This window comes from Desmodus rotundus, chromosome 10 (genome assembly GCF_022682495.2).
Source record: "Desmodus rotundus isolate HL8 chromosome 10, HLdesRot8A.1, whole genome shotgun sequence".
NCBI lineage: Eukaryota > Metazoa > Chordata > Mammalia > Chiroptera > Phyllostomidae > Desmodus > Desmodus rotundus.
The window spans coordinates 56,238,746-56,382,924 of NC_071396.1; the positions used below are offsets into that span (position 1 = coordinate 56,238,746).

The following is a 144,179-nucleotide window of genomic DNA, read 5'->3' on the forward strand; positions in this document are numbered from 1 at the left end:
CTTCTTCTCCTTCTGGTATTCCTATTATACGGATATTGTTACGTTTCATGTTGTCCTGCATTTCCCTTATTGCCTCTTCATTCTTTCTGAGCCTCTTTTCCTTTTCTTGCTCTTTCTGGGTGTTCTTTTCTACTTTGTCCTCCAGCTCGCTGATCCGATCCTCTGCTTCATCAAGTCTGCTTTTCATTCCTTCTACTGTGTTCTTCAATTCAGAAATTGTATTCTTCCTTTCCTCTTGGCCCTTGTTGATAGTTTCTATTTCATTTTTCATGTTGATATAGTTTGCAGTGAGTTCATTGTAGTTTCCCTGTAGTTTCTGGTAGTTCTCTGTGAGCTCAGTGAGCTCAGTGAGCTTCCTGATAACCACTGCTTTGAACTCAGTATCTGATAGTTGACTTGCCTCTTTTTCAGTTAGCATTGTTTCTGAGGCTTCCTCCTTTCCTTTCATTTGGGGATTGTTTCTTTGTCTTCCCATTGTTTGTGAGACTCTTCTTGTTAGCCTCTGCTTCTTAAATTGATCTGTTCTGACTCCCTGGGTTTATGGTATGAACTTCTATGGTAGAATGCCAATGGGATTCAGTGGTGCTGTCTCCTTAATCTCCTGTGCTCACTGGTCTTGAGCTGACGTTTATGGGTGTAACACGGTCTAACTCCGGCCTTTTCAGCACTCCGGGTTTTATTGTCTCACCTGTGGGAAAAAGAGAAAAGGTGGGGGGGGGGGGAGAGAAGAAAAAAAAAAGAAGGGAAGGAGGGAAAAGGGGAATAGAAAAGGAAAGGAAGGAAGGAAGAAGGAATAAAGAAAGATCGGAGGCAAGATAAGAAGGAATTTTAACAAAAATTAAAACAAAAGAATAAATAAAAGAAGGCAGGAAGAAGGAATAGGAAAGGTAAAGGATGGAATGAAGAAGGAATAAAAAAAGAAAGAAGGATAGGAAGGAAGAAGGAATTCAGGGGGAAAGGAGGAAAGAAAAAGAAAAAAGTCTTCTGCTGGCTTTAAACTGGTCAGTTTAGTTCTGCTGGTCTTCCTGTCTGTGGAACTGGGAGGGGGTGGTTGGAAGGGTTGGTTTCACTTTTCTCCCTTCCTGAGCCACACTCTTCGCTGTTGTTCAGCCTCTAGTCCAGTTCCTCAGGGTCCTTCTGCTCACCCCTAGGCCTTTAGTTCACCAGTTGTGCTGTCCTTGAGTTGCACCCGTTAGGGGCAACTCACACTCCCCCTTCTTGCTCTTTGCTGTCTTAGATGCTAGGGACTGTCAGTGCTGTTATGGGGTAGTTCAGCCCCCTACTGGGTGGAGTCTTTCCAGGGAATGCAGTCTCCCCTAACCCTGCAGCTCCCCTCTGGTGGGTGTTCTGCCTTAGTCCTAGAGAGTCAGCAGGCCCTGCAGGGCTCTGTGCGCAGGGGCTAGGTAGGAGTTGTTCAGAACCGGTGCTTTTAGGTGTGGTGGCTCGCAGGCAGCCAGGCCATTGATCAGCCGATCTGCTGCTTTGGGCCTGGGTGGAGCTCGGCCCGGGTGGTCCGCCCCTCTGGGCCTGAGTGGTTCGGCGTGGGTGGGTCCGCCGCTTTGGGCCTTAGTCATGCTGCTGGTAGGTCTGATGCCTTGGGCCTGTGTGTGGGGCAGCTAGCCTCTGCTCCCAGTGCGCACCCACCCGAGGTTTCAGGTGTGGGCGGCCAGCTGGGGTTTCAGGTGTGGGCCCCCAGTCCGCTAATCTGGGTGCGCACAACCGGGCTTCAGGAGAGCGCAGGGGCTGCTTATCCCATGTTCACAGTCCAGGGGCTGAGGGGGGGAGGGGCGCCAGAGGCCGAGGCTGCTGCGGAGAGTTCTCTAACTAGCCGCTGAGTGCCTCTATTTTCTTTTTCTTTTTGAGAAATTCTTCCTATTCAAGCCCCCCTGGTCCAAACAAGCACCTGGCTGCTCACACAGCCCAGCCTGGCTCTCTCCCAAGAATCCTGCAGCAGACGCTCGGCCCGGGCCGGGCTTCAGCCATCCTGGTCCCCGCGCTGGTCCCAGGGACCTTATTGTCCTTAAGCACTCTTCTTACCGTCAGAGCTTTCAATGTCCTCTATCTTTGGTCTCCGATCTTCATATATGCTGGAATACCGTTGGCTGTTCGCTCTGCTCCTCAGATCAGCTAGATGTTTCACTGGTGTTGAGGGGAAGTGGACTCCACTCCCACCTATCTCGCCACCATCTTCTCGACCAGCCAGATAGTGTTTTTAATTTCATATAGGAGAAGGAGTAACACAAAGTATTCAGTGTTTAAAGCCTGTGAAGATCTTCATTTGACCCAACATGAAATAGATACAATTATAAAAGTGATTATGAATAGCCTGAACCTTGCTTATTTACTTATTCTCATTCTGTAGTTCAGGTGGACTAAAAATACTGGAGAAAAATGGGGTCTCTTGATTTCTGTGTAGATGCCTGGTTTTATCAGAAATAGCTGAGGTCTAGAAATATAATGAGTTAATTCAACAAGTATTTGTGATGTTATTACTTTGTAACAGGCCCAGCAGAGAACTCAGGACTCAGTGCCTGCCCACATGGAGCTCACACTCAAACTGAGCCCACACTAGTAACATCTCATTCCGGGGACTCAGGACCGATTTGTTTGTTAGGTACTGACAGTTAACTTGACCTTGACCTTCTGTAGTGTTTGGGAACTAGTCCCAACTTTTATGAATAGTTCTGTTGGCATACTATATAACCTGTGAATACTATTCTTTTCCTCCCCCTTTCCTCTTCAGAGAGAAAAGTCATGGAAGCTGAAAAGAAGAGATAAACAATAACCTCTGAAGCCCTGTGACTTATTTTTTACTTTATTTTATTTTTAAAGATTTTATTTACTTTTAGAGAGAGGGGAAGGGAGGGAGAAAGAGAAGGAAAGAAACATCAGTCAGGGACCCAACCTGCAACTCAGGTATGTGCCCTGACTGGGAATTGAACTGGCAACCTTTTGCTTTGCAGTATGATGCTCCAACCAACGGAGCTATACCACTCAGAGCAAAGCCCTGTGATTTAGCTTAACATTGGTTGGCACCAAGTGATGGAACTTGACTATGATTTTTTTTTAATGACAGGAGGAGGTAACAGTCAACTGGAGAGGAAAATGTGTGTCCCTGGCAACCATACTAGATCACGACACTGATGGAATTACTCTCTCTGTCTCCCTGTTGGTCACCATCGCATGGATCCAGCTTGCATGTGGCCCTTCTCTCTGTACATGACCTGATGAGATGGACAAATCTTCTCCAGCACAAACCTACTGATGGCCTGTATGTAGCTGGACTCTTCAGAGTTTAAACGCAGTTTAAATGGTTTCATAGGATGGGGGAGGGGAGTATAAGAAGACCTGCTTCTTCCTGAAGGATAAGAGGTTGGATGCCACCAAGGGAGAGCAGGTTGCATTCTAGGACCAAGAAGGATGGGTAATTAGGAAGTAGGCTATGCTTCTGTTTTTCCCAAGAATCAGAGCAGGATTTCTCTTCTTTTTAATTTATTTTTAAAACCAAAGTTATGTGTGTGCATAGGTTAAAGGTTCAAATAGTTTAGCGAATCTTGGTATGATAGAGAGCTACCGTCCAGTCCCTCTCTCCTCATACCCTGCTTCCCCAGGGCAGGCACTTGCAGCCCTTTTAGTGGATCCTTTGGCTGTTGCCCTCCCTCTCTCTACATACCATGTTTATGTTGCTGCCTCCTGACCAGTCAGTTGTGGGCATTATCTATTCCCTTCCCTGCGATGAGGTAAGAATGTAGCCCGCACTCATTCCCAACGTCAATTTTAATCTCCTTATACATTCTGATATAGTTACATCTTAATTTTGGTCAGGTCGATATTTAGTGTTCATATATTTTACTCTCAAACAACATTTATTGTCTAACCATGTAAAAAGTACCGTTACTTTTCCTTTATGCATCATTAATAATTACTGCTTTTTCTCCTTTGTTTCATTTACTCTGTTTTTTTTAATTAATAAGCCCCAAATTCTCCCCATTTATGTAGATCTTATCCTCTCCCAACTTCCAAACACACAGTGTGTTCTATAAGTTTAGTCTTCTTCAAGAAATCTCTGCAGGAGCCTTTTGACCTGCTTCAGGCTGAACTAGTTGTTTGACATTCTATGTTTGTTTATATGAATTAGACAAAACAGCTGTCTCTCCCAATGTTGGAGCAGTGGCCTCAGGTAGAAGCGGCCTCTGTACAGACTGTGCGTGCCCAGTGGTTTGGGCGGGCCAGTAGGAGCCCGCTGGGTGTCTAAGGTTTCCGGGCACTGGCCCACAGAGCCCGGAGCCACTCCAGGTGGGGAGGCCAGGTGCCTGTAATAATACTCTGTTGATCCTGCTTGCTCCTTTTGTTTGGGGCCAAAATGGGCTCAGGAGATACATCTGGGAACAAGTTGCAGTGACCTTGCAGGTAGGCCAGAGTACCTGGATATAGCCCCAACCCACCTGTAGGGGTGGAGGGGACATAAAAAATGGTGCTCACCTTCAACTTCCAGCCCAGATGATTCCGCAGTCCCCGCAGAGCTCCTGTAGCTCCCCAGGCTTCTCTATAAAGTCTCTGTTTGCTGTAGAGAAAGTGGATCAGTGTGGTTGTGCAGGCTTTCTGTGCCTGGTAGTTTTGGGAAGGCACTTGGAGCTGGGCAGGTGCTCTGGGACCTTGAGGCACTGGCCTGCTGGGCCAGACCACTCCCAGAGGGAGGCCAGGTCGTTGTGATGACAACCTGTGGTTCCCACTTGCTCTCTGTGTTCAGGAAGCAAAAGGCTCCAGGCAGTGTAGCTGGAACAAGCTGCTGTGGTCTTGCAGGTAGGCCAGAGCCTCAGTATAGGATTTCCTCTGCCCTAGGAAGTGGAGGGGGATGCAATGGCACTCACTGGCTCCGCAGGCCCAGCAGACGCCCCAAGCTCCCATGGTTCCTCACCCTTCTCTCTTGGGTATCTTTCTCTTTGTTGTCAGAAGCTCTTCATTCAGCCCTCAGTTGTCTTGCAGGAGTAACTGCTCCATTTGCACATGGGATATTCATATCTGAGTTACTCATGGGAGGCATGAACCTCCCTAAACCATGGCCGTCTTCCTAAATTTTGTATTTCAACCCTTCTATTGAGTTTTTTTATCGCTCCTATCACAAAACAATTCTAAAAATCTTTTTGTTCTTTTTGTCTATTGGATGCTATTTGTTAGTTATATCTCTGAGTTATATCCCTAATATTAGTAATAATATTTATACTTCTTATTTCTCAGAGTTTGCTCCCCCCAAAGTGCTTTTGTTTTCAATATGACTGTTTTGGTCTCTGTGCCTTGTATTGTATTCTGGTGAGTTAATTGGGTAAAAGGTTTAGTGAGAACTAGGTGCATAAGAGTTGGCCTTGTTTACCTTGGTTTTCTATAATGAGAGTGACCCGGCTGGGCTGTATCCTTGGAGCTCCCTAATAATAGTTTTTGTTTTGTTTGTTTGTTTGTTTTTTGTTTTTTTTCTGGGTATGTTTCCAGAGAAGAATGTCTCAATTTCCTGGTTGGATGATGTATGTATGGCTGCCCAGTTTCAAGGTGCCAAGGGACAGGGGGAAGGAAGGGGCTTTAACATTTAGAATGTAAAATCTTATTTAGTTTCTCTGTGGCTGGTGTCCCAAACACAATGACTTACATTTATTTGCTCAGTGAGTAAATTACCAGTATTCTGCTAGGTTTGGGAGAAGCAGTTGCCTACCTGTGCCAAGTGGGTGAGAATCTAATTGCTTCTTTTATAGATATTTACAATTTAATATTTAACTACAGTTGACATGCCATATTATATCAGTTTCAGGTGTACAGCATAGTGGCTAGATATTTATATAACATATGAAGTGATCTCCCCAATACATCTAGTACCTTCATCTGACACAGTATGTAGTTATTACATTACTAACTGCTTCCTCAACAAACTCCCAACCATTTGCACCCTTATCTTAAGTCCCCCTTCCAGAGATGTGTGGTGCTATCACTTCTCAAGTTTTTAGTGAATCTGCTATGCATTTCTGGTTGCTTATCAGCTTTTTCCACTGCTGGCTAAGGACTCAGCTTTCTTGAATTCTATTAAATGAATTACCTCTATCTGTTTGCTTTCCAGGGTCCAAAAAACATTTTTTTTTCAATTGTCTCCTTTCTCATGCTCTTTGTCCCTGTAGGGTCATGCTTTCAATATCCTTTAATGGTCATTTTAAGGTTGATTTTGGGAGAGAATGGAGCTGATGCATGGGCCCGTTCTCCTGCTTTGACTGGAAATCTCCAGATCTTGGGTTCTACACCAAGGTCTGAGGATTCCTGGGAGAGCCAGGGATGTGCTTTAGTGGAGGGAGACTTTGTACCCTCCTGAAACTATATGCAAAGTAATGTCTCTTTATTTGTATATTCCCAACCTTACTAAGTCCACAGCTTTTATAAAACTCTCAAAATGATCTGTGACCTCCTCAAAATCTAATTACTATATCTCTAAAGACCAAGTATGTTTTATCTTGGCAATAAGATGTCATAGGCTTGAAGATTCTAGATTTAGGAAAATATTAGACCAGCCCCAAACTCTTCAACTTTGTCAATAGATGGAGTTTCCAATCACAGGGACTGAACAGTCTTTGAAAACCAATTCATTCCTATTCATGACTCCACATGGTACCTACTTACCTCCTCAGTCCCAAGAACCACCACACTATCCCTGAGGAGAGCCACTCACTTATTTAAAGTCATAGATAGAAAGTAACTGATAGCACTTCTGAGATTATCCAATTCAGAATAACAGACTCAAGTGCTACAAGGCCATGTAAATGAAACAATGAGCCACACACAGGGCTGCAGAATGGTGCCCACTGTGGTGAATTAGAGGGTCCACACCTGGCCTACAAGGGGCAGAAGTTATTCATTATCAGCCAGTCACTGCCAGGTGGGCTATGAGCCCAGGGGAGCAAATCTTCTGAATTTTTTTCAAGAGAAGCTGGAAATCTAAAATGTGATATCTTTTTGTCTCTTTCCTTCAAAGAAAAGTTTCAAAATAAATCAGATAGGCCAAACTAAACACCCGTGTAAGCCAGACTGACCTCACAGACCACCAATTTGTAACAGCTCATCAAATTCAATCTTCTTTTGCATTTTGGAAGCCTGTGGCCCAGAATGAGAAAACTCCCAAATCAGTGTTGCCCAGGAAACTTCTAGACTGGTCCTTGGATCCAGGAGGGCAGCCCTGGATCCTTCTGTATAGACAAAGAGGTGCAAACTGTTGGCAGTGGAGTGTGTGTGTGTGTGTGTGTGTCTGAGAGAGAGAGAGAGAGAGAGAGAGAGAGAGGTGGGGGGAGGAGTAGACTAGTGAGGAGATAAGGTAAAGAGAGAGTGTTGGCTTTGACCCCAATAGCTATACTCAGAGTTTGCTGGGAGAGTTATACAACATTGGGTAGGGGTGGGGATGGTGACTGAGGTAACAATGCTGAGTAGTTTTAAAAGATTCTAGAAAGGTCTAGTGCTGTCCACTCAAACTTTCTGCGGTTATGGAAAGGTTGCATATCTGCACTGTCCAGTATGATAGCCACTAGCTCCATGTGGCTATTGAGACTTGCAATGTGGTTAATGTGACTAAAAAACTGAAAATTTTATTTAATTTAAGTTCATTTGAATTTAGAAGTCACCTATGGCTAGTGGCTACAAAAGTAGGCAGTGTAGATTTGATAATGTGATGTAATAAGAAATATATATTTGATTTTCATCCTGTTTCTGGCACAGAGTTCCTAAAACCCTTGGAATTTCCTAAGTGATGAAGACATAAAGATGTATTTTGCTATGTGAATGAGGTGACTTTTGGACTGAGCCTTAAGGATGGGGACTGGTTGCCAGAAGAACCAACTATGTGACTAGAGGGTTGCCACTTTCATTTGCAGCCCCCGCCTACCACATTCCTGACATCCTGGAAGTGGAGAGGGACTGGAGGTTGAATCAGTTGTGAATGACCAGTGATATAATCAATCACTCCTGTGTAATGAAGCCTCTATAAAAACTCAACAAAAGAGATGGTTCAGAGAGATTCCAGTTTGGTGAACACATGGAGACCTGGTGAGAGGGGTTCACTTGGCAAGGACACAGAAACCCCATACCCTTTCCCCATACCTTGCACTATGCATCTCTTCCATCTGACTGTTCTTGAGTTCTAGCCTTTTATATTAACCAGTAATCTAGTCAGTAAATGTTTCTCTGAGATCTGTGCGTTGCACTAGCACATGAATTGAACCCAAGGAGGGGGTTGTGAGAACTCCTGATCTATAGTTGGTCAGAAACACAGGTGACAACTGGACTTTTGACTGGCGACTGAAGTGGGGTGGAGCACTCTTGAAGGACTGAGCCCTTTAACCTGTGGGATCTGATGCTATTTCCAGGTAGTGTCAGAATCGAGTTGATTTGTACGACACCCAGCTGTTATCAAAGCATTGCTTGGTGGGAGGAGACCTGCCCCCTCATTGGAATTGGGTACTGGGGTCATTTTAGCAGGATAAACCAATATAACCCAAAGTGTTTCTCTCCATTGGTGACATATGAATAATTAAGTGGGTACACAGGAAAACATCTATTTTTTAAAAAAGATTTTATTTATTTATATTTAGAGGAGGGAGAAAGAGAGGGAGAAGAATATCAATGTGTGGTTGCCTCTCTCACATCCCATACTGGGGACCTGGCCTGCAACCCAGGCATGTGCCCTGACCAGGAATAGAACTGGTGACCCTTTGGTTCGCAGGCTGGTGCTCAATCCACTGAGCCATACCAGCCAGGGCAAAATATGTCTATTTTTATAGCTATACCCCTTCCACACACACTCACACAGACACACACAGGCGCATAAAGCCCATGATTTCATGGATATTGTTGCCCAGTTGAGACCCAGTTTAAAAAGAGATTAAATTAAAGCCCTGGCCAGGTAGCTCAGTTGATCAGAACATCGTCCTGATTCACCAAGGTCGTGGGTTCAGTCCCCAGTTCAGGCACATATAGGAATCAACCAATGAATGCATAAATAAGTGGAACAACAAATTGATATCTGTCTGTCTCTCTCTCAAATTAATAAATAAAAAAGAAATAAAAAAGAGATTATATCATATATATTTTAAAGATTTTATTTATTTATTTTAGAGGGGAAGGGAGGGAGAGAGGGAGAGAAACATCAATGTGTGATTGCCTCTTGCCTGTCCCCTACTGGGAACCTGACCTGGCCTGCAACCCAGGCATGTGCCCTGACTGTGAATTGAACTGGTGACCCTTTGGTTCACAGGCTGGTGCTCAATCCACTGAGCTACACCAGCTAAGGCTATATTTATTTTTTGGTAATTACATTTAATAAGTAGTATAAGGGTAGTATATACATATGGCAAATATAAAGATCATACAAATGACTGAAATGGGAAGCAATGAGCTACATAGATATTTATCATTTTGAACCACACACTACTGGTAACCCACAAAATATTGGTTTCATCAAAAAAAAGTACCTCATTGACAAGTAAAATAATTTTTGGAAATTTTCAAAGAGGTTTTATTGTTGTTGCTGCTGTTTGTTTTAACTGCAGAACTCTTCGAAGTCATAAGTTAAAATAAATTGTGTATTTCCAGGAGCGAAATCTAGAATGAAGCATTTCTCAAACATATTTGACCAAGGAATGACCCCTGTCCTATTTTTTTTTTTCTTGTTGCCTCCATCGTCTTAAGGCACAGGTGACAAACACAAGGCCTGTGGTCCATTTCTGGCCTGGCACCTTGTTTCTACCTGGCAGCAGTGCCGAGCTCTTGCTTAACTGTTAAGGAGTAGTTACTTTTATACAGTCCTAAAATTACATTCAGCCCTTTGAAGGCAACCATGAGGCTGATGTGGCTGCTGGTGAAAATGAGTTTGACACCTCTGTCTTAAGGGGTCCTACTGTTCCTTAGAACCAAGTTTGAAAACAATGTGGCATATTTTTTCTGTGGGGCAGATGATCAATATTTTAGGCTTTGGTGAACTACTTAACTCTGCCACCATAGTGCAGAGGCAGCCATAGATAATGCATAAACAAACGGGCATGGCTGTGTTCCTGTAACACTCTGTACAGATGGGCAGTGGGCTGGGTTTGGTCTGTAGGCCATCGTTTCCCAACCCTTGGTTTGGGATGTCTTCCAGGGTCTCCTGGATCTTTTCTAGGTCTTTCCTGTCCCAGATATTTCCCAATCTTAGGCAGTTCTTAGACCTTCTAGAGGCTTCTAAAGGACTTCTGAATGCTTTGTCTGTTCTTTGAATCATATACCTCCTTGGGTGATCTTTGGGTGATACCTCAGTCCTAGAAAATGCTGAGGTAGAAACTTGTGGATTTTTACTTGTAAGAAACTCTGTGGCCCACAGAAACTCCCCCCAGCAAACCCTGCGCCTTCTGGTTTTAGAAATCCCCTTCAAACAGAGAACAACTCATTCTCATTCAAGAGACATAAGACAGAATCTTATTAGACAAGACTTTGGGTGAATGAGAAATACTGTGTGGCCCAGGCAACCTGTTGTTTGGAGAATGGTAAAACCATGACAAGTTTTACCAAAAAAGCCATTTGAGATGCAGCCTGGAACAGAGTAGCTGGAATTTCTGTGCCACCTCATCCTGTGCAGAGATAGCTGTCCCTTCAACAACATTGTACCCTATAGAAACCTGTCCTGTACCCAGTGCGGAGTGCGGGTCGGCTGGCCCTGGAGCAACTTCAAGGCCCTAGAACATGGAGAATGACCTATCTTTGAGGACTGATTCCTAATCAGAAGCACCTGCTAAGAAAGGTAGCCCCAGTCCTGGCCACCACCAACTGTAAAAGCAGGTAGAAAAGTGAAGAAGATGCAGCAGAGGGAGCAGCTCCCCAGGAGACACCTTGCCAGTGTCTAGCTTAGTCAACCACTAACCTGAATTTGACCTCATGGCAACTTGAAAGTAGGAGAGCAGAAAGAGGATGGGTTTGGAGTCGGAAAGACTTGGATGTGAATGCCCTCTGTGCCACTCACTGGTTCTGTGATCTTGGGCAGGTCCCATTTCTGCCCCTACTTGGAAAATGAGCCCTGGCAGGTGTGGCTCAGTTGCTTGGGCATCGTCTTGTAAAATGAAAGGTTGCAAGTTCGATTCCCAGTCAGGACATATGCCTGGGTTTCAGGTTGAGTCCTTGTCAGGGGTGCATGCAAGAAGCAACCAATTGATGTTTCTCTCTTGCATCAATATTTGTCTTCTTCTCTTTCTCTGTCCCTTCCCCCCTCTCTAAAATCAATAAGCATGTCTTCAGGTGAGGATAAATAAATAAATAAATAATGCCATATAACTTTAAAAAGAAAACAAGAACTTGAGAATGATGATCATAGTGACTGACACCTGTTGAGCACTCTGTGCCATGTAAGTGCTTCGAACAAAGACACTCAAGATGCCTACTCTTGTGGAACTTCTGTTTTAACTGGGGCAAGGGGAGCAACAGGCCTAGCACAGTAATTTAGAGAGAGGCAAATTGTGACATACCCATGAGGGACAGTAACTGCCAGGGCTGGGAGTACCCACTTCAGCTGGGGATAAAAGGGATGGGCTGTCTGTATAAGTGACATTTAAGGTGAGGACCCTTTTATTTCCTGAGTTCTTACCATGAGCCAGTCTCCTAGCCTTAAATGCAGGACCTTATTTAAGGTAAGCGCTAATATTATCCCCATTTTATATGAGAGAAAACTGTGGCACAGAGAATGTAAAACCTTACCCAAGGACACACAGCTAGCAAGGGACCAAGTAGGGATGTTAACTAGGACTTTCTGACACCAAATCCCTCAGTCCTTCCTTTATACCCTTCCTACCTCACCAGCTGTGCTGAAGCTCAAATAAGAATATATCTGGCCTGGCTGGGTTACATAGTTGGAGCATTGTCCCATACACAAAAATCTGTGGGTTCCATTCCTGGTCAAGGCACATACCGAAAGTCCTGGTCAAAGTGCCTATGGGAGACAACTGATGAATGTTTGTCTCTCATATTGATGTTTCTTTCTCTCAAATTAATAAAAACATATCCTCGAATGAGGATTAAAAAAAAGAATGTTTGTTAAGTGCTTAGCCTGACATATATTGGGTTGGCCAAAAAATTTGTTTTTTTCTGTAAGATGGCTCTAGTAGCACTTAGTTGTCCTTAACTTCATTTGAAACAATTTTGTTAGATTGTATTGTGACAGCTGTTATATCAGCATGCATTTAAAAAAACATCAAAATTGGTGAATTCTTGTGCAGCCATTTTAATATTGAAGATAGGAGAAAATAAACATTTTCGGCATATTATGCTTTATTGTTTCAAGAAAGGTAAAAATGCAACTGAAACACACACAAAAAGATTTTTGCAGTGTATGGAGAAGGTGCTGTGACTGATGGAACATGTCAAAAGTGGTTTGGGAAGTTTTGTGCTGGAGATTTCTCCAGAAGTTTTGTACTGGACAATGCCCCACGGTTGGGTAGACCAGTTAAAGTGGATAGAGATCAAATTGCAACATTAATTGAGAACAATCAATGTTATGTCACATGGGAGATAGCTAACATACTAAAAATATACAAATCAATAAAGTTATTGGTGAAAATGAAACATGTCTTTTATTTTATGGAAAAAACCATAGGGACTTTTTGGCCAACCCAATGTAATGGCAGGCAATTATGAGATGTCAGCCCTGTCCTTAAGCACACTCTTTCACTCTAATCCTTCAGGGTGACTTCCTTGGGATCTTCAGGTGAAGCCCCTAGAGAGCAGGTCCCCAAGCCTTGATCCTGGAGAGTCCTGTGGATTTCTACATTGAAATAAATCTGTATGAACCGTTATCCATTCTGCAGCCCAGCATATGAGCAAGGGAAGCCGAGGTCAGATCAGGACAGGAAGACATTAATCCCTACCTAGACTCCCAGGTGAGCTCAACATGACTGTTCCAGGGACCCAAAGAGATGGAAAGGCAGGTTTTTGTACCCTGCATCATCTCTCACCTCCCTTTCCCATTCTGGTGTGCTCCCTGATATCCTGCTCTGCTTCTCAGGAGAACTGGGGCTTCAGAGATGAAAGCCAAGAAAATGCAACAAGCCATCGGCGGTGCTCACTCAATTGATTTTTACACAAAATTTGCCTTCATGCACAAAGGCTGGAAAATGATCCCATAAATAATGGATAACAAAAACAAATGCAGGAGGAAATCAATAGTCACACACTTGGTACCGCAGGGAGATGGGAAAGGAAGATATGGAGCCCGGTGTAGCTAAGCAGCACCCAGGGGAACCCCTTTCTAGCACTTGATGCTGGGGAGGGAGAGCATATCTCACCCTAGCAGGCCCCCAGGAACCAGTGAGCTGAACCCCTGGGATGGGATGGGGGTGGTGTGTCTTATGGAGCCTCTGGCTTCAGTGGATCTTAGGCCTGGACTTAAGAGTCATGCACCTGACATTGTTTCAGAGTCACTTTCAGGACATTGGAACCATCTGCCCCTCAAGGATCACCCTGGTTTCCAGCACAGATCAGCGTACATGAGCCATTCATGGCCTCAGGAGCTCAAGGTCTTAAAGAGATGCTGGAAGTCTTCCATGCTGTCTCTGAGGTTCCTTCTTTTTTCTATTCACAGCAAGTTGCTCCCAGAGCTGGTCACTTGCTCTGATGTTACAAAAGCCCCCAGAGTGGTACAGGGGCAGGGCTTTGAATCCTGGTTCTACCATTTACTCAACCTGTGTGACTCTTGATAAGCCACTTAACCTCTCTAAGCTTTGTTTCCTCATCTGTAAAGTGGGGCAAATAAAATCTCTGATGCTGGTAGGGGGGATTAAATGACTTGATGTGTATAGAGTGCCTGGCACATAGTAAATGCTCAGAATAAGGTACTGGTAACCTCACTCCCAAATGACACCTGAAATCTGTGCCCTTTCTCCATGCTCACTTTGCCGAATTTGGGGCTTCACTGCCTCATGGTTGGACGGTGCAGTAGCCCCCTCCTCCTGCCTCTGATCTCTTTCCTCTTGCTCCACACAGTCCCTCCACACAGTCGTCACCTTCCAAAAAAACCTGTTGATTATGTTGTACCTCTTTTTTGAAAGTTTTAATTGTGTTAAGTTTATTTGACCAGATGGTACATTCGCATGGTTGAAAATGGAAGAGGTGAAATGGTACAGAGTGAAAAGTCCCCCTTCTACTTCTCTTCTCAGCCACCGAGCACTATTGTCAATTTCTTGTGTTTCTTTCCAGAGGTGCCTCATTAATTATAAGCATGTATTTACTTGTGTATATCTGTAAGTGCATATAAATATGTATTTTTTTTCATTAAGTGAGATTTTATTGGTTGTTCTAAAGTACACAGACATTTCAATTTGTACACAATTCTTAACATATGTACCAAAAATATAAAGTGATGTAGTTATGATTCTTTTCTGAAGTTATTCCAGTGACTTTCCAGCTTAAAATTTGGGGACTAATTTCCTTAATAGAGTACCAAGTACCAATATCTACAAATGTTGATGCACCGTTACATCAAAGCCCAACTAATTCACAATTTAATATATATACTACATAATCGAATTTCCAATCTTTCACAGCACATTAACAAGGTTACTAGGAAACTGGACTATCACAACAAAGATGTTACAGAGTGCACAGAATTCTGACAGGGAGAGCCAAGATCAAGGAGTGGTTTTCTTTAGGAAACACTTCTACCAAAAATATGAGAAGCAATTTAAAATGTTCGAGACATAGTAAATGCACAACTGACTCCAAATTGCCATTTAGTATGCTTTGTATTATAGGATATAAAAGCTGCCCCCATCTATGGAATGTTTAGCCGGCACCCAAGACAATCAAAGCCTCCCATATTCAGTATCCCATTATTTTCTGGTTGTACAAAAAAATAAACAACCAGCAAATGATTTCACCTCTTAAAAAAAATCATTTACACTTAAAAAACTGGGATGAGGTGGAATTCCCTCGTTCTTAAAAAAGTTTCTAGAGCTACTAAAAAACTTGCATTTACAAAATAGTTGATAAAAATATTCCTCTGGATTGTACAAGAAGGGAGACAGGGACCACTGATAAGACATGATATATGATATTAATCAGACTTGGCTTCTTTTTCTCCTGCTTCATCCGAGGCTGGACTCTCCTCGTTTTTAGTTTCTCCGTTTTCTGCAGGTAGATCTTCCTTAGGTTCCTGGTTAGCCACTTCGGCCTGCTTTCCCTTTGCTCCCCTTTTCCCTTTCGTTTGCACTTTTTTGTCTGCAGGTTTATCCTTTCCTGCCACCTTTTTTGGCTTGGTTTCCACTTTTGCAGGAGCAGGTTTAGCTGACAACCTCGCCGATCTCCTCTTGGGCTCCTCCTTTGCTGCCCCCTCAGCGGAGCTGACCTTCCTCTTGGGCATCGTGGCAGCGGGAAGGGGCGCGTGCCGGGTGCCTGAGGGCCGCGGCGCGCAAGGAACCTTCGCAAACCTGGACTGCCTGTCCGATACAGCTGCTCCCACTGCCCAAACTGCCTAAATATGTATTTATGTATATGTATTTTCATGTGTTCTTTTTTTGTCAAGATGGTAACAAACTGCATACTGTACTGTTTTACACTTAAAAAAAATTACACTTAATATATCTTGGAGCTTATTCCCTGTCAGTACATGTGTGTGCTTTTTATTATTTTTATTTTTTTACAGCTGCCCATTGTGTTCTGTTCTAGAGAGGCACCATAGTCCTTGTCGATGGAATTAAGATTTTTTTCCCCCAGTCTTTTGCTTTTGTGAGCGGTGCTGTAATGAGTGACCTCATGCACACGAAATTTTACAGTACCAGTGAGATAAATTGCTACATGTTATCATTGGGTCCAGAGGATGTGCATTTTCCTTTTGATGGATAGTGCTGTGTTGCTGTCCATAAAGACGATACCTTGAATGCACCCAACAGCCATGTGAGAGAGAGAGTGCCTCTTTTCCCCCACTCTGGCCACCATGCCCAGGATGTCTTCCACCTGCCACACAAGTCCCTCTACCTATCTTCTGAGCCTCTACCCCATGCACTCAGACTCTGCATGAATTCTCTGCTCCAAACATTCAGTGGTGTTATGTTTCCTCATCCTGCCCAACTCTTTGCTGCTGCCATGACTTCCACATGCTGCTCCCTCTGCCTGGCCAAATCCCATTCATCCTGCCCTGACTGGTGTGGCTCAGTGGGTTGGGCATCATCCCACAGACCAAAAGGTCAGTGGTTTGATTCCCGGTCAGGGCACATGCCTGGGTTGTGGGCCAGGTCCCCAGTAGGGAGCACGCAAGAGGCAACCACACATCAATGTTTTTCTCCCTCTCTTTCTCCCTCCCTTCCCCTCTTTCTAAAAATAAATAAATAAAATCTTTTTAAAAATTCTACTCATCCTTCAAGCCCTTACTCAGTTGCCACTTCTGCTGTGAGGCTTCCCCGTCTTCCCCAGGCTGAGCCAGTCAGTAGCTCCTACCTTCGAGCTCCCCCAGCACTGAGTCCATGCCATTTTTATAGCACTTATCACACATGTCACATGTGTTTATGTACCGACACTCCAGGTCTTACTCACCAGCACATCCTCAGTGAGACCTTTAAGTGCTGAGTTAATATTTACTGGATGGATGTAAACGGTTCTGTACTGAACTCTATTGGGGAAACAATAAGGAAAAAGGCAGGACCTCTGCTCTTGAGGAAGTTGCAGAGCTTATTAGAAATTTCTGGTCCTGGGTAAGCAGATATCTGTTCATCTTCATAATTTCCATAGCTGTCACTGAATTCACATGGACCTGGCAATGAACTGTACAGAAAGGTGAGGGAATGTATGTGCACTCTGGAGAAAAGAGAATACACACACAGACCCATGGCCGTCTTAAATAAGTACTTTCCCTCCCTCCCTCCCTTCCTCCCTCCCTCCCTCCCTCTCTTCCTTCCTTTCTTCCTCTCTCCTTTTTTCTTTCCCTCTCCCTCCCTCTCCCTCTCTCCCCTTTCTGTCTCTCTTTCTTCCCCCACTCCCTCCCTTCCTTCTAAAACAGGCAAGAAAAAAGTGACTTTGCCAAAGTAAATAGGAAACTTCAAAATGTCAGGTGCATGACAAAAACACAGTGTCCTGCTTTCTGTCTCCAAGAGGACCTATTATTTCACTGTAAGACTGAATCAGATAGACATCAAGAGGTGATAGAAAAATAGAGTTCACAGTTCAAGAAACCATAATACAGTAAAGGAAGAGTTATAGGCAGAAGAAAAGAGTATCATGAGAAAGAAGCAAATACAAAAAAGTTAAGCCTGACTGTGCCTGGAGCCATCACTTTACTAGAAGAGAATTCTTCTGAACTAGAAGAGAATTTTGAGCTGCTTATTCTCTGACTACCCGATTTGAAACCTCAAACCTATCAGAGGAGCTTGAACCTTAATGTGGATTATTATTTTATAAATTATTAAGAAAAGCAATATCTCTCCATTTACTGAATGTCATAACAGAAGAGATAGGAGGGAAACTAAGACATTGTCTACCCAAAGAGCCCAGCATTTGGACAGTGTAAAGTCACTAAATAATTCAGCAGCTATTTGAAAGTATAGTGTTTTGTAATTTCGACAGAATCATCTTAGTCTGGCTCTCTGTAGCACAGAATTTTAAAAAGATGTTCACCTCCATGAAGGTCTATTTCTAGGAGGAGTGGGAATTGGTAGAAGCACTGGGTAGGAGAAAGAGGGCTGTCTAATTAGAGAGCCTGGTGTTTACTCTGATGTTAAGCTTTCATGAGACTGCTGAGGGTGAGGTCTAACCATTTTCTAGTAATATCTTTGATTTCCTTCTCTGCACCTGAGGATTTGTGCTCCAACTACACGTATCTGTGCCCTGTGTGCCCCTGGGAAGGGAAGCCATTGTACGTGGGGTGATTGTAACACGTTGACAGAAGAGATTGCAGCAAACAAATGGAGTCCCATGAACTGCCGTAGTGGGGGGATCACGTCCTGGCCTGGCTTGTTTGGAGCAGTCAGAAACATCATCTCAACAAGGCCTGGGGGAGGCTGCATCCTGAGATGAGGCAAGGCTCAGTAGGGCTGACCCTAAAGGAAGCCATCATTCATAATTTGTTGTTGGTTTGTTTATATCTGAACTCACTAAGGGGAGTATTTCATGTAGTTTACCATGGTACATAAAGTTAAAACAAAGCATTCTGGGTATGAGTGGGATGCAGAATAGCATTATAATGAGAGAGCACTTGGGTGGGTAACTAGACTCTACTACTTCCTGACTGTATGACCAACTTGGGCAAGTGACTTCATCTCTATGTGCCTCTGTGGCCTGTAAAATATGTGGATAATAATTGTACTTACCTCTTAGGGTTGTTGTGAGTATTACACCAGAAAATAATGTCAAGTCGCAGAGCAGTGCCTGGCACATGGGAAGTGCTCAGATTGTGTCAGCTCCTATTATTCCCTTGCCCTTACTTCCTCTGATCCCCAAGAATTAGGGGAGGTGAGTAGCTAGTCGTAGAGAACAGAGCCCTGGTATTTAGTGTGGCTATTGAGTGAGGGCCTCTGCAAGTGCTTACTGGCAAGACAGACTCCTGTGGATGAGTTATGTAAGTGGCCTCCCAGAGGTCCCGGCATGGATGCAAACCAATTAAGTTAAGCACTTACTGCAATCAGAAGTGTCACTCATATGTTTAAAAGTGGGAAGAGAGTGTATATGAAGTTGGCTTTGTAGAACTTTGCTTTGTCAAATCTATTAGAAATATAGCTTGTGAATTCTTCATTCTTGTTCTTCTAAACTCTGGAGCACTTTTTGTCTAATGAAGTATAGAATTCTGGATCTATTTTTTTCTAGCTGTACAACCTTGGACATTTATTTATATGCTCTGAGCCTCAATTTCTTTATCTGTAAAAAATAAGCAAAGGTTCAGTGTAAAGGTTCAGTGTAGGAAACAGAAATCACCCTAGGAGTTTTGAAGCACAGAGGGATTTAATACTGGGAATTAAAAACATAAAAACATGTTGGAAGGGCTGAAGACATGGGCTGTATGTTAGGCATGTAGGAATGACTTCTAGAATATTATGAGTGCTTTGACTTCTGTCACTATTGAGTAATCAGCAGCTCACCACTGGAACAACAGAGATTCAGAACATACCATCTTGGCTGCTATCCAGAAATCAGGAAAATATCATTTGCCAGTGCAATTATCTGGACACTGGACCACTGAAACCAGCTGCCACCACCACCACAGCTGCTTCTGGAAGGTGGAGATGAGACAGTGTCTCCATATTTTTCTTGCCAGGTGAAAACAGCAAACATAGCAGGAAATCGCCATTCAGTTAATTTCTGTCATCTAAATCTGAGTGCATCTGCTTCATGAATTTTATCTTACATCTAGACTCCTAGCTGCAAAGGAGTCTGGAAATGAGTTCATAGCTTTCTAGCCCCTCGAAAACAGGAAGGTATACTTAAAAGAGGATGAAAATGATGTTGAGTACCAACTGACCATATCCACTTAGAAAATGGTAGTAACTATGTTACAGAGTTATTATGGGGATTAAATAAGATACATACTTTGAACAGTATCTAGTAAAAAGTAGGCAACAAAATCAATTATTTTTAACACTACTACTATAGTGGAATTCAATGCTTCATTTTCCAAAAGTGAACAGAGGGAATCATTCTTTCTTCAGATGCCAGGCTAATTTTCTTGTGAGGATGGGAGATGTTTCTATCTGACTTAGTGTCCTCACTGGCCTCAGTGGTTCCCTACCTGAGGTCATAGCACAGGTGTCTATAAAAGCCTTCCTTGTCAAAGTGCCAGTACTTTATAGACCTTTCTATGCCATTCTTTCTTCTTGCATTCAAAACCCATTAGCTCTAATCTGGACTCCACAGTTCCCATCCTGTTGTTTCCGGCAAAATTTCTGATTCTCTGCTTGCCCTTGCCATGGTGAGACCTATGCAGAATGAATTGCTTGGCTTGATCTCAGTTTCATTTTTGGCCAGTACTGTTCCTATATCATACCCAGCCAGACCTTGGAACCCTGTACTAAGCATGGAGCCTAAGACCCCACTTGCCATCACCAAAAAAATATAAATAATTAGTTAGAAGATGGAAGAAAGCACTGAGAATTCCAGTATAAAATTCTAATAAAACAGGCTGGTCTAAGGCAAACACATAGAGAAAATTTATCTTCAGGGTCTTCCTAATTACATATTGAACTTGGGAGTTGACTTTTTACTTGGATCAGAATCAACATTCTCAAAAATCCTTACTTGTTCCACATCTCATTTTTTCTCAGTCTTATCAAGTGGCTCAGGGATTCTCAAGCCTTCCTGGGCCTCAGCACTACACAATTGAGTCAGCATCTCAGAGGGGATGGGTGAGGTGTGGGCAATAGTATTTTTTTTAAAGTTCCCCAGAAATAATATTTATAATGTGCAGCCAGAGTTGAGAACCACAAAGTTATCTAATCTGACAATCTAACTTAAGTTGATAAGTCAAAGTGTACAAATGTCTTGACGTGCAGCCCCAACCAGGGTGATTTTATTTCTCTTTCATGAGGGCTGTTTGCAGGCAGGCAAGCCATGACTCAGAAGAAGGTAAGTTCATGATGGCATCTCCAGGCTCTATGACAGGATTAAGTAATAGATAAATTTCTGGGGTCAGGACAATATTGTCCCTTGATCATGCATGACTTTTCCACCTATGCATAGAACCAGTACTGCCAGTTAATATTTAACTTTTGGCAAAAAATAATTTTATTCTATAAAATGAAACAAATTTTACTCTATATTTCTTCTGTGTAATCCCAGGCAAGATGCTTAACCTCTCTGAGTCTACATTTCTACATTTGTTCCAGAGGGATAGTAGTAAGAGCTACCTCAGAGAGTTGTACAATTACATGTGATTGATGACATCCATAAAGCCTCTGGCACCTTAGAGGTGAGAAGGACGTCTGATCTATTATTACCATCATTGAATTATCATCTACTCACTGGCATAGTGTTTAGAAGCCATTTGAAAACTGGGCGCCATCAGCAGGTGAGTGTCTATCTTGGAGTGCTCAGGTCTGGGAGCAGTGGAAGGAATGAAAATGTGCCCTCTCCAGGAACCCCAGGGAGTAGTACTTAGCATGGAATAACTTTAGTGGAAATTTCCAATAAGTGTGGCAAGTTTAGGGTTACCTGCCTGGTTAGTTTATCCAAGTTGAAGTTCTCCTGCTGGTAAGCTACAGAGCCCATGGAATAAGGTGGCTTGTTCTGGGTTGTTTGCTCTACCACTTTTCACATGGACTAGGTCACCAAAGTTTGTTCTGACTTATACCAACATAGATGCAGGGAGGGAAGGAGTGATGGAAGCTCTGAGAGGTTCTCCATGCCTTATGTTCACAGCAGCATGAATGATGATCTTGAAAATTTGGAAACAATTCGCATGGAGCCACACAAAAATGCCAAAGTAAACTATGGTGTATTCACCCATCAGTGCAATGAGCCTTAATGAACACTTAATGAACCTGTGCTAGACTCTGAGCTAGAGCTCTGAAGAAGATGATAAATGAGACCTAGGCCCAGCGCTCAAGACATCAGGACCACTGGGGAGGCTGACAAATAAAGAGTTAATCATTAAACAGTTATTGAAAGGAACAGTTTTAGGACTATTTGATAACATCAAAAGAAAGAAGAGGAGACATTAAGTTAAAAATATAAGATTTAAACTGGCATGTAGAGTGTCATTCTCTTCATATTAAAATAGGCCTAAAAAGACTAAAAGGAAATATAACATATAAAAATGGTGGCTAATCACTTTATTAAGGTGGTGGTATTATGGCTGGATTTCCTTCAGTTCTCTAGTTGCCAAATTTTCTCTTATTTTCTTCGTGAAAAGTTTAAATATAAAATGTTTTTAAAAGATGTCCTGAAATCAAACAGGAGTGATCCAACTCCTATCTCATTGCTACCTCCAGCTTCATATCTCTGTTTCCTGAGAGCAAAAACAGACTCTGGTGCAGGCACTTTCTCTGGTAGGTGACCCAGGAAGGCTAACTGAAGGAAGGATGAGAGTGAGACATGACGGAGGAAAGCTAATACAAAAGGCTGCATTTGTGCACTGCTTACCACTGGACAGTTGGAGCTCAGCCTCCCTGGGGACCCCCTTAGGAACCCTGAAATCTGTGCCTAAGCTGAACCTTTCCTCTGTAAGATGGGGAGCCAGGTATTTCTCCATTGACTCCTATGCCCCATTGATGGAGGATGGCTCTTGGAAGCTTTAAGGCTCCCCAACTTCCAGGATGTACAGTGCCTCAGCCTTGGAGAAAGGCTGGAGGCAGAATAGCAGAGAGACACCACAGCAGGCACCAGGTTCTGACTGTGGGCGTCCAGCTGTCTACCACTGCACTGAAGTCAGGAGAATGGAAGGCATGGGCAGGACGCACAAAATCCTGCAACAGCCAAACACGTCTTACTTCAGGGCTCTCCCCTCACTTCCATTTAATATTTGCCAACAACTCTGAAGCCTGCAAGGCAGGATTATCCCATTTGGGAACAGCACAGAGCTGGGAGTTGAGAACACATTCTATGAGTACCAAATTCTGAAAGGTCTTAAGAGGTTGGAATGAAGGAGCAGATTTAAAGAAGGGATTTAAATAGTGAAGAATGCAAATTAAAATGTATATCTAGTTCCAAATGTAATTGCAAAGGCAAAGGATTGGAAAACATGGCTTAACAAAAGAGAAGATCATGCAACAAAATACACGTGGATTTGAGTTAAGCCTAAACAAAATGTGAATCAACAGAAACTTCATTCCATCTCACTGAGTGGGGGGACAAGAGGCCCATGGTACTCTGAACCGGACAGTAGTAGGAATTCTGGGTGGGGTCATGGGCACCCCTTGAAGTGGGGCCTAAAGCAAATGGCATGTGGGTACAGGAGAATCACCAGTGTTGGGCCCTAGAGATGGGGAGGCAGATATCGTGTAATTTGGGGCTGGAGGGGCTGAGGATGTTTAGCCTAGAAAGAAATCCTCATGGAGGCTGGAGGGGAGGGTAAACATGAGGGCTTCCTTCCAGTATCTCAAGGGCTCTTGAGGGAAAGCAGTGGGAATCTGTGGGGCAGTATAGTAGAAAGCATGGGCTATTGAGTCAGACATACCTGGGTGTGTTGGACTTCCCATTCTGGTGTTTCCTCAAAGTATAGCCGTGGTCAGGTTATTTGTAAACTGCGGACATAAATGATACCTCCACCACGTGGTCATGTGTGGATTAAATGAGAAGTATATATAAATTTCTTAGCATTAGTACCTACCTACATATAAGTGCTCAAATAAGGAGAATAGCTAGAAACTTACATAATGGACTTGGTCTCTAGGGCCACAGTTTGTTGAACCAAGACCACTAGAAGCTAGTGATTTAATCTTAATCTATAGGAAGCCTCTGGCACCATCATAATCATCCAAAAATGGGATAGGCAGCTTTCAGAATAGTGAGGTCCCTGACGCCAGATGTATGTAGTCAGCCAGGTGGTCTCTGACTATGCCCTTGGAGAAGATTCAAGAGTTTGGGGGGGGGTTAAAAGATTTTTTTGAGTAATATATATATATATATTTTTAATTTTTATTTACTTTTTAGAGAGAGGGGAAGGGAGGGAGGAAGAGAGGGAGAGAAACATTGATGTGAGAGAGAAACATTTATCGGTTGCGTCTTGCATTCCCCCAATTGGGCACCTGGCCCACAACCCAAACATGTGCCCTGATTGGGAATCAAACCTTTCAGTTCGCAGACCAGTGCTCAATCCACCAAGCCACACCAGCCAGGGCTCAAGAGGTTTTTAAGTCTTCTGCACCTGGGGTCTTCACGGGCCTTGGCTGCCCCCTGTGCCGGGTCTGGAGTCACCAGTGATGAGGGTTTCCATGGAAACTATGAAGGGCTCAGAATTCTGTCTGAACACTGCATCCCAGAGGAGAGACAAGCACTGAAGCAGTCTCTCTGGCAATAGTAGGCATTAAAAAAACCCCAAAACCTGTCTAATTAAATATTAACCCCAGAGATGAAGCATTAACAGGTCTCTTATGTAAACTTTGTGCATCTCATAGCCATCTGGGGAAGAGGCTTAGGTGGAACACTTCGAGCAAATTAAATCTATATACCCATCTCCTCCCTCCATGCCATCACTGACAAATGGCACAGAGGGCTGCCCTGGGTTCACCGCCCTCTCTATCTCCTTTATTGACCAGAGCAGCCCTTCCACTAGTTCTTGGGGGAGGGTGGGGTGGGAGTGTCAGGAGGCAGGGCCCAGGGCCAAATCTGACATTGTTTTTGATCTTTCACTGCCTTTTCTTCTCACCTTCCACTTTTCCTTCCGACTCTGGAATCCCAAGTCCTGGACTCTTGGGAGGGAATACATGAAAGAGGCAGAAGTTGTGGGGTGGTTAAAGAGACAGAGGTGGGCAGGGGAGACAGGAACATTTAGTGGGGTAGCTGGGAATCAGGAGACATGGCTTTTTGCCTTAGGTTTGTGATCTTGAATGAATCCATTGATCTCTCAGGGACCCTCTGAGGGGAAAAAATGAGGATTTCAACTACAGTTCATTGATTTCTTGAGCAGACTTTTTTGAGTATCTCCTGTGTGCCTGGGATACAGGGAGGAAAATGGTCCAGGTCCAGTCTTTGAGGAGCTCATGGTATAACTCAGTCTCAATCGGTGGTTGGTATATCCCTTAGAGGTCAAGGAATGGCCTTCAGGGCACCCACAAAATCCTTGCATTTGTACCCTAAATTTGTGAGTATGTATATTTTCTGAGGGAAGGGGTAGATTGTCTGCTTTGATCACGTTCTTATAGGGATCCATGAGCCTCAAACAATTAAGAATCCCTGGCCCTCTTGCAATTCTTCCAAACCTCTATCATCTGTGTGCCCTTTACCAACTTCGCTGTGTCTGCATGACCCTGTGCATAATTTAGTTTTTCTCTAAAATGAAATAGCGTGCAAGAGTATATCTGCCTTAACATTATTCATAAAATTGTGAGTGTGAGTTTGATGAGCCAGATTATATATTGATATCTATATCCATATCTATCAACTTTAAAATAAACACTAATCCATTAAAATAAAAAAGTGCTCCTTAATACACCACCCCAAATGCTCTCTATCACCCCCCCAACTTCACTTCTCACCAGCAGCATTCTTGGGGAAACACCAGTGTGGTGCTTCCCCCCAAACCCATCCAGCTCTAGGCTCCTGAGGAGTTTTCCAGTACCTTCCCTTTAACCCCTCCTCGGTATCCAGTCAAGGGGCAGGTGTTAATGTCCCTACTTTCCACATGGTCTGTGTTTGTGACCAGACATTGTCTGAGGCTGCTGCCAAGCCCCAGAGTTGTTCCCAGACCCCAGCTGGCAGCAGGGCACTCCGAGTTTCCACCTTGGGCATCCCCTCTCAGCTGCCAGGGCTCACCGCACTGGCCTTGCGGCCGCCTGGCCGACTTCCGCATGAGTGACAGGGGCTGGCAGAGGGCTGGCAGTGAGTGGAAGCAGACTTGACACCCGAGCTGTGTGCAGCGAGTTAATTGCACTGATGTGGGGCCTGGGCCGCGAGGTCCGTAGCTCAGAGGAAGGATGCAATGCAGGCCGGGGGAGCGCGCGGCACTACAGAGGAAACGTGGGCGCGAGGGGGGGTGGGTAGCGGCAGCACCTAGGCGCATCCATAATTTATAAAATGCCAGCAGCAACAAAGGCAAAGAGGGACCAGAACCAGGAGAAAAGAATAGCATAAAGCTTTTTAATGGTCTTTTTCTATTAATGTCAGATGGGTGACTGTTTTTCAAGTGGGTGGAAGGGCTCCAAGGCCCCCACAGTTCAGTCACAAAAGCTAAATGCTACCACTTTACCCCTCCTCTCTAAGCTTTCTGGAAGAGCTTAGTTGTCCTATAAGCCAAGGGTAATATTTGAGGTTCAAGTGGGCTTCTGATCCTTCCAGAAAAGCAGCCTGCTCTTTTAAAGGAGTTTCTAGCAGAATTGAAACGGGCTCTATTCTCTTGTCATATCTTTGTGGTAACATCACCAACAATTTAGTATTTCTGACATTTGTGGGAGAGCCTCCAGAGCAGATTTTAAGAGCAAAGGCTCTGGAGTTGGAACCTGCTTAATCTGTCTGTGCCTCAGTTTCTTCACTTTAAAATGGAGCTAATAGAAGTATCTGCCATTTGAGACTATTGGGAAGACTTGGAAATCATGTCAGTAAACTTAACTAACAGAGTATGAGGTTTTTAGTGAGCACAAAGCTTTTAACACTTTCCAAGTGTTTCCAAATCCAATCTTATTTTTCTTTTCCTGCTATTTGCATTCTCCCAGAAGTAACTGCTATGCTAAATTTATGGCTACTTTACTCATGCACATTAAAAAGTTGTTTTTGCCACATTAGTATCCTTAAACAGCTCATGTTTTTGAGATTTGTCCACGTTGCTGCATGTAGATCTGGTTCATTTATGATTCTGTTGTACAGAATCCAATAACTGATTTTTTCACTCTTCGATTGCTATTCAAGACATAAAATCATTAGGCCATTCCAATTCCATTGTTTTGCTCATAGCTCTCGCTCTGTCTGAATTTCCCCCCACTTTTTTTTTTATGAACTTTCCACTTGGCTTTCTAGTAAGCAGCCCACATCACACCCCCAACAGTGTCTTTCTCACTGGATCAGCATGTCTTAGGCATAAAAAGTAGGGGAAAAAGGTCCTTGATCAATATTTTCTGCCCACACACTTTCCATAGGCAAGTGTTCTCTAAGAGTTTCCCCTTGAATCCAGGAATTCCTTGGAATCAAGGATGTCTGTTAAGCCTAATAAGGTATCTTCTGTATAAGCAGCCTGAGTCACTGAATACCAAAACTGGAAAAGTCATATTACATACTAAGCAGGGAAAAGGTAAATAAATATTTTTGATTATATTGAATAATAGCTAATCGCAAAATGGCTGTACAAATGTTTTAAGATCAAAGGAAAGTTAAGGGCTCCCTCCACTGAGCTAAAAAAAGACAAAACAAAACAAACCATAACAACAACAAGAAGGAAATATTCAGGGTGGCAAAAGGAATTGATGCTAAAGTATATACCATTAACCTCAGATTATTGATTTTTTTTTTTACATTTCCATCATATGGTCATGCATATTATTTTATTTTATTTTTAATTGTTGACACTATTACAAATATCCCCATTTCTCTATCTTTGCCCACCTCTACCCAGCCCCTGCCTCCCCTCCCCTGACCTTCACCACACTATTGTCTGGTCCATGGGCTACGCATGTACACTCTGGTTTGGATGCCAAGATGACTCATTTCAGTGTGTATTAGTTTCCTAGGGCTGCTGTAACAAAGCCCCACAGACTGGGTGGTTTCAACAACAGAAATGTATTGCCCCACAGTTCTACAGGCTAGAAGTCCTAGATCAAGGTGTCAGCAGGGTTAGTTCCTTCTGAAGGCTGTGATGGAGACTGTTCTAGGCCTCTCTCCTAGATTCTGGTGGTTTTCCAGCAATTTTTGGCAGTCCTTGGTTTGGAGATGTAGCACCCCAATCTCTGACTTCATTTTGGCATTTCCCTGTGTGCACGTCTCTGTGTCCAGATTTCATTTTTTAAATAAAGACACAATCATCTTAACTTGGTCATCAGCAAAGACCATATTTCCAAATATGGTCACATTTACAGGTCCTAGACATTAGGACTTCATTTTTTTGGAGGACACAGTCAAGCCATAACACAGTGTAAATTGTATTCTTTTGATACTTTCTCAAACCAAATATTCCCATTCAGTCCACAACAGGGACAGCACAGGCCCTGAAGTCAAGGCCTTCAAGAAGTTCACATCTGAGTTCACAAGCTATACAAACAATATTGCTGCAGCAGGACCCTGCACAGGTATGCCTCAGACTGGAAAATCTGATTTGTGAGAGCAATTTGGCAAAATCAATTAAGGTTGAAGATGTGTATATCTTACGACCAGCCTAGAATCAAAAGAAGACATGCATAAGGATGTTCATTGCATCACTGTTCATATTACCAAAGCCCAGAAAACAACCTAAAGCTTCAGCAGTAGGAGAATGGGTAAATCTATTATGGGGTTTTGTACAACAGATTAAATAAATGCACCAAAGCAGCGTGTAGCAACACGGATGAATCTAAAAAATACAGTATTGATTAAAGATACTTATATAGCAGAATTAACTTTTTAATTTGCATTAAGATAGTGGTTACTTAATGGGGGGCTGGAAGCAAATGGGATGGGACCTGGGTTCAAAGGTCATGTTCAGCATAATATTTTGGTCTGGAACAAGTAGGTTAAAATATTAAGATTTATTCATCTGTGTGATAGGTCCTTGGCTTTATTATATATTTCTTTTTGCTTTTCTCTGTGATTGAAATATTTACTAATAAATTTAAACTGCTTTAAGGAAAGAATTTTATTTATTTTATTTTTTAAATATTTTTTTATTGTTCAAGTACAGTTTTCTGCCTTTTCCCTCCACCCCTCCCCACCACCTAAGCCCTCCCCACCTCCCTCCCCTGTTTCCACCCCCCACCTTGTTATTGTCCATGTGTCCTTTATAAATTGTTCCTGCAAACCCTTCACCCTTCTCCCCTATAATCCCTTCCCCTATCCCTTCTGGTCACTGTCAGCCTGTTCTCAATTTCAGTGTCATTGGTTATATTTTGCTTGCTTGTTCATTTTGTTGATTAGGTTCCTGTTAAAGGTGAGATCATATGGTATTTGTCTTTCACCGCCTGGCTTATTTCGCTTAGCATAATGCTCTCCAGTTCCATCCATGCTGTTGCAAAGGGTAGGAGCTCCTTCTTTCTTTCTGCTGCATAAAATTCCATTGTGTAATGTACCATAGTTTTTTGACCCATTCATTTATTGATGGGCATGTAGGTTGTTTCCAGCACTTGGCTATTGTAAATTGTGCTGCTATGAACATTGGGCTGCATAGGTTCTTTTGGATTGGTGTTTCAGGGCTTTTAGGATGTAATCCTAGCAGTGGAATTGCTGGATCAAAAGGGAGTTCCATTTTTAGTTTTTTAAGGAAATTCCATACTGTTTTCCATAGTGGCCTCACCAGTCTGCAATTCCACCAACAGTGCACTAGGGTTCCTTTTTCTCCACAACCTCTCCAACACTTGTTGTTTGTTGCTTTGTTTATGATGGCCATTCTCAATGGTGTGAGATGGTACCTCATTGTGGTTTTAATTTGCATCTCTCTGATAGCTAGCGATACTGAGCATCTTGTCTTCTTAGAATGGAGTCATGTGAGTTCTTTATATATTTTGGAGATCAAACCTTTGTCTGAGGTATCATTGGCAAATATGTCTTCCCATATGGTTGGTTCTCTTTTCATTTTAATGCTGTTTTTTTAGCTGTGCAGAAGCTTTTTAGTTTGATGATATCCCATTTGTTTATTCTTTCCTTTATGTCCCTTGCTCTAGGGAACAGATCAGTGAAAATATTGCTGCATGGAATATCTGAGATTTTCCTGCCTATGTACTCCTCTAGGACTTTAATGGTGTCATGAGTTATATTTAAATCTTTTATCCACCTTGAATTTCTTTTTGTGTATGGTGTAAGTTGGTGCTCAAGTTTCATTTTTTTTGCATGTAGCTGTCCAGCTCTCCCAACATCATTTGTTGAAGAGGCTATTTTTACTCCATTTTATGTTTCTTCCCCCTTTGTCAAATATTAATTGACCATAGAGACTTGGGTTTATTTCTGGGCTCTCTGTTCTGTTCCATTGGTCTATGTGTCTGTTCTTATGCCAGTACCAGGCTGTTTTGATTACAGTGGCCTTATAATATGGTTTGACATCAGGTATTGTGATCCCTCCTGCTTTGTTCTTCTTTCTCAAAATTGCTGCAGCTATTTGGGGTTGTTTATGATTTTAAGGAAAGCATTTTAGAGATCCATTAAATTTTTTAAAAAGTTTTTGCTTTTCCAAAGGATTCACCACATATGTCCACAAAAAATTGTATATGATTGTTCATAACAGTATTATTCATAACAGCCAAAAAGTAAAATTGACTAATAAAAGTCCATAACTAATAAATGGATAAACAAGTTGTGTTATACCCATAATGGAATATTATTCAGCCTTGAAAAAGAATGGAATACTGATATATGCTACAACATGGATAAACCTTGAAAACATTGTTAAGTGTGAGACACCAGACACAAAAGGCCATATAGTATATAATTCCATTTATATGAACTGTCTAGAATAGTCCTGACAGATAGAAAGTATATCCATGATGGCCAAGGGCGGGGGGGAGTTAGGAATAGTTATTGACAACTAATCACTGTGGGGTTTCTTTTGGGGATGATGAAAATATTCTGAAATTAGTGGTGATTGTTGTACAACTCTGCAAACCTGCTAAAAGCCACTGAGTAGTACAATTTAAAAGCATGCATTTTATGAATTATATCTCAATTAAAACATTTAAAAAAAAAGATTCACCTGTATGAGCAGGGTTCCTTTAATTAAGTTTTTCTTTAGCACTTTGAACAAGTGTGTGCAAAAAAGGCACACCATCCATAACATTAGAATGTGAAGGATGGCTGTCTCTCAGAGGTCAGATGAGGGGTCATTTTTTTTGTTTTCCTTTATTCTTTTTTTAAAAAATATTTATTTATTTTTAGAGAGAGGGGAAGGAAAGGAGAAAAAGAGGGAAACGTTAATGTGTGGTTGCATCTCATATGCCCCCTACTGGGCACCTGGCCTGCAACCCATGTATGTGCCCTGACTGGGAATCGAGCCAGCGACCCATTGATTCACAGGCCACACCAGCCAGGACTCCTTTATTCTTTTTCAAAATTTTCTACAATAAACATTTTCTAATTGTACATTAAAAATGTTCTGTTTTCAAAGAATTGTTTTCAGCCCTGCCTGGAAACATAGCTGGAGAGCACAGAAAGTTAAACAAGAGCTAAAAGTGATATAACTGCTGAAATTCATTGGTTGTTTACCTTGTGCTAAGCACCATACATTGTTGTGTAGCCCTCACTAAGACAAGGACACACTGTTTTACAAGCATAAAAAATGGGATTCAAACCCATTAAGTAACATGCTCAAGGGAATATAACTAGTAAAAAAGGGAGTTGAATTCAAACTCATGCTGGCCACTTCCAAAGCATGCTTGTAGACTCTAGAATCTAGAAACTTAGAAGTTTAGGCAGAAATAATGCCATTCTGAACTCATTAGCCAATGGGAAAATGAGTATTGGTTACTCTAACAATAAAGCAACTCCCAAATCATAAACCCATCTGTTTTGCAAAATAAGCCTCCTGTTTAAGAAGAGTCATATCAGCCTATAACCTTGTTGCTCAGCAAATATTTCTTCATGATTGAGTTAATATAAGAAAGATCTTAACATTTTTGTTTTTTTGCACACAATTAAGTAATGACTGGGATGCATGAAGGATAGTTGTAGTCTAGGATAACAGTGGATGTGCGAGGTTATTTCCTACAAAAGCATTAGGATTCTCAGCTTGCTGCATGTGCAAAGGAAAATGGGTATTTGATAACTCTCCAGTTCCTCTGTCTGGAGATTCAGCCAAATGGAATCATCCAAACTCAAAACATACTTTGGGGTCTGGGTTTTCAATTTCAGCCATCTCCACTAATCAAATGAGCCAGGTAAGGGAGGTGTGCAGGTCTCAGATTCTCTATCCATCAATGTCCCAGATGAATTTGGGGATTGGACACTCTTAACTTGGAGGCAGGAGGAAGATTGGCCAGAAATATGGCAACAGCGTGTTCCGCTATAGTGCATGAAGATTTGTCTATATGTTTAAGCCTAGCTAGGGGACAGAGAATGAACAGGCAGGTAGGAATCACAGCTGAAGGAGTGTTGTTGGTGGGAAAGCCACACTTCAGGGAATCTTGGTCTGACTATTATTCAAGGCTCAACCAAGTGAGGTCTTGCATGCAGCTAGGTGGTCCAGAACTGGAATCTCAGGGTTTCTGGTAAATGCTCAGCCTCCATTCCCTGTTATGGCACCGCAGTTTTCCTTGGGGGTCAACCACTCCATATCTTGATGGGACTGTCAATCAAGGTATCTTCTCTCCTGGTCAAAGGTAGGTTTGTGACCCAGTAAGAGCACATTGTATCCCAAGAATGCCACCCTCAAGAGATAGTTCTTATTACTTCTTGCCACGCAGATACCACAACATGCATGGGTTTCTGTCCTTGCTGGCTCTTTAGTTTCATGTGTTTGTGTGAGCAACTTCATAGTATTCTAATGAACCTCTCTCTTTTTTCCCTTAAGTTAATCAGTCAGTTTCTTTCACCTCGATGATGAGTCCCTACTATGTAAACTTTCCACTTCATGATGCTTCAGTGGTTAAAGAGCAATGTGGAGAATTTGGAGAGCATTCTATGGATAGTCACAAAAATGATTAGCAGGTGATAGATTTGTGGTGCCCACCCAAAGAAACAGAATTTTGTCCCAAGAGAGGAAATTGGAGCTGAGTTAGAGTAACTGTCTTTGACTGAGTTTGTGCTCTCACATGAGATGCACAGTTGAGGAAACTATCTTGGAAACTCATGTGAAAATGATTTCCCTGAGATACATTGCCACCTAAGGCCAATGTGTCTTTTAAGAGGTAATCGTGTGAAGATTTGCACCCTGTTCTCCACTTTTTTTTTACATGTAGACATAAACTTTTTCAAAGAATTGTTTACATCTGTGGTCTACAGTTTCTCATCTCGTAGTCATTCTTCAATTCATTGCAGTCTGGTTTCTGCCCTCATGGCTGCCATAGTCAAGTTCCCTGGGCCTTCCTAAGATCTCATTTTATTTGGCCCCTTGGCCGATTTTGACACTGTTGACCCCACCTTCTTTTTTAAGGCACTCTCTTGCTTTGGATTGCATGATTTCACATTCTCCTGATTTTTTTCCCTCCTACCTCTCTGGCTGATTATTATCAGCCTGTTTTGGAGGCTCCTTCCTCCACTCATCCTTTAAACACTGGTGTTCTGCAGGTGGTTGACTTAGGTCTTCCTGTGTTCATAGGCCACATAGAGGACGGGTCATCTTATCCACTCCCAAGGCTTCAATTACTATCTATATGCAGATAACTCTTAAATGTGTGCATCTCTCTCTCTCTCTTTCAACTCCCTGAGTGCCAGATTCTGTGTACAACAGCCCTCAAGAATATTCTTTTGGCTATGTCATGAGCACTTCAAACCCAACATTTCCAAAATGGATTTATTCCCTTGTGTGTTGTATTCCAGCAAATGGCATCACCAGCCACCAGTTTTCAAAATCAGAAACTGGAGCATCCTCTTTGAATCTTTCTTTTCCTTGATTCTCCAAAACCAATCAATCACCAAGACCTATCAATTCAGCCCACTAAAACATCTCCTAAATTCATCGTTTCTCTCTAGCTCCATCGTCGCCACATTTCTAGTTCAGGCCAATGTCATCTCTCACTCTATGCTTGCAACAGCCTTCTCTCTGATTCTGCTTTCCCCCATCTCTTTACTCACACCAGGCAGTCCTTTCAAGTTCAAATGAATGATCTCACTGTTCTGCTTAAATCCCATCAACGCTCCCAACTGCCCTTAAATAAAGCCCACATTCTTGGTATAAATGGCCAGTCCTTCCTAACATTCTCTTGCCAGGCTCTCCAGGCTCAACTTTATGTGTTTTCTCCTGCCTCCCTAGGCTCCTGGCACATGGAACTTCTCACATCCTGCTGCCTGTCTGCACCAGCCTTTCACATATATTCTCAGAGCCTGGAATGCTTTTTGTCCCTCCTGCTTTCACCCAACTCCTGCTCAACTTCCACATCTCTTCTTCCTGAGGCCTTTCACCAGCTTCCCCTCCCCTCCTCCTCCCCATCAACTGAGTTTGTGCCTCTAACACAGTGTTATGTGTTCATATAATATTCTGTTCCTCGCCCATCATATCCCATTTCACAGCATGTTGAAATCACATGTATTAAGCCCATGCTGTAGAGTTGGGAGGTAAAGAACCAAGGTTGTCCACTATTCTACACCCAGTACCTGGTTCATAGTTACTACATATTATGTATTACTTGAATGAATTAATTAATAAAAGAATATAAGAAAATTTGGCAAGTCATTCCTTATTCCTACCAAGAATGCAAGAAGAGAAAATATTTAAGTGGGAAAAGGGAAGTATGATCAAGCTATTTGGGAAATATTTCTGTACACTTGGGTTATTAAATGTTAATCTTGCTTTTTCTGTGGGAATGGTGGCATCTCCTTGGGTGACACAAAATGCAAGAGCATCTCGCCTGTTTAGGAAAACAGACAGAAGAAGGGATGGGGTGATTCCTCCAGACCTATCTTGGTCCTATGAATTCCTGTAAAGCTTGCCAAATTTGGGATCTGGCTGACTCAACAAAGTGCTTTTTACACACTTGTGCTACAAGATTATACCTATATTATGAAAATGTACATTATTAAAAGATAATTAGCTTAACTTCTGAGAGGAATTTTTATAATTATTCCTTTTCATATGTTCTCAACTTCTTTGTTCTTCTTTCACTTCATACTCAATGAAAACCATACTTTGGTTCAATCAAACCTGTGTCCGTCCATGCAGCAGAATGTTCTGGAGAAATCCCATAACCACATCACCTTAAAAGGATGTCTTTGAAACTCAAGTGGCCCCTGCCAGGCAATCATATAACTTGTCTTCAGTTCATTTGTCCTCTTACATTCTAGACAACTATGTCAGACATTTCTGCTCCAAGTCTCTAATACCTCCTCCACCATACTCATTTTCAACTGGTAAGTCAGTTTTATCAGCAAGAAAACTGAAGCACTGATCAACAACCAAACCCAAACCACCCAACACTTTTTTAAAAGGAACAATTCCCTCCCCCTGTTTAAATCCTCACCTGAGAGTATGTTTATTGATTTTAGAGAGAGAGAGAGAGAAACATAGATGTGAAAGAGAAACATCTATTGGTTTCCTCTGGTAGATGCTTCAACAGAGAACCAAACCTGCAAACTTTTGGTGCACAGAATGTGCTCCAACAAACTGAGTTACTTGGCCAGGGCCTCCCAACACTTTTACCCACCTACTCTTCCTTCCTTCCTTCTTGTTATTGTACATGAACTTTCTATACTCGCATTAAACCAATGCCTTTGCTTCTGTACTAAATCATTTCTCATCTCAGTTACTTCAAGACTTGACTCCAGCAAATCTGTTCTCTCTCTGTACAGCGGATTGTTTTGTTGTGGGTTTTGGGGTTGGTTTTTTTTTTTTTGCTCTCTACAGCAGATAGTTTTCACCTTACAAAAGTTTTCTCTTGACCCTATTCCCCTCATCAGTGACTATGAGCCCATTTCTTTGCTCCCTTTGTCATCAAAACTTCTCGAGTTGACTAGGCTTCCTGTCTTCAATTCCTCTTCTCTTACTTTCTCTCAAACCCAGTTCAGTCTAGCTCCACCCAAACTGCTCTATCATGTTTATCAAGAACCTCCACTCAGCCAAATCCATGGTTAATCATGGTCCTCGGTGTCCTAAACTTGTTAGAGGTATTTGACCTTTTGATCACTCCCTTCTCTTTGATACACTTTTTCACTTTGCTTACAGGATGACATATCATTTAGCATTTCTCCTACCTATTGGTAATCCTTCACATTCTCCTTTGTAAGTTCCTCCTTTTTTCTCCAGCTCTTACCTGCAGTGCCACAGGCTCAGCGCTCGGACTCCTTCTCCATCTCCACACGCTCTGCTGACCATCTCATCAAGCATCATCTCAGTTCTGTTGGCCACACAGAACTGTGTCCATTTCCAGCCTTCATCTCTCTCCTGAATTTAGGACTTGTATATCCAGCTACCAATTTGACACCTTCTGTTGCCTGAAACTTAATATATCCAAGGCTGGTCTCCTGACCACCCTCACTAAATCTTCTTTAGCCCCAGCCTTCCTCATCTCAGCATATTGTGATTCTATTCTTCCAGTTGCTCAGGCCAAAAACCTCAGAATCATTCTTCACTTCAATTCATTAGCAAATCCTGTTAGCTCTTCCTTCAGTGCTTATCTGCTCAATTCTCACTGTCTTCATGGCCACCTCCCTAACCCAGGCTGTCCCCCCTCTGACGACAGCCTCCTGACAAATGGGTTCCTCCTGCTTTCACCCTTGGCCCTCATTTATCTATTCTCAACAAAGAGGATAATTAATATAAGTCAGAACATGTCATGTCTATGCTCAAAATCATTTCCTCAGGGTAAATTTCAGTCTTTCAGTGGCTCACAAGGCGATCCTTGACCTAGATTTCTGGTCCCTCTCTAACCTCATCCTCTACCACTCAACCGTGGCTCACTTTGTTCCATCCTCTGGCCTCCTTGTTGTCACATGAACATTCCAGGCCACTCTGCCATGGGGTCTTTACTGTAGCTATTTCCTCTGCTTGGGATGCTTTCCCCACAGACAACTGTTTGTCCATCTTCTTCCCTTCCCTTAAATATTTGCTCAAACCTTACCCACTCACTTCTGACCATCCTACCCATTACTCCCCATGCCCAGTATTCTTGATTCCCTTGACCTTGATAATTTTGTCTCTTTTTCAATAGTACCTATTATTTTCTAATTTGCTTATTATTTTTACAGTATAGAATATAAATGTATACATTTGTATATTCTATAAGAGCAGGGATCTTTGTCTTGGGATCTGACTTTCCCAAGTCTCTTGAACAGGGTTCCTCATCCTCAGAACACATGACCTTCAAACTGCATAATTCTTTGTGATGGGGCACTGGTCTTTGCATTCGAGGTTAGCAGTATTCATGGCCTCTAACCACCAGTTGCCAGTAGCTCTCCCTAGTGTCTCCAGACATTGCCAAATGTCACCTGGGGGCAAAATAAAATCCAGTTTAGGACAACAGTTCTAGAAGATTGTGGCCCCTAGAAGGCATTCCAGAAGTATTTGTTGAAAGAAAGGGGGAAAAAGGAAGAGCAATTTTAGGTTCATCTATTCCTCTTGGATTCTCCCAGTGTTCATAATTTCCCATAACCATTATCAGGGGCATCCTTTAGTCTAGAGCAGCAGAAACTAACTCTGGGGCACTCACAGGACTCAGTGACTGTCTCCATCATCGTTTTTGTGCAAGACAACTTGCAGGGGGTGGGGGAAGGGAGAAAGGTATAAAGTTGAGGGAAGTAAAATAAAATTAGGCATCACAATTAAGACACACTGAGAGGCATGCTGCCTAGGAAAGTATTGCTTTCAAGAGCTATGGGGATTTGAGTAGTAGGATACATAGTCTTTGGGACCAGAACATTTGTCCATCCTGCTTCCATTCCCTTTTGCCGCCATCTTTCCTCCTCGGTATCCCCGAGTGAACTGATGTTCAAGGTGCCAGCATCTTGTTTCCTTCAAGGATAGTAGTGATAAAAATAATATTAATAATAAGACTAATGTTGTTGAGCACTTATATGGTGAGCCATATGCACCATCATTTAATTCACAACCTTGTGAGGCAGGTCTTACTATTAGTCCCCATTCTACATGTGAGGAAACTGAGGCTCAGGGAGGTTCAGTAATTCATCCAAGGCAGCACAACTAGTGAATGTCCAAGGCAGCACAGTGGGATTGAGAATGAGCTAGAATGATATAGTAGTATATTAATTTAAAAATATTAGATTATACACAACATTGCTTATAAATAATAAGGATAGCAAGTAATATAGTGCAATCCCAAGAGCAATGCAAAAGTCAGTCCCACTGACTGACAGCTATAAATGCCATCTGAGGCCATCAGTTTTCCATGACCAGAAAATATACAACATACCAATTATAAAGACAGTGACAGTTTTAGAATTGCTGGGTCTTTGATTTGAATGTTCTTTTGTATGTTTAAAGGGTAAATACTCTAGGAAATGGTGAGGCCACCTGTTCTGTTCAGTGGAAAGACTCAGTGGGCTTAATGAGTTGAGGGATAAGAAATGGCCACCATGACCAAAGAGGGTGCAGGGGTGTCCAACCCGCAGCCCAGGATGGCTGTGAATGTGGACCAACACAAAATCGTAAATTTACTTAAAACCTTTTTTTTGCTCATCAGTTTTTGTTAGTGTTTGTGTATTCAATGTGTGGCCTAAGACGACTCTTCTCCCAGTGTGGCCCAGATACGCCAAAAGGTTGGACACCCCTGTGAGGATGTGTCCCAGGAGTCAAGATTCCTTTGAGTTTGTTTGTTTATTATTTTACTGAAAGGTAAATCATGTACACGGTACAAAACAAAACAAAAAACAACCTAACCACAAAACTATCTAGAATAAAAAGTAAGCCAGCCTTCCCTTCCTGTCTCCCAGTCACCCCGTTCCTTTTCCGAGAGGTGGCTCTGGTCTTCAGTTCCGTGTGACTCATCCCAGTTCTCTGCTTAAACAGGCATACAGTTGAATCCAGGGCTACACAGGGTTTTCCTGTTTCCAGAGCCCATCTGCTTGTGTCTTCTCTTCTGATCCTCTCAGCAAACAGCCCAATCTCGTGAAAGGAATTTGTTGATCAGCTCTATGCTTGTCTGCTTCACAGCATAGATCCGGGGTGCTGAGACATTTAACGGGGTCTGGTGTTTCTCCCACAAGTAGCTGCTGAAAAATCAGAACACAGAATGTCCCCTCTGGTATATAGTCATAAGCCTCAAATAAAATGGACAAGCATTGCCAAGGTTGGCTTTTAAAAATGTAGTGATACTTGAATTTCCCTTCATGCGCATGTTTCTCTACTCCTTGGCGGGCTCTGATGCCAGCTGTGCATTGCCGTGGTCTGGAGAAGGACCTGTGGGTCTCCCCTGGCAGATGTTGCCACTGTTTTAGCCTGAGGGCCCTGCAGGCAGCCTCTGGCAACATTTTTAATTTAACGTCAAACTTCAACTTGAAATTGAAAAAGGGGGGCGGGGAGAGTGACAAGATGTCAATGTCTTGGAACTGAGCAAGCAAGACTTGAAAATGTACCCAGTCTGGATTGCTTTGAGCTGGGGGAAATTTCTTGTTCTTTGTGGCCACTAAAAATGACTGTACCCCATTAAAGGGACCCTAAGGGATGCTGGGAGAGCTCAAAGAGAACACTCTGTCTCAGCAAGAGTTCCAAATTGTTCTGAGCCTTTTAAATGAAGGCAGATGAAAAGCTGTCCATGATATATCTTCAAGTCAAAAGGCAGGTTGCAAAACAATACATAAAAAGGCCCCATCTTTGGGAAAAAATATTTGTGTGAAGGAAGGCACAGCAAAAAGTTTGAAAGGCTATGCCCTTGAAATTCATAGATCTAAGATCGTATTTTTTTTAATTTTAATTTTGTATTGTTATTCAAGTACAGTTGTGTGCCTTTTCTCCCTATCCCTCCACCCGACCCCAGCTGAACCTCCCTCCCTCCCCCACCTCCACTGTCCCCCTTGATTTTGTCCATGTGTCCTTTATAGTAGTTCCTGTAATCCCCTCTCCTCACTGTCCCCTCCCCATTCCCCCCTCCCCATTGTTAGATTGTTCTTAACTTCATTGTCTCTGGTTATATTTTGTTTGCTTTTTTCTTCTATTTATTATGTTCCAGTTAAAGGTCAGATCATATGGTATTTGTCCCTCACTGTCTGGCTTATTTCACTTAACATAATGCTCTCCAGTTCCATCCATACCAATGCAAAGGGTATAAGCTCCTTCTTTCTCTCTGCTGTGTAGAATTCCATTGTGTAAATATACCATGGTTTTTGGATCCACTCATTTGCTGATGGGCACTTAGGTTGCTTCCAGTACTTGGCTACTGTAAATTGTGCTGCTATGAACATTGGGGTGCACAGGGTCTTTTGGATTGATGTTTCAGAGTTCTTAGGGTATAATCCCAGCAGCGGAATTGCTGGGTCAAAGGGCAGTTCCATTTTTAGTTTTCTGAGGAAATTCCATACTGTTTTCCACAGTGGCCTCACCAGTCTTCATTCCCACCAACAGTGCACTAGGTCTCCCTTTTCTCCGCATCCTCTCCAACATTTGTTTGTGGATTTGTTTATGTTGGCCACTCTGACTGGTGTGAGATGGTACCTCATTGTGGTTTTAATTTGCATCTCTCTGATGGCTAGTGAGGCTGAGCATCTTTTCATATGTCCCTGGGCCCTCTGTATGTCTTCCTTGGAGAAGTGTCTGTTCAAGTCCTTTGCCCATTTTTTAATTGGGTTGTTTGTCTTCCTGGAGTGCACTTGTGTGAGTTCTTTATATATTTTGGAGATCAGGCCCTTGTCTGAGGTATCATTGGCAAATATGTTTTCCCATACTGTTGGTTCTCTTTGTAATTTGGTGCTGTTTTCTTTAGCCATGCAGAAGCTTTTTATTTTGATGAGGTCCCATTTGTTTATTCTTTCCTTTATGTCCCTTGCTTTGGGGACATGTCTGTGATGATGTTGCTGCATGGAATGTCTGAGATTTTCCTGCCAATGTTTTCCTCTAGGATTTTTATGGTATTATAACTTATATTTAAGTCTTTTATCCATCTTGAGTTTATTTTTGTGTATGGCATAAGTTGGTGATCGAGTTTCATTTTTTTGCACGTAGCTGTCCAGATCTCCCTACACCATCTGTTGAAGAGGCTGTTTTTGCTCCATTTTATGCTGCTGCCTCCTTTGTCAAATATTAATTGACCGTAAAGACTTGAGTTTATTTCTAGGCTCTCTCTTCTGTTCCATTGGTCTATGTGCCTGTTTTTATGCCAGTACCAGGCTGTTTTGATTACAGTGGACTTGTAATACAGTTTGATATCAGGTATTGTGATCCCTCCTGCTTTGTTCTTCTTTCTCAAAATTGCTGCAGCTATTTGGGGTCGTTTATGGTTCCATATAAATTTCTGAAATGTTTGTTCTATATCTGTGAAATATGTCATGGGTACTCTAATAGGGATTGCATTGAATCTATAAATTGCTTTGGGTAGTATGGCCATTTTGATGATGTTAATTTGCCCAATCCATGAGCATGGTACATGCTTCCATTTGTTTGTGTCTTCCTTAATTTCTTTCTTCAGTGTTGTGTAGTTTTCTGAGTACAGGTCTTTTACCTCCTTGGTTAGGTTTATTCCTAGGTACTTTATTTTTCTTGTTGCTATGTCAAATAGGATGTTTTTTTTCCTGATTTCTGTTTCTGCAGTTTCGTTGTTGGTATGCAGGAATGCCTTTGATTTCTGAGTATTGACTTTGTATCCAGCTGTTTTGCCAAATTCATTTATTAGGTCGAGTAGTTTTTTTGTGGAGTCTATAGGGTTTTCCATGTACACTATCATGTCGTCTGCAAACAGTGACAGTTTCATTTCCTCCTTTCCAATTTGGATGCCTTTGATTTCTTGTTCTTGTCTGTTTGCTGTGGCTAGGACTTCCAGTACTATGTTGAATAGGAGTGGTGAGAGAGGGCATCCTTGTCTTCTTCCTGATCTTAGTGGGAAAGCTCTAAGGTTCTGTCCATTGAGTATGATGTTGGCTGTAGGTCTCTCATATATGGCCTTTATTATGTTGACGAATGCTCCCTCTATTCCCACTTTGATGAGTGTTTTTAATCAGAAATGGGTGCTGTATCTTATCAAATGCTTTTTCTGCATCTATTGATATGATCATGTGATTTTTGTCTTTGCTGTTGTTGATGTGATGTATTATGTTTATTGATTTGCGAATATTGTACCATCCTTGCATCCCTGGGATGAATCCCACTTGATCATGGTGTATGATCTTTTTAATGTATTGCTGGATGCGGTTTGCCAATATTTTGTTGAGAATTTTAGCGTCTATGTTCATCAGCGATATTGGCCTGAAGTTTTCTTTCTTCGTTGTGTCTTTATCTCGTTTTGGGATTAGGATGATGCTGGTTTCAAAAAAGGAGTTTGGGAGTCTTCCATCAGTTTGGATTTTTCCGAATAGTCTGTGAAGGATAGGGGTTAGCTCTTCCTTAAATGCTTTGTAGAATTCTCCTGTGAAACCATCTGGTCCAGGGCTTTTGTGTGTTGGGAGTTTTTGGATGACTGCTTCGATTTCGTCTGCTGTTATTGGTCTGTTCAGGTTTTCTACTTCTTCTTCATTCAGTTATGGAAGATTATATTTTTCTAGAAGTGTGTCCATTTCACCTAGGTTTTCAAATTTCTTGGAATACATTTCTTCGTAGTAATTTCTTACACTCCTTTGTATTTCTGTGGTATCAGTTGTAATCTCTCCTCTTTCATTTCTAATTGTGTTTAGTTGGATCCTCTCTCTTTTTTTCTTGATGAGCCTACTTAAAGGCTTGTCAATTTTGTTTATCTTTTCAAAGAACCAGCTCCTGGATTCATTGATCCTTAGAATTGTGCTTTTAGTCTCTATGTCATTTAACTCTGCTCTGATCTTGGTTATTTCCTTCCTTCTACTTGCTCTAGGGTGTCTTCGTTGTTGTTCCTCGAGTTCTTGTAGGCGTAGGGTTAGGTTGTTTGTTTGAAATGTTTCTATCTTTTTAAGGTAGGCCTGTATTGCTATGAATGTCCCTCTCAGGACTGCCTTTGCTGTGTCCCATAGGTTTTGGGTTGTTGTGAGTTCGTTTTCATTTGTTTCCAGACAGTTTTTGATTTCTTCCCTAATCTCGTTCTTGACCCATTCATTGTTTAATAGCATGCTATTCAATCTCCATGATTTTGAGTGTTTCAGGTTTTTTCCTTTGGGGTTGGTTTGTAGTTTCAGTCCCTTGTGGTCGGAGAAAATGCTTGATATGATTTCAATTTTCTTGAATTTGTTGAGGCTTGCTTTGTGTCCTATCATGTGGTCGATCTTTCAAAATGTTCCATGTACACTTGAAAAGAATGTGTATTTTGCTTCTTTGGGATGAAAAGCTCTCTCTATATCTGTTGAGTCCATTTCATCTAGGGTATTGTTACGTGACACAATATCCTTCTTGATATTTTGTTTGGAAGACCTGTTCATTTTTGGCAGTGGGGTATTGAAGTCCTCTACTATAATTGTGTTGCTGTCAATATCTTTCTTGAAGTCCTCCAAGATTTTCTTTATGTATTTGAGTGCTCCTATATTGGGTGCATATATATTTACAATGTTTATGTCTTCTTGATGGATTCTTCCTTTGAGTATTAGGAAGTGACCTTCTGGGTCTCTCTTTATGGCCCTTCTTTGGAAGTCTATTTTGTCTGATATGAGTATTGCTACCCCTGCTTTTTTTCCTGTCCATTTGCTTGGAAAATTTGTTTCCAGCCCTTCACTTTCAGTCTGTGTAAGTCTTTTTTCCTGAGATGGGTCTCTTGTAGGCAGCATATGTGTGGGTCATGTTTTCTTATCCATTCCGCTATTCTATGTCTTTTGATTGGAGCATTTAATCCATTTACGTTTAAGGTTATTATCGATAGGTAGTTATGCATTGCCATTTTTTCCTACCTGTGTTCCTCTCTCTTTCTCTTTTCTTTCCTTTCCTTAAAGCAGTCCCTTTAGCATCTCTTGCAGAGCTGGTTTGGTGGAAGTGTATTCTTTTAGACTTCTTTTGTCTGGGAAAGTCTTTCTTTGGCCTTCTATCTTGATTGAGAGCCTTGCTGGGTTAAGTAGTCTGGGTTGCAGGCCTCTGGTTCTCATTACTTGGAATATTTTTTGCCATTCTCTTCTGGCTTGGAGCGTTTCCATTGAGAAGTCAGTTGCTAACCTTATTGGGGCTCCCTTGTATGTTACTTCCTGTTTCTCCCTTGCTGCCTTTAAGATCCTCTCTTTGTCTTGGAATTTTGCCATTTTAATTATGATGTGTCTTGCAGTGGGCCTCTTTGGGTTCCTCTTGGTTGGGACTCTCTGTGTTCCCTGGATTTGGGTGACTTTTTCTCTCCTCAGATTAGGGAAATTTTCCATCATTACTTTTTCAAACAGGTTTTCTATCCCTTGCTCTTCTTCTTCTCCTTCTGGTATTCCTATTATACGGATATTGTTACGTTTCATGTTGTCCTGCATTTCCCTTATTGCCTCTTCATTCTTTCTGAGCCTCTTTTCCTTTTCTTGCTCTTTCTGGGTGTTCTTTTCTACTTTGTCCTCAAGCTCGCTGATCCGATCCTCTGCTTCATCAAGTCTGCTTTTCATTCCTTCTACTGTGTTCTTCAATTCAGAAATTGTATTCTTCCTTTCCTCTTGGCCCTTGTTGATAGTTTCTATTTCATTTTTCATGTTGATATAGTTTGCAGTGAGTTCATTGTAGTTTCCCTGTAGTTTCTGGTAGTTCTCTGTGAGCTCAGTGAGCTCAGTGAGCTTCCTGATAACCACTGCTTTGAACTCAGTATCTGATAGTTGACTTGCCTCTTTTTCAGTTAGCATTCTTTCTGAGGCTTCCTCCTTTCCTTTCATTTGGGGATTGTTTCTTTGTCTTCCCATTGTTTGTGAGACTCTTCTTGTTAGCCTCTGCTTCTTAAATTGATCTGTTCTGACTCCCTGGGTTTATGGTATGAACTTCTATGGTAGAATGCCAATGGGATTCAGTGGTGCTGTCTCCTTAATCTCCTGTGCTCACTGGTCTTGAGCTGACGTTTATGGGTGTAACACGGTCTAACTCCGGCCTTTTCAGCACTCCGGGTTTTATTGTCTCACCTGTGGGAAAAAGAGAAAAGGTGGGGGGGGGGGGGAGAGAAGAAAAAAAAAAGAAGGGAAGGAGGGAAAAGGGGAATAGAAAAGGAAAGGAAGGAAGGAAGAAGGAATAAAGAAAGATCGGAGGCAAGATAAGAAGGAATTTTAACAAAAATTAAAACAAAAGAATAAATAAAAGAAGGCAGGAAGAAGGAATAGGAAAGGTAAAGGATGGAATGAAGAAGGAATAAAAAAAGAAAGAAGGATAGGAAGGAAGAAGGAATTCAGGGGGAAAGGAGGAAAGAAAAAGAAAAAAGTCTTCTGCTGGCTTTAAACTGGTCAGTTTAGTTCTGCTGGTCTTCCTGTCTGTGGAACTGGGAGGGGGTGGTTGGAAGGGTTGGTTTCACTTTTCTCCCTTCCTGAGCCACACTCTTCGCTGTTGTTCAGCCTCTAGTCCAGTTCCTCAGGGTCCTTCTGCTCACCCCTAGGCCTTTAGTTCACCAGTTGTGCTGTCCTTGAGTTGCACCCGTTAGGGGCAACTCACACTCCCCCTTCTTGCTCTTTGCTGTCTTAGATGCTAGGGACTGTCAGTGCTGTTATGGGGTAGTTCAGCCCCCTACTGGGTGGAGTCTTTCCAGGGAATGCAGTCTCCCCTAACCCTGCAGCTCCCCTCTGGTGGGTGTTCTGCCTTAGTCCTAGAGAGTCAGCAGGCCCTGCAGGGCTCTGTGCGCAGGGGCTAGGTAGGAGTTGTTCAGAACCGGTGCTTTTAGGTGTGGTGGCTCACAGGCAGCCAGGCCATTGATCAGCCGATCTGCTGCTTTGGGCCTGGGTGGAGCTCGGCCCGGGTGGTCCGCCCCTCTGGGCCTGAGTGGTTCGGCGTGGGTGGGTCCGCCGCTTTGGGCCTTAGTCATGCTGCTGGTAGGTCTGATGCCTTGGGCCTGTGTGTGGGGCAGCTAGCCTCTGCTCCCAGTGCGCACCCACCCGAGGTTTCAGGTGTGGGCGGCCAGCTGGGGTTTCAGGTGTGGGCCCCCAGTCCGCTAATCTGGGTGCGCACAACCGGGCTTCAGGAGAGCGCAGGGGCTGCTTATCCCATGTTCACAGTCCAGGGGCTGAGGGGGGGAGGGGCGCCAGAGGCCGAGGCTGCTGCGGAGAGTTCTCTAACTAGCCGCTGAGTGCCTCTATTTTCTTTTTCTTTTTGAGAAATTCTTCCTATTCAAGCCCCCCTGGTCCAAACAAGCACCTGGCTGCTCACACAGCCCAGCCTGGCTCTCTCCCAAGAATCCTGCAGCAGACGCTCGGCCCGGGCCGGGCTTCAGCCATCCTGGTCCCCGCGCTGGTCCCAGGGACCTTATTGTCCTTAAGCACTCTTCTTACCGTCAGAGCTTTCAATGTCCTCTATCTTTGGTCTCCGATCTTCATATATGCTGGAATACCGTTGGCTGTTCGCTCTGCTCCTCAGATCAGCTAGGTGTTTCACTGGTGTTGAGGGGAAGTGGACTCCACTCCCACCTATCTCACCGCCATCTTCCTGTCTCAGGGTATCTTTCAGATCTGGATTCTTGTTCAATCGATTTAACAAGATTTCCTATCTTGTTCACACGATAAGAAAATTCTAAGATTGATCACACCCTCCTTAGAGTGGCCACCTGTATTATGTTTTTAATTTCTTCTTCATAGCTTTCTCTACAGTCTGATTTTTTTTTGCAAAAACCCAGTATATTACTTTTATAACCATAAAACTGTGATCTGTATAAAGTTTGAAAATACAAAAGATAACCAAGCTGGCTTCCTGTGACCCCCTGCCCCATCCCCACAACCCAGTGCCCACAGATTTCAAAACAGAAAACAGCAAGTCCTCCAGTACCCAGACAGGTGGGCTTAGAGCTCAGATCTCAGCTACAGAGTTCAGGGGGCAGCATTACCCAACTAAAGGCAGCATTACCCAACTAAAGGGGTCCATTTGCCTGAGTGCATCAGAGCCCAATAAGACACAAACAGGAGCTTGTAGCAAAGAAAGTAAGGGTTTATGTTTAGGGACTGGTTCATGCCTGGAGACAGGTGAGCCAACGCTCAAAGACCTGGCTCCCCATGGCTTCCGGGGGGTGGGCTAGATGGGCGGAAATCATTGATCATGGTGACCAAGGGAGTCAAAGTCCTGGTCAGGGCCATGGTCTCTACTGATTGGCCCTCACTAGGGTAGCTGATCAGTGCACATCTGTTCCTGAGGTGAGCCATGGTGTCACCTCATCTGGTGTCACCACTTTCCTGGGCCTGGAGCTGACACACAGCTGAGGCCTAGATGTTTTCTGTAGCAGGAATGAAACTGTCTCTGGAGTCAGCAGACCAGAGGCTTTGTTCCTGAGGTTATCTGATGCTGATTGGAACCTCACTGTCCTAGGGGCTTCATGATTGAGGGAGTGGCCATGCCAGGGAGAAGGAGGCAGGTGGGTCAGAGTGCAGGGTGAGGCCAATTTGAATCAAAAGGAAAGGAGAAAATGTCATTTTACAGAAATGACATTTCTGCATGGTCACACTAGTTCACCCAGCAGAGTAGCATAATGTGGGCAACACGTCAGTATCAATAGCTTCCACTGGAACAGAACTTCTCAGTTAATGGTTACTTTCATGGCCTTATTTGACCTCATAGCACCTTTGGGAAGTATACTGAACAACCATTTCCCCCCTCAAATTACCTGTGAAGAAACTGAGGCTCAGAGAAATTTAGGTGGTAAGCAGTAGTCTTGGACTGAAACCTTGTCTTCACTCTTGAAATCCATATCATTTACGGCCACGTACTTTAAGATGAGTAGCATGCAGGAACAATTTTGTGAATTCCTGAACTTCGCTGCTCATTTGGGGAGTGATGAAAAAACTTCCCTCTGGAACCAGAAGTGTACACTTAGGCATCATTAAAGGCAGAGGCTTCTGCAGGGAATACTTTATCAACCTGCTGGAGAGAGATTTGATGTTCTGAATAGTTTTATCCCACAGGCCTTCAAGAGAGATTGGCAGGATTTTCAGAGACGGAAATTTTGGCAGGGGTTGCCTCTTGTTCTAGGTTTCACTCTGGCACCTAGCCCAAGCTTGACACAGTGTGACACTTGTTTTGATGAACAAAGGAATGAATGAATTTGAAGCAGAGTTTTAGGGGAAGGACAACCTTCCTCCCTTTGCCCAAACTCTGAAACTGGTTTACCACGTGGCTCACCAATATCCCTCTCTGCTCCTCATCTCCTTCTAGGCGGACACCCTGAGTGCTGAGTAGAAAGGAGTGGAATGAAGGGTAGAGGTAAGGAAAATATTTTTTTTAAGTATGCTAAGAAGAGAGGGGTAGATGGTAAAACATCTCAGATGTTAACAAAATTAATCCATTTGCTCCCCCATCTCCCAGAAAAGGAATGCAATTTCCCCTCAATTCTAGGTGCTCTGAGCACTAACTATAAATATAAAAAATGAGAAATGGAGTTGGTTGTTGTCATTTCAAATACAAATGGGCATGCACACTCAGCCTTTATGGCTAGATAACTTCCACTTCCAGTGCACTGTGTTTATTGGCTTTGACTTATTGATAGAACATCCTGGGGCCTGGAGTCCTCCTTTCCACAGAGCAAAGACACCATCAGCAACCACTTTCTCTTCTCAACCCATGAATAATAATGTGTGCGATGATGACCATGTTATTATTATCATTTGGTATTTAGCCAACGTCTTTCCCCGAAGTACTGAAAGCACTTTATAGGCATTGCCTGATTATTCCTCACAATACCTCCCTGGGGAGAGGGCAAGAACAGAGATTTGATTTCCATTTCACTGAGAGGAGAAGCTGAGACCTGGAGCGATGAAGGGGCTGCTTCAAGGTCACCTGGAGAAACTGGGCTGAGGTTAGGAGAAGAACCAGGGGCTTGTAATGGCTGTTTAGGGTGCCTTCCCACCCACCCCAAGGGAGAATGAGTCATTAGCTCATGCACTGAGTTGCAAGTGTAATAGAACATTAAAGGGGAGGTTTTGGCTGAGGCACATTCTAAAGTGAGGTGCTGGAACAAGATACAAGCATTTTCAAAGTAGGTGGCTGAGAAACCCCTCACTCACCTCAAGGGTATACGAGAGCCATTAGCTGGAGATTAGAGATTTTTGAAGAGGATTTCTTTACCCCAAGGGAAGAGGTGGGGCTGTATTTTACTCTAAGCCCAAGGGAAAATGCTCCAAGGAGACCACTCGAAGAGCTTAAAATGAGTCCTTGGCTGTCTCTGGTGTACAGCAGACTGGTGTAAGCTGTGTCTGAGAAATCTAAGGAGTGTGTGGTTGGCTGGAGTGGCGTCTGGTGCTCAAGGGCAAGCTGCAGCTTGGGAAATAATTGCTCTTCTAGAGTTGAATGAAGCAAAGGATACATGAGTGTTTGCCATGATCAGATGTGAACCATGTGTAAGAGAATATGGGCGTGGAGCCACCTTCGATTCTGCCCAAGAGAATCAGCAGAGGAGGTGAGGGGACCTTGGCAGGAAAAAACCTGAAGTGGAATCAAAAATTCTCAGGGGCTACAGGTGGAGCCGTGAGCCATCAGCCAGCACAGAAATTCATTCATTCATGTCAGGGAAACTGAAGGAGCAATCAGCATTGATGGGCATCTCCAAAGAACCAGAGAAAGCCTCTCAAAGAGTCAGATCCTGATCCATGTGGCTCAGTTGATTGGGCATGATCCCACAAAGCAAAAGTGTGCCGGTTCAATTCCTGATCAGAGCACATGCTTGGGTTGTGGGTTTGTTCCCCAGTTGGGGTGTGTGGGAGAGGCAACCAATCAATGTTTCTCTCACACATTGACGTTTCTCTCCTCTCTTTCTCCCTCCCTTCCTCTGTCTCTATTAAAAAAAAAAGTCAGCCTCACACTTCTGCTAAGTCTAGCATTAGCATTGTTGAGGATTTTACTGCTCTTGTCACCTCTTCTTCCTCAGCCCACCCAGCCCTGCAGGAGTTTGGGTTGGGGGTGGAGAATTAGAAATACTTATAGAGGTCAATTACATTCCATTTTCCAACTTCATGTCTAAGGGGGCAGGGGCAGTGAACATTTAACTTTGTCATATCAGATTTAGATATATCATTACAGAGTGATGGTGCATCTTAATTACCCAACTGAGACAATGTTTTATGAATTAGGGTGAATAAAAGTGTCTTGAGAGTAAACAGAGAAGTCAGGAGATCTGCCTAAATTTTTATCCAGTGGCAGAACTCTTCCCACAGTGAAGATTTGTCAGGGGTGTCCAACCCACGGCCCATGATGGCTGTGAATGTGGCCCAAAACAAAATCGCAAATTTATTAAAATGTGAGATTTTTTTGTGATTACATGTCACAATGTATTTAATGTGTGGCCCAAGACAACCCTTCTTCTTCCAGTGTGGCCCGAGATGCCAAAAGTTTGGACACCCCATAGAGAGAGGGTCAAAATTAAATTACTTTATGATTATATTCCATGAGATGTTCTTGTTTAACAAAATGATTATATAAGTTTTCATGGGGTCAAGAAACACTGCGATGCTGCAATCCGTGATGCTCAGCATCATTTATGCCCAGGTCTATCCAATGTCACAATAGCAGCTATCATTTCAAAGCATCAGCTCTGTGTTAGGTACTAACAAAGCACTTCACGTACATCCATTCATTTGATGCTCTCAGTGGCCTTAAAAAGTAGATTTTCTCTTCCATTGTCAGATAAGGAAACTGAGGCGAGGGGATGTAAACTGAACTTGCCCATAGGCACACAGCCAGTGAAGTGGTGGAGCTAGCATTTGCACCACATCTGTCAGGCTCCAAAGCCGTGCTTCTAAGCCATGCTGTCGCCCACCTTCGGAATCTTGCTGTTCTGTGTTGCTTTAATGCCCAGTGTGCCTCCCAGCTCTCGAGGCACACACTTAAACTTCTAGCCTCTGCACATTGAAATCACAATCTGAAACCAGCCCTGAGCTCAGAATAGTCTCTTGGTACATAGTTGACACTCAGTAGGTAGCTATTAATTGGCTGATAACACTCGTATACAAGTGTGTGCTTTGGAGTCAAACCAACATCAACCATTTACTAGCTCTGTGATCTTGGGTAAATTACTTACTTCTCTGCCTCAGTTTCATCATCTGTGAAATGGATTGATTATGCCTCCTTGGGGGGCGGGCAGTGTTGAGGATTAAATAAGCCTGTTCTCACTCTCTAAGCCTTCCATAATTATTTGTTGAGTGAATCACTTAGTCAAATGCTGCCTTGTGCTGTTCCTTATTCACACGTTAGTATAGATCTGAGGACCTCCTCTGGCCACCATAGGATTCGTGTGTAAGCGTCCCATCCCCCACAGGCCATCCTGGGGAGGAAAAGGATCAAATCCTCCTGGCATTTTCTGTGACTGAAACACAAATATTGAAAAGTCAAGTTTCTGCTGGACTTGGGAACAGTTCAAAAATGGATCCATGCAATGAAATAGAGATTATATTTCATTTACATATCCAAATGCTTGGAGTAAGGTTTCCAACTGTGGGAAAATTAAATTGAGGCTCCTTCCCCTGAGCTACAAGGCTCAGCATCATCTGGGACACGCCACATTCCCCAACTCATCTCTGACCTTGTATCAGTTCTTAGAACATGAGAACTTCTTCTTCCAGCTGCTGCAGATGTTGGCTGCTACTGGTTCACATACTTGTATTCTTCTTGCAAGGTGTATCCTGGGTTGCAGAGAGCCTCTTGGTGGGAGATGCCTAGGAGGTTGCACCCCTCCCCAGGAGTGGGCATGGCATGGCATCTAGCTGACTGCTGAGGGTCGCAGACCAGCCAACCTTCTTTGCCTGCGCAGGCCACCTCTGAGATGCAATTTATCCTGCAGAGCCAGCAGGGGGATCAGGTGTAGGCCAGGCTTTTCCTAACCCCATGTCTTCCCTGCTCCTTCTCCTGCCCTGTCTTCCTTCTCTCCCTCTTCTATGACCCCCCACCATTTACAGGTTTCCTCTGAGGGCATTACCTTCATAAATCACCTGCACATGAATTCCCATCTTAGCCTCTGTGTCTGGAGAACCTGACCTCTCACACAGACAGTGTTGGGCGTGGGGGAAGGAGGGGGGGAAATGGAGAATAGAAGCCACCACTGAGGCAGGGACCCCACCTACCTCTTCCTTGTCCTTCCCACCCCGATCCAACTTCACAGATGCCACCAATGTGCCCCTCAGGACTTCATCAATTATTGAGGGGGGTCTGAAAGGAGGGAATGTAAATGAAGATGAAAGATTCCAGTGGACGATGGACAGGTCCCACTGCTTGGGGAGGACCTAAGCTATTGTGTCTGGAAAAAAAAAGCATTTTAGTTTCCTGCTGTGAGAAAGCTCCAAATGCTTTGGAGGCTGAAGAAGCAGTTTTGACAAAGACAAGAGAGAGTGGGTGGGGCTGACAGGTCTCTTTCATCCTCCCCTTACCCCCAACTTTTTGCTGATCAAGAGGCAGGTGCTGTAAATCTGCTGGCAAAGGGCTGAAATGCCACAACTCTCTTTTCATCCTCCCTGTTGTTTTTTGGAGACACGCAGGAGTGGGAAGCAAGCCAGATTCCAGCTGTTAGGAAGGTGGCAGCCTCCAGAAGCAGGGGCACCTGGCCAGAGGGAGTGTAGCCCTGGCCCTCAGAAAGAATGGGCAGGCTTGTGTGGGGTGTGAGATGTCCCTTTCTCCTACTTCATCCTCAGAATTATGTCAGGCACTTGCAAGTGAAGGATGAAGGGGAACAAATTTAGCAAAATCAAAGCAGGTACACTTATAGAGGGATATTTCCATGAAGTGTTTTCTATCAAAAGCAACTCTCCCCCTTTCTCTTTTGGAGGTCTAAATGTCAAACAATGGCATGGATCTATTAAGAACTTATAATGACGGACGCAAACACTGAAGTAGACACTGAAATAAATCCCAGGCCCAAACTGAGAAATGCTCAGAAGTGGATTCAAACCAGCCCAGGAATCCAGGTATGCCAAAGACAGGGACCTTCCATCACCTCTGTGGGTGGGAGTCCAGATTGATGTCACAGGCTTGATCAGAAAGCTGGGGGGACGCAAGCTCCTTGAGAACAGGGGTATTGTCTGTCTTCTTCCTCAGTGTATCTCCAGTGTCTGGTACCTAGAAGGAGCTCACTCAGTATGTGTTTCTGGGACAAAAGAATCAATGGGCAAGGTAAGTGCAGCAACTTCAGATTCAGTTGATAATCCAGTTCTTTTTCTTACGAGTAAGATTTCTTGGGCAAGATATCTTGAAACTTCTGAACTTTAGAATCCTCAGCTATAAAGAGAGAGAAAAAGTAGAATCTGCCTCCTAGGTTTGTTCTGACATTTGAACAAAGCACGATGTAAGCTCAGTGAACAGAGTAAGCACTGGCAAATGGCAATTAGTAAGACTTGTATTTTTTTTTATGACAAATGAACTATTAAGTGAGGATATTGCAGCAATAAAAACCGAACTCCAAGGAGATGAATGAATTAAAAAAATAAAACAGCCGCAGCTGGGGTGGCTCAGTGGGTTGGGTGAAGGCCCACAAACTGAGAGGTCGCTGGTTCGATTCCCAGTCAGGGCACACACACGCCTGGGTTTACATTTGGTCCTCAGTCGGGGCACCTATGGAAGGCAGCCAACTAATGTCTCTCTCACATCAGTGTTTCTTTCTCCCATTCTCCCTCCCTACCCCTCTCTAAAAATAAAAACTAAAAAAAGTAAAAAATAATTAAAAATGAATGAATAAAACACAAGGCAGTAAAATCCCAGTTTTCCTGGCCAATAATTGAAAAAGTGCTAGAACAAAACATCATTCTTCGTTGTCAAGAAACCTAAAATAGTAATTTTGAAATAAAGGAGGCAGTAATGTGTTACAAAATCAAATGTGTCTATTCACATCTATTTCAAAATCTTTGAAAAACACTATTACGTGTTCAAAATCTTCACTATTCAAAATCTTTGAAAAACGCTTTGAAAAACACTATCTTTGAGAAACACTATTAAGGGAAGAAAGCAAGTTATCTAATTATGTAGTGTGTGAATTATATCTAATTCTAATCCAAATTTAATATAAATGTATTCATTTATAATAAAAACTAATGATTTAAAAGCATCCCATTCAGCTTTGGTATTTTTTAAATTATATTTTACTGATTATGCTATTACAGTTGTAGCAATTTTTCCCTCTTTGCTCTCCTCCAACCAACACCACCCCCACCCCCACCAGTCCCCACACCATTGTTCATGTCCTTTGGGTCATATGAATACATTCTTTGGCTACTCCATTTCCTACACTGTACTTTACATCCCCATGGCTATTCTGTAACTACCTATTGGTCCTTTTTTAAAAAAGATTTTTATTTATTTTATTTTTATGCAGAGAGGAAGGGAGGGAGAAAGAGAGGGAGAGAAAAATCAATGTGTGGTTGCCTTTTGCACACCCCCTGCTGGGGATCTGGCTTGCAACCCAGGCATGTGCCCTGACTGGGAATCAAACCTATGACCCTTTGGTTCACAGGCCAGCATTCAATCCACTGAGCCATACCAGCCATGGCCCTATTAGTACTTCTTAATCCCTTCACCTCTTCACCCATTCCTCTAAACTCCTCTCCCATCTGGCAACCCTCAAAATGCTCTCTGTATCCGTGATTCTGTCTCTGTTCTTCTCGTTTGCTTAGTTTCCTTTTTAGATTCAATTGTTTGTAGAGATGTATTTATTGCCTAAAATGGTCATAGTTTTGATTTTCTTCCTTTTCTTAAATAAGTCCCTTTAACATTTCATATAATAATGGTTTGGTGATGATGAACTCCTTTAGCTTTTTCTTGTCTGGGAAACTCTTTATCTGCCCTTCAATTCTAAATGATAGCTTTGCTAGGTAGGGCTTGGCTATAGGTCCTTGCTTTTCATGACTTTGAATACTTCTTGTCAGTCCCTTCTAGCCTGCAAAGATTCTTTTGAAAAAATCAGCTGACAGTCTTATGGGAACTCTCCTGTAGGTAACTTCTTTTCTCTTGTCACTTTTAAGATTCTCTCTTTATCTTTAACCTTGGCATTTTTATTATGATGTGTCTTGGAGTGGGCCTCTTTGTGTCCATCTTGTTTGGGATTCTCTGTGCTTCCTGGACTTGCATGTCTATTCCCTTCACCAAATTAGGGAATTTTCCTTTCATTATTTTTTGAAATAGATTTTCAATTTCTTGGTCTTTCTCTTCTCCTTCTGGCACCCCTATGTTGTGAATGTTGGACCTCTTGAAGTTTTCCCAGAGCCTGCTTGCACTATCCTAGTTTTCTTTTGGATTCTTTTTTCTTCTTGTTCTGATTGGCTGTTTTTTGCTCCCTTGTGTTTTAAATCATTGATTTGATTCTTGCTTCATCTACTCTATTGTTGTTTCCCTATAAAGTGTTCTTTGTTTCAATTAGTGTATCTTTTGTTTCTGACTGGATATTTTTATGCTTCTGAGGTCCTTACTAAGCTCCTTGAGCATCCTTATAACCAGTGTTTTGAACTCTGCACCTGATAGATAGCTTATCTCCATTTTTTGTAGTTCTTTTTTTGGAATTTTGATCTGTTCTTTCATTTGGGCCATGATCTTTGTCTCCTCATTTTGGCTGTCTCTCTGTGTTTGTTTCTATGTATTAGGTAGAGCTTTTATGACTCCCTGGCTTCGTAGCATGACCTAATGTGGTAGGTGTCTTGTAGGGTCCCGTGGCATAGCTTCCCCTATCACCCAAGCTGAGTACTCCAGGTGTGCCCTCCATGTGGGCTAAGTACACCGCCCTCTTGTTGTTGAGCCTTGGTTGCTGTTGGCAGGTCAATGGGAGGAATTTACCCAGGCTAGTCACCTGCAAGGACTGGTTGTGACCAATGACCACCAACCTCTGCTCTCTGTGGAGGATCAGCTGTGCAGGGGCAGGTTGGTGGTGCTCTGCTGTGGTCTGTAGCTGTCCACTGGGTATGCAGGCTCTGGAGTTTCCAAGGTGATGCAGGCCAAGGTCAGCCCCTACCTGTGTTCTGCCTAGGGCCACCCTGCATGAGCTATAAATCAATCTGAGATGGCTGCTACTTGTGCTGGGCTTGGAGATTCCCAGGTGAGGCCAAGCTGTGAATCTAGGCTGGCTGCTTCTTGTGCCAGGCCTGGGACCACTTAGCAAGAGCTATGGGGGGCTGGGTGCTCACTGAGGCCAACTGTTGCTCGTTTGAGGGGATTTAGGAAGTTTTGTGAAGCATGAGCCAAAACTAGCCATTCATATGGAAAAATCACTAAGGTGGACCCATAAGGTGGGTGGGATGGTGTCTCAGGAGATCTCCAAGGTGGGTCAGACAGTGTTAATCAGGTTGATGGAGTCTCAGATATGGCACTGGCCTGCTATCCCTGTGGCTCGGTGGGAGGAGGGTTCAGAAAAGGGACAGTGGCCTCTGCCTACCTTTCTGACTGGGAGAAAGCTGTCCCCCAGTTATCACCTTGATGCCAGACACTTCAGTTCCTCCCTGTATGTCACTGGTGCCTTTCAAGCTGCTGTCCTGGTGCTGGAGCTCAGAAGGAGTGAGCCTGAGTAGGTGAGTCTGTGTGGGGGTTCTTCAAAAGGAACTGCTTGGGACTCCACATGTTTCTTCTACCAACTCAATCCATACTGGTTTTTGCAGCCAGAAGTTGTGGAGACTTATCTTTCTGGCACTGGATTCCTGGGCTGGGGTGCCTGGTGTGGGGCTGGAACTCCTTGCTCCTGAGATATCCCACCTGAATTATTATCTACCACACGTGGATGTAGGACCAGCCTGTTCCACATCTCTGCCCCTCCTACCAGTCTGGATGGATGTGGTTTCTTTAATTTTGTAGTTGTCAGACTTCCATTCAACTCAGTTTCTGACAGTTCTGAGTTTCTGACAACTAACTGAGTGTTAGTTGTAATTTTGATGTGGTTGTGTGAGGAGGGGAGCCATGTATGCCTATGCCGCCATCTTGACTGGAAATTCAGCTTTGTTTGTAAAGTGAAATACTTATTTCCTCACACAGATTTGATGTGATATGTCTGAGAACCTATAAATATTCATAGCTAGCACACAAACTACATGTCCATATCCATATAATAATTACATTTCATCCCCAAGCTGGGAGATACACCGTTTTCCTCTGGAAAGAAAAATCATTAAAAGGTAGTTGAAAATGGAAAAGCCAACAGTCCCTTAAATAAAAGTTGTAGCATCCAGAGGGGCTGCCAGTCTAATAAATTGTTTGTTTAACTGGTATGGGATGATGAGGTTGACAAGCCAACATGAAGCTTAAAAAGGAAATCTGCCAAGGAGGCCGATATGCCTGGGGCTCAGGCTGCCTCTGGTGCCTCCATCAGGCATGATGAAATTCTCAGAAGTCCCACACACTCTGCTGGAAGCAAAGGCATGATCCATGGACTAGTGTCAGTCAGAGATCCTGCCTAGCCCCTTCCGACTGCAGGCAATGCTGACCTGGGGACCCAGGAGGTTCTTTTCTACGTAATGCTGCATCTGGCTGCTTCATCTCTCTGAGGCCCTCCAGGTGAAGACATCTCAAATGAGAGTTCAGGATCTTGAGCAAGGATGCACACAGTCACAAGTGCCTTCATCTTGCTCACTAGCTGTGATCCTCAAAATAGCTCATGTGTTCAAAGTTGACCACTGTTTTCCAGGTACTATATGCTAAAAGAATCCTATAGCAAATTCTGTTGTAAAATGCTTTAGGAAAACTCCTTCCCCTTTTACAATTATGGGGTGGAGTCTGGCAAACAAGGAGCACTCGCCAAATAGTGGGGAGTGGCTTAGCAATGAAGTGCGTGGCCTTCAGAGGCAGACATAATGCACTGGCATTCAGGTTCTGCTGTGGAGTTGAGTAGCAGTGTTTATCCTCCCTAAGCCAGCGAATAGAGGAATCTTCATTTCTATCACGGGATTGATACTATTTGCCCTATAAAGGAGCTAAGAGCATGGAGTAAGCATGGGCACAGAGATACAGGGAGCCCTCATTAAATGCTAGTACTCGATATCATTGATGCTCCTTGAAATAGGAGAGACACCCTGCGGGATCAGCTGAGTCAAGGCCATAACTAATACAGGACTGAAGAGGAAGACTCTCTAGGCACATTCAATTGCTCCTTCCCTGCCCCACAGCCTTTGCCTGAACCTCTGTGAAAACTGTTTTTCTGCTCTTCCTTGGTTGTTTGCATGTCTGTCTTCCCATATGCACTGGAGCTCTTCATGCCTTTCATTAGATGTTGTTTCACTAGGACCCAGCACAGTACCTGGCACATACTAAGTATAGAACTGAATTAATTCAAATTGCAGCTTTAAATACTCCCAAAGTGGTTTGGGGCATCAAGAAAAGGGGAAAGGAGACCCCATAGGTTAGGATTCTTTTATTTGTAATAAGCCAAATTGGCTCAATCTAAATTGGCATAAACACAGGTAACTGGAAAGTCTGGGAGTAGAGTTGGCTCAACTGATGCCACCAGGAATGACTTCACTCCTCCTATCACTTGGAAGTTACTTTCTCTGGTTGGCTCCATGTCAAGAGGCTTTTTTTCTTTTTTTCTTTTGCCTCTGGCTAGCAAAATGGCTGCAGAGCTCCAGGCCTAAAAGCTTCTCAGTTTCTAATCCAGCAAGAAAAGAATCAAGAGTGTTTGTCCCATCAAAAGACTCATTGCAACTTTCAAGTAGTCCCATGTCCATCATCTGAGGTGATGGTGATGTGTTAAGTTGATTGGCTTAGACCTGGGCTGTATTCTCCCTGAGGTGAGAACAAGTCCCCTTTCATCATGAACTGAGATTGGAGTCAGTGTGCATTCTCTGGGCTGATGCTTGTTTAAAATGTAGCTAGGATTTTGTTTTTATCAGGTATGGCCAGGTCAATACATCAGGAGACAACAGCCATTGGGATCTGTTACCCACAGATCTCAAGAGGAGAGGACATGCCACACCATACAGGGCCACCTGGGGAAGCACCAGGGGACAGAGGAAAAAGCATGGGTGAAAGCCTTTATTGTTGTTTTCATGGGAAAGAATGGGCAAGGAAGCCTGCAGAGCTGGGCAGGCTTAGGATTGGATAGTATGACTGATTTGAATAATGTCAGTGGTCTCTGGGATATAGAGATCGTCCCGAGCAGTCTGGTACCTGGCCCTGGGGTGACTAGGGCAAGCACATAGTGTCCAGGACTGTAGGAGCCTGACAAAAGGAGGTGGATGGGGCTAGGGGTATGTACTCAGGATCAGTTTACATATTAAAGGTGTGCACGAAGGCAACTTATTTGCTGTTTCTAGGAATTAGCTACCCCTGGAAAAGGCAGTCCTACCCCAAGTCCACAAAGCCCCCAACATGTCAAAGCATCATAAAGAATAGGAAATTAACAACATGATTAATACAGTACCAGTTGTCAAAAAGCCACAGATATCGACTGCAAAGACCAAAGTCTTATATAGGGATGTCATTTCATTCATTTAGCCATTCATTTATTCACTCATTCATTTATTTACTCAGTATTTATTGAGCATCTCTGGTGTGCCCCGCCCGGAACTAACTAAAAGGGACATAGAAGTAACCAAACCAGACATGCTTCCTTCCTGTCCTCCTGATAATTATGGTCATTAATCAAATAATTAGAATTCTTAAGACTGCTTAGTTAAGTCCTACCAGATCTACCCCACGTGATATGGGATCCATTAATTCATTTTTAATCCACTTATTTATTTTAAGTTCTAGTGAGATGTTTGGTGTGGAAATATATTCTGGGCCCGGGGAAGAAAAGATGTGATACTCAGAAACAGAAATATCCCTCAAGCAAGGATAAGCCTTCAGGATGTGAATGGCATTTTAGAGACTACAAAATGCTTTACATATTCTCCTTTGTTCCTCACACTATACCCAATTAGATAGAAATTATTATCATCTCAGTTCACAGCTGGGGAAGCTGAGGTTTTAACAAGAGGGGACGTGATTTGCCAGAGCATTTATAATCAGCAAGTGGCCAAGTTCTGTTCTCTTTCCTCTTTACTGGAACCTTCCAAACTGTGGGACACCACCCCTCCCCCATTCTCCAGGCAGTAGCACACAGAGATAGCATCAGAATAAATGACCTCAACCAGTGAGAGGTTTATTTCCAGTTCAATTGTCCTTCAATTCTTTTGTGCTCGCAAGTATATCTTTAACACCTTTCACTTGTTAACACCTTTCTCTCTCTTTCTCTCTCAGTCAAGGAAGGTTGGTCTCAGAACCTTTAGCAGGTAAACTACATCTACAATCTAATAACATTGTTTTGCTTTTTATGACAAGCGATATTGTTTTTTCATTTATGTTGGAGATACTAAGTTTTCCTTTGAAATAAATTTATTTTTGAAGAAAAAAATGTTGATTTAGAACAAACACTAAATAAATAATAATATGGGTGGTTTGCTGGTATGTGCATATCATGAAAACAGTGCCCAAACAGCTGCCACCTGGGAGCACTGTGTGGGCCAAGCAAGCAGGAAGGAACTCCTGGAGGGGGTAGAAGGTTCTTCTCTCTTGCCCAGGTGGGACCAGGCCTAGGTCAGGTCCTGCTGCGTGTGGAAGATGTGGTCACGAGCCTGAGTCGGGCAGCAGTTCTCAAGTCAGGGCCCCAGACAGATGCCAGTCCAAAATGTTTCCAAATCCTTTGTCAGAAAAAAAAAAAATAAGGACAATGGGTATATCAGTACAAGAATGCAATTTTTTTTTCTTTAGGTAAGAATGACCTTTTTTCCTGGAATTATCTTCTTTTCTTTTCCTTTTTTTTGGGGGTGGTGGTGCAAGTGCATGTGTGCTAAAATGCTCAATCTTTAAGATGAAGGGATTAAAAAGTACAAATTGGCAGTTACAAAATAGTCACAGGGATGTAAAGTACAGCAGAGGAAATAGCGTCAAAACTACTGTAATAACTATGTACAATGCCAAGTGGGTACTGGAAATATTGGGGGGAACACTTTGTAAAGTACATGATTGTCTAACCATGATGCTGCCCTCCTGAAACTGATACAAAATAATATTGAAAGTAATCTGTAATTGAAAAGTAAGTAAATAAATAAATAAATGCTCCTTCTTTAGTGATTACTTGATTGATGAAAGTAGATGACCATTGTTTATTGGATTGGCCCAGTATCTTTACTTGGCAAGACGAATAGATGGTGATCTTAACCACCCTGTCTTCTATTTTTTTTTCCCTATATATCACTGCACCTCCATTCTAGGAGACTTCAATTGCAGGAAACTGCTCGCCTTGTATTGTAAGAGGAAAAAGGTACTGATAGACCCAGCATTATAACTGTGGTCTCTAGGAGTGCAAAACAGCCAGCCATAAATCCTTATTGAACCCAGGCGCTTCTGTTTATCATTGAAGAGATCCTTCTTTCTCTCCAGTGTAACTAAATAAAGACAGGAGATTAGTGAAATAAGATAGCTGTTAAATTAAAGAGGAAAAAAGTTCAAGTTTCAAGGAGGCTGTTACAAAAACAAAGGAATATACAAACCAACCAACCCCCAAACTCCTAGACTAATAAGTAGCTCTCAGTGACCTTACAGACCATCTCACCTGAGATGGGCAAGTGACAGCCCATTACAAATGACGATGCCACACCCTCTCCTGACTCTGCCCGTGGAAATATGAACTGCTATGGTCATGCTAACTCTCACTGAGCAATTCCTTTTCTATTCATTTGCCTGAGAAAATATCATCACTGGGCACAAATAATTAATTATAAGGATGCTTATCAAAAACATCACCTATAGTAGTAAAAAGCTAGATAAAACCTAAATATCCAAGAGATTGGGTAACTCAGGGCACGTTGATACACTAGAATATTGTGTGAATACATAAAAACATTCGATGTTGTGTAACGATGTTAAGAACCCACTGTTAACAGAGAAAAGCAGAAGAGTGAAAAGTACAGAACACTAGTTACAGCATGATTGAATTTTTGTTTAAAAGACTGGTACAGTACATCTGGATGAGTTCTCCTCTTTTAGTGCAAAGGTACTTTCCACAAATGTTGACAGTGAAAGTGTACTACTTTTGATTTAAGGGGAAAGAAGTGATTTCTCTAAACCAGGCTCCATTTAACCTGTTTAAAATGGTTCAGCGACCACAAACATAAGCTTTAAGATGTGCATATGTGGACCTGCGTTTTGCATTGTGGAAGTGCATCCCCTAGAACCAAAGAAAAGACACTAAACCTCTCTGCAAACTCTTTGTAGATTCCCATCTGTGACTTAATAAATATTTGATGCAGTGGCCAGTCAACATCCCTGCATTAGTGAAACTTCTATCCAGGAGTAACTGTGCAGCTCTTAGCGATGAGATTGGAGTAAGTTAAAAAGCATGTATTCATTTAGCCACTTCAACAGGGTTGTTTTTGTTAGCTGGCAATTTTGCAGACCAGATTATTGGCTCTGCTGTGTACTGCATGAGGACCAAAAGAAGCAAACCTGCTTCTTCCCTTAACAGTATTTTCTTTCCTTTGTGTTCACAGCCCAGGAGGCAAATGCAGCATGACTCACACCCCTCCCTCCCCCTGGGTTAAACAGCTGCCAATCTTGAGTTTAGAATCTGCCCAGTAACTTTGATGCCAAAAACCTGGAGTCTGACGTAGTTTTGTAAAACGAGTGGACCGCATGTTGTATTATTGTATTATTGTAACCACCCCCATGATTACAATAGATAATTAAAAAGTCCGCATGAACAAAATGTAGTAGGGCAGAGAAGGGACCTGAAACAAGCTGAAATTAAACCCAACTCCAGAGGCTTGCGGAAGGACCTGAGCAACTTCATTTCCCAAACATCAGTTTAGACATCACCTCTTCCTGGAAATGTACCAGGATCCATCTCCCCTGTTTGGTGCCCCTCTTCTGAGCTTCCATAACTTCTGTGCTTTTCCTGCTAGAGACCTTAGGCTATATTATAGACACCTGCTTGTTTGTATCTCTCCCTACCAAACCAAGTTTCAAGAAAATCATCCTGTCCACCACTGTCCAGCATAGGATCTGGCACTTACAAAGTGCTGAATAAATATTTATTGAATAGAGTAAGTTTTTCTTGAAATTACTGCTGCTGAGGATGGAGAAAATTCAGAAAGATCATAAGCCATCAAGTGAGAAAGTTTCCTCCATTTATTGCTTGATGCCCTAACCCCCATATTCTCCAAGCAAGCAGTTGTTCAGTTTGCTGACACACTTCTAATGACAGGGAGTTTGCCTCCCTTCGAAATAGTCAGAAATGACCAAGGAAGAGGAGGAAAATAGAAGACAAACGGGGCAGGTCCTGAACTAAACTGGGAAGTGGTTAATCCAGCTTCCTCTTTTTCTGTAGGGCCTTGATCTCAGCTAAGCATCAATAACCCCACTGAAGCAGCCACTAGTAGCAGTTTAAGGCTCCCTCTTTAACACCAGAGGACCAGTCCTTGAACTCTAAGTTCTTGGAACCTTAAGGGTAACATGATATCTCTTCTGAAGTATCATTTTTATGTTTTTCCTCCACATTTTCAAATATATATACAGAAAGAGAGAGAGAGAGAGGTAGAAATATATGTATGATTTTAAAGAAACAGCATAAGACTTGAAAGAAATTCATCAGAATGTTTGGAGCTGAGTCCTCAGACCTCCTGGGCTTAAGAATTCACTCTTGGTCATCAAGGTTAGTTTGGTGGAAAAAATATGAGAAATACTAGTGACTTCACATACTATCATCTATACCACCAGAAGAACTTGCATTTCCTTTGGTTTCTTTTGGAGACTGGAAAGGATTTCAAAACCACCAGGAATCAGTGCATCATGGCAGAATTTCAGGCAGTGTGCATTGGAGTAGAGAGGTAGTTATTTACCAGAAAAAGCCTTGCTTTTGTAAAACCCTGGTGTGCTGCCAGACCTTACCCGCTAGTTCCAGATCAGAATGGGAACAGTAAATGCTGCTTTGATTCAGTTTTGACAGTGTTTGGGTAAGTTACTTCCCTCTCTAAGCCTCCATGTTCTACAGCTACCATATAAAAAGTAACTAGCTCAGTGCCCAGCACATAACAAGCACTTAATGAACAGTAGTTCCCATTACCACTAATTATAAAATTAGCATACGTTCAATCAGAACCACCCCTAAATTTGTGGGCCTAGGGCAAAAATATATACAAATGGAGAACAATGTGTCAAAATATTTAAAAGTTATAAACAAGTTAACAAACTGTTAAACACAATAAAATATGTTCTGTTCTTCTACCTTGAAACAAAATTGAATACCGGACTTTTATTGTACTTTTAATTTTTTTTAATTTTATTGTGGTAGTAACACTTAACATGAGATTCATAAAACACGTTTTTGCATGACTGAGTATCAGCAAACTTAAAAGTTGATTGATCTTTAATTTTTTGTACTATCTGGGAGTTCTGTTGTTTGGCTGATGTGTGGATGAGTAATAAAAGCATGTACCATTCATACATTATGACATATTTATTACATAAAATTTATTTGTCTTCATTTTAGCAAAGTTACTAATTATATTATAAACAGAATTTTTTAGTTTTGATGATAGTAATACCAAATTATTCAACCTTTGTTAAGTCATTGTACTTTTATTTTTAAATTGATTTTAATATGGAGAAAACTTGCTGTTTAGGCAGTAGCAACTGAAATTGTCAAAAAAGTTATTGTGGTACTATTCACATCCAGAAATTGGCAATGGATTTTACATACATAGCTCAAATTGTTTGATGGGGTCTTATGTAAATTATCATAGAAAATATTATAAAATAATCTAACTTTACCATATAAATCACTATCACTTATATTGTAATTTCACCTTCTCTCAAAACAATATCTAGAGTCATAAAATATTTAAGTTCTTTTTTCCAAAAATTTCAAGGCTGGAATATTATAAGGAAGACCCAAAAATAGCAGTATGTTCTGTGATTTATTCAAACCTCTCTTTCATTGACGTGCCCCCTTGATCATTAATAACCCCAATATTGACTCAATAGAAATTAGTTTGGGAATTATTTGTGTGTAAATATTCTCCTATAAAATGACATGAATATTTCTGTATACTTGTTCTGGCTTTCTTGTATTTTTACAGGAATGCCACATTTATTACATACTTCACATACAGCTTATTTCAATTTAGAGAAAAAGACAGACTAGCCAAACTCGTATCAATTCTCATTTTTGGAGCTCCTGCAAACTTTGGCTAACATTATTAACAGCAAGCAACAGTTCACAACAAATAACTAGGGACAGAACAAATTTAAAAATAATTTTCTGTCAAAGATCACAATTCCCTTCACTAAAGATTATGTTATTTCTTGTACAATTCTAGTGCATCTCGTTATCTTGTGTAAATTAACTTTTACTGCTTTAACAGCATTTGCTCAGCATTCCCTGTGAGTGTCCCAACGTAGTTCTGGTGGCAGATATGACATTTTTAAAAATCAAGATGTCTCATCTTTGGCTAGATACACCTCTTACATAATCATTGAAATGTTTCAAAGATGCTGTCACTTATCGACAAAACTGAGAACATATCACTTAATAAGAAAGTCAAATGATACATTGTCTATGGCTCACAGAAAAAAGATGCTTGTTCCTTACCAATTATCATGACCTTACCCTCATTATTATTTTAAATCAGTGCCAAAAATTCAGTTATTTTTGTAGTTCAACCTTTTACAATGGGTTAAAACCAATAAGATATTCATTAATTTTGACTTCCTTAACTTTTATCTCCTGATAGTTCCACAATATGATAAATGTGAGTTGTTTAATACAATTTCTCCTGATATAATTTAGTTAAATTAATTTTTAAAATTGTATGTGTATTTTTTATTTTAAAAAGTACTTTAAATTCTCTGTTTTTATGTGATTTCAAAATTAGTTTTTATCCATCTTATGTGCTTGGCCATTTTGTCATCAAGTTTGAAAGTTTTTTTCCTACCATTATGGAAAATTTCCATCGTTTTCTATGACTATCGCACCATTGTTGTCCCACAGGGTTTGGCTAAATATGGAATATCTACCACTATTCTGTTAAGACTATCACAGCAAAAAACAAAGAATATCACAGGAATATTCTGTATCTGTGTTTTTACCTATTTATTGGTTCCTTTGTTGGTTACTATTGATCGCTCATGTTTGAGACCTTTTCAAAATTCTAGTATTTGTATATGCTGAGGTTTTTGTTTGCTTGTTTTTATCTTATCTTATTTTATTTATTTTTTTTTTTTGTGCAAGTAACATTTTATATCCTTTTACTCAAGAACCTAAGTATTTCCAGGCACAAGTGGTTTTCCCTGGCCAAAGCTGATTGTGAAAGCTGACTGAAATATGTCATAATAGTAACAAAATACTTTGTCTTTCACATTAAAATATAAAAAAGTTTCTACACTTCCTTTCTCCATTTGAAAAACATTTTAATATAAAGTATTAAGTTTTCTGCTATATCTATTCAATGGAGAATTCATAACCGATAATTTGAATCAAGTTATGTTTTTCTGGATGCATTCCCATGATTTCAGAAAGGCTATGACAGACTTTTTCCAAGATCAATTTCCACTAAACGGTAAAGATCCAAAGTTTTCATTTTCCTCAACCAATTTGCCAATTTTCTTATAATTTATTTATCTTCTAGTGTCAGGTCATCTGAACTGTGAATTTTATATGAAACATTATACTTTTCATTGTCTTCTATTTGTCCAGAAGAGAATTTCATTAGTAAAGAAAGAAAGGTAACAGATGTTTCATCAAGTTGTGAATGTGCTAAGACTACGTTCGTTCCTTATTTTCATTGTTTTGCTCGGTAACTACATCTTCATTAAATAAAGAATTCTGGAGAACCAAGATGGCGGCATAGGTAGACACACTGTGCCTCCTCGCACAACCAGAACTGACAGAAAATCAAACGGCAAGGAAGTCCGACACCAAGGAAATAAAAAATAAACATTCATCCAGACCAGTAGGAGGGGTGGAGACGGGCAGCCGGGGCGGAGAGGACTCGCATTGCTGTGGCAGGACCAAGACTGGTGGTGTGTGGGACCAACAGGGCAGGCAGTCTGACCACTACCAGACCCTGCGGCCCCACATTCGCGCAGATAAACCGAGAGGGCCGGACTCAGATGGCGGAGAACGGGGCAGGCAGAGCGGGGGTAGCACCCCGCGGCCCCACATTCGCACACAGATAAACCGAACAAACGGCGGGGAGCGAAGCAAACTGCGCAACCCAGGGCTCCAGCGCGGGGAAATAAAGCTTCAAACCTCTGATTGAAAACGCCCATGGGGTTGGGGCAGCAGCAGGAGAGACTCCCACCCTCACAGGAGAGGTCATTGGAGAGACCCACAGGGGCCTAGGGCGTGTACAAGCCCACCCACTCGGGAACCAGCACCAGAGGGGCCCAGTCTGATTGTGGGTAGCGGAGTGAAAGATTGAGGTTCAGTGGAGAGTGAAGTGGGCGCCATTGCTCCCTCTCGGCCCCTCCCCCACGCACAGCATCACAGCGCAGCTACCAGCGTTACCCAGCCCCGGGGAACACCTAAGTCTCCACCCCTTTAAGTAACAGATGCGCCAAGACAAAAAAAAAAAAAAAGGCCCAAATGACAGAACACTTCAAAGCTCCAGAAAAAATACAACTAAGCGAGGAAGAGATAGCCAACCTATCGGATGCACAGTTCAAAACACTGGTTATCAAGACGCTCACAGAATTGGTTGAATTTGTTTGAAAACCAGATGAAAAAATGAAGCCTATGCTAAGAGAAACAAAGGAAAATGTACAGGGAACCAACAGTGATGCGAAGGAAACTGGGACTCAAATCAACGGTGTGGACCAGAAGGAAGAAAGAAACATCCAACCAGAAAAGAATGAAGAAACAAGAATTCAGAAAAATGAGGAGAGGCTTAGGAACCTCCAGGACATCTTGAAATGTTCCAACATCCAAATTCTAGGGGTGCCAGAAGGAGAAGAGGAAGAACAAAAAATTGAAAACTTATTTGAACAAATAATGAAGGAGAACTTCCCCAGTCTGGCAAAGGAAATAGACTTCCAGGAAGTCCTGGAAGCTCAGAGAGTCCCAAAGAAGCTGGACCCAAGGAGGAACACACCAAGGCACATCATAATTCCATTAGCCAAGATTACACAGAAGGAGAGAATCCTAGAAGCAGCAAGAGAAAAGGACACAGTTACCTACAAAGGGGTTCCCATAAGACTGTCAGCTGATTTCTCCAAAGAGACCTTACAGGCAAGAAGGGGCTGGCAAGAAGTATTCCAAGTCATGAAAGGCAAGGACCTACATCCAAGATTACTCTATCCAGCAAAGCTATCATTTAGAATGGAAGGGAAGATAAAGTGCTTCTCAGATAAGGTCAAGTTCAAGGAGTTCATCATCACCAAGCCCTTATTATATGAAATGTTAAAGGGACTTACCTAAGAAAAAGAAGATACAAAATATGAACAGTAAAAATGACAGCAAACTCACAGTTATTAACAATCACACCTAAAACAAAAACAAGAGCAAACTAGGCAAACAACTAGAACAGGAACAGAACCATAGAGATGGAGATCACATGGAGGGTTGTCAATAGGGGAGTTGGGGGGGGGAGGTACAGAGAATAAGTAGCATAGATGATAGGTGGAAAATAGACAGTGGGAGGGTAAGAATAGTGTAGGAAATGTAGAAGCCAAAGAACTTATAAGTATGACCCATGGACATGAACTATAGGGGGGGAATGTGGGAGGGAGGGGGTGGGCAGGATGGAGTGGAATGAGGGGGGCGGGAAATGGGACAACTGTAATAGCATAATCAATAAATATATTTTAAAAAATAAAGAATTCTAGTGCCTGCCATGAATTGTAGGTCAGTCATGTTTTGCAGAGTGTGCTTACTTTCCTTGTCTGCAATTTTCCAAACTGAAGTAGATCACCCCCTTGTATATGTTCTACCTTTTCTTTTCAGCCCTTAAATTGCTGAGCTCCATTTTACTGTATATTGCTCTGTATAATGCACACTCACATTTCTGGCCCAAACTTTCAGGGAAAAATCTTTCATTTTAATTTTTTAATTCAACTTTCTATTTATTTATATTTAGAAACAAAACTGATTATTGTATTCCAGGGTATTATTTTGCATACAGATATTGTTATTGCTTTCTAGAGTTATACTTTTAATGCATAAGCATAAATAAAAGAATTTAAAACATTTATATAGATATGGAATTAGTACTACCCATGTGTAATGCACATCCAAATTTTTCCCTCAAAAATTTGGTCAAAAAGGTGTGCATTATACCTGGCAAAATATGGTAATATTTTGTGGTTCTATTCCAATCTCAACTTGTTCTCATTTTCAATGATCTTTAGAATTAAAAGATAAAATGTATCCATATCCCAAAGGTTCCAAGTATGCATATACTTCATTAAACATATAATTAAAATAAATGTTAAAAATACTGAAAAATTATAATTATTTTTCCTATATGGTCTCAAAGAGTTATTTTTATTCTAAAATATTTGAAAGTATCTATTAAAGAGCAAAATAGAAGTAATAATTAATGAACATTAAAATTTAAACAAAAATATTCAAATAAAGCTGCATTATTTCATTTTTAAATTTAAGTATACCTTATAAAGATAGTTTTATAAACATAAATTGTTTATAATCCTTGTATTCAGTATTCACTTATTGCTAATGCAAAAAGTTGGTATTATGCTTCATGTTTCAAGCATGCTATGTTTAGACTATGCATGAAAAAAATTAAAAAATAATGTTGTTTAATGTTGCTAAATGTCCTTTGACTGCCATGTAACTATTGCAAATATTGTAGTACTCCATGAACACTTACATGTCCACAAACTAGAACTCGAAGGAAGCTGGAAAATAGATGCTCAGCACTCCTGGGAAATGATACTTTATTATGCAAGAATCTATAGCATTCTTGACATCTGAGAGGAAGGATCTGACAAGTTAATTAATTTGTCTTTTCTCTTACCCAAATGCTCCCACAGCTCAAATTCTCCTTATACTCTGAGGCAGTGTCCTTCCGTGATGTTGGCAGGAGGGCAGCCAGCATTCTTTATCACATTTGGATAGTTCCCTTTTGTTTCCAGGACAGAGGTTAAGAGATGTGGAGAAGCATTTCTGGGAGCCTGAGCAGTGTTAGTCACCAGTGTGGATGTCTAGGTTTATGGCTGCTCTATGTCAGCAGTGGGCACCTGAACGCATAGGCTCTTTAATTGATTTACCTTTTCATTGTGTTAAATGGAATACAACTCAACAATAAAAAGTAACAGAATACTGATATGTGCAACAACATGTCTGAATCACAAGAGCTCATAAGAGTGAGTGAGAGAAGTGTGGCTCAAAAAGTTACATACTCTATGGTTCCGTTTATATGACATTCCCTACAAGGAAACACTATAGGGACAGAAATCAGGTCAGTAGGGGCTGTGGTTAAAGAAGAGACATAACTGTAGAGTGGCACAAGGGATATTTTTGGGTGATGGATATATTCTATTTTTGTTAAATATTTTATTGTTTTTCCATTATAGTTGTCCCAAACAATTCTGTATCTTAATTGCATATATTTGTCAAAACTCATTTAACTTTATACTTAAAAAGAATTATAGATAAAATTATCAATTACAGTTTATATGATCATGTTATCTATAATATATAATTAAAAGTTATATATTATAGCCCTAGCTGGTGTGGCTGGTGTGGACTGAGTACCAGCCTGTGAACCAAAGGGTTGCTGGTTCGATTCCCAGTCAGGCCACATCCTGGGTTGCAGGCCAGGTCTCCAGTAGGGGGAACACAAGAGGCAATCACATACTGATATCTCTCCCTCTCTTTCTCCCTCCCTTTCCCTCTCTAAAAATAACTAAATAAAAAGTTTTTAAAAATTATATATTATAGTATATGATTTATGTTTATAATTATAACTTATAGATAATTATAAACTATAACAAATGTATAATATTATAGTATAACAAATATTAGATAATGTTTGTATAACAAAATTAAAACAGTTACATATTATATACTATAATTTTTATTAAGATTTTATTTATTTATTTTTAGAGAGAGGAGAAGGGAGGGAGAAGGAGAGGGAGAGAAACATTGATGTGCAAGAGATACATCAATTAGTTGCACACACCCCCAAGTGGGGACTTGGCCTGCAACCCAGGCATGTGCCCTGACTAGGAATTGAACCAGCAAACTTTCAGTTCATAGGCCAACACTCAGTCCACTGAGCCACACCAGCCAGGGCAATATATAATTATATATTATAAACTATATAGTATATAATATATAATTAGACAATATACTATATTATATGATATAAATATAAAATAGAAGACCCACAAGGAAGAAAACAAAAAGCAATGGAAACTTTAAAAGTAATTTAAATTTAAAAAGCTAACATTTAAGAAATCTTTCTGGAAACAAAGAGATTTGATACCAGTACCTAGGAAAATCCACTCAGAATAATCAATGTCAATACATATTCTAAAAAGAATTTCTAGACTTTACAAAAAAAAAATCATGTAGGTGGGTCAAAATATCAAGTCACCTGAATGGGAAAGGAAATGAGATTGCCTTTGTACTTATTCCAGAAGAAGCAGAGTAACATATTGGGGAGATCCAAGGAAAGAAAACACAAACCAAGGATTTTATATGTAGCTAACAATGCCACAAATTACGAATATGAAAGAACCAAAGACCCTGGCTGGTGTGGCTCCACGGACTGAGCGCCAGCCTGCAAACCAAAGGGTCACTGGTTCAATTCCCAACCAGGGCACATGCTTGGGTTGAGGGCCAGGTCCCCAGTGGGGGGGGGTGCATGAGAGGCAACCACACATTGATGTTTCTCTCCCCCTCTTTCCCTCTGTCTAAAAATAAATAAATAAAATCCTAAAAAAAAAAAGAACCAAAGAATATTGCTCCCATGTGCTCTCTGAGAAGTTTACTAAAGAAAGTTTTTTTTTCAGACAACCAGAATAGAAAGATGTTGGCATAAGGACTGATCGTGAGCATTAAATGTTTACCCATAAAACTATAATGATTATAAGAAAGGGAGTGTCCGGGCAAAGTAAATATTATACAATAATTAAAAAGAGAGAATGGGAAGAGAGATTAAAAATAAAATATACTTGTGGATTATTTTATAGTTACTGATGGGATAAAAAGATATTTATTTCAATGAGATGCTGTTGGATAGGGAGGAGAAAGGAAAGAAGCAATCATGAACTGGTTTCCATTTTGTTGGGGAACCGAGAAAATAACAAATATACTAAGATTATTAGTATATTAGCATTAGCATAAAAGTAACCACTAAAATAAAACCTTCCTAAATACCACATATATTTGAGAGAGCAAATAAAATAGATCACATAGTAAAAAACTAGTGCTATAAATGACTTGCAGACTTCTGGCCAAGGTGGAGGCTTAGGTAAACAATCTTTGCCTCCCCTCACAACTACAGCAAAAATTACACCTAAAATACAGAACAAATTTCACCCAGATATGTCAGAAAGCCCAGCTGTATGGAAATCTGACAATCAAGGATTTAAAGAAGCCACATTCATCCAGACTGGTAGGAGGGGCAGAGAGGCGCAGAGAGGTACAGAGAGGTGGCCCAACTGTCGATCCCACATTCATGTGTGATGTATGAAAATTGGGAGGGATACCTCAGGAGAGAGGAATCTCAGCTCCAGACCAGACCACCCAGCCCAGGGTTCCAGCGCCAGGAAGATAAGTCCCCATAACTTCTGGTTTCAAAAACCAGTGGGGGTAGAGACTTTGGAAGAAACTGTGGAATTCTCAAGAGACTTCTCCTAAAGGGCCTGCAATGGATTCACGACTCATGCAGACCCAACCCCCCTGGGATTCAGCACCAGGGCAACAGCTGGAAGGGCACAAGTGGCATACAGGGAGAAAGTAAAGTGACTGGAGGGGGTGAATCCCAGGCAGACAGCTTCCTCTTGGGCAAATCTCCAGAGGCCAGGCAGTGGCATGGTCCCCTCTCTGAGCCCTCCCCCACACAAAGCCACAAAGCAGTGAAACGTGTTGCCCCACCCTGGCGACTATCTAAGGCTCTGTCCCACACAATTTATGGGTGCCTTTTCTAAAACAGGGCTGTGCTACTAAGACAGGGAGTCAAAGCAGCTCAACCTAATACACAGAAACAAACACAGAGAGGCTGCCAAATGGAGCAGACAAAGAAATATGGCCTAAATGAAAGAACAGAACAAAACTCCAGAAAAAGAACTAAATGAAACAAAGATAGCCAATCTATCAAATGCGGAGTTCAAAGCACTTGTTATCAGGATGCTCAAAGAACTCATTGGGTACTGCAATAACATAAAAAAGACCCAAACAGAAATGAAGACTGCATTAAGTGAAGTAAGGAAAAATCCACAGGGAACCAACAGTGGAGGGGATGAAGCCAAGATTCAAATCAATGATTTGGAACATAAGGAAGAAAAAATCATTCAATCAGAACAACAAGACAACAAGAATTTAAAAAAAAATGAAAATAGAATAAGGAACCTCTGGGACATCTCCAAATGTACCAACATCCAAATCATAGGGATGCCAGAAAGAGAAGAGAGAGAGCAAGAATTGAAAACTTATTTGAACAAATAATGAAAGAAAACTTCCCTAATTTGATGAAGGAAGTAGATATATAAGCCCAGGAACCACAGAGAATCCCAAACAGGTTGAACCCAAAGAGGACCACACCAAGACACATTATAATTAAAATGCCAAAGGTTAAAAATAAAGACAGAATCTTAAAAGCAGCAAAAGAAAAGCAGAGAGTTACCTACAAAGGAGTCCCCACAAGGCTGTCAGCTGATTTCTCAAAAGATACTTTACAGGCAAGAAGGGGCTGGCAAGGAGTATTCAAAGACATGAAAAGCAAGGACCTACGACCTAGGTTACTCTATCCTGAAAAGCTATCATTTAGGATGGAAGAGCAGATAAAGTGCTTCCCAGACAAGGTAACACATCACCAAACCATTATTATATGAAATGTTAAAGGGAACTATATAAGAAAAAGAAGATCAAGAAGATCAAAACTATGAACATTAAAATGGCAACAAATGCACAAGTATCAACAACTGAAGCTAAAAAACCAAACTAAGCAAACAACCAGGACAGGAACAGAATCATAGATATGGAGATCATTTGGAGGGTTATCAGTTGGGAGGGGGAAGGGAGAGAATGGGGCAAGAGGTGCAGGGATTAAGAAGTACAAGTTGGTAGGTTCAGAATAGACAGGGGGATGTTAAGAACAGTATAGGAGATGGAGAAGCCAACAAACTTATATGCATGACCCATGGACTTGAACTAAGGGAGGGAATTGCTGGAGGTAATAGGGGTACCAGGTGGAGGGTGGAAAAGGGGGGAAAATTGAGACAACTATAATAGCATAATGAATAAAATATATATTTTTTTAAAAAGTAGAGACCAGAATGAGGTGATTAAAGGCACAGGAAGATGGGGCATGATTTAGGTATGTTTGTGTAATGTGCCATATGTCATTTTTTATTTACATAAAAACATCCTTCTTGATGTAAAAAAATAAAATGACTTGCATATGTCAGATTTATTGGATACTAAATAACCCAATATGGTTAAGCTGGATACTAAAACATAGAATAATAGGAGTTCACATAGCATACTACCATTTGGATAAAAAAAGAAGGCAAAATAAGACTATACGTGTATATGGCACATATGTATGTATTTGCTCATTTTTGCAAATAAGAAAAGATAAACCAGAAACTAATAAAACTGGTTAGGTACAGGAGTGGAAGAAAATTTTTCTGTTACCTTTCCCTATGGTTTTCACTTTTAAACAACAGTTTTACATTTTCAAAAAATTCAATTAGTGCTTGCTTCAGCAGTTCATGTACTAAAATTGGAAGGATGTAGAGAAGATTGCCATGGCCCCTGCAAAAAGATAACATGCAAATTTATCAAGTATCCCAAATTCTGGTGCTGAATATTAGATTTACTGTGGTAATCATTTTGCAAAATATGTACATACATCAAATCATTATGCTGTACACCTTAAATTTACACAATGTTGTATGTCAATTATATCTCAATAAAACTGGAAAAATAATTGTTAAAAAGCCTGCTACCACAAAGAAAAAGTAAAATCAACAAGAATAGGAAAGCCCAAACATTAACTACAAAGAGGAACATGAAACTACTTCAAGGTTTAAAGGTTTTTAAACAACAGGTCTTTAACTTTAGGGGGCTATAATTCTAAGAATGAAAACAAGCTGTGAACAGCCTTAAGCCTTATTAGTAGGTTTGTGTTGGTAGTGCTATTGGTGTAGTAATTCTGATACTATTGGGTATATTGTAAGGAGGAGCAAATTAGTATATTGATGTTGGTGAAAACCAGGGTCCTCGCTGTGGAATGAAGGAGTTAAAAATATGCACTGGGGAGAAAAGAGAAAGAACCCTGTGGTTCTCCCTGTGGATTGGAGCTGGGGGATCAAAATAAAGCCAGGATTTAAAATAAAATGTATTTCTGGCATCTGTCCACTGAAAGGGCCTAGAAGCAATAAAACTCCAGTAACAACGAGCACTCCCACCACTCAGTTCTTGGTTTCTAAAAACCAGTTTCCACTAAAAGGAAGCAAGTCTACTTGGAGAACAAATACCTGATTCCAGGTCTGGATCAAGGAAACTACAAAATGAGCTTAGGACGTCCTCTGCTAGAAAGCAAAGAAGTGCTCAAAAACTGATAGGACTGTGTCAGAAGGACACAGAGGTTAGGTGGGAGGAGCTGAATTTGGGACAACTTGAAAATCAAAAAGAAAATTGGTGATAATGAACAATCTGAGTTCATAATGATGCTCAAGAAAACTTTAAGAGTGAGCATGAAGAAGGAGAAAGTTTCTTTTCTTAAAAAATAGAGTGCCGAATAATAAATACGGAAGACATGATAGAATTAGAAAAAGTGTGACTTGTGTAAATCACTAACAATAATAGTTGATTCAGGCAAGGTCTATTAATGCATACCAAAACATTGAATAGAACTTGGGGAACAAGTTATTGTCATATTCTCAGAACATATAATTAGTAAGTACATCTCACAGATCACTTCTCAACGATAAATAGAAAATAAATGCCTTCATAATGGAGAGTTCTAGCAGACAGCACCTTAATCAGCAGATTAAACCCAGCACGATCAGTAACAGGACATAATGAACAGCATTGTGTGGCTCCTGAAATACACTAAGACCTAATATCACCTCTGTAGAAATTTTGCCAAAGATCTTTAACTAAAGCTAATTCTGAAGGAAAAAAACAAAATCCAAATTGTGGGGCATCCTACAAAAGAACTGATCTGAAAGTCAATGACAAGAAAGACAAAAACAAAAACAAAAACAACCTGTTTCACAATAAAGGAGACAATGGAGATGAGACCATTTAAATAGCACATGGTTCTTCATGAGTCCTGGATAAGAACAAAAACAAAGACATAAATCAAAACAAGCCCCCCCCAAAAGCTCCAAAGGAGATTACTGGGAAAATTAATAAGATTTTCATATTAAATAATAATATACTTAAATAATAGATGATAAAATAATTAAATAATATAATTAAATAATAAAATAATTGAATCAGATAATAATATAATGACAATTTGGTTATATGACAGAATGTTCTGCTTCTTTTCTCTTTTTCAAAAATTAATTTATTTAGGTTAATTCTCATTTTAAAAAATAACTTTTAAAAAATTTGAACTGCAGTTGACATACAATATTATATTAGTTTTGGATGTACAACATCGTACTTAGGCATTTACAAACCTCATGAAGTGATCACCTTGATATGTGTAGCATCCATCTGGCACCAGACACAGTTATTACAATGTTATTAACTATATTCCCCATACTGTACTTTACATCCCCAGGACTATTTTAATAACTGGCTTTTTGTACTTTTAATCCCTTTCGCCTTTTCCCCCGTTCTCCCCAATCCATCACCCATCCAGTGACCACCAATTTGCTCTCTGTATCTATGAGTAGAATGTCCTTGCTTCTTAAAAGATAAATGCTGAAGTACTTTGAAGCTTCATAAAGTCTCTAATTTATTTTCAAATAAGTAAAAAATACCCCCATATATATGGAAACATATAACTACTAAATGTTTTTAGTTACATGGGTAACTAAATGTTAACAAGTGGTGAAGCTAGCTGAAGGATTTGAGTGTTCCTAGTATTATTTTCTCACCTTTTGGGGGGGTTAAAATATTTCATAATACAAGGTCAGGGGAGGGGAATGAACACATGGACTACAGGAAGGTGTGTGACTCCAAGACAATCAATCTGCCAGGGAGCCAATCTAGCGACCTTGGACCAGAAAAGATGAGCTATATACTGTATCAGTCAGGATCCTTTTGGCTTTAAGTAACAGGATACTGAGTCAAAGTAGCCTAAACTGTAAGGACACCTAATTATCTCATGTAACAAGAAGTCTAAAGGTAAATGGCTCCAGGGCTGGTTAATTCATCAGTTCCAAGATGTTATAGCCCTCTCCTGTCAGTTTCTCTCTGGTGCTCCGGGCTTGACTTCATGGTTGCAAAATAGCTACCATGGCTCCATCTGTCATGCCCTCACATGACATACCCAAAGCAGGCAGGAGGGGGTGGGCTAGCTGGAAGACTTTGCCTTCTTGTGTCAAGGATAAAACTATAAAACTCTTTCCCATAAGCAAGACCCCCACCTGCCACCGCCTGACAATTCCTTTTACATCTCACTGACCTTACAAACCAGTTCTGATTCAGCACCTGGGGTTGTTCAGGTGAACAAAACTGATCTGGACAGGTGGCTGTTGGTTCAGGGAGTCAACAGTGTTTGCCATGAGAGCCAATGAGACTCATTTGCTCGGAAATCTGAGCCAAGAAACTCAGTCTGGGCTAGTCGTTAGCAGTTAAGCTGGTGGTAAATGAGCAACAAGAAGTTGAGTTGAGGCCATGACACCCCAGCCAGGTACAAGCTGAGATTAAGAGAGGAAAACCTCTATAGAGAAGGCAAGAAAGCCCTTGGGTGAGAAAGGAGAGTTGCAACCATGTGCCCAGGTGGGTGGAGCTGCCTTGAGGGTTAGAAACTGCTCCTCATTCAGCTGCCTGGATCCCTGATATTTTCTGGTTGTAATTTCAGGTCCAGGCCACAGAGAATGTACCAGTTAGAATGTACTTGCCAATAATAGAGGGGAAAAAGCACAGAAAACAGAATTATTTACAAATGTACAAGAATGCCTCAAACTAGCCAAGGAGGGAAGTTCAGCCTGTCTTTAGGAAGTACTACAACCAAAAAGTGCTAGAACTTGGTGACTTGTCTCTGGCTCATCCTTGGTGTTTCTCCATAGTCTATGTCATTCTTATCTCTGCAGTAGGATGCCACTGCTTCCTGGTCCCCCTGTTGCCATACATCTGTCCCTACCTTCTAAATTTGTATTCAAGTTTTGGCTCCACAAAGAACACATGTGGTCAGTTCCCCAGTCCCAGTCTCAAATTCCCAGAAGTAAGAAGCTGAGAAGCCCAAGTTGGGTCAGATGTCCAATCTACCAAGTCCATAGGCTTCAGGTCACAAAAGATAAGGATGGGATAGGAGAAAGGAGTCATTGCCTTGAGGCTGGAAATATGCCCGAAAAGGTGTTCACCATGATGGTTAAAAGAGTGTTTTTCAAGATGAGGGTGGGGATTTGACCCTCCCCAGGGGTCATTTAGCAATGTCTAAAAACATTTTTGGTTACCACAACTTCAGGAAGGGATGCAACAGGCATCTAATGGGTAGAAACCAGGGATGTTGCCAAACATCCTAGAATGCTCCCACGACAAAGAATTTTTTAGTGCGAACTGTCAGTAGCTCTGAGGCTGAGAAATCCTGTCTGTCCTTTTGATTCTAGTAACAGTTCTTTCAATCAAATGGATCATCTTTACCCACAGAGCATGTCCCCAGGCCCGGTAGGTCATAAGACTCAGTAAATCTATTTGTGGGGCAGAGCGTGAATGAAAACATCACTCTAGGAGTGTGGCTGCTGATTGTTCTGCTTATCTCCCCCGTTCAGTGGGCATTCTTGAGGGGAGGGGCCCACAGAGGCAGATAGTGTTGAAGTTCTGCCCTGGGTGGGGGAACTGTTAAACAAAAAGAGAGGATGGAATAAACAGGAACAGATACAAGAAGACAGAACTATCAACACACACAACTTGTTCCTGCAAGTGCTGAAAACATAAACAGCTGCCTAGCTGCTGCCCGCTCACCCCACACACCATAAGGGAGAGCCGTAAACCCTTAAGTCCCAAGCAGCTGCTGGCTGTGATGGGGGTGTCTTTTTTTCCACACTAACTTGTCAGGCAGGGAGGGACAGGCTCCAGGCCTCTGGGATTCCTTTTGGGGTAGTCAATACAACATCTGCTTTTATTTTGTGAGGCGCATTGTGAGCCTTAAATAGTAAAACATCTTTTAAATTAAAAAAAAAAACTGTAAATAGTTCAGAGCAGAGAAGGCATCAGGAACAAGGGGAGAGAGAGTTTTTACAGCTGGCTACTTCCCTGAAATTTCTGATAAACCTGAACCTGTTATTATTGCACAAAGAGGAGTAAGTTTTCTGGGAGCATAAATCCCAGGAATCAGATAACTCAGGATCTTTGCTGCCCTCTACTGATTGTAATGGCAACTAGCAAGGGGTTGTGAAAAGGAAAGAGACTTCTGAGGAGATTGCTTCATTTCTTCGTTTAATTTTTTCAACACACATTTACTTAGCTTATCCTCTGTACAGGTGCTGTACAGAGGCATTAATTACAGTGGCAAAAAATAGACAACCTCCCTGTTCTCAAGGATCATACATCCTAACAAAAAGACAGACTTCGTATAAGCCAATAAATAAACATTTTAAGGTTGTTCAAAGTGCTCTTGAAAGCAATTAACATGGTAATGTGGGAGGGGGCATTTTAAAATGGGGAGGGTTGGAAAGAGACATGTGAGCTGAGACTAGAAAGGTGAGACAAAGCCAGCTGTCCTGAGAGCAGGGCCAAGGGCTTTTCAGGCAGATGGAGAAGCGGTGTGAACTGGAGGCAGAAAGGAGCTTGGTGGGTCCCTGAACCCAGGGCGGGTACAGGGGCAGTGTGGAGGGAAGGCCAGAGAAGCAGTCCATGACTAAGCTTGGATTTTATTCTGGATAAACTTTATTGGGAAGAAGCTATTGAAATGTTTCTCTTTTTGTTTTTAACAGATTATTCTCAGCCCTGGCCAGGTAGCTCAGTTGTTTGGAGTGTCGTCCTGATACTCTAAGGTTGTGGGTTTGATTCCTGATCAGGGCACATACAAGAATCAACCAATAAGTGGAACAATAAATCGACATTTCTCCCTCTCTCTCTCTCTCTCAAATCAGTCAATAAATTAAAATTTTTAAAAGATTATTCTTTTCAAAACTACCTATTCACTATAGGATAGCAATACAAAATTTCCTAGAAATACCAGAGAGTTTTAAAAGGTGCATACGTTAAGGAAATAAGTAGACATCTAGAGGATTACTTTGTCTCCTATGTGGATAGTGAGAGGTAGGTCACAGGACGAGACCAGGACACAGATGGGGCTGGGTGGGAGTCGTGCTGGGCCAGGGAGATGCCATGGAGACGCACAGAAATGGGTGGATTTGAGGTGCCTCTGGGAGGTGCTTCTTCAGTACCTGCTGATGGTTTGGATGTAGAAGATGGGGAGAGACAGACGGCTGCCAAGGCTCCAAGGGCGAGAAAATCAGCTCTGTCATGTGGCTGAGGAATAATGGCAGCTACGGGCTCTGTTCTTGGCTCCTCGCAGGCCAGTGGGTGAGGGCCATCCACCTGTGGGCCTTTGCTTGCTTCCTTTCTGTGCAGTCTGGGTGATTACATCTGGCAGGTCGCAGGCAGGCATCCCTCATAAAATAGCTGTAAAACCTTTTGCTAATATGAAGCCTCCCATAAATGTCAGGTGATGAGAATTACAGCCCCACAGGCTCATAAAAGAGAGAGCATGTCGTGGCCTGAGGAAGCCACAGAGACTGTGAGGGCACTGAGCTCTCTTTCCAAGCTATATTTTAGTTTCAGGGAAGACTTGACCAGAGGAAGTAGAGGGCCTGCTGAGGTCAAAGTGGCTCAGAGCCTTTCTTGAAAGGCTCAGTTATCAAACCTGTCAGCAGCGCTTCCCTTTACCTGGCCCAGGGCTTCTTCAAGGTGAAGTGGAACATATTCTCCATCTGTACTAACTCAGCCAGGAGGGGAGAAGTAGGAGTGTTAGGGAACCTGACCTCAGGCAGTTGAGGAGTTCAGGGAATAAACACCATGCTGTTTGCCACCTTTTGCCAGCCTTGACCCCACCCGTCAGCTAATTACATAGCACCCAGGTGTGCTTCCCTGCCCACCATCTGCCTGGCAATCCTTTGATGCACCCCATATGTCTAACAGCCTTGACCCCCAACTCCCTTTCTTTCTCCCCTTTCATTTCTCTCTCTCTCTCACTCATACACACTCAACATACAACTAAAAATCATCGGTATCGTATGACCAGTATAGCCTTGTGCTGGGGTCCTGGAAATGGGGCTGGGAGACAGAGAAATAGGATATGAAGACCCTACTCAGAAAAAGCGACCCATCTACTAGCTGTGATCAAGGCCATGATCACAGGTGGCCTCCTGATAACCTAAGGAGGTGAGCGCTATTGCCATTCTCATTCTCAGAGGAGGAAGCTGAGGCTCAAGGAGGCAGTGACTTTTGCAGGGTGACACAGCTAGTGAGTGGTAGAAGCCTTTTTAAACCCAAGTCTGCCTGTGCACGTCTCTGTCTCTGGCCTATCAGTGAGGATAATATAAGATTCCTCATAGTAGGGAGTAGGGGGTTATTTTGAGGCCATGCTGCCTTTTGTTTTTCTGAGTTCCTCTTTCCCTCTCTCTCTCCCTCTCTCTTTCTCTCTCTCTCTTCCTCATTCTTTCCCTCTCTCTCTCTCTCTCTCTCTCTCTCTCTCTCACACACACACACACACACACACACACACAAATTGATCCATTACCCCCATCCTGATGCTTTGGACCCTCATGGTGCTTCAACATTGAGCTAAAATGATGCCAACATTGTTACCTGTTCATTGAGAAAGCATTTTCAGGAGCAAATGCCAATAACCCCAACAACCTCCAGTAAACCCCCAATAAATACTTTATCCCCTAAAACACCAATAAATTTCTGGATCAATTTTCCTTTTTATTATTTATTTTATTGAATTTATTGGAGTTACATTGGTTAATAAAAATAGGTAGGTTTCAAGGATTAATTTTCTATATTATAATTTTTTAATGTTTGCTATTAATTTTTTATTTACTAAAATTATTTCTGACAGAATTAATTCTTCACTTAAATTTCAGGGTGAAGATGTGAGTTATCCGGAAGGTCTGCCTGCATCAGGTTTTACTGATTTTTACACTGTGTGAGTTTTCTTTAATGACTGTTATTTCTACCAAATCCTACTTTTCTGGGTCAAATTTTGCAGATCTGCATTTCGAAATTTGATCTTCAGTCCATTTTTAGTGAATACCACATTTTACCACAGGCAATCATAGCCATTTTCAGATGTAACTTGCATTGGTTGTTTTTCCCAGAAATATTCATCATGAGTTGGACAGCAAATTGGTAGTTTATATTTGTTTCCTAGCTAACCAGTGAGAAAATGGAGAGTGTTTTGTGCAAAAGAGAGGGCTATGTAAAACACAGACAAAGATTCAGGTGTGGAGAGATAAGGACAGCAAAAGGAGATCAAATAATGAGAAGAAAAGTTGTATTTATTGTAACGGGAACAGCTAATGTATACTGAGCACTTACCTGAGTCCTGTTCTAAACACTGTAAATGGGTTTATATTCATTTAACCCTCACAACGATTGTTTGCAGAGATATAATTATTATTTCCACTTTAGGATGGGAAACTGGCACAAAGGCTGGAAATAAATTGTTCCAAATCACATAGCTGGTAAAGGCAGATTCAGGATTCAAACCTAGGCAGCCTGCAACCGAGAAGCTGCAGCTCTTTGTCTACGTTGACACGCAGTGCCCACACGTCCTCTGGAACAAGATGGGGAGGTGAGTCATAACGTCCTTCTTCTAGCTCATGACTTGCTGCCACCTGAAATGCCCTCCCATGCCAACTGTGCCTACACAATCATATGCTCCCTCTAGGAAGCCAGCCTGACCTCCAGGACGAGGAGCCCACGGCCCACCAGGCTGGGTCTCCTGCCCCTGAGCTGGGATTCCACGCATCTGAGCTAATCCTTGTTTGAGATCTTATCATCTGCGCTTCAATTTTTGCTCCTTAGTCTTCCTCATTAGACCATGAGCTCCTTCAGGGCAGGAGCTGGGTGTTACAGGGCTATGAAAATTCTTGAATGATTATCTGTGTCATTTCACTAATGATGAATTCCATTAATAGCAATTTACTTTATCATTTGCTTTGGCCTAACAAGTTTTCCTACATAAGGGGATTTGTGACCTTTCGTGGCAGTTCTAGAAACTTCTTAATTCAAAGCTCATGAAGTGGATTAAATCATTCTTCCGTTTCCATTTTGTTGTAAAAATCATATAGTATCTGGTGATATGGAGTTTATTAGCAATGGGATTTGAATATGATAAGGGCAAATCAAAGTCCAAAAGCAGAACAAGTCTATCTAGAATATATGTCTGTGGTTACAACTATAAACTTGATCTGTAATGTTAATAAGTGATCCCTATGTATTAACCCAAGCTGCCCAAGTCAAATTTTAGTGTTGCCTAAAACTCCCACCCACTCTACACTTAAATCCAATCAATCACCTAGTTGTGTTGATTCTACATTTTAGCTCCTGAATTGTCTCCTCTTCTCCAGTCTCACTGTCATTGTCTCAGCTCAAGGTCCCATCCTGGTCAGTTTTAATAGCTCTCTATTCTTTCCCTAAGCAAGCATCATTTTCATTGCAGTTAGAGAGATCATTTTAAAAAGCAAAGCTGATCCTGTCACTCCCCACTTGAAATCCTTAAATAATAACTTCTTATCACTACAGAATAAAACATAACCCCGTCCATTTTTCTATGCCCATCTCCAGCCTCTCCCCTGTACATTAGTTGTATAGTTCCTAATATGAATTCCAAAATATCATCCCTAATGCGTCCTTTCCTGGTCCTCGTTTACTTCCTCGGTTTCTACCTCCACATTGGAGTCTCCTTCCAAATACATTCATTCCTGCATTTCTGCCTGAATCTCAAGCAATGTGGCATAAAGATTCAGAGTAAATGCAGTATCGTGGACCTGCCTACCTGACTACCATTTAGGTGGTACGAGTTTAGGCAACTTGCTTTAGATTTCTAATCCCCAGTTACTTCATCTGTGAAGTGGGGATAATTAGTAGCTACTGTATATAACTGTCATGCATTAAATGAGAAGTTTCATGTAAAATGCCTGCTAATCACTTAGTAAATACTAGTCATTTGTCTTGGCTAAGATTTGGTTTCTCTACTTCCTCTTCTAGACTGTGTACTCCATGACAGTGACTTTCGTGTCTTTAGCAACTGACATTTCCTGGCATGAAATTGATGCCAGGAAATTTACTCTTTACTGGATGGACAAGTAAATGGATTTGCCAAATGAACAAATAAATGATCTCTGAACCCCAAGTTAGAACGCTTGGTCTGATATGTTTGTACAATGGAGAAGAGTTCAAGTAACTTCTAAAATGGTGAGTTATTGCTACAGCAATAAAAATGTATTACCTCACCCCAAATCCTGAGACTGGTGTGATGCTTAATGCCACATTGTAGGTGAGGAGTTTTTGTAACTTTTAAGGACAGAGCTTTCGGTCAAAGTAAGCTGAGGTTCTAGTCCTGTCTCTGCCACTAGCTAGATGTGTGGATTTTTATGAATTAATTGGAGCCAAACTGACGACAATTGCCAGAAAGCAAAATCTCAATGGATTGAGGAAAAGCCTCTGGAGAATGGCAGTTTTGCAGTTTATTTCATACATTACAATCAAAGGAGGAGACACAAGAAAGGTCTTGTGAAATCCAATGGTAGTAGAGTAAGGGGGACAGGAAAAAGCAAAGCAGGGACATCTCTGGGGTGGATAAAAAGGAAAACAGAGAGATACATACTTCTGTTATGTTAGTGGGCACAGGGCAGCTAACAGTGAACATTCACAGCACATGGAGATGGTCTGTGGAGAACAAGAGGACAGCGAGGGGCTTTGTGGTCTGTGCAGGACTGGGAGGCTGCACCCTGAGGGGTCTGGACCAAGAGAATGACCCTGATATCCCAAAGGCATGTTACCATTATCGTAGATGGAAAAAGACAGTAGACAGGCTCATGTAAAGTAAAGATTGACCTTCGTCAAGGAAGATACAGCTTAGGCCCTGACTACTCACCATGACCTGCTTTTAGTTAAGACATTTTAATTTGAAGCCATCCTTTGTGGTTACATTAGGTCTCTGAGATTGTAAGGCCCACCATGCCGACCTCCCCTGAGCTGGTCAGGTTTAGAATGTGGCCCCAGGGTAGATAGTGTCAGAATTGAGCTGACTTCTCAGACACCCTGCTAGTGCCTGAGGACTGTCTGTTTGTGTGCCCCTGCCCCCTCCCACCACACACACAGGGGGAATTAGATCTCAGGGCACCAATTTAAACTTATACTCAAGGAGAGAGAAATTAAGCTCTACCTTTTGGGGGAAATAATATCAAAAAATTCATGAACGTCTATTGAGACTACCACAGTGTTTTGTAGTTTTGGGTGGGGGTATTTTGAGCCTATGAAATATCCTGCTTCTCCTTCAAGTTTCACTCAGTAAATTTAGGGTGCATCAGCAAATTTTGCTGCTCCAATAATCATGGGGATGTTTTAATGGTGATTTTCTGTTTTCTTCATTCCTTCTACATTTATTCAAAATGATATTTTTAGTGGGTATCTATTTGTACCCCAATGTGTTTTGTGACCTGGCTCCTCAGCTTGGCCAACTTGGATAAGTCCTGTTAAGAGTATCTTTTCTTCTAGAGTATAAGGTCACAGGTTTCTTTTCCCTTTCCTTTTGTAGTCATCAGATTTTCTGTAAGTTTTGGCATTTAAGTACCATTGTTGTTGGCTTTCCAACATAAGGTCAAACATGAAGTTTCGGTTATCAAGTCTGTTCTTTGTCCCCAGGGCAATGAGGAGCCATTGAAAGAATTTAAGTGGAGGACATTTTAGAAGCTTCACTTGGATGCTTCACAGGGAGTGAAACAGAGTGGGCAGTGGTGGAAGCTAATCTGGGGGGAGGGCTGAATCACCCAGGTGTGGTTAAAGAAAACAGATGCTGTTGCCTTTCTCAACTGAGACGCTGAAAAGGTCAGCACTACTCTGTGACTTTACTCTGGTTACGCAAAACTGGTGCAGGGATGGACATATGAATCCACACCATCTAATGTGCTGGCCAGCCAGTGACCAATCAGATTTTCTTTCCGAAGAATTTGAACCTACAGGCAACCAGAGACTTGACAGTGATGTTGGGATACCAGGCAGGGAGGTGAGCCAGGGTGTTGAATTTGTTTGTGTGTTGACTAGACTGGGTGAGGGGAGGAAGTGGGTTTGCAGAAAGAAGAGACTAGAACAAATGGGCAAAGATTCTTGGAGAGAAGATAGAATGGAACAGGGAGGGCAGCTCCTCAGGTTCTTGAAGCTTTTCAGTCCCTGGAAAGGTCAGGGCAACTAGTCTTCCTGTCCATAGATTAGTAGAATTATTTTCCTTGCAACCCCAAACATATCTTGACTACAAATGATTTTTGCACCGTGATTGAATGGATAATTTCATCTCTATAGTTAAAAAAATGTGTGTGTGTGTGTGTATGTGTGTGGGTATAGAATACAAGTACTCTGTCTTCTGCCGTTCCGAACATGTGCACAATTACTGAGGACACATCTTTTGGACACAATTATTCATAAAGATGCACTTGCTTCCTCTCAGGTGTTCTCAGTTTTGTCCTGGCAGCCCAAATGCTGATATTATGTAATGGTTGACTATACAACAATGATTTCTGAGTTTCTTGTATACTGAGATCCAACGGAGATAAGAACCTTATGTTTAAATTCCATAATCAGGTCACAGGATGACAAAATAACAGTGAGACGGTAGATGCAATTGAGATGCTGGAAAAGCACTGCCTGCTGCCCTCAGATGTCTACACAGGACAGCAGTAGCCCAGGGGAGACTTTACCCTCTAACTGTCAATTTAGAGTGGAGCATAGTGGCTACGAACATGGATTCTGTAGCCTGACAGTATGGGTTTGGATTCTAGCTTTCCCACTTACCAGCTATGTGGCTCAGGGTGCATTACTTAAACTCAATATGCTTTTGTTATCTGTGAAATAGAAATAATAACAATGCTTACTTCATAGGTTTTTGATAAAGGTTCAAATGTTTTAAGACATTTAAAATGCTTAAAACAGTGCCTAAGAAATAAGAAAGAATCAATAAATGTTACTTAATAAATGAGATGCTGGTGTAGCATGTTTAACATTCTAGGAATCCAACAAATATAAGCTGCTACTATTTTCTGCTCTGGTCCCGTATGTTGATTTAGGATGACGTTCACTATTCATAATGAATAGTTTATGTAGTTCTGGTTTTTGGGCTGAAAACTCATCGTCTTTGCATATACATGTGCAAAAAGCTGGAAACTATCATGATTTTGACCTTTTGGGTAAAACACTAGCTACCAAAATGTCCCAAGTCAGTTCAATTAACCAATATTATTTTTGAGGCTTGTTAGTTGCTATCTAGACCATGGGAAATAGTTACTTATCAAATCTCTCAGCAACTCTTTATTTTACCAATAAGGAAGCTGAAGCTATGAAAAATCAAATAGCTCACTTGCCCAGGATGACACAAGTAGAGCCAGGACTAGACTCCGGATCTCATTTACTCCAAATCCTGTCAGCGACTGACCATCTCGCCTGCAAGGTAGCCAGCAAGTATGCGGCCAGGCATTCTCCATTTCTAAGATCTCTTCAAATGTCTCAAAGACCATATATCCAGTAAGGAATAATACAGCTGCCCGGTGTAGTACAGTGCTGGCCTGATGGTGAGCACTGTGTTAGGGCCTGGGATTCGGTGAGGAAAATAGAGGCTTTCCAAAGTATTTGCAGTCCACAGAAAAGAGAAAACAATGACACCTTAGCTGTACTTACTACCTTGCTGACTTGGGGAAGACTTGGGAGTTAGCAGTCCCCAGCTGGCTTTGGTGTGAGATGCACCGCTGCATGAATCCTACCTTCACCTCTTATCAGCTGAGTGAATGTCACCTCGCACCAGTCATGTCACCTCTGAGGCTCCATTTCCCCATGTGTACAATGCGGACAACATGTCTGCCTTGCAAGGCTGTTAGGGGAATAAAAACAGTGTATGTAAAGTGTCTACCGTGGGTTTAAGACAGGTGTTCAAAAGCAGTATTTATGAAAATGGAAAGCCTGATTCTGCATTGGAACCACTTCTCAAGAGTCACTTCTGAGGAGTGACTTCATGGCCAGGACTGAGAGCCCTGATGATATTAATTAGTAGCCTTAAGACAATACTGTTCCTTCACCTCATTTTGATATACCAAGTTTTAGGGTCTATAATTCAATTACTGCCACTTGGGCAAGGATGGCATTTGTTTTTCTGTTCTGTACAGTCATGCACATTTTTAGTATATTAGGAGTTTTCAAGCTTTGACAACAGGTTTCTTAAAAGATACATCGAGTCTCTTTAATTCAGCTTTTGCACTGATTCAATAAAATGGTTCGTTATAGACACAGCTCAGTTTATATATTTGCAATATTTTTATATAGCTATTAAGTACAAAATACCTGACCATCAAGGGCATGTTTTTGTAAGTAAACCATAGCAATGAAACAATAAAATGATTATATATAAATCATATATATAAGATGCATATGTTCTGCATATAAGCTGCTTATTTATTTATTTATTTATTTTTAAAAGATTTTATTTATTTATTTGTAGAGAGAGGGGAGGGAAGGAGAAAGAGAGGGAGAGAAACATCGATGTGTGAGAGAAACATCGACTGGTTGCCTCTTGCACACCCCTAGCTGGGGACTTGGCCTGCAACCCAGGCATGGGCCCTGACTGGGAATCGAACCAGCAACCTTTTGGTGTATAGGCCAATGCTCAATCCACTGAGCCACAGCAACCAGGGCTATAAATTCAAAAATAATACAATAAGATATAAATATCTTAAAATATATATAGATATAGATAATACAATAAAACTATCAAATAATAAAACTTGTATTATTAAATCTGCAAGCAGTTTCTTCCATTCATTCAAAATGACAGTTCGTTTTCATCTTTTATATATGTCAGTAACTTGATTTCTGTAAAGTAGCCCTTCTGAGGTTTTTTTCCAGCACAGGGGATTAGTTTGTCATGAGCCATCTATACCAGTATTATTTTCACAATAGTCTGACAGGCCGTGGGGATGCACGCTGATGTTGAAAAAGGGATCTCACCTCCCACTGTTAGTCTGACTCCAGCTTGTCTGAACGTCACATGTTTAGTGAAACTTCAACCATCCTTTCCTTTTCCAATTGATTATGCTCGAGATTGTGTTTAGTCCTTATCACATATTACCACAATTAACTTTGAATATTGAATTGGGATTCAGTATAGCATGGCGTTTAGTGAAATATAATTTGTACAATAGACTTCATCCATTAAAGTGTACAATTCAATGGGTTTTAATATATTCACCGACTTGTGCAATCATCACCACTGTCTAATTTTGGAACATTATCATCATCCAAAACAAAAACAACAACCCATACCCATTAGCAGTCACTCTCTCCATCTCCTGAAAACCACTGATCTACTTTCGGTCTCTAGGGATTTGCCCATTCTAGACATTTCATAGAAATGGAATCATGCAATATGCAGCCTTGGTGTCTGGTTTCTTTCAGTTAGCGTAATGTTTTCAAGGTTCCATATTATAGCAGGCATCAGTACTTTGTTCCTTTTTATGGCCGAATAATATCCCATGGTATTGATACACCACATTTTTAATCCAGTCATCAGTTTTTTGGACAGCTGGGGTTGATTCTACTTTTTGGCTATTATGAATAATGATGCAATGAACGTTTGTGTATGAGTTTTTGTGTGGATGTGCGTTTCCAATTTTCTTGGATAGTGGTGTTCAGAAATGCAGCTATGCTGCCACACTGCCTTGGGTTTAAGGCCAGGCTCTGTCATTCACAAGCTGTACGAACTTGGACAAGTTACTTAACTACTATCTCATCTATAAAGTGGCAATTCATGGTACCCATCTCTTAGTGTTTATGAGGCCTAAAAGACATAATACATGGAAAATACTTAGGATAGTGCCTGGTATATACAGTTAGGTCTGAGTAAAATTTATTATTTTAGTATTTGGAGCAACTTAATGGTAGAGTTCACCTTCATTGTACCTTGGAAACCCCAGAACTAAGGGCTTTCCTCCCCACCCCCCTTTAATAAAAAGGGAAATTGATATTCAGAATTCCTTCTGGGTATCAAGGTGTGCTAATTTCAGGCAGGTATATTTTGAAACTGAAGAACAGATGCTTCAAACTTTAGCTTGTGAAGAGACTTGCCTTCCCCAACTTAATGCAGTAACTTATAACACTCATCAGCCTGACACTAGTTATTTAATACAATTTAGAAGATATTCTTTTAGTTGATAATATATTATTTAATAACATGGCTATAATCTGGTGACGGTTCAAGACATCTGATTCTGAAAAGCTGGAAAATAGCCCTTTTCCACAGAAACTCTGCGATTGGTTATACCGCTACTCAGGTCGACTTTTGATTGCTTCATGCAATGTAAGTCTCTGAGCTCAAAGCGCCAACCTGTGGCTAATATGGTTCCACAATTGACCTTCCTAGAGGCCGGCAGACACGTGGCTACTACAGGCCAGGCAGTACTTGGGAGGACCTAGTTTTGCTTACCGCGAGAGGGCGCCGGCGGTTCCTCGTCGCTGACGTCTCATTTCCCATAAAGCCTCCGAGCGACCAATCAACTGGCTGTCGCCATACCGCTTTCAAAGTCGGCGGGCCCTTCCACCAATAGTAAGGCAGATGCCTCCCTCAGCTCGCGGATTGATGGAAAGCTTTACCATTCCTGTCACAGATCCCTGCTGTCTCCGCCTCTCTTGCACGAGATTGATGATCTGTCTGGCCAATAGAAGACGCCCGGTCGGCGGGTGGATGAACGCGGTTCTCTGTAATGGCGGAGCGTGGCGGGGACGGGGGAGACGGTGAGCGATTCAATCCGGGGGAGCTCAGGTAAAGGGCGCTGCTCTTCATTACTTCTCGGCATGCTGGAGTCGCGGGGGTAGGCCTGTGGCGGAAATGCGGGGTGGAGGGTGGGTAGAGGAGCCGCGGCGGCTCGGGTCCAAGACCTCATGGGTTTGGAGAAGGGGGAAGGGGAAGGTGGCTTGAATGAGAGAGCCGGGCTAGGGTAGGGCCGCGGCCTCCTGCGCGTTTTCGGGGTGCTCCCAGCGGTTTTTGGAGGGCCCAGCGCCCTTCGAGGCTGCGGCCCCTAGGCCGGGCCGGACGTTCCCGCCTTGGGGCCCCGCCTCGGCCGCATGCCACCTCCGCCCCGGCCAACTCGGCTGTGCGTCGCTACGGGCCCAGTTTTCCTCTAGGACGCCCCATCCACTCCACAGTTAACTCCCCGGAACCCCTCACCACTCCTGGGACAACTGCACGCCCGCGCGGCCCTTTAGGGTCTCCACGTTTGCCCGGTTCCTTCTTCCCCATATTGCTTCCTTTGCTTCACTTCTCGTGACCTTTCTTTATTTCTCTTATCTTTTTATCTCTTATTCTATATTTGTGAATAATAACAATAGCAGAGGCCATTTGCGTGCTTAAACACACATTACGTACTTATGTGTGCCAGTAAGCTCTTAGAGTTGTCTCATTTAAGCCCTTTGGAGTAGTTACTTTTCCCATTTTGCAGGGTACAGACTAGAGCCATTTTTAGTTAAGTTACTTGCCCATGTTACACGTGAGGAAACTGAGCCAGGTAGAGGTCGAGGAGGTAGAACAAGGTCGCAAAGGTGGAATTGGAGCTCTAGGAAGTGGCCTGAACCCAGACAAACGGGGCTCCTGAGCCCGCAGTCGCTATCACGCCTTTGCCTTAAAGAGTACAGTGTTCTTTCTTCTTCTGGTGTCTCATTGCCTATGGAATTTGTAATTAAGGTTTGGTAAAGTAAAAGGGATGGGGAAATCTTTAGTCAAGTGGTTTTTGAGGAAAAAGAGGTACTAAACTTTATTTGTATTTGATACATTTCCCGCCGCCCCCCGTGGGAAAAATGTCACTTCAGATGTTTAGCTCCCATTCTGAATTGTGCCATTGTCAGCATTAGAAAATGAAAAAGAGCAGTGTAGGTTATGAGCAGTCTGTTTCTGTTTAGAGTTCAAGATGAAATTGTGTTAGGAAATGGGTATTGCTTTTCACAGTCTTAGGGCAAAAATACGTCTTAGATTTTGAATTGTCACACACAAAAATCCTTACTTTGGCAGGAATAAAATCTTGTCTTATTTCAGAGATCATCTAAAATACTTTAAACCAAATATATATATTCACTTTGATAATGAGTGATCAAATGCATTGTCAGGGTTTTTCAATATTAGTGATGGAAGGTTTATTCCTGATTCTGATCTCAAGAGACGGTTACTTAATCTCATATGGATTTATTTGGGAACATTACTTTGCATTTAAGAAAGTATCTTTCTTTAGCTTTACAATGAGTTTAAATTTTAATAACAGTTCAGACGTTGATGCAAAACTGATTTGAATAGGGCTTTAAATCAGGTGTTCTGTTGCAAGAAGAGAACACCTAATTATACCTAGCCCCTCGGGTTGGAAGTTGCTTTCAGAGCATATTGTATAGATCTTTATTTTGGCACTTTTCATGGTTTAAGATAAATTGGCTGTTTATATGGTCTCTTTGATGGCAGAAATTGGGGCTTAGTTTTAGTATATGTATCCTGAAGATATTTCGTGGTGTGTCTATTGTTGTCTGACAAATAAGGTGTTTGGTGGATATTTGGTAATAAATGAATATAGGCAATTTAAAGATGGTTCACTTATTAGACACGAATTTATTGTGTGCTAGGTGACAGTCACTGACCTACGTGCTGGCAGTAGAGCCTTGAACCAGACCCAAATCCTTTGTCCTCAGGGAGCATCCGTGCTAATTAAGACTGATCTAAATTCTGAGTTAAACTAACCACATGAAATGAGGAAATCAACCTGCAAGTGTGAAGTGACTTATGCGAGATCACTGAGTAATTGGCACAGTCTGGATTTGCCTCCCATGCATCAAATAGCCTCTTTCCATTTTGCCCCTCCTATTAAAATATTTGCAGGCTTGTCTTCACCTTTGGGGGGGGGATTGCATATCTGGATAGAGTACCTCTAGAGAAATACATTTTGTTTCTGTAAAAAAAGAATTTGTGTTTCTATTTTTGCAAGCAGTCTTCTGTTTTCTGAAAAGGTTGAAAGTGGCAGGAATGTAAATAACCTGCAATAGACAATTTATTTGGAGATCCAAATGTCATTCATTCCTTTATGGTTGAGGGTCGTTAAGATATCTTTTAGAATCCTGTTTGTATAGATCCTTTACTCAGTTTACCTATTACTACCTTGTGACGAGGTACTTGCAGTCTAAATTTCCTCAACTGTAAAACAATAATAAGTATACTCTGGTGTTACCACTGACTAGATAGCTTAAACAAGTTATTTTTCTGTGCTCTAGTTTCTTCTGTAAAATCGATTCCAAACCTACCTCATTATGTTGTTGTGAGGATTAGAATAGTTAGTACAAACAGTGTCCATGTAACTGTGCTTGGTTTATAGGAAGTGCCAGTGTTCACAATCATTATTAAAACAATAACATTTGAACACCCATCATCCTAGGCACTGGGATGCAGCGGTGTATTAAGGGAAAACTACATCCTAGTGGGTATAATATAAAAGTAAACAAGTGAGAGATTTCTTCATAGCATTTATCATAACTGAAAACTCAAATTGGGTAATGAGCCAGAGAGGGCCTGGGAGAAGGTAGAGAGGCGGGAAGGGAGTTGAGGTGACCTTTAAACTGAGACTGATGATAAAAAGGGGCCAGTTATATGAAGATCTGGGGGAAAGCATTCCAGGAGAGCAAACAAGCTCAGAGGCTTGAAGGTAATGAATTGGAAGTATTTGATAAAAAAAGAAAAGTGGAGTCTATAGAGAGGTCAACAAGAGGCAGGTTATGTAGAGCCTAATAATAATAATTATAGTCATAATAAGAGCTAACAGTATTACTAATATAAATACTAATATTAATACAATTAACATGAACACTACTACTATACTAATATTATAGCAACAGTAGTAAAAGAGAGCACTAATGTGCTAGATGCTGTTCCAAGTCCTTTATTAGTTCATTTAAAAAGATTTTATTTATTTTTAGACAGAGGGGAAGGGTGGCAGAAAGAGAGAAACATCAATGTTTGACTGCCTCTCTTGTGCCCGCTTCTGGGGAGCTGGCCTGCAACCCAGGCATGTGCCCTGACTGGGAATGGACCCCCAACCCTTTGGTTCACAGGCTGGTCCTCAATCCACTGAGCCACACCAGCCAGGGCAGCTTTATTAGTTCATTTGATCCTCACTGCAGTTCTGGTAGGTTGGTTGTGATGAGGTAGTATATATGAACATCTCAGCACAGGTGCTATACTTAGGTGGCATTGGAAGATGGCAATTTAAGTTGCTGACAGGAAATTACGTGCTTTTTGTCGCTATTTTAGTGGCAGACTTTCGAAAGCCATCTAATCAAATTGACAACGAAGTGCCTTTTATAGGCAGACACAGTGCTAGGTTTCTGAAAGTAGTGACTGTTAAAGTGGTTTACTGTGTGCCAGGTACTATCTGAAATGTTTCACAGGGGTTATGTCATTGAACAGGGATATGGGATAGGTTGTATTTCTATTCCTCAGCTCATTTACATCTGAGCATACTCAGGCTCAAATATGTAACTAGTCTGACAGCAAAAGCAGAACCCTTATTTGACTTTTTCATGATTTAGAGTGTACACGCTTAACTTCAAGCTATTAACTAGGAAGTATTGAGATTTGACCCTGAACGTGCCCGATCTCGTCTGATCTCGGAAGCTAAGCAGGGTCGGGCCTGGTTAGTACTTGGATGGGAGATTTGAAAGAAAGAAATACTATAGATTTTTTGAAAGGGGAGAGACAGTCTCAAAAGAAATTGTAAGATTAAGTACATTGTTAACTCAGGGCTGGAACAGAGTATCTTTCCTTGGTAGTTAACTTTGTTTCTGCACTAAAGTTTCAGACCTTTCTTCAATAACAGTAGCCATGTGTCTTGGGAGTACATACAATTTGGAAAAGAGAGTATTTTGACATAGCCCATACTCATCTTTGCAGTCATTGGTTTTAACTCATACTTCCTAATTTTGTAGGGTTATTTGCAAGTTTGGTTAAATACAGTTGGTATATGCAGCTCTATATGTGTTTATAACCCTATTCTAAAGGAAAATTGGGTTTTATTGGGATTTTTTTGTGTGTGAGAATCGAACTGTGATGTGGAAAATTTAGAAAAAAATTAAAAGAATAATCTGAAGCAGAGGGTTGAAAATGTAGGAAAGTTGGAAGAGCCTGGTGAGAAGAGAATATAAGAATGATTATCTTCAAATGTACGTGGGGACGTAATTGTTACTCACTTCTTGAGACACGCGAACTTCATATAATGGAGCAGTTTATAGTAGCTGCCAGGAAGACTGATAGGTGCTCAGTAAATTGACTATGGCCAATTATGGTAAAAATAAGTTTTATAAGATTCTACCTACCCTACTTGTGGGTAGCAGCATAGGTATCACCTAGGTAGGTATTCATTTGTTCAGTCAGCAGATACTTACTGTGGCCTTCTATGCGCAGACCTAACTATGTGCTGGGGATATAAGGGTGAACAGGACGGACAGAATTCCTGCTCCAAAGGGGCTTGTCTATGTAGACAGCATGATGTGGTGTTTAAGAGCTGTAAGAGCTATTTGCCTGTGTTTGAATACTGGCTTTTCAAATGAACCAGCTTGGTGGCCTTGGGCAAGTTATTTGATTTCTGAGTGCCTTTAGTGTCATCTGTAAAGTGAGGTTGATAATAGTGTCTGTCTCATAGGGTTGTTATTATGATTAAATGACTTACAAAGAGCTCAGAGCACTGCCTGACACATAGTAATTACTGTTAAGACTGAATAATTTTAATTTTTTAAAAAAGCACTTGTGAGAGGAGATAGATAATAAATAACATGAGATATTACATATCTGCTTAAATTCCATGGAGAAAATAAGCTAGGGTTTTTAACTAGAGATTAGAGGATGGGGTAGGTTTCTGTGAGAAAAACCTTTCTCTTTAGATAGAGAAATACAGTGATTTCTTAAGCTGCTACCTCCATCCCTGTAAAAACTTTGTATTTGGAAGTAATGTCAAACTTACAGAAAGTTGCAAAAAATAAAGATAGTACACTAAGCGTTAATATTTTACCTCTTCTGCTTTATTATTTGCACACATGCGTGCTCTCTGTTACGCTGAACCGTTTGAGGGTAAGATGCATATACCAAGGCCCTTTACTTTTAAATACTTAAGTGTGTATTTTCTAAGAGTAGAGATAGTCTTTTGCTTAATTACAACACAGTTATCAACTTCATAAGTTTACAGTGATAGAATACTTTAACCTGTTGTTCATATTCCAGTGTTGTCCAACAATCCAGTATTTTTTTTATAGCATTTCTTCCCTCTAGTACAGGATTTGGTCTAGAATTAATGTTGTATTGCCATGTCTCTTTAGCTCCTTTAATGTAGAACATTTCGACAGCTTGCTTTTGTCTTTTATGTATAACATCTGTATTTCTGAACAACATAGCCTGTGCTCCCCCGTTTTAAATAGAACATTTCCTATTTTGTGTTTGTCTAATATTTTCTCATTATTAATTTGAGGTTACACATTCTTGCCTGAAATAGGTGATGTCATGTGCCTCCCATTCAAATGATATCCACCTGTCTTTTTCAGATGGTATTAATTTAGATCCCCTGGTCAAGGTGCTGCACAATTTCCCTATTACATAAGGGTTTTTTTTTTCCATTTTCCCTTGCACATCATAAGCAGCATGAGGGGAGACAAATTTTAAGACCATCCAGATATCCTCCTCATCCAGATTTCCTCCCAGATCTGGTGTCCATTGATCATTCTTACTGAGGCACTTTTTACCATGATGGTTGCAAAAGGATGACTTTCCAACTACACTTGCTCCTAAGGGCCTATTAAATTTGATGTGATTAGAGATCAGTAGCTGTATTTTTGTAATTTTGGAAAGAAAAATGTATTCATTGTTTTCCACATAGGATGGCTCAACAGCAGGCCCTGAGGTTTCGAGGCCCAGCTCCCCCACCAAATGCAGTGATGCGAGGCCCACCACCCCTCATGCGACCTCCTCCACCTTTTGGCATGATGCGAGGCCCTCCCCCGCCACCTCGGCCCCCCTTTGGACGTCCTCCTTTTGATCCTAACATGCCGCCAATGCCTCCTCCAGGAGGGATTCCTCCACCAATGGGCCCTCCACACCTTCAGGTAAAGGACGGAGGGTTGTTCTTTCTTCATTGTTGTTAGTAACACTATTATATATCAGTTTTGCCTTAAAAACCTTGTGTTCTTAGTGTCACTTTATAGAAAAATGTAATCCATACATTAATATGTTGCTCCAGAAGTAGTGGTAACTGTAACTTGAATAGAAATTTAGGATGGGAATTTAGATAGAAAAAGACACTGCATAGGAAGGTAGGATTAAATAGAGTAGTTCTTACCTGCCTTTATCCCTGAGAATTGTCTTTAGTAATTCATCTTCTCTATGGGAAATGAAATTTGAAATTTATAACCTTTTTAGTTATTGCTATTTATTTTCAATGATACATTTTGTCATTAAGTATAAATATATACGTATATATATTCTGAGTGATTCTTGCCACAAATGAAGCCTAGGATAGAACCTAGAACAACAAACACATTTTTTAAGAACATTGTTTGTATTTTTTTCTTCCCTAAAAAAGGGGGGGGTTATTTTTTAATTTTCGAAATAGAATTATTGTGAAATTTCTTTAAATAAAAACATTTCTGGTATTTCAACCTGAGGCACCCCTTTCTAGTGTAGAGTCAGTTAGTGTCTGAAATGAGGCCATGAAGGTGTCATCTCTCAGACACCTCCTTCTGAGATTGTAATTTTGGGGGGTGTGGTATAGGTATGTAGCTCAGTTTTCTCAGTTTATCCAGCCTTTACAATTCTGAAACCAAATAAATACACTGGTATTTTCTGCCTTTCATTAGCATAATCAAGAATGAACTTACTAAAAGTGGCAAAAGATAATAAAGTACTACTTAAGTAATGTTAATTCTCTTTAGATAGGGTAATATTTATGGAAGAGGCACAGGTTTTAATACTTTGTTTAATAAATTTATTGACTTCCTCGTACAGCCCCTATCCCCTTAAACAGATTGTTTAAAAGTTTTATATTTTCTTCGAGCTTAGAGTAAGAAATAGATTTTTGACCTATTGGTTCTGGTATAACTTGTTGCATATTAATTTATTCTAGTTTGTGCCTTTAAGAGTTAGAGCTGCTTGCAGAATATTATAAAATGCAGTGGACTAATGTAACCCTCTAATAGAAATATAACAGATGTTATGATGCTTTTCTGGTCTTGATAGATAATTGTGTGGCTTTACATTAAATCCAGGAGATTTCCAGCTAATGTGCATGAGAGGCATTTGAGGGGGATGTTTTATAGAATATGAGTCTGTGTGCTGATGCTTGAAAGATACTACACTGAATCCCAAAAAACCTGGAGTATGAGGAAGAAAATATTTTTAAGAAAATGAAATACAGTTTCACATTATTAGCATAGTGTCAATTCCATTATCCAGATTAAGGTGCTTTGGATAATTGAATTTTAGTGTTACTTGTATATTATAGAGGACATCCTTTAATCCCTGTTCAAAATCTGTTGTTAAAAGTTAGACCACTTATCTGCTTTAGTAAGCTGAGGTATAGCAGTTACAGTTGAATTGTGTGGCTCAGGCTCTTAGGTTGTGTCAGTAATCATTAAAGAATGACAGTGAAGAATTATCAAAGATAGGATTGAGTTAGTAATGACTCCAGGAAAAAAAAAAATTTTTAAGGTAGTATATACTATTTAAATTCTTATTTTCCACTAAAAGTAAAATGGACAGCTATTTTACTGTATCTTCTAAATTTAACTGATGCTTAATGTCATTGCCAAGCTATATATTATTGTTACTTGAAAAATAGAAAATTATGAATATTTTTCTAGCTAATATATTGTTTCTTGTAGGAAAAGGAAGGATTAGCTATATCCAATTTTTTTTTCTATGTTACTTGTAAAACTATGTTTCTCCTTTGGTTGGTTCCTGTTATAAGTGAAGTGTGGAGGTAATGGTGTGCCTGGTATTAAAAGATACAAAAATCACTTTCTCTTGAAAGTAATCTAGTGCTTAGTGTATGAAAATTCCCTTTGAAGTATAAAGAATGAAGCAAAATTCACCCATAATGCTATTACCCAGAGATAACTACTGTATACTGGTGTGTTTCTTTCCAGTCTGTTTAACCATTTTTGTTACAGAGAAACTTTGCTTATGCATCATAGATGAATATATTTGAATGGACTCACACGCTAGTTCAGTTTCTCTTACAGTGCTTTACTTTTGGGTAGAATTTAGTAATTTGAAGGGGAAAAGATAAAATGCAAGTGACCCTGACTGTTCTTGTGAATTAACAGAGACCACCTTTCATGCCTCCACCCATGGGAACCATGCCTCCTCCTCCAGGCATGATGTTTCCGCCCGGAATGCCTCCTGTGACTGCTCCTGGTACTCCAGCTCTGCCTCCAACTGAAGAGATATGGGTGGAAAACAAAACTCCCGATGGGAAGGTAAATTAGAAAATATATTCAGGTTGTTAACCTCTTGGCTACAGAAGAGTAAGACCTAGAGAGTTTTGGCAGATTGAGATCAATGACTGATGGTATTCTTGCTCCTAATGATAAGAATGAGCCTGGGTTAAGCAGGGTGTGAGGTAGGACTTCAGGAAAGGCTCACTGGATTGGACTTCTGCTTGGAAAGCAGAATGGAATGCTTATGTATGTTTACCTGTGATTCGGAAGCTTGTGTTTTAAATATGTGTCATGGATCCCCAAAACAACTCTTAGGTTTAGTGTTCACTAGGAGGACTCACAAGACTCAGCATGTAGTTGTACCCACAGATAAGACTAATTCCAGTGAAAGAGTACAAAGCAAAGCCAGCAAAGAGGAAAAGGGGCATGGGGTGAAATCTGGAGGATACGAAGCACAAGCTTCCAAGAATCCACTCCAGAGCATGTAGAGTGTGACTATTTTCTCCAGCATGGAATTGTGACAGAATACGTGAAGGGTTGTCTACCAGAGAAGCCAGTCTCAGCTGGGGAATCAAGAGTTGTCATTGGGGACTGGTGCCATCTGCCTGGCACATAACCAAAATTGCAAACTCCCAATGGGAAAGCAGATGTTTAGCATAAACTGCATTATTGTGTAAACACCTTGGGCACATAAGCTGTTCTTAACCAGTTAGGGAATGGTGGTAACCTTCCCAAAATCCAAGTTTCCAGATGCCAGCCAAGAGTCAACTTTGCAAGCAGGGCTTTCTAAGGTTAGCAGTCAGACTTGCTATGTAACTTTTTGCACAAAAATAATCTTGATTTTCCTTTTTATGTGTGTGTTATCTACTGTCTCGAAATATCCGAACAGCCAATTTTGATGTGTTTTCTCTTAAGTTTCTTTTTCAGTAACTTTTAAGACAAAATGTAGTTGCATCACTGTTTTTTAACGATAGTTGACAGATTCTGTGATACCAGTGATTTTGCTTCCTCTGCAGGTTTATTATTATAATGCTCGGACACGTGAATCTGCATGGAGCAAGCCAGATGGAGTTAAGGTTATTCAGCAGTCAGAACTGACACCTATGCTTGCAGCCCAGGCGCAGGTTCAGGCCCAGGCGCAGGCCCAGGCGCAGGCGCAGGCCCAGGCCCAGGCCCAGGCCCAGGCCCAGGCCCAGGCCCAGGCGCAGGCCCAGGCCCAGGCGCAAGCACAGGCTCAGGCTCAGGCCCAGGCCCAGGCGCAAGTGCAGGTACAAGCACAAGCAGTAGGAGCTTCCACCCCTACGACCAGTAGCCCAGCACCTGCAGTATCCACTTCAACATCATCATCCACCCAATCCTCTACCACTTCTACCACAACAACTGCCTCTTCGGTTTTGCAGACAGTATCAAGTGAGTACCAGTCAGCATGTGTTTTCCTTTTTAGGGACTAGGGAAATGGATAAGTAGGGACTGCATTCCAAACTGATCCTAGTGTTTCATGTATTCTTGATGTTATTTTAAAAACATTTTTGACGTAAGATTTTGGGTTAAAGAAGAACAGAAATTTACATTAGTAGAAGGGATTATTTGCCCAGTTGCAATTCATGAAGCGAAACTGGGGAAGTACAGAGTTAATCTGTTCAACTTGGCTAATAGTGTTGCTGGGTGCTATGGGCTTTGCAAAGTCAATGGAAGTCTTGGTCCCTATCTTCCAGAACTTCCAGTTTTTGTAATTGAGGAGGCCAGCATAATGCCTGTAAAATAGAGTGTAGTGTGCAAAATTATACAATTAAAATAGAAGATGTAACAATTCAAGAAAATGGAGAGACAAGGGGGTAATCTACATGGGTATTGAGGGTGATCATGAAGGCCTTGTGGTAGAATTTGAGTAGGTTCAAAAATGAGAGGTGTTTCAAGTAGGGGGGGAGCAGCATAAACAAAGTTCAGGAAATGAGGGTAAATGTAGTTTCTGGAATTGTTAAGGAACTCTTGCGGTGGGAAGGTATATATTGGTCAATAAATTGAATAAGAGTGAATTCAGGTTATGAAGTGTTTTAAGAATAGCAAATGGGTGAATCAGGCAGGTGTAGGGAAGCTGTAGAAATACAGTATTCTGGAACATGTTTTGCTGCTCAATTTTTGGGCAGTGTTGAAATTGGAAACTTCCTAGGAAGTTTTCAGTAATCTTATTTAGAAGTGGTTAGGTCCTAGAATGGTATGTAGGCTGATGAAATGAGTTGAAAAAGAAGCAGTGAGAAAGGTAGAAGAATTTTCAGGTATAAAGTCACAGAGGCTCAAAGGTTGGATCTTTTCTGAAAAGATGAGATAAATAGTAGAATACAGGGATAAAGAAAGAAAAATCTATTAATTTGCTTAAAAGAGTGTCATTAATATTTACACTGCTACCTTTTATTTGTTACTACTTACTCGACAGGTTAAAATTGAGCCCCAGAATATTTGAATAATGATTTTTAAAAAATATTTATTAATTTTTAGAGAGAGGGAAATGGAGAGAGAAAGAGGGAAAGAAACATTGGTTTGCAACCCAGGCATACACCCTCACTGGGAACCAAACCCGTGACCTTTCAGTTTCCTGGCTGGTGCTTAATCCACTGAGCCACAGCAACCAGGCAGTGCTAAATAATGATTTTTTAAAAAATTTTTTTAATCCTCACCCAAGGATATTTTTATTATTGATTTTATTTTTATTTATTTTTTAAAATATTTTATTTATTTATTTGTTAGAGGGAAAGGGAGGGAGAAAACGTCAATGTGTGGTTGCCTCTCACACACCTCCTGATAGGGACTTGGCCTGCAACCGAGGCATGTGCTTAGAGAGGGAATTGAACCAGTGACACTTTGGTTCTCAGGCTGGCTCTCAGTCCACTGAGCCATACCAGCCAGGGCTTTATTAATGATTTTAGAGCCAGAGGATAGGCGGGGTGGGGGTGGGGGGAGAACCATTGATGTGAGAGAGACATTCAATTGGTTGCCTCTCGTATGCACCTCTACCTGCAACCTAGTTACGTGCCCTGACCAGGAATCTAACCTCCAACCTTTTGCTGCACAGGATGATGCTCAAACCAACTGAGCCACCCGGCCAGGGCTAAATAATGATTTTATTGATTTGGCGGTTTATGATACTACTATGAAAATACATATTCCAACAGGGTGATTATAATTTGGATTATTTTGCTACCTGGATAATAGAGATGGGAATAAGAAAAAGTGCCCCTTTCCCCAGTTGCTTCAGGGACCTGGGATTTATTAGTGTAAATTACATTGTAAGCAATATGTTATATGAGAAATTTAATCATAGTAGATTCAAATTTGACTTTATTTTATTGATAAAAGAAGTAACCTAAGAAGTAAGGTGCATGTACTATGGAGAGAGTTTTTTAAAGGCCCTACTTGATAATTTTTAGACAAAAATGTACATACTAGGAAGATATAAATGCTTTATAAGTTTTCTTTTGTAGCTGAGGTAAACTCTGATATGGAAATGTAACAGTGAATTCTGATATGGAAGTCAGCAGCTAGCTGGTTGAGGGTCTTTGCCATTTTATAGATTAGTGCTTCTAAAACCTGCGTGACAAGGCTGAAAGCCCATGTTTTATGGGGTACCTGTGGTGGTAATGGGAGAGGGGAGATTAACAACAGCAGTGTGGTTCTGTGTGGAGGCTCTGTGTTCCCTGCCTTCTCAGGAAGGAGGAATACCTTGTATAAGGAAGGTGGGTAGCCAAACACTTTAACTACCCTATGTGTATTCCATTTCTTTTTATTTTTTTTTTTTTTTGTTGATTTTAGAGAGAGAAAGGGAGAGATAAACATTGATTTGTTGTTCCACTTAATTTATACATTCATTGGTTGATTCTTGTATGTGCTCTGACTGAGGATCAAACCTACAACCTTGGCGTATCGGGATGACGCTCTAACTAACTGAGCTACCTGGCCAGGGCTAATGTGTATTCCATTTCTGTATGAAGGTGGTCTTTAGGCCTATTGCTATCTTGTGATTGTCAGCTATTCTATTCAGAACTCCCATTTGTCATTTTTGCTCTGCCCTTCAGTGATTGGGAAGCCTCTATTCTAAGAACAGAAGAGCAAAATTACGTTCTTTTCACTGCCTTTAAACATCAATTTTGATGTCTTTGTGAGTGTTCCTGATGTCTGTTTTTATTTCACTTGATTCAGTGTCATGAAGTATTGTCCTGCTACAGTCTTAATATTTCTCCATCTGTTATAGTCACTTGTCTTTTTTAGTTGAGATCTGAGGCTGGATTAGTAATGTATTTTGAGGCCTAGTGTTTCACTAGTTATTTTAGCAAATGGAGTTAGTAGGAATTTACCCACTATAAATAGTCCTAGCTGCGTTTTCCTAGTTTCCATTTAATTCTTTTATTGCCTTTACCCTTTTCCTCTCATGACTTGCCTCTACTTATCAAATCGGAAAATCTTGTGTCAGCAAGAGAAATGGGTTGAGTGCAACCTTTTGCTGTCCCCATTGGGCGTTCCCTTCCACTTGAAATTTGATGCCTCTGTAACTCATTTTGTTTTCCTGAATACAATACTTGGTATCAAAATGTCGGTAATTCAATCTAAATACTATTGCCATATATCTTAAAAAATGTAATTCTGTGAACTGCAGTGTAGACCTGGGCAGATGGACTAAAAATTAAGATATTTATATTTTTAACTCCAGATGAGCATAAACTAATTTAATCCTGTGCAAGTTTGTAAAAAATGCTGATAAATCCTACTTCTCAGGGAAGTTGGGAAGAATAACTAGATATATTTTCAGCCATTACAGTAGATTACAAATGCTAAATGGTATATGTATGGGACTGGGCAAATGTTGCATGTAATTTGTATTTTTCACATTGTTATAAAATTATATTAATATGATACTGTACCCTAAGGCTAGGTCTATGCTAGACCAACAATTCATTCCTGGGCCCCTGAAGATACTTGTTGGCCCTGCTGTCTATTTAGCCAAGGTGAGTCCCTTATTAACAAGTATGAAATTGCTCACATCTCCCAGCCTGAGTGAGTTTTTCATTATCAGGCACTGAAAAAAGATACTGACAAATTTTGTTGTCAGTTGGAGTACTGGGTGGTTTGTATTAAACAGTGTGTTTTCCCTTAGAGTATAATTGGCACAAATATTGGGAAAGCACTGTTTTATTTTATTTAATTTGGTAAATTCATTCTTAGTTCAATATAGGTAGAGTTTGACATTTTTCTTTACAACAAGGAAAAGATGATGTATTTCTTACCAATGAATCACCAAGATGAATTTTATTTTGGAATTATATGGATTATCGATAAATAAAAAATGTTTTCTAATATTTGAATACTGAAACTTTCAAAAAATTGAAATATAAATTGCATTTTTAGGTCACAATTTGATTTTAAATGTGATTACTAGACTAGGGATGGAATGTTTTATTTTTGATATTTAAAGATAATGTGTTAGCAGAAGTAAATTATCCTGAATTCCTCATTCTCTTGGTCTCTTATACTAGCAACCTGGACATTTCTTTTCTTTCTTTTCTTTTCTTTTTTTTTTTTTAAGTAATTTTAGAGAAACCCAAGTTGTTTTGATTCCATTTGTTCCTATCTGGTCGGTCATTAGTTATTGCATATCTTTTTCTCTCTGTTCTTTTTTGCTTGGACAATTCAGATATGTTGAAATTGATTTTCCCACCTCTGTTCTTCCTTTTCTTCTTCCTATGTATCTGCCAAGTTAATTCAACAAGTGAACACTGATTATTAGTCTTCAATACAGAAACCTTCAGTCAGCCTCCCTCACACTCCTTTTACATTAATGAAATCATACAAATAACATGTAAATGTATTCTTATTAAAAATTCAAACTAATGAAGCATATATAGTAAAAAGTGAAAGGCATACACAGATGTCATGAGTTAACACATTTTGGTGTGTATTCTTCTAGACTATTTCTCTGCATTTACATAAGTTCTTTCCTTTCTCTACCCAGTAAAATGCACACTCCTTAGTCTTCTGTTCAAGGCCTTCACCTTTGTGCCTCTGGCCTACCTTTCCCACCATAATTCACTGGATCTATACCTAGTGTTTTTTTGAACAGTTCCTTGTTGTTCCCTGCTCTTTGCTTTTACTTACTTTTCCCACTACTTGCTTATTTTCTCCTTCCACTTTGTCATTTTTCTTGTTGAAATCTTAATCTTTCAAAGCCTGCCATCACTGCATAAAATTTTCTGTACCCTCTCATAGTAAGAAATGGTCTTTGGGTCTTCATTTACATTCCTATACATTTATCCCATTTCACTTTGTATTTTAGTTATTTTTTATATTTCATTTAACTATGTTCAAGCTTCTTGAAGACAGAGACCTTGTTACAAATTTCTTGCAGTGCATGGAATGGGCCCTTAAAATACTTACTGAATGAGTGAATGATGAATGACTATAGTAAAATGGTTTATGAAGGAGTGATACATATTTTTGTTCTATCTTTTATCAGCACCCACAACACAAGATCAGACTCCAAGTTCTGCCGTTTCAGTTGCTACGCCTACAGTTAGTGTTTCAACTCCTGCTCCTACAGCCACACCTGTGCAAACCGTTCCCCAGCCGCACCCCCAGACGTTACCTCCGGCTGTCCCTCATTCGGTACCTCAGCCAGCAGCAGCAATACCTGCTTTTCCACCAGTAATGGTACCTCCATTTCGTGTTCCTCTTCCTGGCATGCCAATTCCGCTTCCAGGTAAACCAATAGATTATAATAGTCTTCCCAGCTATGTTTTCATACTGTCAGTTTGTTCTCATGTGTCTGTTGCATTTGAAATTTGCCTTGAATCTCACCTGTTTGAAACGTTTTTTTGAATGATTCATGGCTAACTGCAGTATTTTCTCTTCAGTTTTGGTAAATGTCCTCTTTGTTGTTGTTTACATGTCTTAAAATTAGAGCCACATTTAAAGCTACACTCATTTTGAATAGTGGCCTCAAAGAATTAGAAATGATTATCTTATGTAAATATGTTCTAAATGCAATATTTTAAAGGGATTGAATCTGTGAAGTTAGAGATCACAGGTCATTGATAGCTAACACAAGTTGAGTGGTTTATTACATACTGTGCATAGTTCTAAGTACTTCACATGTAAGTCATTTAACTTTCACAGATGTCTTATGAGGTAGGTACGGAATCAGGTTAAATTACTTGTCCATGGTCACACAGCTCATAAGTGATAGGGCTGGGATTTGAGCCTGAGCACTCCAGATCCAAGTACCATGCTGTTAATAACTAAGTTATACTGGAATGAAAGTGTGAGCTATTAACTGCAATAAATTTATCTGAAATAGAAATTAGAAGTTCCCCTTTTTGTGAAGTAAAGTATAACATGCACCATTTAAACGTTTAGATAATTATGGTGAATTACTCTTTCTTAATTTATTTTTTGTCTTAGGAAGGAAATCATTACGTCTAGGGAAGGAATTAAAAGATGGTGGAATATAATTCTTCTTGTAGGGATTAAGCAGTGATGATGTTGGGCATCCTAATTGGACTGCATTTGCTGTTGTCACACACATTTAATCCTTAATCCATGGTCTCTTCCCCTAGTATTCTAGTTGAAAATATTGATACCTTAGGTCAAGTACACAGGGCTAGTTTGTAGCAAAGATGAACAGAACCTAGACCTCTTGTCTTCCAATTTTACATTACTCCCACTGTCTGGTATTGCCACTTTTGTACTAGTTTCTGTGTAAAAATAGGATTGTGATACTGCTGCTTTTTAGATTTATACACATTTTAATTATCACTATTGCTCTAATTGTCTTTTTCCTGTGACCACTTTGAAGAAGACACTTTCAGATACCATACCTTGCAGGAAAGAAACCAAAAATTTTCAAGAATTAGTGGGATTTTTTGTAGAAAAACCTTTTACATGTTGCTGACATAGTGTTAGGTAATTAAATGCCCAATAAAAAGTTTAGAAAACCAAAAGTGATAATAGGGATTGCCCTTTTTCTAAATTAAATGTAAGATACGTAGTTGGATACTTCCCTCTTTGGACATACTTTTTGTACAAAACTAAGTGATGCAGAATAGCTTGATATTCTTGATAACATATTGCAATCTTGGTCTGCTTTAGGGTCAAGGACAGTATTAACACCAGATCCTGGATTCTGAGTGATGTGAAGGAGCGGGGGTTGTTAATTCTGTAGAGAGAAGATAAGAGGTAGCATAGTATTATTGAAGTATTTGGAAGGCTGTCTATGGAAGGACTTTTATTTTGCTTTAGAGGTTTTTAATAGAACCAGTGAGTGAAAGGTACAGAATAGCAAAATTCATTTCTGTAGAAAGTACAGTTTTGTCACAATAAAATTCCTTCAACTACAGCTCCATTTTGATGTTATGGTCTCTGTTCTGTGACCCTACCTATCAAACGTTAGAACAGATGGTGGTAAACATTTGACCAGATGGGGTGTTACATAGGAAGTTTGGAAGCAAAAGGCATTAATAAATGGCATGCACTAATGAGATTTTGTAGATCAGTTGGAAGAGAACTTGAGTTAGGCTGTAAAATTTTGTCTAAGATAACAAGATTCTTTGGAGAGGGAACTAGTGTTTTATAGAAAGAAATATTAATATTTGTATAGTAAGCCATCTTTTACATTAATGTTCATTTATTTTCTCATTTTCCCTTTAATTTAGTCCCCCAAGGTGCTTTAGTGAAAAAGACTTGCTTCTCTCTTTTTCAAGTCTTTGGTTTTATATACAATGAGATCTGTGTCTCATTGTATATAATATTAATTATATTAATTTGGCATTAAGGTGAACAGGAGGGATTTGGATGCAGTGTATCTTGGAGCCTTATATTCTTTTTGAAATAGCAATATGTGTGGTTCTAATGGGTATGATTAAGGAAAGGATAGTCAAATAAGATGAAGAAAAGGTGTGAAAAAATTAGGTAAATATTGGCATAAGAGGTGGACATGGGCATAGTAAAAGTAGACTTTATAGATTTTAAGTCTGCTTATAGTAGACTGTAGATTTTATTGTCCACTTGTATTCTATAATCTTGTCTATAAGTAGACTATAATTTGAGAATAGAGTTGAAGCTAAATTGAACAAATGCTCCCTTTAAAAAGAAGATTAAAAACTTAAATGTGTGGTTATTTTGTGAGTCTTCATGATATGCATGTAATAATCACCCAAAGAGAAAACCTGAAGTTTATCTTTTAGCATGAGAAGAAACACACATGGCCTTTCAGTGTGGTATGTATTTGATACAAGAGCTCTGTGTTGCCCCAGTTGATACACAACAATGACAGTTATGCCTAAATACAAAGAGATTTGATTTTTTTCTGTTGAAGTCATATAGTTAAGAAAACTTAACAGATTTCTTTTGGGGGGTTTATTTTGGAGAACAGTCTTTGAGGATAAAGTTTATATATTGGGTTGGCCAAAATGTCCGTATGGTTTTCTCCATAAAATAAAAGACACATTTTTCATTTTCACCAATAACTTTTTTGATTTGGATATTTTGAGTATGTCCCCTATCTCCTGCGTGGTATAATGTTGATTGGTTTTGATCAATGTCTTGATTTGATCGTTATCAACTTCAACTGGCCTACCTGACCATGGAGCGTCATCCGGTGATAAATCTCCAGCTCGGAACTTAGCAAACCACTTTTGACACATTCAACCAGTCACAGCACCTTCTCCATACACTGCACAAATCTTTTTTGCGTTTCAGTTGTATTTTTACCTTTCTCGAAATAAAGCATAATATGCCAAAAATGTTGCTTTTTTCCCATCTTCAATACTAAAATGGCTACACAAAAATTCACCAATTTGGACAAATTTTTTTTAAATGCATGCTGATATGACAACTGTCACAATACAGTCTAAAAATATTGTTTCAAATGAAATTAAAGATGAGTAAGCACTACTACTGGAGCCATTGTACAGAAAAAAACAAATGAACTTTTTGGCCAACCCAATACAGGGAGTGGCAAAAGGAGGTTTACAGTTGTGAGTACGTGAAACAGTTTATTCTTGTATTTATTAGTTATTGTATTACTTGTATTACAACTGCAAACCTACTTGTGCCCTACCCTATTCTAGGCATTGCAATTCTAGTGCTGACTTAATAGGCTCAGTGGCCCTGCAGATGGCAGCATTTAAACTTAACACATGCTGTAACTTCCTTAACTAAACGAATTTTTCCATTGCTTTCTTTAAACATTATGAAAAATAGAACTATACATATAACTTTACTCAGCATACTTTTATGATCCAGTCCTTTTGTTTTATTCTCAGAGTTAATAGAAAGTTTAGCTTTAATGTTCTTTATTTAAAATGGTAATAAAGAAAAAAGCCACTTTTTAAAAATTGGCAGTATTTTGGTGTGTGTGTGTGTGTGGACATAGGTACATTATATACAGACCCAGGGTTTAATTTTAATTTTTGCCTCTGAATCAGGAGACATTTCTTACACGTTAGTGAGGAAAAGAGTTTATAATTTTTAATTGTATTAGTACCAGTTTAGTTTAGGTTTAGTATTTTTAGCTGAAACAAATAGAAAATGATATTTAATTCCCCACCCTTTTCCTTCATCCTTCAGCAAAACCTTTAAAATTTTTTGTTAAATTTACTCTTTAATTTTGAATTTCCTCAATCAGTCTTAGTTTCCAGCTTTTCCTTTCATTCACTTTTTATATCACCATTGTTATACATCATAATGATTCCTCATTCTAAGAACTGTACGTCATTTCCATTCTTTTTTTCTTTATAATCCTTACCTGAGGATATGTTTATTGAGAGAGGAGGAAGGGCCAGAAGGAGACAGAGGAGAAAAAGAGAGAGAGAAAAAGAGAGAGAGAGAGAGAGAGAGAGAGAGAGAGAGAGAAAAGGAAACATCTATCTGTTGCCTCCCTTGCGTGCACTGACCAGGGACTGAACCAGCAACCTAGGTATGTGCCCTGACCAGGAATCAAACCTGCAACCTTGTTGGTATATGGGATGATGCTCCAACCATCTAAGCCACTGGCCAGGGTTCCATTCTTTAATACAAGTGCTACCTTTTAAGCTGGCTTAAATGATAAGAGATTTCTGAAGCAAATCAGCCCCTGTAATCATTAATGAGATTAAAGGGCCATATTTTTCTTAAAAGTATTAGCCTGCTTTTACAGTTCCAAGCCCATGGCATTGAATAGGGCAGACATCAAACATGAGTATTTTGTCATTAGTTGAATGCTACTCTCCTCCTCATCTTTGCCCTTCTTTTATCTACAGTGGAATATTTGGATCCATCTCAAACCTTTTTTTCTCCTTTCCCTCCCACCTTTTTTGTCCTATCTTATCTTTTTCTATTTCTGCATGGTTGTGCTCCAGGCCTCAGCTTCTACGTGTAGTTCCTACATAGAAGCAGCATAGAGAAAGTGTCTTAGTGTCATGCTGCATCTGCCTTTCACTGGTATCTAAGCAACAGCAGCATGGGTTTGATGTCCTGCGAGAAGATGTCCCAGTGAGAACTTGTTATGTATATGTAACGAAGGGGCTTTCCTTTGTTGAATTTAAAATCTTGAGACTCCTTCAATATTATGAGAGTTGGTTTGATGAAAAGGTAATTGATGCTATCATTTAGAATTAGTTAACATTGGATTTGGTGCCACTTCCCACAAAATGTCAAACAAAAAGAAATTTTATTTCATTCTTGGTCTTTTTCATTGGAAATAGCATTCTAAATTGTAGTGGTAAATTATTTTCCTGAATCCCAGTGGTAGCCGACATACAATGGCAGCTTTCCAACGTATGCTTGCTTATCCATTTTACAGGTGTAGCAATGATGCAAATAGTCAGCTGCCCGTATGTAAAGACAGTCGCTACCACCAAGACCGGTAATTTTTAAAACCATCTTAGTTTGTTTTGTCTGTAAGTTGGCATGGTAGTGAATGTTGTTGTTTATCCTTTTATTTATTTATTTTTGCCCAAGTGAGTGGGTTTTTAAATATTTTTCTTTTTAATGGGCACTATAAATGCAGTTGTCATATTTGGCCAACACTTAATTTTCCCAGTTGCCTGTAGTAGTAGCTTCTTTGGTTCACAAAAGCAACTAAGGTCAGATCTCTTTATATCTTAATTTTTATAATAAGTGTAAACAACTTCATTCTCATATTCATAACATTTAATTTTATTTTTTGATGTGTGTTTTTAAGTTAAATATAAAAATCATTTCCATGTGTAAAGTGCTGTGATTATGCTTGCATGCTACTGAGTATATGTGTGTGAATATTTGTGTGTATAGTATAAACTTACATTTAAAAGTTGCTGATGATAATGACCTAAAACTTAAATGCTAGTAAGGGAGATTTGAGGGTTTTTTTTTAATTGACATATTCTTATTTTATTTATGTAATAATCAGCTCTTTTAGCTATCTTGTAAAAAATATAAATCCTGGCTTACCTCTTGAAAAATAGGAACTTTTTTGCTTTTAAGAAAAGACTAAACCGATTTACAGAGTTTACAGGGATGTCTGACTTAATCACTATTAAAAGTAGATTTAATAATAAACTCAGTCATTTACTTAAAACAGAATTTTATTCATACCCTTCTAGGTACCTTAGAACTAGAAAATAATTTTGCCTCAGGAAATATATTCAGTAATAAATATGCTCATTGCCTTGATTTCATTACAATTTGAGAAATCCTTATAAAATATATTTCTGTGAATAAGTAGAGATTGTACTCTGCTTCTTATAATTTATTATGTTAAGGGTTCATAGGTGTGACCCAGATTTCTGACTGTTCTTAAGGTACTTCTTGGGTTGAATGTATGAATCTAATTGAATTCAGGCATTAGAACTGAACCAGAGGAGTAGATTTGAGTAAATAAATCACATATTATATGACTTTTTTTGTTCTAACTGGTTCATTCATTACTATTTAATAGAAAAATTTAGCTCATACTTTAAAGCTTTATTTTGAATTGCAATTTGGTACTTGGGTCTAACTTTTTATTCTTCTTCTTTTAGGTGTATTGCCAGGAATGGCCCCTCCTATTGTACCCATGATACATCCCCAGGTTGCTATTGCAGCTTCACCTGCTACCTTAGCTGGAGCAACAGCAGTGTCTGAGTGGACTGAATATAAAACAGCAGATGGGAAGACATATTATTATAATAATAGAACATTAGAATCAACCTGGGAAAAACCCCAAGAACTAAAGGAAAAAGGTATAGTTTATTGACTTATTGGGACATAGTATAAACTATGATATTTAAATAGAAGGCTTTTTGAAATTCTGAGTTAATATCTTTTTAACACAGTTGAGGGATTTTCTAGTTACATAGTTGGATAGTTTATTCCTATGAATTAATAAATATGTATTTACTTAAAAAGCCAGTTCATATACTTACATGGTTGTCCCATCATTTTTCCATCTGGAGAAATTAACATTACACATACGTACAAATTATTGTTGTGAGGAATTATATAATTCTGTTGTATAATTATTGGTGACCTTATTAAGATTTGATAGTACTGATCAGAAAGGAATGTATTATATATATTCTGAAATAAATTAAGCCCTCAGTGTCTCAGATGAAGACTTGTAATTTTCTATGCCACAAAGTCTCTGTTTTCGTTCGTAAATATCTTAATATATTATCCCTTTTAGCAAAATGAATGGTTGCTATGTACAAATGATACATGCATGAGCTGAAAGACTTTATGTTCCTCTGAAATCAGCAGTTCTCCTTATTGGCAGTTTACTGATTGGTAGAGCAAGGTATTTGAAGTTGAGCCTTACATTATATTCAAGTTAATGATATTACAAGGATGAACATTTTATTTTTGTGGTTAGTAACTTCTAGTTACAGAATATCTTAACTGCTTAGTCTCTGAAAGTTTTTGGAATATTACGTCAGAAACATGGAGTGACATTATCTTACTTTTTAAATAGAAAAATTAGAAGAGAAGATTAAAGAGCCAATGAAAGAACCTTCTGAAGAACCTTTGCCAATGGAGACAGAGGAGGAGGATCCTAAAGAAGAGCCAATAAAGGAAATAAAGGAGGTAAAGGGACACATGGGAGCCAACTTTGATTGATATGTACACATTACTTGTAACTGAAGATCCAGCTGAAATCGTCTTAGATAATTGTTATAAATCTGATTTCTGAAATTGTAGTTCTTTGAAGTTTGTGAGTGAGTTTTTCTTTTGTAAGTGTCATGAAATTACTTCTTACTGTAAATCAAGGCCCCTAGAAAGGAAGGGTCTTAGACAGAGCTTGGACCAGATTTTCAGCCTCCTGATTTACAGACTGGTACATGTTAAAGCTGTAAGTATAAATTCATATTTGGGGAATTTTGTCTGTCCTGGCATGGAGTGAATGATCTCCATACAGCACTAAAAGGGCTCTAGTTTTTTTGTAAGCTTTCTTCTTTCAGTGAGGGAACAGTGGTAGTCATGTTTTATTAGTAAGGAAGTTAACAGAAAAAACAAATGACCTTTAATGAAGAGGTTTTCTTTGATTTTGTATACTGTATTTCCCATTTCTGTTTCTAAGCAAATGGTTAGTGAATCTAAGAGAGGACCATCTGCTGTTGCCAGGATCTGGTATTGTGGCATTTGGCTCTGTCTCGAGCACAAGGATTTAGAATTTTATTAGAAATTCCTACTCAGAGTCTCCCCTTGCTGTGCTAGCAGAAGACTTGATGTTGGTAACACTTTGAGGTATTTGCAGTGATACTTGCATTGGTGGAGCATCCTGGTGTACTATTATGGTACTAATTAAATGGGAGTAATGTTTCCCATAGGAGCCCAAAGAAGAGGAGATGACTGAAGAAGAAAAGGCTGCCCAGAAGGCCAAACCAGTAGCTACTACCCCTATTCCTGGCACACCATGGTATGTATGTACTTAGTTTGATTAGGAAGTATTTATTTATTTACCTCTCTATCTCTCTGTTTGTTTATTTGCCATACTTTTTTTGTACATGGTTTATCCTATAAAGGTACTTTTAAAAAGTATATGTCAGATAAATATTTTCATCTACTGAATATGTTGGTTTTTGTTTGTTGTATTTTGGGTGTTCAAATCTGAAACTCAGTTGCTGTAGTGTCTTCCTTCATGGTGCTGTCTGTTAATGTTTCTTGCTCATAACTATTGACTTGAACCACTACGAGATCCTGAATCCACTGTTCATTGTTTAACATTTTTAATATTTGCTTTTGTGTATATAACCACATGTGAATTTGTTTCTAGAACTATGTAAAATTGTGTCTTTTTATCTAATTGTTGAATAGTCTTTTTCTTTTGTTTGGTTCTTCCTCTTTTTTTCTCCCCATGTCAGTGCTTCCTCTCCTGTTCCTGCTGCAACTCATTTAATCCATCTATAGTCCACACATTGCAGTAAGTTGATTTATAATCTACAGCAGTGATTGTCAGCCTTTTCATCTCATGGCACACATACCATAAACTAATTACTGAAATTCTGCAGCACATTAAAAAATACATAGTTTCTGCCAATCTGACAAAAAATTTTTTTGTCAGATCAGCAGGTATGATTTTGATTCATTCACACTAGATGACTATTGTTGTGTTGTCTCTTGTCCTTTTTTGTGTGTGATGATCAGGTGAAAAGAGGTCTGTACCCCTGACTAGTCAGGTATTGTATGTTTTAAAAATTCTTGCCACACACCAGTTGAAAATCGCTGATCTACAGCTTCCCCTCCAACTTGTTTTTCTTGCTTTTTCCTCTTTGTTTTTGTTATAGAAAAAGTGAATGTTTGTTCTATAGAGCCCCGCAGTCTGGATTTTATATTTGCATCCCCATGATACTGTTTTGTAGAGTACTGCATTTCTGAATTTTCTCTAAACTAGCAAGCAGATACAGAGACGTGATCAGATTCAGGTTTTTGATCTTTTTGGCAAGACTAGTTCATAAGTGATGATGTGCCTTTCCCTCAGGGTGCATCTAGGTGTTTCTTTGTGTGATGTTAGCAGCCATTGCTTATTATTGTGGCTTAGATCAGTGTGGTTTTCAATGAGGAGTAAGTTTGCAGCTCCCCCTCCCTCCCTTCTCAGCACCTCCATCAATGGATGTTTGGTAATGTCGAGAGACATTTTTGCTTGTCATAACTTGGAAGGTGTTAATAGCATCTAATATCTAGTGGGTAGAGAGGCCAGAGATACCTCTAAACATCCTACCATGCACAAGACCGCTCCCTACAAGAATTAATTACTTGGCCCAAAATGTCAGTAGTGCTGAACTCGCAAAACCTGGCCTACATCCATTAAGTCATTAAGGGTTGAAAGTGATGGTAATGTATTCCTGTCATTCCTTTTCCGTTTATTAACTAGAATGCTTAGAGATGCTTCCCTGTACTAACGTTGGTTACTTACAGGTACAAATTGCATAGGAAAGAACGGATATACCAGTTTTCAGAATAATGAGTTGGTTTGAGTGTTACAAATTCGTAGATTTAAATATATGTTTCCAACCATTGCAGTTATTATCCTTCTTGATGTTTACTTGTTTCATCTTTGGCCAGGTGTGAAGCCTGTTAAGGTTGACTCCTGAGGGGTTTTTTTGTTTTGTTTTGTTACAACCCTGTGTTTGATACCTTCCTTGCTTTCTGCTCTTACAAGAAGCTCCTGGCTTATCTCATGAATTTCCTGTCTCAGACTTAGCTATAGCCGTTTCTCCACAGAGCCCTGGTTTCTTTTTGTGAGAAGTGGCACTTACAGGCCTCAGTGTGGGATCTAGAGGGAGTCGTTACTACTGAATTAGTCGTTATAATTAACCTCTTTGGTAGACATAGATGGAAGACACGTACTGTATTGAAAGATTCATCATGAGTTCCTGTCATTGCTTTCACTCAGGTCTACTATAAGATTCTTACTGAAACTTAACATCTATTTTCATTCTATTTACTTATTTGCTTTTCACATACACAAGTCACAGAATAACAGTACCAACAGTATCACTAACAGTGTTATCAGTAAAGACAGTTTTAGCTTATTTCCCCAGTTATTTTTGTGTTTAGGATATATTACTCTAGGGTTGCATGGTAAAGTTGTGTTTTAAAGGCATTTGGAAGAGTTGTTTTCCATGTAGTTATTTCACCAACTTGATACACAGGCTCATTTAAAAAATAACTATACAAAATAGTTACTTGAATCCAAAATCAAAGTTGTGAAAAGTCTGTATTCGAAGAATATATCCCTAAGTTTCTTAATGATACATGGGAGACTTTTTTTTTTTTTTCAAGATTTTATTTTTAGAAAGAGGGAAAGGGAGGGAGAGAAACATTGATGTGAGAGAGAAACATCGATTGGTTTCCTCTTGAATGTGCCCTGACCAGGGACTAAAACTGCTACCCAGGCTTGTGCCCCGACTAGGCACCAAACGAGCAACACTTTGCTTTGTGGAATGATGCCCAGCCAACTGCACCAATAAGGGCAATACATGGGAGACTTTTACAAGTATTACAGTTTCCCCCTATCTGTTGATTTTTTTTTGACATCATACATAAATTTTATATTTTGATGAGGTCACCTTTATTGATCTTTTTATTTATAGCTTCCAGGTTCTGTGTCTTTTTTAGGAAGCATTCACATTCCCTGTCCCACCTCCTGAAAAGCAACTATATGTTTTTAGTGCTTTTACAATTCATGTGAATACAGTTCATCTTATTCCACTTTGCTTTTAGTATCTGTTTTCTCTAACTTAAAAACATCTGAAGAGGATTTTCACTTTTAAGAAAAAAGGTGAAAAGCAAATAGCATTCAGTGATTGTTTTGCAGAAGTTCTTAATGGAGGCAGGTGGGATGGCCCTCCCACGCTCTTTCCCTGGGAATACAGTCAGCATCAAGCTTCTATAGCTTTGAACTCTGTGTCTGTGAGCACCTGTGCTTTCTCTCAGTTTGTTTTGTGCATGTGGCAAGACATGTCCTAAGGTATCAGAAAAGCCTAAGAGAGTTCATAAGGGTGTAACAGCATAAAATTGGGTGTAATTAAGTGTTTCTTTCACTAGTGGTGAACAAAATAAAGACATTGCGCATATTTTGAATTTTTGGTCTGGGAATGCTCAAAGTTTTCCATAAAAATGAATGATAATTGCTTCTTTCCTTCACACAGTTTCAGCTTAGGAAGCTTTCCTAGCAGCGTTCTACTTTCAAATAGCAGAGAAAACTTCAATATGAAAGATAACCACTTGTCCAAGTTATTTTTCAAGTTCTATCAATGAAGAAATGTATTATTAGTGTAACTTTAATTCTGAATTTACTATTTTCTGTTTCTTATAAAATGGGTAAGTGCTACCTTGAAGTGAAAAAGATTGTTCAGCTAAGGCAGGGTATACCACTTTATTTGGAGAATATAATTTTTATTAGTATATCTCTTGATATCTTCAAATGACTTTCTTTAGAGAAAAGCTAAATGTAAAGTATGAAATTTCATATTTCCCTTACCTATATTGGTATTGTTTTGGCATTACACAGCATTGCTTTTACCTTTTTTTAAAGGTCACAGACCAATTGTAATTTTTCCTATTGCTTACTAAGGTTACATCACACAGATTTAACCTGCATTTATTTTTACTTTTTCATACAAAGTGTGGCCTGCCTGTATTGGCCATGTTTGTAGTCTGTGTTGGGTTTTAACTTATGAAAAATTTATCTTTGACCTTCTAGTCACTTTTGTATTTATAAAGAGTGGCACAGGCTCTTTATTTTTCTGCTGTGTTTCTATAGTTATTTTTGTTTCCGTAGGTTTTTACTCCAGTATTTTATTATGAAAAAATTGAAACATACAGAAACATTGAAAGAATGTTTTTAGAACAGTGAACGCCATATATTGACCACCTAGATTCTACAGTTAATACTGTGTTATATTTACTTTGTCACTTATCTCTATCCATCCCTAAAGGCATCTCTCCATCAGTCTTGTTTTTTTGATACATTAAAAGTTGCACGTATCAGTCCTAACAGCTTCATACTCCACATTTACCCCTGATATCATTAGACCTATGGTATCAGGGGTAAATGTGGAGTGTGTATTTTGTGTATTTTGAAGACAGCATGAGTTAGAATATAGCATCTTAAAGTAGTTACAGCTGTTAATAAAGATCAAACATACTATAAAAATTTAGACTTAGTTTTATTCCCCAAGAAACATAGGGAAACATGTAACAGGATGGCATAAGTGCCTCAGGATGGTTCTAATGGAAACTCTTGAAGAGAATTCTGCATTGACTGTTGGATGAAAATCTCTGACACTTGCCTCCCCCACCGCCCCTACTTTTAAAAGTAAGTGCAGACAGAGGTCAAACTTGGAGCATTTTGTATTTTCTAGGATCAGTAAACTGTAGTTTTTGGCTGGATTTCATGAAGGAACAAAAAAGGTATCCAGTCTGTTTCCACAAAAGATTTGGGTTTAGTGCTACATTATATGTGCACGTATTTATTTTTATTTGTGTTACTGAGGTAATAGTGGAAGTAAAATAAGCTGCGCATACTTAAAGTTTATTGCCACAATCAGAATAAACATTTCCAGCATCCCCCAAAGTTTTCTTGTGTCCCTTTTGTAGTCCATCCCTCCCTCTTTTCCCATCCCTAAGCATCTCTCTGCTTTCTATTATTATAGATTACTTTTGTATTTTCTATAATTTTGTATCAGGAATCATATATACATACTTTTTTTTAAATACTTTTTCCATATAATTTCTTTTTTAAAAATATGACAGCTTTATAGATATAATTCACATCTCATAATGCACTCATATAAAGTGTACAACGTAATGATTTTTATTACATTCACAGAGGTGTGTAACCATCAAACTCACTCAGTGCTAGGCACTGGTCTGCTTTCTGTCTAGATTTCTTTATTTTGGAATTTCGTATAAAAGAATCATATAATACATGACCTTTGGTGACTGGCTTGTGTAATTTATTTCACTGAACAATAGTAATATTGAGATTTCATCCATGTTATTGAATATATCATTAGTTTGTTCATTTTTATTGCCGAATAGCATGCCTGAGTTTGGCTATTCCATAGTGTATGCATTCACTGTTTGATGCACCTGTTGGCTTTTTCCAATATCCAGCCTCTTCATGCCTAGATATCTGCCTATTTGTAATAGCTCCCAAGTGGATATATCCCAAATTAATTACAACTAATGGACATTCTTGTACAAGTTTTTGTGTAGACGTATCTCTTTGTTTCTCTTAGGTAAATAACTAGGAATGTAATGCTTGGATTACTTGGTATGTAAGCCTCACTTCCTAAGAAATTGCCCAGTTACTTTCCAAAGTGGTCCTACCATTTTGAAATTGCCTTCAGCATTTTTTGACTGCCAGTTGCACCATCTCGTTTGGGGTTCACTAAGCTTCTTTAATATTTATGTCTTTTAGAAAATTGGGAGTTTTTTTTTTTTTTTTTCCTTTGGCCATTATGTGTTCATATTTTTACTGCCTGGTATCCTCTCCTTTCTGGGATCCCAGTGCCATGTATGTTAGGTGTTTTGATGTAGTCCCATAGGTTTCTGAGACTATTCATTACCTGGCTGTGTACATTCACCCTGGTCTTCAGAGGGGATTGTCACTGATCTGTCTTCTGGTTCACTGATAGTTTCCTGTGTTAGCACCATTCTGCTCCTGAGCCAATCCAGAGAAATTTAATTTCAGTTGTATTTTTCATTTCTAAAATTTCTTTCTCTCTTTTTGTACATTTCCTATTTCTTATGCTGAGAACTCCTATCTTTTCATTCAAGTTTTTTTTTCTTTATCTCACGAAACCTAATTGTAATTGCTGCTTTAAAGCCTTTGTCTTATTTCAATGATAGTGACTTTGATAATTTCAATATCTAGGTTACCTTGGGCTTGGCAGCTGTTGATAAACTTGATTTTTCTTGCCAAAAAAGACCTGGTTTCTATGGGAGTTTCAGCTGCTTGTACTACCGCTGTCATGCCCACTATGTGACTGGGGGGCCACCCTAAAGGCAGAGGTTTGAGGGGGAAGAAATGGGATGTTTATATCTTCGTGGTTGCTTTCTAACTTTGGCTCGCCTCCATACTTCTTTTTATTTTTTAACTTTACAGAGGCTCACATAATTGTGGGGGTTTGTTTTTGTTTTTGTTTTTTTTTTCTATTTTGTCCGACTTTTCTGGTTGTAATGAACAGGAACAGTGAGCTGCAGTGGGCAACAGTGCCATAGCGCAATCAGCACTTCTCTTTAGTTTTTACACCAGATATGATCAGATATAAAGGCTTTATAGAAGGTGGCATTTGAGTAATTCTGGTTTGGTAAGAAATATTAAGAAGTGTTATGTAATAGGTAGGGCACTGTGGTATGTTTCTGTAGTTTAGAACTGAGTAATTGCATTAGTTGTTGCCATGAAACATATCTGTGTGATACTTTAAAATGTAGCATTCTCAGTTTGAGTGTGGCAGACTGAGTTCCTAAACATTTTAAACTCTGACCACAAATTGCTTTGCTTTTCCTGGTTTTCTCAGTTTGTTAAATTGCTGTTTTAATTTAGTCAGCTCTCTTCTCCTAAAAGCCATGTTTGGTTCTCTAAATAACTCTCAGTGACATGAGCATATCCTTCCCCTACGCCACCACCATCCCTTTGGACAGGACGGCAGTGAAAGACCTGGCTGTAAAATGTGTTCCTTAACGTAAAGCAGTGATACTTGAACCAATTCCTAGGTGTGTTGTCTGGACTGGCGACGAGCGGGTCTTCTTCTATAACCCAACCACCCGGCTTTCTATGTGGGACCGGCCTGACGACCTCATTGGAAGGGCAGATGTTGACAAAATTATTCAGGAGCCCCCTCACAAAAGAGGAATGGAAGAAATGAGGAAGCTAAGTAAGTTTTAAACTAGGAATCTATCCTCTGATATTAACATTGATTTACTATTTCAACAGAAAATATGAGGCCATTTAGAAAAACTTTGTTTTCAAGGAACGTAAGAAACTCAAGAAACGGAAATTAGACTGCTGACTAGACTTCAGTAGTAGAGATACAAAAAATAGAGAATTCGGATGAAATTATTGTTTTGTAAAATATTTTTATATGTAGTTTTTTCCCTCTTGTCCTTGTCAAGATTTCATTTCTATAGGCTATGTCAGTACCACTGGTGTTCTGTGATGACTAGTGACACCAAAAAGATCCTCAGTGAGCCTTTGAGCACCTTTTGTGACTCTCTGAAATAACCAAACTGTATGTTTTTTAAATATTGTTTACTAAAATATTCTAAAATACAAAAACAAGATTTTGTGAAAACACAGAAGCTTATTAGCTTTTTAAGCTAGGTGAAATTTAGGAACGGGAAGCTTTATGCCTGGGCATATAGTACATGTGAACCTTATTAAGAGATTACCTTTCATCTATCTCATGTTCAGGCAGCATTCCAGTATATATAACAAAGGCAAATATTTGTAAATAATTTTTATTGCAAATTTTTTATCAGTAGTTTGCTTTTGTATTGATATGATTGTGTTTGTATAGAATCCCCCCATGTAGTGTAGAAACATGATAAATGAGTCATTTAATATTGTACGTACTTCAAATGAAGTAAAGCTTAATATGTGCCATTTATAATAATTGAGAAATCGTAATGGATTGTGTGTATGTAGTACTAACATTTTCTGCTTACAATTGATTTCTCAAACTTTGCCTACCTGGTGCTAAAAATACTAGGCCCCGCTTTTCCCCTTCAGCAATATCTGTTGTATAGCTGTGATACTGATAATACTTTATAACTGTAGTATTGAGTCATGCCAAGGGCGTTTTATGAGTCTGTTTTCAAATATTCAGTCCATCTATTTAATAAATATGTACATAGAATCATTTCAAAATGAAGTGAGTATTTTAATGTAAAGGGAGGCTTAATAGAGGAGGTACAGAATTACCATCTTTATTTAATGTTTCATAGAGGAGGGCATGTTGTGAGATGGATATTTTATGTAAACAGTAACTTTTTAAAAGAAGACTGTGTAATGTATAACTATTCTTCATAATATTTGAAATATCTTTGCCAGGGCACCCAACGCCAACAATGCTGTCCATCCAGAAGTGGCAGTTCTCTATGAGTGCAAGTAAGTGAACTAACTGTAAATTACAGCTTTTTTGTAGTACTTGTTAAAGCAAGTGTTCTGGTAGTGGTTAGCAGAGGGATTCACACCTAAATATTTCAATTGTTTGCTTGCTTATTTTTATTCTGACAGCGGTTAATTAAAATTTATCTTACAGTTAAAGAAGAACATGAATTAATGGAAGAGCTTAATGAAGATGAACCTGTTAAAGCCAAAAAACGGAAGTGAGTAATACAGTTTATGTGTAATTCAGGTAGATTTTAACTTTTAAACATTGATTAGATCATAGTGAGGCCGTGATTAGGGGCAAGTAATGTATATGATGTTAGGAGACAGAAGTGATGATTGCTCTCTTAGGCGTGATATTTAAAAGCTTTGCTTTAGAGTGTAGAAATGGTGTCCCTGCTGTTGCTAGATTTGCAAAAGATTTGATTATTCAATTATGTATTATGAAGCCAAATGACATTTTAGGAGTTAGTTGATAAATTATTTTCAGACATTCATTAGGCCTAGATTTTTTTTAAAAGTAAGGTTTCTCCCTATTATAGATCCCAACAGACTCCATTCCAGATAGCTTTTAAATAGAGAGACAGACTTCTCTTCTTTTTACACACTTGTCACCTTCCCTAGTTCTTGAATCTGTGGTCATTTTGCCTGGTGAAGAGAAAACCCACAAGCTTAGAAAGTATTCTGAGGGAAAGAGACTGCTATTAAGTGGAAGCATTAACTTCCCCAGTGCTGTAGAATTGGGTAAAATATGAATATTACTAATTATGAGGGGGTGGAAGGGTGGGGTAGAGGGTATTTGTGTGTGAGCAGGGTGGGGAGAATGGACCATTATTTAGCAGCGTAAAAAGGAAGGTTTGAAGACATTAGGGATGGGTTTATCATAGTCCTTATCTGCAAAGGACAGAGTGAATGCAGCCAAATTATGGCAAAGAAAAACCTAATAAGACAACCCCTAACAAGCGTTTTGCTGGGGTTTTTTTTTTTTTTTTTTTTTTAATGTCTTTATTGGCCAAAATGTTAAAGTATTAAAGAGAGTCACTCATAATCACCCATAGTAACACAGCTACTTTCAATTTTACAGTTAACTTTTTAGTTCTTGACCAAATGTATTGTTATTAATTGTAATCAACTGATTTTGTGTTTTTTAAAAAAAAAATCTAGAATAAGAAATTTGTTTTCTTAATTATTATAAATGACTGTATTCTGTATATGTACCATAATTTTGGATGTTCTACAATGTTAAACTTTTAGGTTGTTTTTAATTGTTTGTTCTTATAGACAACTCTGTAAGGTTTTTAACTGCTTTTATCAGGAGAATGTCAAAGAAGTCCTTTATGTGGATTGCCCGAGCTTCTCTATTTAGGTACAAAGCTAAAAGCCTGTTTTTCCTGGCTTAGTTTTTCTTTATTTCTTTTATTGAGATAGATAGTGATAGTTTGTATTGTGACATTTTTATTTAGTATAATTCTGTAAAGGTTATTTGTTTTTTATTAGTTATATTTCTTGGATGTCTTTTAACTCTATTTAAATAATTCTTAAATAAATTATTATAAGAGGGTATATTGTTTGGCAAATTGCTTTTACCTGTTTGTTTTGTGCATATCTTAGGTCACAGACTATCTTGCTAAGTTCCTGCAGGTCACGGATTATGTCTTCTGTTTTTTTTTTACTTTCGTTTTTGTTTTGTTTTCATTCCCTAAATGTTAATTACCACTCACTTACCATAATTGTCAGTTAGCCTTAGTTTCATTTAAATTTCCTGAGCTTCCTTCACTTTTGAATTTTCTAATGTTCTGTGTTCCTAATTCCCTTAAGTTTCTGAAGGTAATATGAATCACTTTTGTTTTTATACTTAGCAGATCATAAGTAAGAAGGGAGATCTGCTCAAACAATTACTGAATTAATTTTTTTTTTTTGATTATTCACATAAGCAGGCCTTCATAGTGTAGATGTTTGAGAGGGTACTCAGTTTCATGTTTACAGTCTCACTTGGGTACCACACAGTAGCAGGGTTGCTCTTAGCCCTGAGGTGTATTTGTGGAGGAATAAGAAGTAGTTTAGTCATTAATGAACAGTTCTAATTCCACCTAACTACTCCAGGGCCTATGTTGCTCTCTGGGACCTGTTCTTCAACTTAACTCAACTTACCACCCAGAAAGTGAGTAAAAAAAAAATGTCAGGTAGGTAAGGTATAAATCGCACATATCCATCCACTTGGCCAAATTTGCAGATATTTTATTTTTACTTCCATAATTAATGTTTTAGATGATGAAGACTTATGCCAGTTTTTTATTAGAGTTTTAAAATAGTTTATGTGTTTATAATACAAAACATTTTGGACAATACTGTTTTTCCTATATCATTTCAAGAACTAAAAATTATATTCTGTGCTGTTTAATTCTAACACAGAGTTTTACTGCAATGTGAGATAAGGTTTTTTTTTTTTTTTTTTTTTTTTTAGTAAGGTTGTTCATTTTGTGTTATCTAGTGTCATGGAGAGTAAAAGTATGTATTTTTTCTTACAATGTAGCCATTGTAACATCATTAGAAGCTTATTATAACTTTATTATTATAAACTGAAAGTTGCTTATTCCTTAGAGTTCATTTGATACCCTCAATATAATTTGTTTTTGCCAAAAATATGCTGCTCAGTAGTGAGTCTTGAATATTCCATTTATTTTAAGATTTTAGTAAGATTTCTAATTAATATTTTGTCAGTTGATGCCTTATATTTTATTTTTTATAGGCGAGACGATAATAAAGACATTGATTCAGACAAAGAAGCTGCAATGGAAGCTGAAATTAAAGCTGCCCGAGAAAGGGCCATTGTCCCTCTGGAGGCCCGAATGAAGCAGTTCAAGGACATGCTGCTAGAGAGAGGGGTCAGAAAACAATCTTTGGGGGAGATATTTCTGTTTTGTATAAGTAATATAAATATGTCTTGCTAAAAGGTCAAATCTAAGGTTAGTGCTCATGCTGTGGGGGGGAGGTAAGGGGAGCCTATAAAATGACTTTATCTTTTCAGACAGCCTTCTTCTTGGCTAATTTTATCATGTTTAATGTAATGCCATTTACTATTCTTTTAAGTACAAATAACATTAACATTTATTGGGTCATTAAATTTTGGTGAGTAATGTAAGACAAATATTTAACATTGCAGAATGATGGAGTACTTGGAATAGGTAAGGTATATATGATTCTTCCTTTAATATTTTAATGGCTTTGGTTAAAGGAGAACTGGTACTTTATGATATTATTATTAATGAAGCTTAATTGAGAAGGAGTTTCTTTTGGTTATGTTCACAGACTCATTTGAATAAGTAAAATTGTTCAATTTTAAATCACAACATAGTTCACAAGATTGGAGCAAGCATGGGAAATCAAAATAGAAATCTTCAAGGCTTTTTCTGATGTACTGATTTTTGAAATGTCACACAGTAGTGGTTATTTTAATGAGTAATTAGGTGTGTGTTATTTCTACACAATATAGAAATGTTCAGAGTCAATTAGTGTGGAAATGTGCTATTGCTCACCTCCCACTGCTTGTCATTTATTAGTGATGGAAACTTCAGGATAGTTTTTATTATGTCTCCTTTTTAAGCAGATGTCCTATAGATTTCAAGCAAAATTGTATGACCTTTATGTTTTTGGAGCCAACTTAATCATGAAGGGCAATGCATTTTTTATTTTAAAGGTGTCTGCGTTTTCAACATGGGAGAAGGAGTTGCACAAGATAGTTTTTGATCCTCGGTACTTACTTCTCAACCCTAAAGAGAGAAAACAGGTAAAAGGAAAATAACATTATGTAAGAAATGTGTATCACTTGCCAGTATAAATTGTTTTTTCGTTTTCCTAACACAGCGCTTTTAAAAACACAGTTGTATCTTACAACACAGCCATCCTTCCTCTGTGTAGACATTCCTGCTGCAGAAGTGCATGGACATCTTTGCCCATATGGACATAGCTTTGCCTCATGAACATTTATCCTCATGCCTTGTATACACTGAGATCATGTCTAAGAAGATTTCAAAATTCATTTCAAGTGCATTTATTAATTTGAAAATGATGCCAATTTGGGGTGGAAAAATAGCAAAATATAGATGAGTAAAAAGGGAAAGAAGACTACTTAAAATTCTACCTAACAGATAGGACCAGCATTGAACACTGGTTTGTAGCCTTTCTGATGTGCGTATGTGTGTTCTGGACAGAAAAGACTCAGGGCATGTCTCTCACTACATACACAAAGTCCAATGTCTGAGTGGCATCTTTTAAAATGTCTTTTTACCATAAGCTTAGAGAAATGATGGATGCTTCGGGCTCTCTGCTGAGCTAGAGTTGCTTTGTTGCCATTTATTCCTGTGATGATTCACTAACACATATCATCTCACGGTGATTGCTTCTTCCTCTAAAGCATTGCACACTTCCGACTTGTATAATTATTGAATTACCTGTTTTGCCTCTCCACTGGTCTCTAAAAAAATGGTGAGTATGTTGAATCATTTGCTGCAGAGCTGTTGAGCTACAAGATTTCATTTGGTAACAGTAATGTCCATCTTCCGTGTTTGTAATTTGGTGGTTGGAATAATTCTGTACACAGTTTGTGTTATTCTGCATGTAGGTCTAATTGAGACTTTTTATGAAAAGAGGAAATTTACAGTATGCCAGACATATATTCTAGTACTTGTAACAGAAAGACATGACTTTCCAAATATCTTTTCATCATCTGCATTTCAAGCACAGTATTTAAAGAAGAAAAAAACACACATGATTTATGTGTGATGGTCTCATTCTCACCTGAGTTGATGGCCCTATCAAAACCTGTAAATCAACCTGTATTCCTTAGTTGTCCCCAAGGTACGTTTCAAGTCTGTCAGCAAATCTCCCTCTAAAAACTTTTCTAAATCCAACCCCTTCACTGTTTCCCACAAACACCCTAACTCAAGCCACCATGATCAGCTGTCATCACCTGTGGAGCCCCTGATTGATCTCCCTGCTGCCTTCCAGTTTTGCTCCTCCATAGTCAAGTTCTTTTTCCACACAGCAGCTAGACTGATTTTGAAGTTTAAGTGACAAGTTAAGGCAGTGTTTTCTTGCTTGAAATCTGTACAGTACTTCCATTTTGTTTAGGACAAAATGAAACTCTTTGTATGGCCTGTAAGATTCTACGTACACTTAATGCCTGAATGCATCTTGATATATGCAGCCCTTTTCTTAAATTTATCTATTCTAGCCACACTGGCCTTGATATGCCTTGAATAAGGCACTCAGGCACATTCTGGTACATTCTATTCCCTCTGCCTAGAATGTTTTCCCCCCTAAGGTGTTGCACAGCAGGTCCGTCATTTCATTCAGGTACTCAAATGCCTTGCAGTCAACCTGTCTCTTTGCCTTCTTTACTATCTTCGTAGCATTCATAGCTCTCATTATCTAAAATTATCTGTTTATTCCTTCTGTAGAATGTAAATTTTGTGAGGGGAGGAACTTTGTCTTATGCATTGCTCTAAGTGTAACTAGAACAGTGCTTAACCTAAATATTGAAGACTTTAAAATTTTTGTGATTTCACTTAAGAATATTTATGGCACTGAGTATTACAGTTTCTGACTGAGTAAAATTACTGAGTAAAAGTAAATGTTGAGAACTAAAATCTTTCTGAAGTTTGGAAACATTTTGAAGATTTTCTTTTTTTTTTAGAGAAAGGGGAAGGGAGGGGAAAAGGAAAAAAAACATCGATGTGCGAAACATCAATTGGTTGCCTCTTGCACGCCCCAGCTGGGGACCTGGCCCACAACCCAGGCATGTGCCCTGACTGGGAATTGAACCGGAGACCTTTCAGTTCTCAGGACCTTTCAGTTTCAGGCCCATGCTCAACCCACTGAGTCACACCAGCCAGGGCAGGTTTGGAAACATTTTGTAAGCTGATGGAGTTACGTCTTTACTAGAGTAACACTTAAAAAGAGTGTTAAGCATTGTTCTATTTTAAGTAAAAACTCTACTTAAAGGTTCTCGTGCCTTTCAAGTAGAAGTTTTTTGTTACACTTCAAGTAGAAGTGTAAGAAATGAGAAATAACTTGAGTGTAAGAAAAGGAGAAGTTAACATTTGGGTTTAATACATATATTTCTCAATAACTTTGTGAAGTATTCTCTTGGGAGTATAAAATCAAGGAGAACGCAATTAAGTATGAGATTACATATTTGCACATGATAACTTCATATCTGAAATTTGCACTTTGATTTTAAAAAACTTAACTTTCATTGAAAATACCTCAATGTAAATTATATCTCTTTCAGTCTTTTTAGTTATCTGTAGAATATATATAAAATACACACCCATCATAATAAAAGATGTGTTTTATATAATTGTTACCATAAATTTTAACTTCTGATTTTTCTTATTGTTTTTGATAAAAGGTAACTTAAGGGATCAGAAACATTTTTATTTGTTAAGACAAATTAAAATGTGTGGCATTTTTCAAAATAACCAGGCCATTACCATGCAGGATGTTAAGCTCTGATGTAGGGAGAAGTTATACTAACATTTCAAAAATTAAAATAAGTGCTTTCATATAGTGTACATTATTCAGAGTCTTTAAGATTGAGAGTGTTGCAGTATGGTAGTACATTACCAATATACCAGTAATTACTGATGATTGTCAACTGTTCATGTAGGCCACTGTTTACCTAATCGCTATCAAATTATAAATTGAATTACATTGATGTGAAAATCAAATAACGGAGACCTGTTGAAAAGGAAGGACTATTCCTCTATACACTGAATAGTCAGACAATGGTGTGTACATTTTTTCCCATACCAGCCAATTCTCCTACACTAGCTGGGTGTCCTGCCATTAAATTGAATTCTGACAGTTTACCAAGAGTAGGCATCAGGTCTCACAGATTAGGGGCTCAGTCCTCTAAGAGTGATCCCACTTTAGACACTAGTCACAAATCATAGGTCCCCAGCTTACCTACACTTCTGTTTAACTCAGCTGTGTTTCCGGGACTCCCATGACCCTCTCTTCAGGTTTGTTAATTTGCTGTGAGAACTGAGGGAACTTTTCCTTTTGTGTACTGGGTTATTTTACAACAAAGGATATGGTCAGGATACAAGATGAAGGGCAGATGATGAGATACAAAGGACAAGGTCTGTCCAGGTGGAGTTGAGGCATGCCCCACTCCCAGCATGTGGATGTGTTCATTATCAGGAGGTCGGGAGCTCTCTGCACGCCTATGGTTAGGATTTTTATGGAGGCTTCATTACATAGGCATAATTGATTAAATCATTGGCCATTGTTGATTAAGCTCCATCTCTAGCCCCTCCCCCCTCCCTGCGAGTTGAGAGTGGACTGAAGGTTCCATCCCTCTGATAACATGGTCAGTACCAGCCCCTGTCCTGTAGTTATCTAAAGGCTTTCCCAAAATCACTTCATTGACATAAACTTAGCTGTGGTGGAAAGGGGCTTGTTATGAATAACGAAGGACTATTTTTTGTCCTTTATTTCAGGAACAGGACAAAAACCAGATCACTTAGGAAATTATAAGGCTTTTTAGGAGCACTGGTCAGGAGCTCAGGCAGACCAAATCTATATATTTTCTTCTTATATCACAATGTCATACCCATATTTTATAAATTTATATTGTGAAGAAAAATATACATATAGAAAAGTTGGAAAATCATAAGGAAAATTTCACAAAGTGAACATACCATGTAATTAATTACCAGGCTCAGGAAATAAAGACAGTCATACAAGATGACTAAGTTCTAGAGATCTGTACAGCATATTGCCTATAGTTGACAATACTGTTTTGTATACTAAAAATTTTGCTGAGAGGATAGATCTTATATTAAGTGTTCTTATCAAACACAATAATAAAAAGGGCAGGAGGAACCTTTTGGAGGTGATGGGAATGTTTATGTCACAGCTTGCGGTGATGGTTTCACAGATGTGTATTTATTTCCAAACTCTTCAAGTTAAATATGTATAGCTTTTTGTAGGTCAGTTATACTTCAGTAAAGTGGCTTTAAGAAAAAGGAAAAAATGGAATATTACCAGCACCCCAGGAGCTGCATTCCTTGAAGGATTAAACAGTATATAGCTCTTTAGTATGTATGTATATATTTGATTATGCCTATAAAATGAACTGGACTAGGAATTGTTTTTAAAACAATTTTTATAACATTTTGTTCATAAGTTAGTGTTATAAGAAAATAACTGCTTAAAATAGAGAACATAAAGCCAAGTGTTTTGGGGAAGAATGAACAAGTAATTAGGAGGAACTTGGAGGTATAACGGAACTCCTAATTTTGTATGTGATTTTCTTAAAGAATGATTCCTAAACTTGGAGTGGGATGTGAAGTTTCTCTCAAGAGAAACTTTTTAGTACTTTTTTATAAGTGGGAAAATATATACTGAGAAATGGGAGAGGGATTGGAAACAACTGTCCCTCTCCCATCAGCATGCAAATACTTCATGATTTCCTGCAGTGCTGTATTTAGAAGGTATTGAAAATGACCTACCTACAGCAGGGGACTGGTGAGATAACTACAGACATTTCTGTAAAGCTGTTGAAAATAGGTGGGTACACGTAGCCTGACCTGGAAAGGTACCAACGGTATTTTAAAGAAAACATTTTTTGTCTTTTCCAAATATATACACATGTACATACTTAGCCAAATAATTCTGTAAGACATGTTAGGAGAAATATTAAGAGTTTTGCCCCAGTTTTGTGTTCCTGAAGACGTTCCAAAGCCTTCTGACTTGCTTCAGTCTGGACTGGTTTTCCTCTGCCCCTGATATACGGCTGTCATTTTGGAGGATGACAGCTTTTTACCATTATCTTGGGGGATTTTCTTCATCTCTCTGGTTTTTTAAGAGGATAAGTAGGGGAGTTTACCTGTTCCCTATATCATAAGTCTTTTCTTCCTTGGTTTACTCCCTTTTGATGTGTTCCATTCCCATAGTAGCTTCTTGAGAGAACTTGCATAGGAAATAAATAGTTGAGGCCTTAAATACTTAAAAACATGTTTATTGTATCCTGATTTGAAATTGCTCGACTGGGTTGGAAATGTTTTCCTTCAGGATTTTGAAGCCATTGTTCTACTTCTGGTTGTGGTGGTGGTTTTGACTGGTTCTTTTGTGTATGGACCTCTTTGTTTATTAAGACTGTAGCATCTTTCCTTAGTCCTTAGTGTTCTGAAATTTCATGGTGATTATGTACCCTGGTGGAAAGGCCTATTGTACTGGGCATATGGTGGCTCTTTGAATGTGGAAACACAGTCTCTCAATTTTGTGAGATTTCCTCGCATTACTTTTTTGATTTGCTTCTAACTTTTTTTTTTTTTTTTTCCATTCTGGGACAGATTTTGCCCTTCTGGGCTGATTCTCAAAGTTTCTTACCATTTCTTTTTCTACTTCTGCATATTGTTTGAACTTTGTGGATGATTTTCTCACCTTTATTGTCTAATCCTTCAATTAGATTTTTTAATTCTGTTATGTTTAGTTTCTAGGAGTTATTTGTTGAGTGTTCTTGTTTTATGGTTTCACTATCTTAATTCTATGAGATAGCTTATGATTTTTTGCCTTCTTTGTTTAAAATTTCATTTTCCTACATAGTCTTTTTTTCCACCAACGTTTTCCTGTTTTGGTCTCTATTTTTCAAGATGGAGAGTTGCCTTAGACGTCGTATTGACCCTGACTGCTCAAGACTAGGAACGAAGCACTGAAGCACTAGATGATCTTACCATCTAGCTGGGTTCTTATGATATGGGCTTTATTTTGGAGGAGTGGTTCTCAGCCAGGGACAGTTTGGTTATGGTAGCCCAAGGGGTGCTGCTAAACACTATCCCGCCCAAAATGTCAAAAATGTTGAGGTTGAGAATTCCTGCTCTAGGGTTTGTTAAGAATCCCCTGGAGCAAGTAATTTTTAGGCTGGTCAGATCCTGGATAAGAACTTCTGGTCATCTGGCTGGATTGACAATTCTTGCTGCTTTGGTTCTTCACTCAGGAGCTGTGTCAGAATATGTGTGTGTAAATGTTTCCTTAGTTGCCTGTGTTCTCAGTCTGGTATGCTTCACTCCTAATTCATGTTCCCCCTGTGATCTCTTTCACAATTGTGTAACTGCACCCATAGATGTATGTAAAGGAATGACCACGACTATGTTCACATAAAGCTTTATGGACACTGAAATTTGGGCTTCATGTATCATGAAATTTTCTATTTCTCTATCCAGAAACCCCTTAAAAATGTCAAGACTAGTCTTGGTCTGTATAAAAACAGGCAGCAGGCCAGTGTGGGCCAGCAGACCATGATTTGCCAACCCTTGCTCTAGAGAATAAGCACTTACTTGCCTTTGAGTGATGAAGTTCAGGAGTGGCAGTGCCCCCAGGTACATAAACTTGGTGAAGGGGATCTAGTGACTGAACTGCTTCCTAAATAGCCTTATTGCAGCAGTTCCCCTGTTTTCACCTCTGTGCGCATCTGGTGCCACCAGTCCCTGAGCTGTTGAGGGTTCTTTAATAATAATTTTTTTTAAGTTTCTCTTCCTCCCTCCCTTCCTTTCTTTTATTTTTTTAGAGCAGTTATCCAGTATTTTGATAAAAGTGGGTGGATTCTTTATAAATCTTGGTCTTTAAGAGAAACAATTTGTTTTTCATTCATTCCTTTGTTTTCTTCACTGCTGGTTTAGGGTCCGCTCTCTCATGTCTGCCAAATGAGAAAGCGGACCCTTTACCACTTGTCCATCTGCTTTTCATCTTCCAGAGTTACTGTTTCTCTTTTTTGTGTTTCCTTATTCCTGTTACAACTTTAAAAAAGAAATCCCTCTACCGTAATTTTATTAGTGTTTGTAGAAGGCAGGAAATAGATGTGCATATTCACTTATCTTTGACTATAAATTATTAAGTGGGAAACCCCGGCCAGGTAGCTGATTTGGTCAGAGCGTCATCCTGATACGCCTAGGTTGCAGGTTTGATCCCTGGTCAGGGCACATACAAGAATCAACCAATGAATGTACAGATGGGTATAACAAAAAACCAATGTCTGTCTCTTCCCCCTTCTCCCCCTTCCTTTCAATAAATAAAATTTTTTTAAAAAAAATTAAGTGGAGAAAAATAGAATAGATGTGAATCATGGTTATTTTGGTGAAAATTATGTCTTAAAGACAAGCAGGGAAATAAATATGGATTCCATACTGTCAATGTTTTTTCTAGAAGGGATTTGATAGGATTGTGATTTCTCTTAAACATTTCTAAATTGCTTGAAATTTTTAAAATAATCATGTATTCAATATGTAATGAGGGAAAATAAAAATTAAAGAAGCTTTTAACTTTATTCTGGAAGCCTAAGCAGAAGGTTGCATGCTTTCATAATACTGTCAACTGGAGCTTTAAAGTGAGACTTGCTATAGATAGCCTGCATATAATGGAGTTATTATATTTTTCTTGTTATAGATTGGGCAGAGATAATGAGTTAGTATTTTTTTATAGATGCCATAATTTGGTAGTTAAATTACCTATATGAATGACTACCTTGTCAAATCGGTTTATTTTCATGACAGGTATTTGATCAGTATGTAAAGACCAGGGCGGAGGAAGAACGCAGGGAAAAGAAAAACAAAATTATGCAAGCCAAGGAAGATTTCAAAAAAATGATGGAAGAAGCAAAATTTAATCCAAGGTATGTGGTTCATTACTGCCCACTGTCTAAAATATGTGTGTGTTTTCTTCTAAAGGTCAGTTAAAGAATTGTATCCATATATATGAATGTGTATAGGTATAAATGTGTATGTATGCATTTACATGTATAAATAAATGTATATATGCATATGTATGAGCTAATTTGGAGGTTTAGATATGGTTACTGATTCCTGCTTTTGTAATCTTCATCCCTGATCTGTGTCCTGTGGAGGAATCCGTGGTGCTCTGGGAGAGGCACTGCTTTTCTGAAGGAGACCTTTGTTTTTAAATGTTTTCCTGTGGGAACAAGTTTTCTTCCCTAGAAACTGGTAAATCATAGAAAAGCTGTCCCTATCTTCTTAAAGTTTTACATATAATAAATTGCAGAACAGGGATATTATTTCGATTGGAGTAGTGAAGGACCTTGCAGTTTTCTTAGCGTCTGGATTATAGTTTTGTCCAATGTTTTTCATTGACTGTTAGTATGTAGTGAATATATGTAGTGGGCTGAAGAAAATGACACATTTTAAACTTATGTGCCTAGCATTATAATAACAATAATAATATCAGTTATTGGGTAGTTTTTTGTGCCCTTTAGGTGCATACGTACACATATATCTTTAAGTGCTTCTGTGTGTAAGTGCACACGCACATATATTATCTCATTCAATCTTTAAAACAGCCGCTGTGATTTAGGTGCCCATGTCATACCTGTTCTACAAAGAAGGGAAGTAAGACAGCAAATGAAGTAACTTGCCCACATGAATGTGGGATTTCAGCCAGACTCCCGTGTGACGCAGGCAGTCCAGGCCAGGAGAATTACTTTCTTATTTTTGCCTTAGTTGTGGTAGTAGGTGGTTGTGAACACCCCAGAACATGGAGAATTTCTAAAACTATTGGTTGGACTCGTGGAGTCTCTGGGTTAAGTAACACTTTTTATAAGTTCATCTTGTTTTAAACAGTTCTTTTTGTCGGTGGATCTGTGTTGTGTGAGACAGTATCTTTGGCATTATAATTTTATATTTGAACTATGAAAAGAAACCTGCTGTGGCATTAATACAGATTTCAGAAAATACAAGAAGATTTGTGGCTATGAAGAATGTCATAGTTAGTCTTCAAGGGGTGACAGGTTTTCAAACTCACCGGCTGGGCTCGGGCTTCTTCTTAATCAAAGAGTGAGTTTGAGTTCATGGATCACACTAGTTGACAATGGGTTGTAAAGGGCATTTTTAGAGACAGTTCAGGAAATTCGAATATGGATTGTTATTACATGACGTTAGAGAATTAGCATACTTTTCTTGAGTGTTGCGGTTGTGGAGAAAAAGTACTTATTCTCAGGAGATACATGCTGAAATATTTATAGATTATAGATTAAGTCTCACAGTGTCTACATCTTATTTTCAAATGATTCAGCAAAACGTAACTATCCCTTTCACGGATCTGGGAATAATTGAGACTCCAAAGGTGTTTTCCTTTTGTGGGTTTGACAGATTAAGTCTTGCTGTATGTCAGTGCCCTCCTGATGTTCTTTTGGAGCACCTAGACTTGTTAGAGTGATCTAAATTATGCAGGTTACTTCAAAAAAGAGAGTCATCAGGCACATAACTAGAAGCCTTAGCATTTGGGGCATTGCGCTGTTACGTGTTGCTATATCAATGCATTTAATGCTAGCCTAGAGATTAGAACCAGGAGGAATAACTTAAAACTGAGAACATACTGTCCACTGACCTAGATTTCTCTTTGAATTGGGAAAAGACTAGGATCACAAATGCTCTTTAGTAGAGTTTATAGACATAAAGCACTGGAACTTATTCCAAGGGAAAGAATGGCTGGGGAGAATTACTTTAACTTCAGTGCCTGTCTCTTCTTTGTTTTGTTTTGTTTTTTCTTTTTTTTAAATACAAATTTCAGGTCAATTCCTGATCATTGTATTTTTCCTAATCCTTTACCACCCACCAATATCCACCCCCCACCTAACTTCACCCCCCAGAAAAGGGTTTTTACACTATGTCTTTTATAAAGTAGTGCTTTTTGGAGTTAAGAGATGAGTCAAATAAAAACATCTCTATGGCAACTTAATGCTACAATTTCATTTTAGTCTGTTCTGGTAAAATATTAATGATTTTACCCATTAAAACTAATATAAGTGTAAAATAATTGAATTCACATTTTTACATGTTACTTTTGCATTTTTAAAAGCTTTTTCTTTAATCATAGTATTGCTTTTTCTGTCCTAAGATTTATAAAGTAAGGTACTTGATTTATCATGAAAATAAAACAGATTGAATGGACTACATATGATACCTTTTCTGGGATACACTTTTACCTTAGAATTTCATTATGGTTACATATCCATTGTTCAAACCAGCTTTGTGATATATCCTGTTGTTTAAATTATTGATTTAATGAAATTCGATATTGTGAGTAGTATCAGTTCCATATAAAAGAATGTTAGACTCTGACTTTGGTTAGCAAAGCTTAAAAATAGCAAGTGTTACCCGTGAGTGGTGCTCCTAATCCTCAGATGATGTTTAAATTCTGAAGTTAACCAGCCAGGGTTTTCTTCACAATTAAAGCCTGTAATCTGTTCAGTTTGCTCTATTTTTCCCCTCTAAAAACTATGGGAGTGTTTATTATATGAGGGAATTATTATTATATAAAGTAAAAGCCTCAAATACTAAAATATATCCAAATGTACGAAAGTTTTGTAAATGCTTTTATTCATAAGGAAACTTCTTTTTTTATGTCTTTCCTCATTAGCTTTCATACACCTCATCTTTGTATTTGGCCTGCTTGGTGTTTGCTGAGCTTTTTGGATCTATACATTGATGTCTGTGTCCTTGTTTGATTAGACAATTGTTACTGCTCTAACTTGTAGTTACTGATGCTTTATTCTACTATCTCTACTCTTGTGTTAAGCCCATCAAGTGATTGTGTCAGTTTCTCTTTAATATTTTCCATATCTGCTCAGACTGCCTATTTGTTCACTCACCATGTTTGCAGTTCTTTGAACCATTTTTCTTTAATTTTTTCAATATAATTAAGTAGTTTTAAAGTATTTGCCCAGACAACATCTGAGTATCTTGGGTTCGATGTCTGTTGGATTTTAAGTTTTTTTCTATGGAGCATGTATTTCTTTGTATGTTGAGTTATTTTTAATTGAATATTGGAAACTGAATCATGGGTAGAGACTCAAGTCTGTTATCTTCCTCTGAAGAGTGTGAATTCTTGTTTTACCAGGCAGTTCAATTACTGGCTCACCACAGTAATTTTAGGTTTGATTTTATGCCTTGTTAGTGTGGATCTCAGAAACTGGAAGGCGTTTCTCTTAACCTTCCAACTTTGTCTCCCTTGTTAATCTTTGATCTTTGTTGTCTTAATACTGACCCCCTTCCCCCCAGCACTCCTCAGTCTCTAGTGTCTCTCCTTTGCTCCTAACCACGCAGCAATGTGGCACAGGGAGTGGCTTTTTTCTGCCTTTGTACGGCTCAGGCTTGGCTCTGGACTGGTGGGGAATCCTACGTGGCATCCTCCTTGGGCACCCTCTCTATAGCTTCTTTCTCTAGCATTTTAGCACCCAAACTCTGATCTTTGCTGCTTCTAGCTCATTGGGACCATTGCTCTCTGCTTGGACACTAGTCTTCTGCACCTTGGGAAACTGTCCCAAGGCAAAGGGCAGTGGGGCTTACCTCAGTTTTACTCTACCTGTTTGTTGTCTACTGCTTGAACTCAGATGCCTTATGTATTTTGTCCCATTTTATAGTTGCTTATGGAAGGAGAGCTAATTCAATAAGAGGTAGAAGCTGGACTCAGCCTCATGTCAGGATAGAACTAGATGAGCTATTTAAGTCTCTTAAAGCAGATTGCCGCCTTTGGTCTCTGGTGTGTGGATCCTCTCACCACTATTCTGATAGTAAACAAATCTCTAATCACATTACCTTTAGACTCCTTTCTACAGAAAGCTCATTGTTGACTGTTTAGCAGGGGTTGGGACTCAGTGTCTATTTGGCACACAGTCTTGCTGGAAAAATGACTGCGATATCTTTCTACAAGCAGAGAAATAGCTCTGCCAAAGCTAGCACACTTGCCATTTTGTTACAGAGCTACTTTTAGTGAATTTGCAGCCAAGCATGCTAAAGACTCAAGATTCAAAGCAATTGAGAAGATGAAAGATCGAGAAGCCTTATTTAATGAATTTGTGGCAGCTGCACGGAAGAAAGAGAAAGAAGATTCGAAGACCAGAGGTGAGAAGGTAAGATGGTTTTGGTTCCAGTGGTATGATTGGTGGGAGTGTGAGAGGGAAGGGACTAAGCTGGTGCTGTGTTTCTAACATCATTCATGAGCATAAATAACTGGAGCCACATTTACTGTTTAGCCTTTTAAGTTAACTCTTATAATTGTTTATATGTATATATTCTGTCACTTTGCTTCCATAATGGTTATTTTAGTAGCTTCACTAAACTACATAGGTTTGCTTTAAATTTTATTAACACTGAGATGCCCGGTAAACCCAGAACTGGTTGTTAGGCCTGTCTGTCTGCTAAGATTTCAAGATTCTTCATAGGTGGTTACATTTAAGTTTCAAAAGCTTCTTTATCTTTTTTGCCTTCTGAAAGCATTTTAGTGACTTTTAATCTTTCAGTAAACATATCTTTGTGTATAAATTATTGCTTATCAGAATTAAAGGTCAACTATTAAGGATTAATGAGATCCAAATGTCATTTGTAGCAGTGTCAGGAGTGGAGAGGAGCTCACCACTGAGGAGGCAGGCACGGGGGCGGGGAGGCAGGGGTTGATGGCACCAGTGGTGTGTGGACCATCAACACATGCAGCCACTCTCCTTAGTGTCCCTGTTTGCTTGGTGACGGAGAAGAAGAACCTCTGAAGCCTAATCATTCTCGACATTTAAAATTACCTCTTGTTCCAGGAAGTTAGACTATAACAAGTTCTATTAAATGTTGGGGAAGTAATACTACTTTTGTTGGGAAGAAAGTCTCTTTCAGTGAAGAAAACAACAGTATTAGATGAAATAACTTCTGTCAGAAATACCTGAAATTTGGCCTCAAAAAGTAGATTTTTCCAGAATTATTTCAGCGTTAACATTTTTTGTGTGTGTAAAATGATTATGCTTTTCAGAGGAAATGTGCAAAATCACATTCTACTTAAACATGTTATGTGGTATAGCAGAAACATGTTAATTATTTGCTACTTTTGACTTTTAGTAGTAATAACTTTTTTGATTAAAGAAAACCATGCAAATAAATGATTGGTACTGTATGATTGCTTTTATATAAGTTGAATGTTTCTCTCTCCACTTGTAACTCATGTTATTTTTTTCCTGAACACTTTTTTTTATGTAACTGTTTTATGTGTTCTGTTTTATAACAAGCGGATAGACTCTGCAGTTTTATGCTGTGCGGCCTGTCAATCAGTCCAGCCTGACAGCTGTCAATTACTGATACACAGAGTGTTTGGGGATTCCCTAGTGAGGAAAGAATTGTGTACCTGTGTGTGGTGGGTGACTTTAGCCTCCTGCAGTTCCAGTACTTTACATTTCTTTAGTCTTTTTCTTTATGAAGGGATGAGAGTTGTGCCCAGAATGTGTCAGTTAAAATAAGAAATTAAATAGACGTGACATCTAAATCAACCTAATACATTCAGTGTTACTTTCTTTTGGTTGCAAAATTTTAATTCTTTAATTTACAGCTTTGGTTTTGTACCATTACTGAGTTTTTTGAAAAAGTAAAACTTCCTCAGCCAATTCAAAGGATGCAAAATCAGTTACTAACTAGACCATGAAAGCATAAAACATCTTTAAAGTAAGGGTTTAAATATAGTATTATAGTATAGTGTTTGGTTAATGAAGTTTGATCACATTCTTCATGACTTCCACTGTATAATCTTATGAAGTATGTTGTGTATATTTTTTGTTGTTGTTGTTTTAATCCCATTTTAACTGTATGATTGAAGAGTAAGATCAGTACCAGTATCATGCTGATATGTTGGCGTTTCTTTCCTTATTCTTGTGATTCTCTAACTGAATCAGTAGCTGCATAGTAAACATTGAAAGGTAATTACTTGCTGAATCAAAAGCCTGTGAAGGACATTGACTTTCAGTGAAATCCTCTTTTTTTTCCCTTTTAATGGGGATTTTCAGGCTAAAGGGTACATTTTCGTGTAGCATTCCCTGGTAATTTTTCCATTTTATGAAAAAATACCCCCAAAACTCTATTTATTTTTTACTAGACTGTTTTGTTTGCTAGAGTAGCGTCCCTCAAGTTTTTATTATAATTTTTATTGTAACCAATTTTTATAAAATTGTGGTTCAAATAATTTACCTTTTGGGACAGCACATTTGAAGTTATACATAATGGAGTTAGTCCTTTAATGAAATTGGCATGTTTTTTGCTTCTTTCAAATTTTTTGCTGAACAACTTAAGTGTTTTTATGATAGTACATGAGGCCAAGGAGACTATTTCTCCCTATTAAATTAAACAGCGTAGATGGTAAGGTACTTTCATATTTGGTGAATAAGTTTTATTTAAAGTTTACTTTGACTATACATAACACATTTTAAAAACTTTGAAAATTTTTACTTTATAAGCTTTGTGTGTAATATTTGAAAATCATTTTTGGTTAATATAAATTCCTATGGCTTAGGAAGATTCCTATTTGATAAAGCTTGCATGTTTTTATTTCGTATGAATTTTATAAATGTTGCCTTGTAGTTATCACGTGTGTCTAGGATTTGGTATTCATCTTGTCAGGTACAAGGTAGAGAAGGTGAACAGTAAATTTGTTACACCACTGTATCAAGTAGTTTCTTTATCACTGTCTGGAAATACTGGGTTTATGAGTATTTCTCATTAATCCAAACAGAGTCAAGAGCCAGGTTGAGCCGCTCCACAGCTGATTAGCTCTTTGTCTTTTGAAAAATTCTCTAACATAGAAATGGTTCCTTATAACCTTACAAGTGTTTTCCAGGAAGGACATCAACTTCCCTTTTAGTTCTCTAATGGGAGAAGTGAGGTTATAGGAGGAAATGAGAGGGTTGGAATAGGCAGAAGGAATGATTCATTTATTTTTGTGCCCACACATTTTAAATTCTGATTCCATTCCTAATTTCTCATTCTTTTGGTGAGGAGGGAAGGCAGCATTTTTAATCTCTGCGGGAAGAAGAGGTTCTTGACTTGGTCAGAAAAAAATGACTTGGCTAATTGGGTGTCTTCCCAGGGAGGAATACAAACTAACTTAGATGAGACTAAACTTTAAAACAGGTCCTCAAAAGTGCCAAAAATAAATGCTTCATTTATCCCTTCCTAGCCCTATTAAAAAAAAAAAAAAAAACTTTATAAATACATTTTGGGAGAGGGTTTCTAAATATTGCACATGTTGCTACTAAAGAATTAATCTTACTTAATACTTCTGGTATAATATTACTAATTTGATACTTCAGTTGTTAAGTATGTTATTTCATTAACACATATTCTTAGTTGTATAATGGTAAAGGCAAACATGTTTAATGGCTAAAAAGTACAGAAAATCTGAATGTAGTTTTTTTTAGTAATTAATTATGACCAGGATAGAAATTCTCTGATTTTCTTATATATAAGAACAAACACATTGCTCTTTTTTAAAACTAAAATATAAAAATTGAACTTATTTTTTGTTTTTAGACCTTTGACAGTGGCTTCAGATTTGTAATGATTAATAAGACTTGCTATTTGTGCTCAACTATTTCTAAATTCTCCTATTAATTTTAACAAATAAAAATTTTATTCATCTGCTTTTTTAAATAAATCATTCTTACTAGCGTTACGTTAAAAGACTTTACTATCAGTTTCTAAGCTGGTTCTTAGCTAAAAAATAAATGCAAATTTATATTCCTGATGAAAACATGGCAGTTCTGAGATCATATGTTATAACCAACATAAAAGTTTTTTATGTATCTGGATAATTTCATTGGAGAGTATGATTTATCTAGAATTTGGTATTTTTTAAATGACAGCTTATATGTGTGTTGATTTTTATATTTCTCTGAAAGAGCAATTCTAATACTCTCTTACTAAAAGTTATTTTCATTTCTAAGGTACGTGAACTTTTTTTCAGTTGTAAGCATTTAGATATGAGGAATTTCTCATTGTTTTTCCTTTATTCTGTTTTGAAATGTAGATTAAATCGGATTTCTTTGAACTATTATCTAATCATCACCTGGACAGTCAGTCTAGATGGAGCAAAGTAAAAGACAAAGTAGAAAGTGATCCACGGTACAAAGCAGTGGACAGTTCATCAATGAGAGAAGACCTTTTCAAACAGTACATCGAAAAAATAGCCAAGGTAACTATTGCATTTACTTGTACTGTAACCATGGAATAATAAAATCCTTAATAAAATTATAAAGGTGTTTGCTGCTGCTTGGGAGTTTGGGAATTTTCTTACTGATATTCTTAATATAGGAGGAGTCTCTAGTAGTTGATTTGGAAATGAGGTACAGTGTTTAAGTATACAGTGTTCTCGGTAAAAAGCAGGTTTGAAATTTTGTATTTGGCAAACTTAGTTTTATTATGGTAACATTTTGATGCAATTGGTAAAAAGCGTAATGTAATTTCACTTTTACAGAATTTAGATTCAGAAAAAGAAAAGGAGCTTGAAAGACAAGCCCGCATTGAGGCCAGCCTTCGAGAACGAGAAAGAGAGGTTCAGAAGGCTCGATCAGAACAAACAAAAGAAATAGACCGAGAGAGGGAGCAGCACAAGCGGGAAGAAGCTATCCAGAATTTCAAGGCCCTTCTGTCTGACATGGTATATAGGACTCTTTTACTGTCTTTGCTGCTAAGTCCTGGGTGTTAGAAATCTATTTTATTATCTCATAGCGGACATCTTAGTATTCTTTAAATTGAGGGATACAATTTGGTAATTTACTTATAAAGTGCATTAAAATTGAGTACTTTGTATTAGCCCTGTTGAAATAGGCAACCCCCTAGGAGGTGTTTAACATTTTCAGAAGTCAAATGTTTTGTATATATGAAAAGTCATAGTCTTTAGTGTCGAAGCTATATTTTTATTGATTTCGATGAAGGTCACCCTAAATTATTACACACTCAACAGGCCATAGTAAGAAACAGAGTGTGCTGGACATAATTGACCCTTTTGTTGATGATTTGGGGTCATCGCTGTGATGGCCACTTACTGTCCATGGAGATGGTATGAGATGTAGGACTGGAGGTGTGCTGCTCCCAGGAGATAACCTGGGATTTTCTTGAAAATACTTCTGCATTACCCAGGGTTGTTGAGGTATGTAGGGTGTGTTGTCCCTACAGTGAATGCCCCAGGCTGCTCTGCTGTTCTGCTTGTTTTTTCCCCTTTTTTGTTGCCATCTTTCCTACTGTTTCTTTTCTTTCTGTCAGTGGTGCTCTTCAAATCACTTCTGTTGGGTCTTCAGATTTCTTCCCCGCTTCTGCTGATCAGTTTTCAGTTTCTCCTGTCTCGTCTCTGGACAGATAGACTCGTTTCCTCATTTCCCTCTCTGCCTCTACACCCCCCGAATTCATCTTGATTTATTTTTTATTTTTTTTAAAGATTTTATTTATTTGTTTTTAGAGAGGGGGGGAAGGGAAGGAGAGAAACATCAATGTGTGATTGCCTCGCGCGCATCCCCCACTGGGGACCTGGCCCACAACCCAGGCATGTGCCTTGACAGGGAATCGAACCAGCAACTCTTTGGCTTGCAGGCTGGCACTCAGTCCACTGAGCCACACCAGCCAGGGCTCAGATTCATCTTTACTGCAATCACAGGAATGTTTGTAAAAGGCAGATCTGATTTTGTGACTCTCCCCAGT

General features: G+C 39.7%; 1 protein-coding gene, 1 long non-coding RNA gene, 1 other non-coding gene and 1 pseudogene across 8 annotated transcripts in view; 3 read left to right on the top strand and 1 right to left on the bottom strand.

Moving 5' to 3' along the window:
* The first annotated feature begins 3,087 nt into the window (after nucleotides 1-3,087).
* LOC123478144 (uncharacterized) lies at nucleotides 3,088-81,982 on the top strand. The gene is made up of 4 exons (XR_006653276.3): nucleotides 3,088-3,271; nucleotides 47,765-47,812; nucleotides 52,359-52,497; nucleotides 81,944-81,982. It is a non-coding gene; the product is annotated as an uncharacterized lncRNA (long non-coding RNA).
* Nucleotides 14,763-15,499, bottom strand: LOC112318151 (non-histone chromosomal protein HMG-14 pseudogene; annotated as a pseudogene). The gene has a single exon (XR_011650513.1). The product of XR_011650513.1 is annotated as a non-histone chromosomal protein HMG-14 pseudogene (transcript).
* LOC112318215 (U6 spliceosomal RNA) lies at nucleotides 74,416-74,522 on the top strand. Its single transcript, XR_002976188.1, has one exon. It is a non-coding gene; the product is annotated as a U6 spliceosomal RNA (small nuclear RNA).
* An 8,777-nt stretch (nucleotides 81,983-90,759) lies between the features above and the next one.
* TCERG1 (transcription elongation regulator 1) overlaps nucleotides 90,760-144,179 on the top strand; it is a 59,225-nt gene continuing 5,805 nt past the window's right edge. For 2 of the 5 annotated variants that reach the window (XR_008425289.1, XM_053912658.2), the window contains exons 1-19: nucleotides 90,760-90,882; nucleotides 97,007-97,232; nucleotides 99,450-99,602; nucleotides 100,580-100,973; nucleotides 106,066-106,308; nucleotides 111,388-111,450; nucleotides 112,586-112,786; nucleotides 113,515-113,627; nucleotides 114,371-114,459; nucleotides 121,269-121,429; nucleotides 122,605-122,661; nucleotides 122,816-122,882; nucleotides 123,980-124,030; nucleotides 125,414-125,549; nucleotides 126,362-126,451; nucleotides 134,223-134,341; nucleotides 138,442-138,592; nucleotides 142,513-142,677; nucleotides 142,960-143,142. Coding sequence is in view for 4 of the 5 variants with exons in the window: in XM_053912658.2 (XP_053768633.1) it covers nucleotides 90,824-90,882; nucleotides 97,007-97,232; nucleotides 99,450-99,602; nucleotides 100,580-100,973; nucleotides 106,066-106,308; nucleotides 111,388-111,450; nucleotides 112,586-112,786; nucleotides 113,515-113,627; nucleotides 114,371-114,459; nucleotides 121,269-121,429; nucleotides 122,605-122,661; nucleotides 122,816-122,882; nucleotides 123,980-124,030; nucleotides 125,414-125,549; nucleotides 126,362-126,451; nucleotides 134,223-134,341; nucleotides 138,442-138,592; nucleotides 142,513-142,677; nucleotides 142,960-143,142 (2,721 nt within the window). In the remaining variant the exon portion in view is untranslated. The remainder of the gene's footprint in view (nucleotides 90,883-97,006; nucleotides 97,233-99,449; nucleotides 99,603-100,579; nucleotides 100,974-106,065; nucleotides 106,309-111,387; nucleotides 111,451-112,585; nucleotides 112,787-113,514; nucleotides 113,628-114,370; nucleotides 114,460-121,268; nucleotides 121,430-122,604; nucleotides 122,662-122,815; nucleotides 122,883-123,979; nucleotides 124,031-125,413; nucleotides 125,550-126,361; nucleotides 126,452-134,222; nucleotides 134,342-138,441; nucleotides 138,593-142,512; nucleotides 142,678-142,959; nucleotides 143,143-144,179) is intronic. The other 3 variants (XM_053912659.2, XM_053912660.2, XM_053912661.2) reach the window with 3 other exon arrangements.